The sequence below is a fragment of the Cyprinus carpio genome, chromosome B20 (genome assembly GCF_018340385.1).
Source record: "Cyprinus carpio isolate SPL01 chromosome B20, ASM1834038v1, whole genome shotgun sequence".
Classification (NCBI taxonomy): Eukaryota; Metazoa; Chordata; class Actinopteri; order Cypriniformes; family Cyprinidae; genus Cyprinus; species Cyprinus carpio.
Window position 1 is genome coordinate 23,152,050 of NC_056616.1, and position 144,179 is coordinate 23,296,228.

Genomic DNA, 144,179 nt, shown 5'->3' on the forward strand with positions numbered 1-144,179 from the left:
TCATGGCCATTTAAAAGCATCAGTTACTGATATATTAGATGGTTTATAAATGGCTGATTTTCTTTTTCTGGAGTGCTGTTTAAAAACATGAAATGGATAGTCAGGAGAGTCAAAATAGCATACTATCATACTACTCTTACTATTTCTGCCATATATGCCAAAGAAATGCCATTGAGATGAATGGGAATGCGAACAGAGAGCTTTATATATCTATAGTAGTCCTCTATGAGCTGAGATCATGTGACAACAGAGAGCTTACTGTTTATCGATGTATAATAGATATGGTTTCATATACTATTTTTAAAAACAGTAGGCATATTATTCAGTGTATACTATGCAGTATTTTTTCCAGAGAGCCGTCAAAGGCAGAAAGATGACAAGAGATGCATTGATCTGAGCAGATTTCACGGTGTGTGTATAAATAAGAGTGCGAGAGAGGAGCAGATGGGGAATGACAGACAGAAAGACCGAATTTAATCTTCACTCGTGTGTCAAAATAACACGGCCTCCTTTTTTTCAACACAAGCACAGTACGCTTTTTTTGGCCAAAGCGTGATCCCAAAGTAAATGCATATTTATGAAGTGTGTGTGTGTGTGTGTGGCAATAGAAGAACTGCTGATCATGAGTTTCATATTTTTTCCCTACTTCCTGATCCAGACAGGAAATAGCCCAGGGGGCGGGATTAACAGAGCTCCAGCAGCACCTCATTTACATATTCAGATAGTCGATGTGTCCATCACCATGACAGATTTACTCTCCCGGTCTCTCTCTGTCTGTCTTTCGCTCTCAAACACACACATGCATCACCGTCTATTTAAAATGTTTAAGAACAAATAACTGGTGTAAATGACAGATGAGCTCGCTCTCATTGCAGTGGCCTGTGTGTCATAAATGGAGATAAATGAGGTAAACGAGTGAGTAATGAACAAATGAACTAGAGACTGAGCGGTAGGACAAAAAGATGTGCTAAAAATTATTACAAAGCACAAATAGAAGGAGTTCTGGATCAGAACTATTTACCTTACATGTATATAATTTCTATTTCATTTGAATATTAACTATTGCATTTCTGTTAGTGTTTTTTGTATAGTCAGTTTTTTTCTTAATGTTTATTTGACACATTTGTGTTTATATATTCTTGAGAATCAACACATAATACACTTATGCTTTTTCTTACACAGTTCATATTTCGTGACAAATCTCTATTTTAATTAGTTTCAGAAAATAAACACCATTGCATAAGCAGCTTTTATTCTTTTTGTTTGTGTCTCTTTTGTGTTTGTTGTCTTTCATGTTGTTGGCACGCTCTCTCTCTCACACACACACACACACACACACACACACACACACACACATCTTTCTCTAGGTCTTTCCACGGTTGATTCACGCTGCTGATTTTACACACACACACACACACACACACACACACACACACACACACACACACACACACACACACACACACATCCGCTGGGAAAGCCTGTCAAATGGCTCTTTCTCTGTTTCCACCCACCTCCAATTAACAGCAGGGTTTGGCAACAAACACATTAATTAATTGAAACATTTAATTAGCATTCTAAACTAGCAGTAATTAACACCTTTACCACACACAACTCCAAGCTCAGCTGTATGACGTATGAGAGTGCATGTGTGTGAGTGTGTGTGTGTGTTACTTGTCTATCTTACAAAGAGTTTGTAGGTCTCTTGTGATATATAATGGCACATTAGGCAGTAAAATACATGTACACACACACAAACACACACACCCCAAAGCCACTGTGCATCAGCACCCTGATGCATTAGATGGCCAAGGCTAGACCTGCGGGGTGTGTGTGTGTGTCGCCTGCAGGCGAGCTTTCTGAGTGCTTCTCTTCTCTGGCAGGATTATCCCACAATTTCCACTATTCATGTGGCTTTTAAGTGTCCAGCCCAGGGCTCTGTGTGTGTGTGTGTGTGTGTGTGTGTGTGTGTGTGTGTGTGTGTGTGTGTGTGTGTGTGTTTATGAATCTATAAAAAATGGTGCACACAGGTTAAATCACAGGTGTGTGTGCATGCATTCATTAAAAAAGGCATACTAGCCTATGCTATCTATATGGGGTAAAATACATTAAAACATAATATAACACATAAAATGTGGTGTAATTTAATCAGCTGTTTACACATTATGCTATTTAGAGTAAAGTATCACAATGTATTGTACAGAACTTACAAATTATTAAAGTATTGTAAGGCATTATGAATGTTTTTCTGATGTATGCTTAACATGTATACCATTCAATAAGTATTTTATTTATTTTAGAAATCAATGGCAAATCCAATAGGCAAATCCAATATTTGTAGTGCATTAAGTGACTAATAATTCACATCAACAAATACACTGTAAAAAAAAATTAACTACTTAAACTTAAAAAAATAAGTTATTTTGCTTCCTTGATTTTTTTAAAGCAATCAAATTGGCTTTACAACTCATGTCAACAATTTATTTATTTATTTATTTATTTTCAGTTTATTTCAATTTTATTAAACTTTCTTTAAAAAATGAGTTTAATTTTGTGTAACTTCATAATATATTTGAAACTGGTAAAATTTTGATGAGTTAAAGTAATGGAAAAACATATGTTGTAATGACCTTTTGAACCTAAATGATGTGTGTGTGTGTGTGTGTGTGTTTTTTTTTTTTTGTGTGTCTGAGATTAATTGTTTGTGTGTGTCTGTGTGTGTGTGTGTGTGTGTGTGTCTGTGTGTGTCTGATTGTACAATATATTTTCTTTTTTGATTTTCCATGCAAATTTCTATGTGCAAAACCAAGTGTGATTATATACAACTAATGATTCTCTTATGTGTGCATGTACTGGTCTGTGTGTGTGTGTGTGTGTTGGCCAGCGTTAGAAGAGCTGGCAGCATATGTCTCCAGGACGGGATTAAACCGCTCTCTCCTCTCACTGCCCGCCGTAACATAATTAATGCCTGTATTAATAGGCCAGCTAAAAAATTCATTAAAACATCCATTAAAAATAAATGTGTTTTTACATAAGACTTTGCCTCAGGTACTGAGGAAGAAAAAAAAAACAGAGAAAAGAAGATAAGGAGAAAGAAAAATGGAATCGATTGTTAGCTTTCAGGTCAGCGTGAGACGGCAGCGCCGTTTGAAACGGGGTTAAATGGAGGGAGTTTTAAATATCCACGGAGAAAAGGCTTTTGAGGAGAGGAGAGATGAGAGGAGCTTTGACTCAATCGCTCCATGCTCTGAGTGAAATTAGCCATGCTAATAGGGCTCACGCCACTCTCATCTGTCCAGTTCACCAAACGAGCTTTTGCCTAAACGACACTCCAAGATTCAAAACAGTCCTAAGCTCCAAGCAGCCTAATTTACTCCCAAATTTTAGTCATAAATTAGTCCTGTTGAGGAAAGCATGTTTAAATCTGTCATTCGAACACATGGTGTGATTTTTTATGATTATTGATGATTAGTTTTTTGTGTTTTTTTTATGTGTTTTTATTGTGTTTTATTATGAGTGTTATTTTGTGTATAGATATGAGTTCAGTTTCTGTCCAAATGCACAAAATTGCATGTGTGATAAAACTATTTATACTTTATGTACAAATACTAAAGAGGTGATATTATAATGCAGGCTCATGGTTGACCAGTATAGGTTTTGCTGACACATCTAGAGAGCAATATTATATACATATATAATAAAATTTAATGATAACAGATAAGATAAACACAAATGTGTTGAATTTTGACAGATTGTTTTTTAAAAGAATTTTTATAGAATTTGAGATGATTGTTGATGAATATTTTTATTTGTTTTAGTTGGTTGTAGGGAAATTATCAGCCTAATAACTTGCATGGATATATTAGTCTCTCCCTACTCATAAACCAGCTGTTAATGCATTATACTATTTAAAGGTATACATATGATCATATAATGTATGGTTACAATTATATACAAGAATACAACTGATTAAAGGTGTATTACAAGTTATGAAGATTGATGTATCACATATAAGCTTCATAAAAACTGACTGAATTGATATCAATTTGATATAATTATGTTAGAAATCAATGGCAAGTCTAATAAAGCAACTGTAGTGCAGTAAGTGAAATTATCACACTAATAATTCACATCTATCTGGGACAAGTATATATACAGAGGCCCTGATTTTAATCAGACCGGTAAAGAGTTCCTGATTTCTTCTGAATGTGAAGTGCTCTGTCAGTCACATGGGCTTTAAAACAGGCTTAGACACATGATGCAGGACTAATAATTACAATTTAAAAAGGCTTTAAACTGAAAGAGCTCCCCGGGCGTTTCTTTCTCATTTCCAAAGATATTAATTTGAGCCGAGTGGAGATATATTTTTCTAAAGGAAATATTTAATTAATTTCCACATATGAGCATAAGGGGTTCTACTGGATAATAATTACGATTTAATATTTTCATTGTGGTTTTTTCCTCCCTCTAATGCCGGTCACATGGAGAACAGCACCGTTATGTGTACGTATACAACCTACTAATAAAAGATTTTATCCATCTAACTCTAATTCTGTATATTTTTTGTTGTGAATATATATTTCAGTTGCATCCAACACATTTTGAAAAGCAAACTGCAGATTGTATTTATCTAGAGACATGCAGGTATACACACACACAGAGAGATAGGATAATAATAATGTGTGTTTGTTTCTCTTGAGCAAAAGGAAATATTGCATTATGGAGAAAAATAGCTGGCACTGTTAATTTTTGCTTTGATCAATTATGTGTTTATTTCACAGGGCTAAACAGAACAGGCCACAAACCAAATATTAAATTATATACTGTCACTGCAGCACTGCTGTGTGTAAGAGAGAGAGAGATGAGAAATGAGACGAGGTGATGATATCCGTTTGTTAATTTGCCCTTTCCTTAGGCGATTACTCAACCTTCTCATATTTATCAATACACAGCACACAATCCATCTCACACACACACACACACACACACACACACCATCCCAGCATCTTCTCTTTGTGCTCAAACACACGTTTCATTCCTGTTTTATCTGTGTCATTATCACTTGTGTGTATCTGGGTGTGTTTTTGATTATCACACACACACATTGTCAGTGAGTATCAACATTCCTCCAATTAACTCTCTCAAACTAAAGCCACTGCCCTGCAGCCAACACACACACACACACACACACACACACACACACACACACACACACGCACATTTTTTTTTTACAAACACAAATTAAAAATCCAAAAGACACATGCACACACAGATTTTATCTTTACAAAATTAAGCAGCACTAAATGCAAAACAAGTGTAAAAAAAAAAAAAAAAAAAAAAAAACATGAGCAGCCTTTATTGTCTTGCTTCATACACTTTTACTCTGTGGTCTAAAAATGTTCCTACAATCAGAAAAAAAGGTACAAAAGCTGCACTGGGATGGAACCTTTTCAAAAGGTATACCTTTTTGCCTTCTTTGTCCCTAAAGGGTGCATATTAGTACCTAAATGGTGCAATTTAGTACTTTACAGTACAGTGATGTCACCAAAACCAACTTTACAGAAGTAAAATCAGTGGTGCAGACCACATTATCTCACATTATCTGTCATGAATCAGAAAGAATTCAAAGCAGCTCTTTGAATAGTTAGTGCCTTCCCAAAACACAGTAAAACTCTAAATACATACTTTTATAATTAATGGAATAATATGACTCTTATTCAGACTATGTTTCAATCCAGACATCCAGAAATGTCCCCTTGCACAGTTTGTGTAAAAAATCAGCAAGGCATTTATCTCTTGCAGAACTAGAGAAAAGCACAAGCTATTAGCGACCTTTATTTTCTTGCTTCGTTATGTTCTGATTTCCTGGTCTAAAGATGTGATCAAAATGCAGCCAAAAACATGCTCTGCCCCTGAAAGGACTTTGCTTTTCAGTTGATGTCACAAAGTCCTACATTATGGAAGTAAAATAGTTTTTGAACACCACATGTCTCACAACTCAGCTTTTCCAAAATAAAACCTGTCGGGAATCAGAAAGAATTCAAAGCAGCTCTATTGTCAGAAAAACAGGTACAAAGCTGTCACTGGATCACTCCCCTAAGGTACAAAAGCTATAAGTGTACATCTTAGTAACTTATTTTCCCCTAAATGGTACATATTAGTACCTTAATTAGTACTTTAAAAGTACATATTAGTACCTAAATGGTAAATATTAGCACCTTTTAAAAATATGCCACACCAGTGACAGTTTTTGTACCTTTTTTTCTGAGAACTAAAAAATAAACAATTTAGAATTGTTAGTATCAAGACACAATAGAAGTAAAATTACCTTCAAGAACCTGTCACTGCATGATCAAGCACTATAATATTCCTTAAAGTGATTTCTGCACAGAGACGCAAATGAAACTTCAAAATTTCATGTTTTTATTCAATGCGTTACTTGCCATTTCTTTGTAATTAATTGTGACATTTACCATCAATTTCTGAGTGAAAATTGTTTCTATACCCTTTTTCCCCCAGTGTATACTTAGATACACCTTAAGTACAAAACAGTCTGAAAAAGTTAGACCACTCAGACCAAACCGAATGATAGTAGCTTTAAATAAAACGCGTGTGCATAAATGAATGGGGCTGGTCAGTATTTGATGACACTAAATGCTTCATTCCACTGAAATGGAGAGATTACTGATCAGAAGACTAACATATAGATACACGCTCGACAGCACACACTTTTCTCTTTCTTCTGTGATCTGTTCTCTCTCTCATGGCCGTGGGTGAGCCTCAGGGCTACATAAAGCTCCTAATAGGCATGTCATTCTCTCCTGTTGTCTGAATGATGTGTGTGTGTGTGTGTGTGTGTGTGTGTGTGTGTGTGTGTGTGTGTGTGTGTGTGTTTGTGTGTTTGTTTACAGTCTGCTATCTGCACCTCTGTGCCCAAGGCTACTTAGAGAAATACGATTACTGAGTAACACACACACACACACACACACACACACACACACGTCCATCATCAGTCAGATCTACTCATACTGAGATTCTGGGAAGTTTGTAAAGACTGAACATTCAGTTCAGAGTGTCCGACTTCCTCTAAATCTCCCTTTTTTCAAACCAAAGAACAGCGTGGAGTGAATCTGATAGAAGACAGATGCTGGGTAATTTGATTAACTGCCTCTGACTGAACGGACATTTCCCAAGATGCATTTCCAGATTCCTTGTCAGTAAACACAAAACGCAGCACTTGTTTTCTTCACAAACACACACAGATTTGTACTGACTGCTGGGGTCCTTTCTCATATATTTTTAGATGTAAAGTGTACTCCGCAGAGGTTCAGCACTGGAGTAGTGAAAGTTTCATTGTGTTGTTCGGACTCAAAACGCCCTCAGGCTGATTTCTTCCTGTTTTTGGCGGAAGAATCTGTGCATAGCAAACAAGAAAAGACAAAGAAAGACTTTCACTCTGTAAGATTTTTTTTTATATATATATATATTTTTTTTTTTTTTTTGAAATTAGTCTCTTAAAAAAGGCTGCATTTATTTGATGAAAAATACAGTAAAATCAGTAATACCGTGAAATATTATTTCAATTTCAAATTTTTTTTTTATTAAAAATACCAAGGAAATTAGATTTTCCAAAGTGACAGTAAAACATTTATAATGTTACAAAAGATTATATTTTAAATAAATGCTGTTCTTTTGAACTTTCTATTCATCAAAGAATCCAGAAAAATCAAATGTATCACACAAAAATATGAAGCAGCACAACGGTTTTCATCATTGATAATAATAATAAATGTTTCTTGAACAGCAAATCAGCATATTAGAATGATTTCTGAAGGATCATGTGGCACTGAAGACTGAAGAATAAAATTCAGCTTGATTACAGGAATAAATTACATTTCAATTATATTACACTAAAACTGTTATTTTAAATTGTAATAATATTTAACAGTATTGCAGTTCGGTGCGCATAAGAGACTTCTTTTAAAAACATAAAAAAGTCTTAATTATTCCAAACATTTGACCAGTAATATATAGCAATAATGTGTCAAATTCATGTAAATGGGAAAAAAATCTGCACTTTTTAATCCACTAATTAATAATTATAAATTGCTATCACCTCCTACATGAGAAGCACTTTAACCACTCAATGAAACAGCATTCTAGAAAAGTTTATCAGTGCAATAATGAAATGTTGCTTTGTTAAAGGGAGAGTTCAACCAAATCTGTGAAGTCTGTCATCATTTATTCACTACTTTTAAAACGTATGACCTTCTTTTTTTCTGTACAACACACAGATGTTTTGAAGAACATTGTGAACCAAACAACGAGAAGAAAGAAAGTCATACAGGTTTGAAGCGACATGGGATGACAGCATTTTTATTTTTGGCTGAATTAACTCTTTTCTGTGATTTCCCTAAAGCCTTTGTTGTGTGTGCCAGCTGTGAAAGAATAGAGACTATTCTCAAACAGGTTTCCTAAACACTCCCCACATCTTGCATTAGTTATGCAATTTTAGCCTGTTTTATCGAAGCGTTTACTCATAGTGGCGCCTTTGCAACATAAGACAAACAAACTTTTCTTGTCAAAGTACTTTGTGCCTTCGTAGCTTCAAGAGGGTCATTAAACTAATTATCACTGCAGTTTCAGTAAAAAAAAAAAAAAAATTCAATCATCTATAAAATTATGGATCATTGATTAATTATGAATCATGCTGTGTCCTTAAAGGAGAAAAATCTATTTCAAGCTGCAGTGAGATGTAATTCTTAAAAATTTGATTCAATATGTTGTAATTTAAGATATAATTAATTGTTTTATTAACAGAAGAAATTATACACAAAATTAAGTATTATTAAAATAAACAATAAAATGTTTATATGAATTAAATTATCATAAAATTATCATATATATATATATATATATATCATATATATATATATATATATATATATATATATATATATATATATATATATATATATGGGAAAAAACTGTTTAGTTAAATGACCCAATTAGATGTTTGCTTATTTTGTAATGTGCATGAAATATATATATATATATATATATATATATATATATATATATATATATATAATATATATATATATATATATACACAGTACAGACCAAAGTTTGGAAACATTACTATTTTTAATGTTTTTGAAAGAAGTTCTTCTGCTCATCAAGCCTTCATTTATTTGATCAAAAATACAGAAAAAAAAATGTAATATTGTGATATATTATTACAATTTAAAATAATTGTTTTTAAATTTATTATACTTTAAATTATCATTTATTTCTGTGATGCAAAGCTGAATTTTTAGGATCATTATCACATGATCCTTTAGAAATCATTCTAATATGATGATTCATTATCAAAGTTGGAAACAGTTTTGCTGCTTAATATTTTTTCAGAACATGTGATATGTTTTTAGGATACTTGATGAATAAAAAGTAAACAATAAAAATTAAAAAAAAAAAAAAAAAAAGAAGCTATGTTTTTAAAATATAAATATTTTGTAATAGCAATATACACTACTGGTCAGTAATTTTGGGGTCAGTAATTTTTTTTTCTTTCTTTTTTTTTAAATAAAATCAATACTTTTATTCAGCAAGGATGTGTTAAATTGATAAAAAGTGATAGTAAAGAAAATATATTATTAGAATATATATTATTAGAATTTTTTTTTATTTTGAATAAATGCAGTTATTTTTAACCTTTTATTCATCAAATATATTAGACAGCAGAACTGTTTCCAACTGATTTCTAAATGATCATGTGATAGACTGGATGTTACATGTGACACTGAAGGCTGGAGTAATGATGCTGAAAATTCAGCTTTGCATCACAGCAATAAATTTTTTTTTTTAAGTATATTCAAATAGAAAACTATTATTTTAAGTTGTAATAATATTTGACAATATTACTGTTTTTTTCTGTATTTTTGATCAAATAAATGCAGGCTTGATGAGCAGAAGAAACTTCTTTCAAAAACATTAAAAATAGTAATGTTTCCAAACTTTTGGTCTGTACTGTATATATATAATTTTTTTTTCCAGTTAATGATATTTGCCAGCTCATTTTAAATGTTAATGAAGCATAATTTTGACAAACAGTTAAGAAGATTTGAGCTTTTGACATACCGTTGACTTCCATTGTATTGAAAAAAAAAAAAAAAAAACACACTGATATATTTCGCAAAATATCTTCTTTTATGTTCGACAGAAGAATGAAAGCCATACAGGTTTGGAATGACACGAGGGTGAGTAAATGATCGATTTTCTGTTTTTTATCTTAATGCCACCTTAAAAAGAATGTCTGGTTGTCATTAAATTCTATAATAATGAGTGATCCTGAGGAGAACTGACTTCATACATCCACTAAAACTCACCAGAACACCAGCTGATCAAAAGTCCCTGCAGCATTCAAGACAGATATATACATACGTGTGAATTAAGTATCAAAATATATTTTGAGGCCACTATACATTTAAACATAATACAATTTTTTGAATTAATGTTTAAATATATTAAGTTCTAAAAAACAAATTTCATTACATATCAGTAGATCGGTACAAAAGTCCCCACTGTTATAGACAATTTTCATATGCATGCTGTAGCAAATAAAAAATTAGAATAATGTGATAACGATCACTTCCTTTAAATGAATGTTTATTCTTCACCAGCTGTTACAGAGAGAGAGAGAGAGAGAGAGACAGATGGATGGATGAGTAATAACTTTCTTTAGCCTGAGGAATGTGAGTGACAGTGATATGAATGTAGGAACTGGGAGAAGGTTTAATAAAATCTAATATACACACACACACACAACAAATCAAATCTAACTCATGAAACAGCTTGTCGAGAGAGAGAGAGAGAGAGAGAGAGAGAGAGAGAGAGAGAGAGAGAGAGAGAGAGAGAATTAAACATTACAGGTTCACTCATGTAGATCGTGTCATTTGATTGTATCAGTGAGTGAGTCTTATATGCATCACATTCCCTCACAAAATCAGCTCTTTATTTCTATCAAATCAACGTCACAGCCGTCTTCATACCACTCACACACACACCGCTGCTGTATCAGATTAAATACAGAATGACTGTTTGATACAAAGATACGATTGCATAAAAAACCACCATGTAAATTTCACGATTTAAGATTCAAGATTCAAATAGATTTATTGGAGGAAAAAGCTTTGTTTGGCTGCTTAAAATATTTTATTTATATATGCATGTATGCTTATATATGTGTGCATTTAGTAGATGATTTTATACAAAGCATGATTGTATTATAACATATATACAATCTGAAGTGTAAAATAATATATAAATATTTAATATATGTAATAAAATATAATATACAATGATTTATAAAAATAATAAAATATATACATATAAATAAAATATAATAAAAACTACCATTTTTAAATATTTTTTATAAAAACATTTTATTATTATTATTAATAATCATCATCATCATCACAATTATTTTTCCTTATTCTTATTTTTCTTTAAAAATTACCTTAAATGAAGAAGCACCATCAGTCACACACAATAAAACTAATTAGACAATATGCCCTTAGTACACATAATTTTATGAAATTTTATTATATATTTATTTAAATTTGTTTAATATTGTTTTATTTTAATTTATAATTAGTTAATTAAGTTAATTAACTTAATAAAATAAATAGAAAAATAAAATAACATTTTATTAATAAAAATAAATTGAACAATGTGCCCTCAGAGCACACACACACACACACAAAAAAACATTTTGTAAAATAAAAAAAGACAATTTTCTTTACAAAAAAAGTTACCTCAAGTGAAGAATTATCTACAGTCACACACAATAAAATAAATCATTTTTGATTTAATGCACATGATTTTATGAAATTAATTAAATCTCTTTATTTATCAAGTGTGTAATATCTGTCTTTCTAATGCAATGGCAGCAGCACTGATTTCTCTATTGATTCATAAAAGTAGAGCTGCTGTTCAGATGAAACGCTGGGTCTGTGATTCTTTTGTATTTCATTCAGCCGGGCTGTTTTACCATGAGTCCTGTATGATGGTTTACAGTGACTCTCAGACTCTGGCTCGGCTCCAGACCCTCGTGATACATTTCACTGTTACACCCATACAGTAGCCAGACGTTTGGCTTGCAGCAGTAAGTCTGGTCCAGTTTGCTGCTTGTTCTGGCCAAGAACCGCCCTCTTAGACAGGAAAGGTCTATCAGACCCAAGGAGGTCTGTAATGCTTGGAGAAAGGTTTCTGTTAACATTACCATTCATCTCAATGCTGCAGGACCCGCTGGAAATATGCTGGTTTAAATCTGCCATATTCACTCACAGGTGCTAAGTTCTCAGCACAACTGTTTTTGAGACAATCGCCTGAGCCACAAATGCCGTGCAATGAATCGTTCTGGAGCTTTTACACTTTTAAGAGCCTCCAAAAAGAATGAGTCTCTGTTGTTGTTGTTGTTGTTTTTTTTATCAATTTTTTTTTCTAATGTTTTTGCATTTAGTTTCTCACTAAGGCTGCATTTTTTTGATCAAAAATACAGTAAAATCAGTAAAATTGTGAAATATTATTACAATTTAAAATAACTATTTTAATATTTTTTTAAATGTAATTTATTCATGGGATGCAAAGCTGAAATTTCAGTGTCACTTGATCTTTCAGAAATCATTCTAATAAGCTGATTTGCTGCTCCAGAAAATTAAATAATATAATATAATATAATATAATATAATATAATATAATATAATATAATATAATATAATATAATATAATATAATATGGGTAAAAAAAAAAAGAATCTAGCAAACTTTCAAAGAATTAATGCAACAGATTTGATTTGTCACAAGTTCTTCATGAAAAATCCTCTCCGCACATTATACACACAAATGCTTTATGACACAATACATGAGAATTTGGAAGAAGCATGCTCAATTATAACAACAAAAAAAAAATGTCACAATGGCAAAAAATTAATGTAATGGTCCTACAGAAACATGCTTATTTCCTATCTATTGTAGTTACGGGTGAGCGTCCCGACAGGTAATCTGGTTCTAGGTTCTAGTTAGAGAGTTTGGCTCATAAAGTGTGGCTCCTGTCAAAAACCTGTTTATGTGTTGTTTCATCTCTCTTCATTGGCTCAACCAATCAAATGCTGGCATGGGATAAGAGATCATTGCTGGTGAATTATGGGATGTTGTGCAGGTGCCTCGGCCGGTTGCCGTAGCGATAGATCACGGTGTAGTGGAATTGGCGGGATGATAATTGATTGGCGTTGGGCTTCTGTGTAAAAGACGGAGGGGAAGAGAGAAATAAAGAGAGAGGGATGGAGGGCACGGCTGCCATATTAGATTCCTCCGACGGGCCGTTCGTGCGGAGCGATATGGGCAGCCCCAGTGGTGATGTACAAACCTGGTTATGGAGGATATTAAACATGGCCAATAAGACACACACATACACACACACTTACGAGGCCCCAATGGTGATGTCCAAAATGCCCAAACCTGGTTACAGGAGATATTAAACACAGCCATTAAATCACACACACTCTGCTGTGTGTGTGTATAAACCTGGTTACCGGCTTTGGGATATTAAACAATCCCATCAGCACCTTATTGCTCAACACTGGGATTTCTCATCGTGTCCCATTATTCCATTTACTACAGACTCTAATGCAGCGCTGGCCTTAGGCAAACACACACACTTTCACGCAAAGATAAACACACACATATGACATTTCCTCCTTAATTGTAATTCATTATTGAGAAATATGATATTGGATATGTATATGTGATATAGAAAGGCTTCATAATGCAGATTCCAACCGCAGGAGACCATGAGGAAATGGCTATAAAAAATAAATATGGATTTCCTGTCCAGTTTTATGACTGAAAGTACAGTGTAGCTTAAAATTCAAAGATAAAATTGTGATATATTTTCAGAGTTTAATGTCTTTGTGGACATTAGCATGAACAGGATATAACATAGGGTCTAATTTTTATTCAGATAAAAAGTTGTTATTTTCTAAAAAAAAATTAAATAAGAATCAGAACAATTAAATACGAATAAGAATCAGCATTAAATAGACACAATTTATAAAATTAACACAGTAATCAAAAAGTAATATCAAAATAAAATCAATATATATAAAACAAAATATATTTATATATATTTATATATACACACACACACACACACACTTTTTATAAATATGGAACAATTATCATGGGATATTCATGGAATATGGAACAATTATTTTAAGTATCTAATCATTTTCATAACAAAAAACTTTGAATTTGTGCATTTAGTTGTTGTAGAACATGCAGATGTTACCAACTGATGATTTTTATTTTTCATTTGAGCTGGTCAGTCATTTTTCATCCTATTTACATTTTAATTTCTACAATATTAAATCATTGCACAAAGCAGAGTTGAGTCGATAAGATGAGTTAAACACAAAATGTGACCCGTTAAATGCGGCGCTTTAATGATGGACATTCATCAACATCAGAGGCCGTGCCATCATTTCCATCAGCTCACAGAAATAGCACACAAGTGATGTTTAGCACAGCGACTGCAATTGTTGCGTGTGGATCGCCTGCCGTGTGCGCTGCCCCATTGATCACTATTGAAATGATTATATTCCAGTCGCTTTATGCAGTTGTCTGGCAAACGCCCGCAGTGTTAACCTCCCTCAGGGCTCTGAGTGTCCTATGGTTGATCAGACAGCATCAAACTCTCAAACTGGGATGTTTTTTTAACAGTAGTTTTGAAGAGAACTCTCTAGATCCACAACAAACAAGAGCATAAGCTTTGAGAGAAACACAAAGTGTATTTATATATAATATAAACGCATGTATGTATGTATGTATACATCATTTAATTTTTAAAACATTCCTGTATATATTACATATTTTTATTATGTAATATTAATTTATAATTATAGAAAAATATGTCCAAATTAAAATACAATGTGTGAAAATATGTATGTATATATATATATATATATATATATATATATATATATATATATATATATATATATATATATATATATATTCAAATGTATAAATACATTTTATATATTTTTATGTGTTTTTATGTCATTATCATAACAGTAAATAGTCCTAATACCTAATTTTAATAATAGAATTAAAATGTAAAATGTTTGATCTTTATTATTTATTTATAATATAATATAATATAATATATAAAACATAAAAATTATATTTCAAATAGTTGTAATATCTTATACTTCTAATAACTATTTTTAATAACTACTCTATGAAATTAAAATTAAATATTTTATTACTTTTATTTTATAATTATATAAAAATGTATGCCTATGTGGCAGGTGTAAATTGGACTGCCCGAATTTAGACAAATGAATGGTTGATTTCTGTTCTAGCCAGATATTTTTTTTTCCTTTCAATAATTGTACAACTTAATGATCAAAGATAGAAATAATTTTTTGTTTTGGAAGTTACATTCATAACCCAATCGGTTTAGAAATCTTGGGGGGCGCGTGAATGTGCATGACGCTTTTGACAGTCATAACTGAGGCGATTAAGGAAAGTGATCATTTAACAGTCCGTTTGACTGAAAATAACCATAATGAACACCCAGGCACATTAAATAGCGTTTTGTCCTCCCTCCTAGCGTTAGCATCCAAGGGCTCAGGCGAGAATATTAGCCTGGCAATGAGGCGCTGCACTAATGCTACGCTAACTCTCCCCAACTCCCATGACTCCCCAGTGTTAGATAACAGTAAGAGCGACTGTTCAAACTAGTTGGTGTAACGAGGGATGACCGGGACACACCGCAGCGGAGAGAGGAAGAGACACCCCCCTCCTCCACCGTCCCCCGGGAACATTTGCAACGTCTCTGTCACACCCCACAGGTTAGCGGTTAGCGGTTAGCACTGATGAGTGGATGGAAATGTGCCTTTAATGACTTAATGAAACTTCATTTATGGTGATAGTCATTAACACTAAACACGGCCACAGGCCAGCTACCCAATTACACACACACGCGTACGTGCGTTCACACACAGACGTTTTCAAGTGTGTGTGTGGAAAGTACAGGTGAGGAGAAAGTAGCGTGTTTTGAGAAATAAGCAACACTCATATTCATATCCAGCACTGCTTATGTACCTTCTCTTCATATGTGATCAATGCAAAAACTACAGGTGCAAACGTGTTCTAAAATGTTTTGCATTTCATATCATTTCCGTGACTAGATAGAAACTCAGTGGATCACATTGCAATTGTAATGTAAACACTAATGCACTAATGCGCTAATGCAAAACAGTGAAGGACCGCCTACTCATCTGTCAATCATCCATTTATCAGTCACTGTCAAATCCACAATATATTAGGTATTTGACATTCCCATGAAATTTCCTTTCATTAAACATCATGTTTTTATGTTCAAATGTACCCAAGCCTTATTTAGAAATATCTGTCATTGCTTTAGATTAGAAAATTCAAATCAAGCATCCTTATTATTAGAATTTTTCCCTACCAAGAGTGCATTATTTCAGCTCAAGTATGGTAAACAGTTGTGAAAACTTCTAGAAGAGGGTCTCAATTTATATTAATATAAATTTGGGGCCTCTACCTGAAACCTTCTACCAGCAAGAGCTCAAATTTGCACTTAAAATGTTTTAATCATGTTGTTGAGAACACTCCTCAACTTCTTCTGCCTATTTTATATCTATTTACTAAACAAGCAAAGAAATATTTATATGTATTTAATTTTTTTATTTAAAAAAATTAGCATATCCCACTTATTTTTCTGTATATAGCTACTTACCAAACAAACTAACAAATAAATATTATTATTTTCAACTTCTGCCTATTTTATATGGCTATTTACTAAACAGGCAAGTATATATATATATATATATATATATATATATATATATATATATATATATATATATATATATATATATATATATATTATTTATTATTTATTATTATTATTTTTTTTTTTTTATTAGCACATCCCAATTATTATTCTTTATATAGCTACTTCCAAACAAATGCACAAATAAATATTTTAATATTTTTCTTGAAATTAAATAGAAAATTTGAATTTCTTTTCATTTAAATAATACAGATGGCATCATATTTGCAGTAAAATTCATTTTAAGTTAAAAATGTGAGTATTTCCATTTGTTACATTATTTTATTTACTTACTCTGATACTGTCCACCCATCCATCCTTTCATCCGTCTTTCTGTCTATCTCAGACTTTTCCATTGGTAGGGTCTATTCACTTTAAGTTATAAACAGAAACAGAAATTCAACCAGAACAACACACACAGTCTAAGAGGAATGAAATCTAATTGTGTGTGTGTATGTACATTGGAGAGACAGAACTGGAAAAAAAAACAGAGGAAAGAGAGATTGTGTGTGTGTGTGTGTGTGTGTGTGTGTTTGTGTGCGTGTGTGTGTGTGTGTGTGTTTTAGTAATGAAATTAGAATGGGAAGAGGCCAAAACAATAAATCAAAGCCATATGTGTCCATTTCCTGTTTGAGTTCCTTTCTCACAGACCACTGCTGACCCCGTGCGGCGCACACACACAAACACACACACACACACACACACACACACACACACACACACACACACACACACACACACTTCTATTCCCTGGGCAATATGGTAACAACATCACAAATAAATGATGTGACAGTAAACACCATATCAACACTGATAGTGTGCGTACTTGTTTTGACTACTTGTGGGGACCAAATGTTCTCACTTATATTGTGTAATACTTTGTCAACACTCTAGTGAGACATTTGACTGGTCCTCACTAGTTAAAAAGGTTTATAAATCAGCCACAAGAAGTTTTTGATTTAAATCAGGTGTTCTGCATGTTTGTGTGATGGGTAAGTTACAGGGTAGAGGTTGGGTTAGCTGATGGAAAATATCATTAACCTGATATTTAAAATCAATGGAAGGCTATGCAGTGACCTCCATATGTGCGCTTGTGTGTGTGTGTGTGTGTGTGTTTGTGTGTGTGTGTGTGTGTGTGTGTGTGTGTGTGTTACTGCAAACCAGAGGTGTGTTTGTGTATAAATGCCAAAACTCACATGAATTTGCTATTGAATAATTTAATAGAAACATTTAGTCAGTCAGTTAGATGCCATATACAATAAGTGGAATAAATGTAATTTTCTATTTAATAATTTCAAAATAAATATTTAGTTAGTTGGTTTCTACAGTAACCTTAGATAAGAAGAAAGTTGTGACATTTGCCAAGTATGGTAACCCATACTTGGAATTGGTGCTCTGCATTTAACCCATCCAAGTGCACACACACAGCAGTAAGAAGTGAACACACCCCCAGAGCAGTGGGCAGCTATATATCCAGCGCCCGGGGAGCAACTGGGGGTTCGGTTGTTGCTCTGGGTCACTTCAGCCATGGGTATTGAGGGTGGAAGAGAGTGCTGTTCATTCACTCCCTCCCACCTACAACTCCTGCCAGCACCAAGACTCGAACCTGCAACCTTCGGGTTACAAGTCCAAATCTCTAACCATTAGGCCACAGTTGCCCTTAAGGTGGGATAATAGGTGGGAGTCTTTGAATTTTATATTGAATAATTTCAATAGAACCCGTTAGTTAGTTAGTTAGTTAGTTAGATAGTTAGTTAGTTAGTTAGTTAGTTGGTTAGTTAGTTAGTTAGTGAGTGAGTGAGTGAGTGAGAGTGAGTGGGTTGGTTGGTTGGTGAGTGTGTGAGTGAGTGAGTGGGTGGGTTGGTTGGTGGGTTGGTTGGTCGGTCGGTCGGTCGGTTGGTGAGTGAGTGAGTGAGTGAGTGGGCTGGTTGGTGAGTGAGTGAGAGTCGGTTGGTGGGTGAGTGAGTGAGAGTGAGTGAGTAGGTTGGTCAGTTGGTCGGTCGGTTGGTGAGTGAGTGAGTGAGTGGGTTGGTTGGTTGGTGAGTGAGTGAGAGTGGGTTGGTTGGTTGGTGGGTGAGTGAGTGATTGAGTGAGTGGGTTGGTTGGTTGGTGAGTGAGAGTGAGTGGGTTAGTCGGTCGGTCGGTCAGTTGGTGAGTGAGTGGGTTGGTTGGTGGGTGAGTGAGTGATTGAGTGAGTGGGTTGGTTGGTGAGTGGGTTGGTGGGTGGGTGAGTGAGTGATTGAGTGAGTGGGCTGGTTGGTGAGTGAGAGTGAGTGGGTTAGTCGGTCGGTCGGTCAGTTGGTGAGTGAGTGAGTGAGTGAGTGAGTGAGTGAGTGAGTGAGTGAGTGAGTGAGTGAGTGGGTTGGTTGGTGGGTGAGTGAGTGAGTGAGTGGGTTGGTTGGTGAGTGGGTTGGTGGGTGGGTGAGTGAGTGAGTGGGTTGGTTGGTGGGTGGGTGGTTTGGGTGAGTGAGTGAGTGGGTTGGTTGGTTGGTGAGTGAGTGCGTGAGTGAGTGAGTGGGTTGGTTGGTTGGTTGGTGAGTGAGTGAGTGAGTGGCTTGGTGGGTGAGTGAGTGAGTGGGTTGGTAGGTTGGTTAGTTAGTTGGTTGGTTGGTTAGTTAGTAAGTGAGTTAGTTACTAAACTAGCAGAATAAGTTGAATTTGCTGTTGAATAATGTTAATAGAAATAGTTAGTGAGTTAGTAGCCTTGTATAAGTGTGGTAAAATGAATATTCTATTGAACAGTTTCAATAGAAACAGTTACTTAGTTACTTTAACTTGGTGATCATTTATAATAAAGAGAATAAACTGAATTGTTAATTGAATAATTTCAATAGAAAATTTAGTTAGTAAGTTAATTAGCTAGTTAGTTAGTAGCCTTATAATAAGTGGGATACATTGAATTTTCTTTTTAATAATTTCAATAGAAATATTTTAATTATTTATTTACCGTAGTTAGTAGATGCATATAATAAATGGGATCAGTTGAATTTGCTATTGAATTATTTGAAGAGAAACAGTTAATTAGTTAGTACTGCAATAGTTTTGTTCAAATTCTTGTGTAATCAGACATTTGACTCACAGCACAAGGTTTGGTCCTCACTGCTGCTTATTCTGACCAAAAACCACCCACATACTCACAAAAAGACTGACATGTGCCAACCACAGTTTGTATTCTTTAGACATGACATTCAGAGGCCTGGTTTACCTGTGAAAGGATATCACAATAACAGACCAGCACATTTTAGGTTCTACTATTCCTCATTTTAGACAAAACCAATACACACACACACACACACACACACACACACACACACACACACACACACAAAGGCCTATGCAGTGAAAGCAGGACTGCAAAGTGAAACAAATAAAACAATAAAGCAGACGAAAAGAACAAGATTGTAATAAAGAGAGGATCTAAACATCTCGACTCCTCACTGCCAGTCCTGAACTCAACGCAAAATAAACATACAGAGCGTGGCTTTGATTAAAGCCTAATATCAGCTCTGCATGTGTGTGTTTGTGTGTGTGTGCGCGCGGCTGAGCACAAGTCAAAAGTCTCTTGCTTTATTGCTTTGATGCAGCAAATATTGTAGGAAAAGCCACTAAAGTCTCTATGATCTTTTATTAAAACAGTCAGTCTTGCTGTCTCCATCTGGAAAATACATGTGATTGTGTGAGTGAGAGAGAAGAGAGAAAATAAAGCAGACAGGAAGTGAGAGCAGGACGGCACATGTGAATTTTCTCATTGCTGAGCGGGATGTTTAGTAGAGGAAGACTGTGATTATTACAATATGATCAAATGCATACACACACACTGTCCCACTGTACTAACTGTATATAAATTGTAGCCGCCATGCCCACTTACTTTTTTAAAGGGGTCATATGATGCCGTTTCAATTTTTCCTTTCTCTTTGGAGTGTTACAAGCTCTTGGTGCATAAAGAAGATCTGTAAAGTTGCAAAGATTAAAGTCTCACATCCAAAGAGATATTCTTTATCAAAGTTATGACTCTGCCACGCCCCCTAAAACGGCTCATTCTAACACACCCCTACATCTCTAAGTCACTATGTGGAAATACTTGCGTAATGCCACCCAAATGTTCACGCAAAGAAAAAAGGCGTGGTTTCAGTAACCGCAGTTAAGTGTTGAAACAGACATGTCAGGGAGATGCTGTGTGTATCTAGACGAAAGCAAAAGCACTTTATTTAGCCTTCCGAAAGTAGAACAGCAATGCATTTTATGGACGACTGTTTTGTGAACCTAGGAGATGAGGTAATTCTGAATTTGCTACTACAATCTGGCCCTTCTGAATCAGCTACTGCAAGTATGTTTTGTTATTAAAGTATTTGCTAATGACTGTTCAAATGCGGAGTTTTGCGCGTCCTGTGTGTGTGTTTGTGTTTGTGTTGAGAGAGAGAGAGAGAGAGAGAGAGAGAGAGAGAGACAGGGTCACACAGTGGAGTCAGTTGTCTTTACCATCCGTGGCTTGTGTACTGCAAACACATTGGAGCATCATCACGGCTTGAACTGATGGTAAAACTAAGGACATTATTAACTGTCTTTACATTTATTTTGAAAGATGAAGCTTGCGATTATGGAAAGGGGTGTTACATTTCCAACGAGTGCTTGCGGTGTTCAGTCAATCACAATGCACTGGGTCAGTTGGCCAATCAGAGCAGACTGCGCTTGTCAGAAGGAGGGACTTTGTAGAAAACGACAATTTTTAGAGAGGCGGGGCATAGAGGACCTACAATAATGTACAGTATTTTAATTAATATTAAATAATGTTTTTTTAGCATTAAAGCATGTCAACATATTCTGTTACACCAAATACACAAAATAATGATCTTTAAAAAAGCATCATATGACCCCTTTAAAAATTTAATTAAGACACACTTAAAAACATCTATCATTACATTTGATAAATAGCTGTTTTATATATTTTATATATATATATATATATATATATATATATAAATGAATGAATGAATGAATGAATGGATGGATGGATGGTTGAATGGATGGATGAATAAACAAACAAACAAATATTTCTTTTGAAATTATTTAATTGAAAATCACAAATGTATCCAGTTTATGTATGGCTGCTTATCATCTAAAAGTAAATGTAAATGTTCTAAATGTTGAATATTTTATGACTAAATCTCGCACATTATATATGACTACTTTCGAAATAAGTACATAAATAGACTGAATAATTAATAAACATTTATTATTATTATTATTCAAGATAATTAAATGAAAAATATTTTTTCAACATTAATGTTCATATAACACCGTGTTCTCATTATTTACAAAGCTGGTTACACCTGTAGTGCTTTACAACAAATACATTTTCTTGTAAGGATAAAGGTTATATATAAAGCATGAATAAATTACTTAATTTTCTTGTCTGAATTTTACACACATAACTCTGATCTGATCACTCTCAGGTAAATTCATAACTGAGTTATTAATGCATCTCAAACCTTTGATAATGCTCATGAATCATGTAGAAACGTGGAGACCTGTGGTCTCGTTCTCTGCTTATGTTGTGTTTCAGGCCTTGTGGAAATGGATCAAATTGGATAGAACTATTTATTTCAAGCTCCCGCTGTGACGGGCCTCCTGAACCCACACTCATAAGTGTCCCTCTTTCCTGCAGCTTTCTCATTGTGTGTGCATGTGTGTGAGACGTGTGTGTGTGTAATCGGACTCTAAGTAGCTCATACGGACTGTAATGTTTTCTGACAGAGTGCAGTTAGAGTATCAGAGCCATCGCCCCTGGCAAACCAGCACACACTGCCTCAGGGCGACCGCCGAGGGCCGTTCAGTGTGTGTGTGTGAGAGAGAGAGGTTAAAGTTATTTAAAGAGTCATTATTCTAAACATCACAGAGCTGTGATTCTCTTCTGTGAATTGTTGAAGACTGTACAAGTGCTTAAGTGAGACACAGAACACAACAGCTACCATCCGTCTGCACACACACACACACACACACACACACACACACACACACACACACACACACACACACACTATATATCTGTTAATGTGGACAGCACAGTAGTTCTGTTATTCTTCCTGTTACAATTCTGTTCTTCTTTTGGTGAATAATTTAGAATTGTGTTTGTGTGTGTTTGAATTATTCAGATGTTTAAAGGCTGTGAAGTTGAAACAGTTTGTTCCTTTTTCTCCACCACTAATGAGCTACTGACCCCCAGGCCTGTGTGTGTGTGTGTGTGTGTGTGTGTGTGTGTGTGTGTGTGTGTGTGTGTGTGTGAAACTGTGAGCTAACAAGTATTGGTCAGCAGTCTACAGACTCAGTCTCTCAGTCTGATGATGATTTGTTCTTCTCTCCCACAGAAGGTCAAGACTTTCCGCCTTCACAAACACACATGTATCTAAATGAAGATGCACCATAGACATCTATTGTTTATATAAAGCTAATTATTATGACCGAAGACTTATGTAAAACCAAACATTTTATGAAAGCTTTCTTTATTTTCAACTTATTATACAAGGATTGATAATAATAAAACTGAAAGTTTTATTAAAGTTTCCGTTTACTTGTAGAATATCTTAAAGTATACAGTATATATATATATATATATATATACATACATACATTAATTAATTAAAAGAAAAGAAAAATAGTATATATAGAGTATATATATTCAATTATTAAATATCAAATATATATTACAATTACTTATACTTCATTTAATTAGATAAGAATTAAATTATTATTAATAATAATTAATATTAATATTAAAATAATATTAATAATAATTTAATATATTTCTGATGATAATAATAAGAGTTTTATAAAAAGAATTAATACTACTAGTATTACTTATACTCCATAATTATTATTATTTACTTGAACAATAATTTATTATTAATTAATTATAATAATATTTAATACATTACTATTATTATCATTATTATTATTAATTTAATACATTTTAATACTAATCAGTGAATAAATTAAATTATTTAAAAATATACTATATCTACTTTTATATCTAATTTAATAACAAATAATTATTATTATTTACTTTTACAATAATATATTATTAAGTATAATAATATGTAATATAATGATAATAATATGAAATAATAATAATAATAATAACAACAACAATAATATTTTATTAATTTAATACAAATCAGTGAATAAATTAAATTCATTATGCACATGTATATATATATATATATATATATATATATATATATATATATATATATATATATATATATATATATATATATATATATATACCCATTATGAATTAAACTAATCACACACTTTTTCTGAAATGAATCACAATTAATCCCACCTAACATTAAACTTTATATATATATATATAACAATAATTTCACATTCAATCTTCAAATTAATGTAGAAACAACATAAAGACATATATTTTTAATATTTGTTTAATGGCATTTTTTTTTTATGACTGAAGGCTGATACCATTCGACTGATGTCTCTAGGAAATCGTTCCTAATATTTAACCACTGACAATATGTAATGTTGACTATACTAACTTTACAGTATATTTAAGAGCTATCAATTTTAATATTAACTCGAGTTAAAAAAAAAAAAACTCTTATTCAGAAAAGTATGCTGCTGAATGCCACAACCAACCAATCAGAATCAAGCATTCAGTAAAGAGTAGAGAGACTAGAAAGCTAATTATAATAAAAGAAAACTAAAAGAACTACTTTGTAAAATATGATCTGCTTTAGTTATGAATCATTTTACCTTTGATGAGGTTTTGTCAAATTCTGAAGCCATTTTATCGTCAGAGTGCTGCTAAATCAGCCCAGAGACTCGCAGCGGGACAGAGGATCAGATCTTTAGGTCTGTCTGAGTGAGTTGGCAGTCAATGACAGATGACGCTGATCATTTTCCTAAGCGCTCGTGTCCCAGCAGGATCGAGTCTGAAGACGTTATTCAATTAGGGGTAGTAGCGTTATTATCTATCTGTGTGTGTTAGTGTGAGGCATTACAATAATGTTTGTCCATGCATGGCTCTTTGCCTGCCGGCGCAGACACAACACGCTAATAATGACAGTACACACAAACTCTCATGTACATATGCACACACTCTCACATAGACTTGCGCTCGTCTGTTCCGATGCAGCTGGACTCGGACAGGCCCGAGTGTGAAATCTTCTGCACCCAGAATACAATGGGGCGGCTGTGTGGTGCATGCTGGGAAGTGGTCTCTATCACAAAAGAGCTGAGCGGCAGCAGCTGCCCGTGTCTCTGCTCTTGAGCTAAAACACAGACGCACACTTCGCAAAGACCCTGCAGGGTGTCCAGCCAGCTGCCCGTCAGTCTTTATGTGTGTGTGTGTGTGTGTGTGTGTGTGTGTGTGTGTGTGTGTGTGTGTGTGTGTGTGTGTGTGATTATATGTGCCTGGCTGCAGGGCCTAAAAGTGAAATGAAGTTAAAGCTAATCAATAATCAATAATCATACATAAATGCTGCATAGTTTTTTCATAGTGAGATATGAATGTGTGTGGCATCCTGAAGCAGCGGTTTTTAATGTGGAATGAATTTATAGCTTATTAAATAAGTAAAAAGTAATAAAGTGATGTAATAAAATAAAATAAATTTAATAAATGTATGATTAATGTTTAAATAAATGTAATAAAATTTAATAAAAAGTAAATGTAATACAATGAAATAATGCAAATGTAATTCATTTATATTTAAATTAAATTAAAAATATATTTATATAAATGTAATGATATAAGATAAAATACAATAAAAAAATAAATAATGTAAATGTAATGCAATAAAATAAAATATAATACAGTAAATACAATAAAATAAAATGAAAATATTAGGTATGTCAAAAGAATATTTTTACTGCCCTAATATATAGTTTAATATATTTAATATAAATATCACATTAACATTATATACATTTCATGCACAGGCATAAAACATTTGAATGATTATATGTAATTTTAGAGTGGAACATAATAAATATATAATTAGAAAGCTAAGATATTTTTACTTCAATGCACAAAACTTCAAAAATGATATTTGGAAGACTGTAGTGATATTTGGAAAGTGCCTCACAATGACATATTTTTTACATTAATTCAGAAAACATTATACACAGTTAAACAAATAGTTTAAAAAGAGACTAAAACCGATAAGCTGGTAAATTAAATGAAAATTATATTATAATAATATTAATAATAATAAGATACGTAATGAAAACTAATAAGCTTTATGTTGTTAAGGCTGTAAAAAGATTGTTCTGACAGACCTAATATTTTTATTATTTTGTTTTACTTTAATTTTACTTTAACAAATTATTTTATTTTGTATTTAATTATAATTATTTTAATTGTATTTTTTTTTAAGTACAATTATTTTATTTTATTTTATTTTTGTTTTGTTTTCACTTAAGTTTTATATTAGGTTAAATAACTTTTTTAATATTTTTTAGTTTGTTTTAGTTTTTTTTGAGATTTTTGTTGTGTCTATTGATTGTTTTTGGTTCAAAAGTTTATTTTATAATTCTTATAATGGACATTTTAATAATACAACATGATGATGCTAAATTACATCCATTATGATAGATGGAAAAAACAAAACAATAGTATGGCTGGTGTTGATGAAGAGGTACTCGAGTCTTACTGTGGAAGACAAAACGCTGTCCTGAAACATCACACTTTTATTTTCCAACACTAAATAATGCGACTACAAACATAGTTTCAGTCACACTCACTGCACACACATCACTTCCCCTCTGGTCAGTGTGAGCCCTGAAGGTCAAAGGTCAGGCTGGGGCAAAGGTCATCTGTAGATAGTGGTCAGCAGGTCAAATGCAGGTGTTTGTGGGCAGCTGTGACCTCAGAGAAAGTGTTTTGTAACACGACGGAGAGGCCAAATGTGCCATATCTAGAGACCAGTTTCACAGAGACTTGAGGGCGGAGTCTTTACATTTAGACCACTTAGAAAACAAAAGTTTGTGGTCTGTAAGATTTTTGATTTAAAAAAAAAGAATGATTTTATTCAGCAAGGATGCATTCAAATGTTCAAAACTGACAGTAAAGACATTTATAACGTTTCAAAAGATTTCTATTTCAAAAAATGCTGTTCTTTTTAATTTTTTTTATAAATTTTTTTAAAAGTCTTACAGTTTCCACATAAACATGAAACAGCACAACTGTTTTCAACATAGATAAAAATCAGAAATGTTTCTTGATTATTGATTCTGAAAGAGCAAAAAATTGCATTTAGCTAATTATTGCAAAATATTGCAAATTAAATTTACAATATATTCACATAAAACAGCACATATTATTTCAGAATATTAATTTATATGAAAAATATTCGTTTTTATGAAAACAATATTTTTACTGTACCAACAATGTAAAGTTAAACACATTTAATATAAATATAACCTTAATATCTATACTAATATATTTTATATTTCATAAAATTATATTATTAAAAATGTTTCTTGAGCAGCATATTAGAATGATTTCTGAAGGATCATGTGACACTGAAGACTGGAGTAATGATGCTGAAAATTCAGCTTTGATCACAGGAATAAATTACATTTTACAATATACTATGATAGAAAACAGTTATTTTAAATCACAATATTATTTCATGATATTATATTTTTTTTCCCTTGCATTTTTACTGCCCCTAAACTTTTAAATGGCAATCTGGCCACAACTTTCTAGTGCTCTTAATATCAGAATGCCAAATCAGTTTCTCAATATAAAAGCTAAAGTGTGCAATTTCTGCACCACTAGCATCATCAAACATAATGGCAAAGGTAATAACTGTTTCCACACAGGTTTCCCGAACAAACAGATCCACTCTGGTGTGTCAGGGTAGTTGAAATTCTCAGACAAAGGGAGAACTATACTATAACTTCTACTGTAGTTGTAAGCTAGAATATGAGAAAGTATTTTAACATTGAACTTCACCTTTAAATATAAATAAATCCACGTCAAACTCACTCACTGAAGTAGAAAATATCTTTGGCAACTACAAGTGGGAACGATTCACAGTGTCACTCACACAATCAGCTGGTATTTGTGCAGAGAGATGTCAGATAAGAGCTTCAGCAATCAACCACCCAGATGCAAAGTTTATGATTCAGAATTCTTCATCCGTCGTTATCAGCACTGAGCATCGCTGCACAAACATCACATCTAATGCCTGTGAGAACGAGGAGGTCAGAACTTCAGAAGTGTGTGGGGTTTATAATTACGCCGATTGTTTGCACCGTGTTTATTTTCGCGTCTGACGGTCGCGGGATGGCGTATCCGTTCTGGGCTTGTTGCCCTCGGTTACAGCTGTCCACCTGCCAATCAGACGTCAGTGTACGTGTGTGTGTGTGTGTGTCTCAGTGCTGTGTGACAGTATAATTATGAGGCTTGCTGCAGGCTATCAAAGGCCCATAACAGACGTTTATCGATCGTTCGGCAGAGGGAATTTATCAATGTCCAGACTGCAGGACACACACACACACGTAGAGTTCACACCGTCTGACCCCTCACACTCCAGATGGATGGATGCTGGAATTAGACTTTATTAGAAAGCAAGACTTTACAGAAGTTTTGACAGTATGGACAGTGTGTGTGTGTGTGTGTGTGTTTGTGTGTGTGTGTGTGTGTGTGTGTTGTCAGTTTAAACTGTACTGTAGCTCCACCAACACACACTCAGTCAAAAAGGTCAAAGGTCAGCTTTGATATGTCTGGTGTGACATAAAAGTCATAGAAAGTCATTTGTCAGTCAGTTTATAGCTCTCAAAAACATATAAACACTAATGCAAATGTCAACTTTACCCTTAAAAGAAAACATTTTGCATTGTAAAATAAGTAACTGTACATCACCTTCAAAGATTTGAGGTCAGTACATTTTATTTTAAAGAAGTTGTTTGGAAAGGATTAATTAAATGGATCAAAAGTGACAGTACAGGCTTTTAAAATGTTGCAAGAGATTTCTATTTCAAACAAATGCGGTCCTATTCAACTTTCTATTCATCAAAGAACACTGAAAAATTAAATGTATTACAGTTTTCAAAAAAATATGAACTGTTTTCAACATAATAAACAGAAATGTATCTTGAGCAGCAAATCAGAATATTAGAATGATTTCTGAAGGATCATGTGAAACTGAAGACTGGAGTTATGATGCTGAAAGTACAGCTTTGATCACAGGAATAAATTACATTTTAAAATATACTCAAATGTAAAACAGTTATTTTAAATTGATATTAACAGATATCAATATCAGATATTAACAGATATATTTATAGTAAGGCTGTCAGTCGATTCAATTTTTTAATGACGGGGGCTGCGATTAATTAATCTAATTAATCACAAACTAAATTTGGCTGTGAAAATACCCCCAAAAGATAATGTAAAGCTATTATTGTGTTAAATGTTTAGGCTACGACGGCCTAACATAAAGTATGCAACATAAAAGAAGATAATTTGAGAAACAGAACAAACAATGTCATTCAGATTTGAAACAAGATGAGGGTGAGTAGCCTAAATGATAACAGAATTTATTTATTTATTTATTTATTGGTGAACTATCCCTTTAATGTTTTTTATTTTTTTTTAATTATTTTTTTTTTAATAAATGAAATTATACTCTAAATAAGAAACTAAAACTACCAGCAGGTGGCGGTAAATGTCTTTATGAGTCGATTCGTTCAAACGGCTGAATCATTCAGGAAATCAGTAAACGGCTCTCTTTATGAATGGTCTTTGAATCATTGATTCACACGATTCGTTCAAAATGCGGATTCATTCAGAAACTAAAAACTCCCACAACAATTCTGCTATGGCTTTATAGGTAATATTTTCGATGGCAAAATTGAACTAAAACACACAATATTGTGTTTAAAATATAACACAATATGAACTTCTTATTTACTGAACTGTTGTTTAAAATCACATTTGCACTCGTGTTCTTCGTGACAAAAGCAACACTAGTGTAATGTTGCTCTCGCTGCAGGTGTGATGTTATAATATGAGACAAAAACTCAAACGGGCATTTTTTTGCCCAATATCTTAAACTGCATTTATGGAGCTGTTGCCCTGCATATTTGTCAACAGTCAACTGTATGAAATGTAAGCTAATGTACAGGTCTGGGGGCGGGGCCAGTGCGTTAACTGCGTTAAAATATTTTAATCGCGTTATTTTTTTATAACTAATTAATTAAGTTAATGCTTTAAACTGACAGCCCTAATTTTTTTATTTATTTATTTATTATGTGCTTTAATTATTCTGACCTGTTTTTTTTATTTTGTATACTTTAATTATTGATCATAAGGATTTGTATTGGATTTTAAATGATTAAAAACAATTGGCAAATACTGGTTAAGATTTAAAATGACAATTAATTTGTTTAATATCTCTCTCTCTCTCTGTGTGTGTGTGTGTGTTTGTGTGTGTGTGTGTGTGTGTGTGTGTGTAATGTATATATATATATATATATATATATATATATATATATATATATATATATATATATATATATATATATATATATATATTCCTTTTTTTTTCTTTCAGTTTAATCTTTGAGAATATCCCCAAAGGAAGGTTTTATCACATTTAGCTCATTTTGAGGACAGTTTTGTTTCCAAAGAAATGCTAAGTACACACACACACACACAAAAATACACACACGCACACTTGCTAATACTCAAAGCCACATCTCTGACATAATTTATTCTAACAGTAACTGACAACAAGAATTAATAACTCATCATAACATGACTCTAACATTAATAATCCATCAGTAGTCAGTAAATAATCCAGTCATGCCGGAGTTGAAATGGAAAATCTCTCTGGATCTCCTCTGGCTAATATTTACAAGTGCAGACAGGAAGAGGAAAAACATCCCTGCTTTATGAAATCTCAAGTCAGTGTCAAAGGCAAAGCCTTAAATGTTGTGTCATTCAAAATATTTTTGTACAGCAGTTTAATAACCAAGCTTGTCTGACCATTTTTCATTCGAACAATGAAAATGTTATGCTAGTAAAAAAGCCATAAATCTCTAAAGGCAAAAGCACAGGAAATTGTGTCACTTTTTCTCAGCGAGGCCTCATTGAGCTCTTTAAAGCGGAACGGCTGAACTTTTTTCAGATGATCACAGTGGATCATGGGATCACAGGAAGTCAAATGAACTGTAATATTAAACAGGAAAGACAAACAGGACGGTGCTGATGGCAAGATTTCAATATCATATGAGACTGAGCCATTGAGTTTGTATGCATTTCAATTCACATATATCTAATATACTACTGAAGGGGATGAAAATAAACACTGAAGACCATAAATAAGTATTAAGACAGCATGATGAAATTGGGATGTAATGAAACATAAAAGTTTATCTTAATGTCTTAAACAACTTTTTACTAGCTTGCATTTATACAGTTGATATTTGGCACTTTTATCTAAAGCAACTTACAGTTTGCTCAAACTATGCATTTTATACTTATGCTCAGAAAATAAAATCTTTGACACATGTAAACAAAACAAAACCATAAAATGCATCATAACTTGGTTCACACATTTCAACAGCATTTATCTAAACCTTAAAAAGTCAAAAGTGAGTACTCACAAACCACATCTTCTGTAGCTCAAGGGACTGTGGGCAATATTAGTCTAAACATTTATACATTTATAATCCGGGCATATATGGCATATTGTTTCCAGTGCACTGATTTGTGATGCATTCAATTTTTATTTGGGATTATGCATTTTTATTTATTACCATTATTATTTATTATTTACAAATGATTGTGTGAATTGAGATGAAGCAATATTCTGACTGGACGCACAGTTCAGAGGCTGAGCGTTTCTGTGTTTGCGCCATAGTCAGCACCGCCATCTAGTGGTGGAGGAGAGCAGAGTCCAAAAGTCTGGGAAATCTACTTAAAACCTGGAAATAAACTGAATGTTTTAAGCTTTTGAAAAAATCTAAACATTAAAAAGAAATCGTTCAGACCCTGCATATTTTTAGATGACTGGACAAATATAAATAAATGAGTGTCATTGATCATGTGACTCTGCACAGACGGACATTGAAGCTTGAGTGTCTCATCAGGTTTTGTTCATGTAGCTCCAGGGTTGCTGTCATTAATGCAGAAGGGAAGCACACCAAATACTAAAACAATTTTACATTTAACATTTCACTCAAATTGTTATGCTTATAATTCGGGTTAGCATTGTTGGTATTAACTGAAACCATAAAAAATACAAATAAAGCATAAAAAAATTTAACTTGTTTTATTGAATTTTCATGTAGGCCTAGTTTAAGTTAATATACTAAAATAGATAAACAAATAAACTAAAAAAAAAAAAAAATCTTTAAAAAAACTATATGGACGTATTTTAAAAATCATTTGTAAATGTAATAAAAATGACAAAACACACAAAAAATACTAAAACTTGTGAAAACAGAAAAATCTAAAAATAAATTCTAATTCAAAATATAAAGAAAAACTATAATAGTATATTTATGCTACTTAAATTACTCTGTGTATAAAATAAAGTATGTAATAAAAAATAAATAAATAAATAATGCATGAATGAATTAATGAAAAAGAAAATTTTCAGAGGAATACAAAAAGAAAACTTTAGAAAAATGTCCAAGCTGCTCTCCTCCATATAATTATAGTATAGGCTTCCATATATGGATTTATACTTTCTTAGCGGGGAAAAACAAGCATTTAGAAAAATCTTTTCTGAAAATTTCCAAATTAGGATGACTTTATTGGTTTGAATGATTTTCCTTCATACAGAGGGCATCTTTCACGTGCTTTCATTTCAGGAGCACATAGATTAATGGTCTGTGTGAATAAACAACAGTCCGTGTGTGTGTGTGTGTTTCCAGGTGAAGAGTGTTTCTCAGGTGAGCTGTGCTCTGCTTAACTTTTCCTGCAGTTGTGTTCCTCTGCCGCCCGCGGCTCGTCCTGCTAAAGAGAGTAATTTGGCTTATCTTATCACGTAGACCTCACAGCTGCCTTTTGATTCCTCTCCCTCCTTCTCCTCTTTTCTCTTTTTTTGGGCTCTGCTCTTTTTTTCTCATTTAGTCCAACAAAGATTGTCCTCGGAGATTGACCTTGCGTTTGCCCGCAGGCCGAAGCCCTCATGCTAGTAACTAGATAACACACTCTATCAGCGAGAGTGAAATCGTTGGGAGAACACACTGCTGATAGTAGCATCAATCCAGGCCTGACACCGCCCGGGTCAACCATTTATCTCCCATAATGCCCCGGGCCATGCACTCGCCATCTTGCTTTGCTACATCCTTTTTTTAATAACCTTGGCCATGTTGCGTTTCCACACCGCTCTTCCTTTCTAATCTGCTATAAAGTCTGTGTGTGTGTGTGTGTGTGTGTGTGTGTGTTTGATTTGCACAGGAGTAGTGAAGGTGAATGAATATACTCAGATATCTCTGACTTCTGTCTGTCTGGGTCTTTGTAAAACACATACACACACACTTCTGTTTTTTGGGGTTTTTTTTTACATAAAACTAATTATAATTATCAGACTGTTGTTGGTTTGGTTTTTTTTTTTGAAATGTCTCTTCTGATCACCAAAGCTGCATTTATTTGATCAAAAATAGAAACGAGAAAAAAATATATATATTGTGAAATATTATTACAATTTAATTTTTCTATTTGAATATGTTTTCAAATGTAATTTAATATTGTGATTGAATTTTCAGCATCATTACTCCAGCCCTCAGTGTCACATGATTTGAATATTGTTCAAAAGATTGCATTAATAATTGCATTTAATTGAAACAAATCTTTATATGTCTTTACTGTCACTTTTGATCAATTTAATGAATCCTTGTATAAACTATTAATTTCTTAAATAACTAAATCTTATTCACCCAAGTAAGGGATTATTAAAACATAATGTATTTAACATATGAAATGTAGCCTGTATATTTTTTATTTAAACTAGAAGTTTTAAAGTCACATGTAAACAGTGCTAGGCTAGATTACTACTGTTACTGATTACAGATTACATGATTAAAATTGTAGTTAGTAACCTAATCTATGTTACTCATTTTAGGCAATGTATTCTGACTTCTTTTTAGATTGGATTACTTTTAACCAAACTTGTTTTAAATGTACCATTGAATGTACAATATTGATATAAAAAGCAGAAAGAAAATAGATTTTATTCTTTGATATCAACATCATGAAATGCATTTAATATTCCATAACACCTGGTTTTCCCAAACTGGGCTTAATGAAAGAACTGCAGTGGGTTTGATCGAGTCGATAAAAAGAATGTGGTAAAAATTGAAATATTTGTTTACCTGCACGTCTATGTGACCATTAACCAACAGCAGAGAACTGTGAACATGTGAATGTCTTGTTACATCATTGAAATATTAACTTGCTCTGGAATATTTCAATGTAATATTCTATATGTCAAAGGGGTTTGGCTGAGAACAATTTTGGAATCCCTGCATTACACTAAGAAACATTAATAAACATGAAAACAGCAATAATATTACGCATAGTGTTTTTCAAAGCTAATTGGCGTAACACACAGTAGGATTTTTTTAAAGATCATTAAAAGGGAAAAAAGAAGTGTTAGGGAAAAATAAATTCTGAATAATTTGCTGCCATTATGCGAATAATATGTAATGTAATCCATAAAAAGTAACTGCGATTTTATGAGAATTTTCATTCCATCCACTATCTATCGTTCTATTGTTCTAGTTTTATCATTCTATCTATCTATCTATCTATCTATCTATCTATTTATATGTATTTTTATCCATACACCCACCTCTATCTATCCGTCCATCTAATTCTATCCACTGTCTTTCTGTCTGTCTATCTATCTATAGTTTTATCATTCTATCTATCTATCTATCTATCTATCTATCTATCTATCTATCTATCTATCTATCTATCTATCGTTTTATCATTCTATCTATCTATTTATCTATCTATCTATCTATCATTCTATCTATCTATCTATCTATCTATCTATCTATCGTTTTATCATTCTATCTATCTATCTATCTATCTATCATCTATCGTTTGTTCATTCGTTCTATCTATCTATCTATCTATCATCTATCTATCTATCTATCTAGCTATCATCTATCTATCATCTATCTATCTATCGTTCATTCTATCTATCTATCATCTATCGTTCTATCTATCTATCTATCTATCTATCTATCTATCTATCTATCTATCTATCATTTTTATATCTATCTATCATCTATCTATCTATCTATCTATCTATCTATATATATATTTATGTTTTTATATTTTTATCATCACATCATTCTATCTATCTATCTATCTATCTATCTATCTATCTATAGTTTTATCATTCTATCTATCTATCATCTATCTATCATATCTATCATATCTATCTATCTATCTATCTATCTATCTATCTATCTATCTATCTATCTATAGTTTTATCTATTCTATCTATCTATCTATCTATCTATCTATCTATCTATCATCTATCTATCTATCTATCTATCTATCTATCATCTATCTATCTATCTATCTATCTATAGTTTTATCATTCTATCTATCTATCATCTATCTATCTATCTATCTATCTATCATCTATCTATCTATCTATCATCTATCTATCTATCTATCTATCTATCTATCTATCTATAGTTTTATCATTCTATCTATCTATCTATCTATCTATCATTTATCTATCTATCTATCTATCATCTATCTATCTATCTATCTATCTATCTATCTATCTATCATCTATCTATCTATAGTTTTATCATTCTATCTATCTATCTATCTATCTATCTATCTATCTATCATCTATCTATCTATCTATCTATCTATCTGTCATTTTATCATTCAGTCGTTCTCTCTGTCTTCCGATGCTCGTTCAGTAACTATTCAAATCTCTTGAAGCACATCCCTGATTCACCTCCATGTAATCATAACATTATAAACAGTGATAACATGATTGTTAATACACATGGATTATTGTAATTGTCTCACTATCTGTCATTCGGCGGTGATTGAATTCTGACAGCTCATTGGCCAAGAGAAATAACCCCAGTAGTGTGTTAGTGTGTGTGTCTGTAACAGAGCTTTTGATTGGCTGTTAGGATAACAGACCCTCCATCACTGTCTGTCGTTGTTTTTGTGGTGTGCTATGGTTGGTGGATGATGGTGGTTGGGGGTGGAGGGTGGAGGGAGAGAGAGAGAAGAGGTTAAATGGTGTCTCATCAATCTTAATGAAATGCAATTATTTCTGCCCGTATTAATCATTTTTGCGCGTTTGCTGCTGGCCACTTCAGTTAGCCATCCATCTCTCTCTCGCTCGCTCTGTCTTTCTCCAGATAATTCTGTTTCTTCTGCTGCAGTTGTTTGTTTACTTGGGGTCATTTTTAACTTGTGCAGTCCTATCAGTTCCCATTAATTTGGTCTGTGTGTGCGTGCGTGTGTGTGTGTGCAGTTAAAGTGAGATGATTGTTGTCAAATGGGACGTTGTGTTTCTGTGTGTTTGAGCTGCATACATGAATGATATTCATTGTAAATATGGTGTGTGTTGCTTGTGTATGTAATGATCTTGTATGCTGTGTATGTTTGTTATGGTTTTTCACAAGGTCACAGAAGTAATATACTAAGTTTATCCCTTCTTTCTTTCTCTTTAGTCCAGTAAAACCCACTGCAGAAGTTGACTAGATTCACTGTGAGTTTGCAGAATGGCTGACCTCTGCTGACGGAGTAAAGTAAGTACAGTCGATTATACTTAAAATCTGTTAATAATTTAATATCCAAAACATATACAAAACAATCAATCGTTTAATTTAAAATGAATTAAAAATATAAACATACACAAGCCTACTGTTCAAAAGTTTGGGGTCAGTGAGATTTTTCTTTTTTTAATTACTTATATTCAGCATGAATGCATTAAAGCTATTATATAGTAATTATATTACATATAGTAAAGATAGTATTTAGTAAAGATTTATAATGTTACATTTACATGTTACAAAAACATTTATAATGTTACAAAATTTCTATTTCAAAGAAATGCTGTTCTTTTGAACTTTCTATTTATCAAAGAATCTTGAGAAGATAAATGTATCGGCTTTCTGAAGGATCATGTGACACTGAAGACTGGACAAATGGATGCTTTGGATCACAGGAATAAATTACATTTTAAAATATATTCAAATAGAAATGGTTATTGTAAATTGTCAGAATGGTATTGACTTTTTACTTTGAACAATTTAACACTGTAAGCAGTGCTGCTGTAAATGCTTTAGCAATATAAATGTGTAATTAGTGATATGGCAATAAAGAACAAAAGTGAAATTATTTCACTAATCTGTATTAATAATTATATTAATCTTATAGGCTTTACCCATTGCAAACTTACAGTCTGCACTGAGAGACAGCTTAATTTAGTCTTAATATGCAATGCTGTTAGCCTTTCTGACATCTTTGTTTTTTTTTATTTATTTTATTTTAACTTTCCAACATGATTATTGCCAGAAAATAGCATTAAAAAATATCACACAAATCTTGGATTTTGTCAGCTCATATTCAATTTAACTTGACCTTGTGAGGCTGGTAAACCCTTTTTTAATGTTAAAATTTGTGAAAAACACTTTTTCATTTTGTTGTGGCCAAATTTTTTAAACCACTCATGAAAAATACCAACCAGCCCCATGATTTCCCCACATTTCTCCTATGAAATGAAGACGTCAGTTGAAAACTTTTATGCAACATATTTAATGTTGATATAATAGGTTTAAAGTGCCCCTATTATGCCATTTTTAAGGTTCCTAATATTGTTTTGGGAGTCTCCTACAATAGGTCTACATGCATGATTGCATGGTAGGTAAAATGATTTTTTTTTTTTATAATATTATTTTTTTTTTTCTTTGTTTTTTTTGCGGTTATTATAAGATTATTCGTACAAAGCAGTTCTAAGATGCAGTCTCTCTAAACCCCTCCTTTCCTATAGCCTGCTCTGCTCTGATTGGTCAGATGGCCCAGTCTGTTGTGATTGGTCTACCACGTACAGCGGAAACGATACGCCCATTGCCAGAGTTCCGTATTTTGAACACTGGATAGAACATATAGTATGGATCAGTATGGAAGCCCGTTTCCACCACTGAATAAAAAAGTCGAAATTTCGAGTTATAAAGTCAGAATTGCGAGATATAAAGTTGCAATTCTGTTTTTACCTTGCATTTGCGAGTTTATATCTCGCAATTTTGACTTTCCTTTTTTCTCCCTATTGCGAGTTCATATCTTGCAATTTTGACTTTATAACTCGCAATTTTGAATTTATAACTCGCAAATGTGAGTTTATAACTTGCAATTCTGACTTTATAACTCACAATTCTGAAGTTTATCTCACAAAGTCAGAATTGTGAGATAAAAAGTCACAATTACTTTGTTTTATTTTTTATTTAGTAGCAGAAACAGGCTTCCATATTCAAGAGCAAGCGTTTAGTGAATAACGCATTGAACTCCCCGAGATTTTTTTATTTTTTTAATTCCCCGAGATTAGAGAAGCAGTCGTCAGTAAAATGATGTGTTTGTGGGCGGGGTCAAGTTGCTCGCTGCCGTCCAACATAGAACATAGGCGGGAATTATGCAAATGTGTTACCGATTCGAATTACTAACGACTTGTTTACGCTGTAGAGATTCGATTCTTTATTTTTGGGAGATGATCACTTTATTTATCGTGCACTTTCGGCTTTACAACTTTGCTGATCGTTTACATTCACATACAGCTACACTACACACTGCATGAAAGGCAATATTGGAAATGGCATAATAGGGGCACTTTAATATCAATCAAGTAAAACAGTTAAACACTCAAAAGTCCTAAATTCACAGACAAAAGAGGCAAAATGCATATAAATGTGGTTACAATGAATGAAATGCTCTTCAAAAAATATCATAAGAGGCAATCAGTGCTTTAATGAAGTTAAAATCAGACATGACCGCCGCTCTGAATACATCTCGACAGCAGAACTGAGAACTAAAGTACGACACTGTTAAAATGAGGGTTAATGAATCAAAGACCCACCGCGACGCCGTCTCCCCTCATATACATGACATCACTGACTTCATGAGTCGTACCCTGATTAACAGCACGTCAAAGTTTAAACACACAGGGCATAAACACACCAGCTCTTCAACTCACAGATATTATATATCTCTGAGAGACGAACTTCTTCAGAGTTCAGCAGCCGCATGGCAACAGAGATATGTGTCAAAATCAAACAAGAGTCATAAGAACGTGATTTGAATGATTATTAAGACCGTAGTGATTCATTAGGCATTAGAATAACAATCAAGACTTTGCAGCAGTTATGTTCATTAGTCCTGGGCTTTGGTCAGTTTCATACATTCAGTGCTAAAAGTGAGGCAAAACAAAACGCACATTGATCTGATTTCAAACATCTGCTCAGAAATCACTTCAATCTGATATTAAACATTCTGGCAGAAACATATCGATCTTGATTCATTTGTGACTGCAAATCTCTCAATCAAACAGCATTAAATCAGTAGTTATAATATATATATTTAATACTGCTGCCAATGTATTAAAGTCCTTCTCTAGTACTGATGTTACAAATAAACAAACTGGAATGATATTATAGCAAACTAATGCCCCAAAATAATAACATACTTCCTCCCAATTAAAAGTCTAGCCATAACAATACAAAATAAAGGCACAAAATGCTAAACAATCTTTGCACTGAGCTGTCATGGAGAACATTTTGAGCGTTTTATGCTGGGTGAGTCTGTGTTAGATTTACGCTGAACCGTTACAACACATTCAAATCTAGTTGAGTTACTCTAAAAATAAAAGAGAGAGAGAATGAGCAGGTGAATTCTATTGAACAACATAAAAAAAAAATAACATGAGGTGTCCTATTTTCAGCAGAAGTGTTATGATAAAACTCAAACTGACCCCAGACCAGCAGCTGGACCAGAGTGAGTTAAACTGGAGATGAAGAGAGAGAAAATGAGGTAGACTTCTGTGTAAACACAAAGTAAAATTATTACTTTCTCAGACTAACAAAACAAACGAATGCTCTGTTAAAAACATCAGACTCGAATGGAAAAGTGTGACTATGTGTAACTGAAGGAGGTAGTTCTAACGTACGAGAACGTGAGTGATAAGCAACAGTCGATAGATTCAGTTAATGGTCAACGCTTCCCTACAGAATAACATCAAATACACTTATTTGGTTTGTTCCCTGAGAGAAGTTCATCCTGAGAAGAATTGTGGGTAGAAATGTACAAAAATACACTGTATAAATCTGTACGAGGTTTGGGATCTGAGTCTGTGCTATCGATGTCTGTCATTTGGTCGGGTTGTTTCTCTCAGATTGTTTTTCTCCGTCTGTGCACTTGATTAAGTATGGTGCGCGCACACACACATTCACATCTAATGCCTTCAAACACAGCCAGTCTTTGATATAAAGGTCTATACCAAAACACACAGTTAGTTTACGCCCTCCAGTGGAACCACGGCACGTGCGTGACACGCCGTCTGATTTGTCAGCACACAGAGGATAGGAAAGTCCATGGAGCCGACGGCCGGGAACAGTCATGTAAGCTCGCTTTGAATCTTTTACACATTCAGTACGGTCAGAGAGGCGTCGTCTTGTCTTTAAGGACCTCAAATGGAGGATGAGCGCCAGTTCAAGTCATAATGTGAGGCAGCACTCGTGTGTTTTTTCGGAAATCTCTGCCAGAGCACACACATGCACGTATACACACACACACACACACACACACACACACACACACACACACCTGCTTATGTGATGAGATACAGAAACTTAAAGGGAGAGTTCACCCAAAAATGAAAATTCTGTCAGCATTTACTCACCCTCATGTCGTTCCAAAACTGTATGAGTTGCTTTATGTTGAACATCAAAGAAGATTTTTTGAACATTGCTGGTTATCAAACAGTTGGTGGTTGCCACTGAATTCCATAGTATTTTTTTTTTCCTACTATGGAAGTCAATGGGAACCACCAACTGTTTAATTACCAGCAATCTTCAAAATATCTTCTTTTATGTTCAACATAAGAAAGCAACTCATACAGGTTTGGAACAACATGAGGGTGAATAAAAGATGACAGAACTTTCATTTTTGGGTGAACTATCTCTTTAAGACTGTTCAAAGCCTCATTTCTACAGAAAACAGTCATTTTTGTTTGGCTCCCCAATGAATCTCAAAAAAAAACATGCAAATGTCATATTTCACACTGCAGAGACAAAAGAAAAATTAAAGATTTTATGTGAAGAAAAATAAGCATATTTTTACTCCCAAATAGTTTTTACTCTAATAAAAAAAAGTGTATATATATATATATATATATATATATATATATATATATATATATATATATATATATATATATATATATTCTCATGTATTCACATTATTGTAATTCATAGTTTTACTGCAAAATACTGCAATAAAATGATTTTATTAAAATCAGCAACACTACCATGAAGTATAAACACTTTAGAAGGTAAATATTTAATTTTTTATATTATTTATTGTTAAGCATTATTTAAAATGTAAATTTTTCTCATATTAAAGTAATGAGAATGAGATTTGTTGACATTAAAGTGAGGAAAAATGCTAAATTACAAAAAAAAGTGTCTTAAAATTGTAAAATATATTTTATAAAGTTTTTTTAATGTCATTAAAATAAATAAAATGTATCAATTCATCTTTTCTTTCTTTTGAGGTCAAATATGACTGCTGTGTTTCATGAGATTCACCCTCCCATTCCCTCCAGATCAGGACAAAACACGCTATAAACCCTTTTGTGTTACTGAAAATCTTTTCTTGGATTTCTAAAGTTCATCAGTATTTAAGGTCGACAGAATGAAAAGGGTCTGAAATTACTGCTGGCAGTCACTTCACTGGAGCTTTCAATGACTTTGAGACATTAAACAGCATATCTCCACAGTGTGGCATTCTGGGTAAACCATGCTTACTTTGTTCAAGTGCACTTTTTTTCACTGTTCAATGGATGATTGTAGCAGATTTGCTTTTAACTTTCACATCTCTGCCAGCAGCTTTAAATGATCAGATCTAAGGCTTCAGTTCATCTAAATTCATTAGCTGAATGGGAGAAAAAGCGAACAATATGATTTTTTTTTTTTTTTTTTTTACTTGACCCTTTAACAAAAAAATTTAGTATGCAACATATGCACTGCATAAGGGCGTAACAACTTGTTTAGGAGTACATTCGCATGGACACAAGATTGATTTTGAGTTGATGAAGCTTAAATGGTCAGCTTCATGAAGACAAGAATAGACTATTATTTTAAAATGGCCAAACTGAACGGTATTTTAGTCAATATTCTACAAGTCTTTAAAACAAGATATTAATCACTGAAAACAAGGCAAAATCAAAAAGATCAAAAACACACATCAGTCAACTGCTGACTGTTATGTTGCTGTAGAGTTGTTGGTATAATGCTGTGTTTACATTATGTCAGAATTACCATAATGACAGGCAGGAGGTTCAACTGTTCAAGATTAGTGCATGCATTCAGACAAAACGCATAGCCCTTAAGAGCGATAAAAATGTTTTTTGTATTCGTTTAGACTTACACAGTCGCCGTCTATTGTTGTAACTGTCTCCAGCAGTTTTCTATTCAGCCTCATCCATTTCTTTTTTTGTCTGTGAAACCCTGTACCACGAAGCGAGATGAACAAACTCAGAGTTTCAGAGAAGGTTTGGAGTTGCAAAACCAAATAAATCCTACCCAGCGTGCTCACAAAGCTTGATATAAACGTTCTCGATCAACTAGAGTTTAAACAAGAGTTTGTGATTAACTCTGGAGCGCGTGCACTTGAAAGTGTGATGTGTGCAGCAAACAGCCAATCACTGAGAACATCAGCAAAGCGTCAGTTGCATTGCTTTTCTGCTGAAAATTAAGAGATGTTATTATGCATTTACAAGGCAGGAATAAACACTTCTGCTGCAAATACAAATGCAAATACCTTTTGGATTTTTTATACTGTGGTGAAAAAAAGCTTTATCATTCCGGTAATTCCGACATAGCATTGTTTCCTCCACAAGCTGATCGCTTTCAGTGAAGCTGCATGAGATGCATGAAAAGAATCAACTTCATCTACCTATGTGCTCTATATAAGTTACACTTTAACATTTATAACATTTCACCATATATTAATGCCTTAAATTATCACTGTGAGCTGTGAAATAGTCTGCAGTTAAACAATTGCAATACGTTTAAATCAGTTTGTTAGTCCTCTCTGGCTGACGTTAATGTAGCTCTTATTAGTCTTCAGCTGTTACAGTCTAATCTCAAACTCTGGCTGACAGCACCTGATCTGAGAGCCATATGTAAAAACAACCCCCACACACACAAAAACGGATTCAAAATTCCTCAGTATCCCATAATAATGTTATTGACTATTACCACCCCCAGCCATAATAAATCTGTGCTGGCCCCTGTGGGCACTGATTGCGAGCAATTCAAAATGCTAGAGAACCCAAAGATTTCTTTGTCATTATGTCTGAATCTGGTTTAAACTTAACATAAAACCAAACTTGATCACATTTACTTTCCTAATCCATGTTCCTGATCTTAAAAGAATAGAAATAAAGGGAAAAAACTGCTAAAAATTTACTCACCCTCCGGCCACCCAAAATGTAGATGAGTTTGTTTCTTTATTGGAATAGATTTGGAGTGTCATAAACATGTGATTTTTAGGAATGTAACAATGCTCTGCAGTGAATGGGTGCCGTCAGACTAAGAGTCCAAACAGCTGATAAAAACATCACAATAATCCACAAGTAATCCACACCACTCCAGTCCATCAGTTAACATCTTGTGAAGTGAAAATCCATCGCTTTCTCCAAAATAAGAGTCCATAATCAACAATAACGCTGCTTCTGGTTAAAAAAAAAAAAAAGGTCCTTCCGCTGTTGTCCTCTCACATAAAAATCCACCCACATATTTCTTTAGAAACATTTTGGATGGTTTTTGCTTGTAATCAGTGCTTGATATGTGCATATTTCTCTCTTAATTCAAGAGAGATTACTTTTTCACTGGAGGAAATAATACAATTGAGGAATAATAGAGAACTTCTTTTAGCCGGGAGCAATGGTTTGACATTAAAAAAGCCTTAATGATGGATATGTTTCTTACAAACACAGATTTTCACTTCAAAAGATATGAATTGATGGACTGGAATGGTGAGGATTACTTGTGGATTATTGTGTTTTTTTATCAGATGTTTGGACTCTCATTCTGACGGCACCCATTCACTGCAGAGGATCCACTGGTGAGCAAATGAAGTAATGCTACATTTCTCCAAATCTGTTCTGATGAAGAAACAAACTCATCTACATCTTGAATGGCCTGATGGTACATATTCAGCAAATTTTCATTTTTAGGTGAACTATTCCTTTAATGTGAACATTTTATCTGTGCATGTTATCCCAAAGATAACATGATAGTTTGCTTTTCCTTTGAAACGAGTTCACTGACGTCACTTATGCAGCACACGGCAAACATGTTTACTCAATCAAAAGCCCATTTCACTATTATGGAGGTAAAATGGCTTGCAAACGGCAACATCTGTTGACTTCATGCTTGAGTTTTTAAAACACTGGTTCATGTTTTTCTTCTAAGTGTAATATGTTTTGCCTTGTGATTTTTACACTCTCGCTCATTTGCACACACACACACATACACACACCAGTCGCAGAGTTTGTTGTGATTGCTCAGTAAGAACACGCATGTACACGCATGACCCCCATCGGCTGATACCATAGCTGCACGGGAAGGAAGGGAGGGAGGGTCTCCTCTGTGACCCGGCCATGTGAGGTAGATGATTTCGGGTCCGGGCTTCGTCTGGATGAGGAACCCTTCGGTTGCTTTTAGTCCCGGCTTTTCTTCCAGCGCTGGGAGTGACTCCCTTGTTGAGACACTTCCTCCGGAGAGGACGACGAGCCCGACCGGCTCCCCTCTTCCTGGGACTGAGCAGAAGTGGAGGGGCGTTGGGGGTCCTGAGACGTGGAGGGGGACAGCGCCCTCTTATGGGGACACTGGGCCACCATATGTGTGACACTCTGACAGTAGTGACACTTCTTTGGCTGGGGTGGAAGGCCACACTCTTTAGCGTGGTGGTCCAGACCTCCACAGTTGTAACACCTACAGAGGGATAAAAAATGCTTAATTATATTAAAACATTACAGAAATGATGCTTCTAAATTTTACAAATCAAATTTGAGATTTATTGGAAATCAGGACTTATCTTGCTTGTTTATAGGTCAGCACTTGCACTACCTTTTTAATGCTTTGAAAAAAGTCTCCACTGCTCACCAAGGCTGCATTTGTTTGATCAAGAATACATTAAAAACAGACAAATTGTGAAATATTACATACTAAAATAGCTGATTTCTATTTGAATATATTTTAGAATGGAATTTATTTCTGTAATGCTTCCTTTTCAGTATCATTACTCTAGTCTTCAGCGTCACGTGATACTTCAGAAATAATTCTATTATGCTGATTTACTGCCCAAGAAATTATTATTGTCAATGTTGAAAACAGTTGATATTTTTAGTGGAAAGCATGATACTTTTTTTTAATATAATTCTTGGTGAATAACATTTATTTAAAACAACAGCATTTATCTGAAAAAGAAATCTTTTGCAACATTATAAATGTATCTTTAATTAACTGAGCATAAGAGACTTCTCTCAAAAACTTTTACAAATATCTGATTTATTCATACCTTTCAACCAAAGTTATTTTTTAAAAAATTCAAAAACATAAATAAACAATCTTAATTATTCCCAACATCGGACCAAAGTAAATTTTTATTTGTTACATAACCATGGATTGAGTTTATGCTATTGGTGATTGTGACCAGAAATTATATTTTGCGTTAAGAAAATGAAAACTACAGTATTTTTAAAACCATCAAGATAAGACAACTAACCAGATTCAGAATGCAAAAAATTAATAATATAATGTATTTAAATAATAAAGTATGTATGTATGCATCACGTTTGTATTGTAATAATGCTTGTTGTTATGCCAATATATATAATGGAGGAAAATAATATCCCCCAAAAAACTTAATATACCTAAAAACAAGCTTTTTAATGCAAAACATTTTTTTTTCTACTTTTATTTTTTTTTATGAAATGTAACCTGGACTTTTCTGAGATTTACTCAAACCCAGTGTTGGTCACTAGAGGGCAGTACAGGATAGGACTTCCTCCAATAACAAACATCCCTCATAGAAATACTCAACAAATGCCCTGGGTTTTTTTTTTTTTTTTTTTTTTTTTTTTTTCATAGAAAATAGGCACTACAGTATTTAATAAGTATTTTTTTTAATCATATAGGAGTCAAAAATAAACCCAGCCCAGTAATTCCTACATTTAAATGTAACAATAAAAACTCATATGATTCATAGCCACAAACAATACAAATAAGATTTAAGAATACAGTTTTCAGCTCTTTTGTTAGATATGAGGGAACTGAGTGACTGTGATCATGAGGAATTGTCTAGTAGTTAACAGGAACCTTGTATGTTACCATGGAGCCTTCAGTTGCCAGGGAAATTCCGGTGCATGGAAACGAGAGAGTAGGAAATTACATTATAGCTCTAAATATAGAGAATCAGATCTCTCAGTTCCACTAATGTGTGTGTGTGTGTGAGAGAGAGAGAGAGGGATATATTATTACACTGCTCTCTGGAATACTTCATTCTGATTGGTCGATCACAGCATTCTGCAGTCATATATAGTATTTTTGGATAACAATGGCAAATTACATCTGACTACTGTCAAAGGTCAATTATTTCTTACAAAACTGTTACATGTCTCTCATATGAGTGCTCTTTTAATATTTAATGAATATTCATTTTGGAGAAAAATAGTTACTAGAAGGATTATATGAAGTAAACCATCTTACACACCATATCTGAATTACAGAAACATACCACTGAATGGAAATGGAAACCAAATGTTTTGTATTTTTAAAAAAAGACATGGGACAACTTGCCCCAACCTGCATTAACAAGGAATCTAATTATTTTACTAGGTTACGATGTATTTTAAGGTGGCGTTTTTACAGTGAAATTAGACAAATAAGGACTGAGTAGTATTAATTAACTTCTTGATCTATAGGGTTAGGGTTAACTGGATGTAATTATGCATAATTTACTGTTATTGCTATAGTAAGTACATGTTATGTGTGTAACTACGTCATCTGAAAATAAAATATTACCATCTAATTTAATAGAGTTTAAAACGAGGTGCTTGAAACCAACATACAATAACAACTGCTTGAAAAACACAAAATGTTGATTAAATTGGACTTTTGACATGCCATTTGTCTTTATGTGCACTGACTGTTTTGAGCCTGTAGGTGGCAGAGAGGATTAACTACAGCATGACAGCTGGATTATTAATCTAACAAATTTAACAAATCTGAACTGACATCAGTGCTGAACAAAAAACTCAGTGTTTATGAATGACATTTTGATCATTTTGACTCCTCACACATTCACATCTAAAAACACTAGGTTGATGGAAGATGGAAAATGACCATATGCATATCATAACATGAAAACTGTGGAAAGAAAATCTTGACAGTATAATTTTCCTCATCACATCCAGACTTTACATGCACTGATAAAGATTTCTATTAACCTCATAATTATATTTAAAACAATTATTACATGCTTTCGAACTTTCAGTTACATATCATTTCAGTATTCACTGAAAACACAAGCAATATTTCTGTATTTTAACTGATAAACCGACATAAAATCAGATGTCTAAATGTTTTGTCATTTTTACGATGACATTCAGACTCTACATACTGTACAAAGAAAGAGCTGTTAAACTAAACAATTAATTACTCTTATGTAACTATTAATCTAAAGATTTCTATTCAGTTACTGATTGTATTCAAGATGATTATTACATGATCTTGAACTAACATTGTTGTGGCAATTTTCCATTTCAATTAAAGGTATGAGATAAAAGTCTTTTGAATAATTATTTTCCTGCAGGAATCTTCCTGAAAGTCTCAGAGCAAACAAAGAAATTACAAACATGATAATCCCGTGTATCGTCTAATGCAAAGTGTATGTGGCTATAGCTGTAAATGTACGACAGGAATGCCACAGGGGTTTGTTTAATCATCATGGGTTCCCTGTTGGTGGAATAATAATTCACTCTGAAGCTGTTTAACCTTGAAATTTGAATCAAATGAACTTTTTAATCAAGGTGATAAATTAGAAACATGATTGAAACTAAAGACTGAGAAATGTTAGAAGAATTGAGTAAGATCAGTAGATCAATATTGTTATCCTGAAATGTATGACTTCTTATTTTTGAAACAAATAGATGCCAGAATTGTCATATTATAAATAAAAAGATATTAACTGCGTGTGTATGTGACCAAGCAGCCACCTTGACAAATGGGAGCAAACAGACTGTAGTCTGCTCAAGGGTGAGAGACATGACTGCAATGAGAACAGCAAGTGGCTCGTGGGTCTTCTCCGCTCATGAAAGAGGAAGTTGACACTTCTGAGTCGTCATGGAGACAGACTGATGCAGGAAGATTTCATGTCATGTAAAACCATTCTCAAGGTGACAGCTGTGTTATATAGGGTTGATTTTTAAACAGCCATGCTGCTTAAAATAGTACAGTAGAATTATACAAGATGTTTTAATTGCACAAGTTCTATAACTTTTTCTGGTTAAGGAAAGCTTATTAAGTTAAATGGTCACCAGTTTACATTAAAAGCCAGCAAACATGTCTGTGTGTTGTTTGGGAAGGAAACATTCTGCATGTTGAAGGACAATGTACACGGTGGTCTTGAATGACATAAAAAATATTTGGCGTATACCGATCTGTTACGAATTTTAAGAAGAATTTCATGCAATTTGTTGTTGGTACATGAATATGTAGGAATTCAGAGTAGGTCTGAGAGATAGATGTGACACTCTGTATAGAAATTAACAGCTTTCTTTGCAGCTGTATCAGTCTGCTATAGCAGTTTACTATGGGGTATTCTGTTTCTTATTTTCTATTGCTTGAAAATAAGATGTGGTAAAACTGGGAGAATTACATTAGTAAATAATATTCCAGCTTAGGATGCTCATGGAAGGAATATCAGGTATCAAGTAGAATTAAAGTGCAGTTTATCTACATTAGATTTGGTTATTAGATAGCTAACTTGGTAATGATTTTGAACACTGCTACCAGTAATTATCACTTTACACGATGCAGGATTAATTGAATCCTCATTGGATATTTCTTAAAATGTATTAGAGTTTAGAAAAATTTTATATACACCTCGTCAGAGGAGGAACTTTTATGCACGAACAAATAAAATTAAAGGTTCATACAGGTCTTACCCATGGTTTGAGACTGAGCGAAGAAGTGTAAATAGAGTGATAACCAGTTTGCAAGATTGAGAGCTATTGAGATATCTATGTCTCATGAAAAACAACCTAAGTCTGATTTATGACCTCTGGTGGAAAGCATGGAAAGAAAAATTTTTAAGAGAGTGTGTAAGATGTTATTTTATCTTCTATGGTTACCGAAGAGTGTTCTTTAGACTGTCTCTGAGTGCATCAATATGCTTGAGTTTTTGATGAGCTGAGAGATAACGGGAAATTGATTTGTGTATGTGTGCAAGACAAGTGTGCGAGACAGAAATGTTATTTTAGTTTCTTAGACTTTTCTTGGCTACTTAGAAAATGATTTGCATTAAATTCATAGAAACTCATCTGGATGACATCATTAGGTGCCTTAAATGGACATATATGTTGTATACGCATTATGATTGGATGAGATCAAAGCATCCGCATAATGAAGGCATAAATGTTGAGTTTTGGTGTTTCCTCCTTGTTTGCAATCTACAGCCAACCCTGAATGACTGTATGAATGTAGAGCTTTTCCTGCAGGAAAATAAATATTCAAAAGACTTTTGTCTCATACCTTTAACTGAAATGGAAAATTGCCACAACAAACATAAAATCAGCTGTCTAAAGATTGTGTAGTTAAATTTACACCATAAAATGACAGCATAATTTTTTTTATAACATAAGTTACAAAGAACAGTTAAACGAAATTCTTTAATCTAATCTAAACCAAAGATTTATTAAACTCATGTATTTTAGATGATAATTACACAATCTTGAACTTTTAGCTGCAAATCTTCAGTATTTGCCAAAAACACTGAAAATTATTGACATAAAATCATCTGTCTGATGCTTTTTAGTTAAATTTACACTGTCATTGATTAGGTACCATGTTTAATTGAGCTGTGTCCTGATATACCTGTTCAGTTTCCAACAGAAATATTCATTTTTAATCATCAGTTCAGGTCTGAGAGTGTCAACAAAACTTCCATCATCTCATGTCTAGTTTTTTGTTAGCACATCTATTGTGATGGACTATATGATAAACAGCTCACCCACACACACACACACACACACACACACACACACACACACACACACACACACACACATGCATATACATACTTATAAATAGCTTTAACACAACAGACTGAAAAGACTTATTCAGTTTGTATTTTTTTGGCTCTGATCACCATGGCAACAGGAAGTAGAAGACAGACTCACAATCAATGAGTCGTGAACAGAAAAGCGTTTGGCGAAACCAAACTATGAGCCGTCTACATTGAAAAGTAGGAGCTTAAATCATGTGGCTTCACAGACCATTATCAATACTGGAATTGATCTTTCATACAGAGAAAAGAAGAGAATTTTAACCCTGAAACACGTCTACATCAAATCAAAAGCAACGAGTCTGATGAAAACGCTTGTGTAGGATATAAATAAAAGATTTTAGATTAAAAAATCCTGTCTGCATATCAGTCTTAAGATATGAAATTATTAATAAATAAAGAAATGATTTTATATTAAGGAATATTTTAAATGCAGTATGTATTTATATAATTCCCCAGCTCTATTTTATCTATCAATTTATTATTATTTATTCATATTATTATGCAATGTAGGCTCATTTTGAATTAGAAACATTTAAAACAAAATAAAATAAGTTACCCGTCTTATTTGGGTAACATTTAGTGTTAACACTAATTAATGCATTCTCTCACATCAGTTAACAATTAGAAATATATTTCATTAACATTAGTTAATTTTAGTTCATAAAAAATGTTTGTGTTAGTTTACAGTGCAAGTTTAACAGCTAGATCTTAAAAATTATTAACATTAATAAATATTAATAAATTCTATTGAAGAATTGTTACATAATGTAATAAAGTTGTTAACAAATGAAACCTTAACAGAAAGTCATTTAAGTGTTTAGATGGATTCCATCTATTTTTGTGGGTAAGCAATTTATTTTACTTAAAACACACACACACACACACACACACACACACACACACACACACACACACACACATTTATGAATATAATTAAACACCTTTAAAAATTCAACAAAATATAATCAGTAATTCCCATAAAATGGTCTTTATACGTTTGCAGAAAGAAAACAACAAGAAAAGTTTGGCATGTATTTTAGGTTTTGATTTCATTAATTAAGATTTTAAATTAGTGTTTACTAATTAAGATCTTCCAATAGTTCCAATTATTTCAATTAATCACTGCTACTAAACAACACTGGTTAGTACTACTGCTATTATTATTATTATTATTATTAAAAGCAGATTTTTGTTGAGACTTTCTCAATCACCTAATGGTTTATAAAGACCAGCAGCAGCTGCTAAAGGCAAGCTATAAATTTAAGAATATAAGAATTCAAGAATATACTGTAAAGTTGACCTTGAGTTTAGCACACATTTATTATTAAATGTATGCAGAATGAATAGAACACAATATGAATTGTGAATAACTGAACATAATCCAGTTTGATCCAGAGAAATCGAGACAAAATGTATTAAACTACATATCCCATTATGCTCAGCACACTTACCGGTCTCCCTTTGGTTTGCGTTTGAGGGGCGGGGCCTTGCCTTTGGGGCGTCGGTCACTGCCCGAGCATGGGCCCCCGCCGGGCCCCGTGACCCTGAGTGACTCCAGACCTTTACTCGACCTCTTGAAGGTGAATTCAACCTGCTCGCCCTCCCGTAAGCTCCTGAAGCCCTCCATCACCAGCTTACTCTGAACACACACACACTTCATTTAATACAGATACAAACACACTTATGTCATCTATAAATATCTATTTATCTATTTAAATAAATAAAAAAATAGACCAGTCATAGCAACAGAGAATATTAAACATTTCATGGCAGGGAGGGAAAGATATACATAGATGTTAAAAAGAGAGATTTTTTACGTACTAGAAAAAAACAACAGCTACCAATCTGTCAAAATCACATTAATGTGCATTATAAGAGCAGTGTTTAAAAATACATTTGACCACTTTTCTTGCATTAAATGCACAATTTTATGAACTTCATTGCTAAAAAAAACAAAGCTAATTTTAAAAACAGATTTAATTATTTGCAATAAACCCAGTGTTTAAGGCACTGAACCAATGCCAATGACAAAAAATTAAAGAATATGCAAAAAAAAAAAAAAAAAAAACAGCTAAAGTACATTTATTTACTTTAATCGCACCAAATATTAGTGTAATTATCTCAATACTAACTGCTGCCTGACAGAATCTAATACATTTGGCTCCTAGTTTAACTTTTAGGAGCCAGAATGTAAATGTAAATGTAATATATATATATATATATGTGTGTGTGTGTGTGTGTGTGTGTGTGTGTGTGATTCTAAAATATTTATAGATATGAAACAGTTTGAAAGATATGAAAGATCGATCAAATCTTGAACATTTCATGTCTATCAGGGAGAGAAGGATATATCTGTCAATATCACATTAAGCTGCATTACAAGAGCAATGTTTAAAAACACATTTGATCTTGAATTAAAATGCACAAATTTACCACACTGAAATCAAAACCTCATTTTGAAAAACAGATGTTTTCTTATTTAAATATTTTAGGTAAAACTGCCACCTGAGAGAAACGAAAACATTTATAGGAACCAAAAGTTTAAATCTAAAACATGTACAAATAGCTACATCAAACAGATCAGTCACATATACAGCAAGATCCATAAATTGTAATTTAATTAACGTTACATATAATAATCCACATGGGAGAGAAAGATAGATATATAAATGGTTCAAGAGAGATTTTCTAAGCACTAGAAAAAAAGAAGAAAAAAAGCAACCAGTCTGTCAGTATCACCTTAACCTGCATTATGAAAGCAATCTTTAAAAACACATTCGATCATGTTTCTTACATAAAATGCACATTAAAATGTAAACTAACTTTTCCTATTTAAATATTTGTTGTAAAACTAAGTGACTAAACTTCTTGCCAGAATATGTCAGAAAAATATTCAAAAAATATTAGAGAACGATTTACACCAAATATTAGTGAAACTGTCTTTAAGTACCAAATGACAGAATCTAATACATTTATCACCGCCTTTCATTTTGATTTTCTTACATTTAAAAGTTAATACTATAAAAGTAGATACAGTAGAAGTAAACAATTCAACAAAATTGAAATATGTTATTTGACCATATTTGGTAACTCTGATATTCTTTACAGCTTTTATATTCAGGAGAATTCAGGAGAACTATATCCACTGTCATTTAAGATGCTTGGTAGCAAATATAATTGCAAATACTTGTAACACAAATAACGTATATGACTTAAGTAAACTTTTACATTAAAATAAAATTTTAACAAATGTGAATCATAGTTTTTAATAAGTAAAAAAAAAACCCACAGATGTACATTTGTATTTAATCATTCAGCAGATGCTTTTATCCAAATGAGGAACATTTAAAGCAACTTATCACATGTATCATTCACAGTCAACACAAAGTGACCAGGGTGTTTATTAGTTCATTCAAATCCATCCTTCAATTTATAAGATTTTCTGTCATTATAAATGAAAAGCAAAAGCCCCGAGAAAAGATCATAAATTATAAAAGCAATGAATTCTGTTCATTTCAGTGAAATGTAATTAAATCACCACAGAATCTGCAATTTAGCATTGATTTTTTGAAAATTGTTTCATCACACGTTAGAGCTGATCTGATGAATTTATTGTTCAAATACAATTAATACTAGAAAACCTACAGATCACAATTAGTTTATGCCAAAAACAGAACAAATACTGAATATGTATCTATGTTTAGGCATTTGTTTGTGATTTAATAAATAATCAATTTTCCACAAGCACACTGTGATCTTTCCAATACAAAACCAACACATTCAAACAAGTCAACTTCGTCAAGTAACGGTGATTTAAGTCATGATTGTGATTCAAATACATGAATACTAATGAACCTGATCCTGCAGCTACAGAAAGCGCTCTATGGTCTTGTCACAGAGGCAGTGCTACATGATCATACCATTTACATTTTAGTTATTCATGAAATTAAAACAGCAGTAACGTAATGCATGAATCAAATGCAAGAGGCAAAGTGCAGCTGATATGTAATTCTCTTCATTTACATTCCTCTAGAAACATCACGCTCAGAGAAAAGTCATCAATAGATCAGTAGCGCCGCATCAGACACGCTCAGCTTCACAGCTCGGTTTAATAGGACTTCTTATATATCAGAACTGAATTCATATCTGGACTGAAGAATGACATCAAATGCACAGTAAACACACTGTCACAGCTCTCACGGATTGCTTTATGTCACGGCATCACGTTTAATTCAGCTGTGTGGGAAATTAATTGACATAATGTGCACAAAAGGCATTCTGACGGGGAGAAATTAAAAATCCATAGCATGAGAGAGAACTGCATTTATGAGAAAAGCCAGAATCAAATCCCTTCACACGCAGATATATTAGATATTTTCTATTGAAATATCAATCTAAACAGCACAACACAATTAACAGGATTAGATTTTGGTAAACACACACACACACACAAATAAATTAAACAAATACATATAATTTATAATAAATACACATATATTTATATCTGTAAGTAATAATGAAGAAATATTTGTGAATCAGTCATTAATATTATTATACATTAATATATTGTTTTGTATATTAATGTATTAATATTATTTATTAATGTAAATATGTTAATTTAGCCTATTATTTCAATTAATATATATATATAAACATTATCTATCAAATCATAGAATAAAAATAATTGTTTTTTTCTTTCTTTTTCCTTTCTGTCTGTCTGTCTTTTTCCTTTCTTTAATCTCTTTCTCTTTATTTTTTCTTTCGACCTGTCTATCCTTTTCCTTTCTTTTTTCTTTCTTTATTTATTTCTCTTTCTTTCCATTTATCTATTTTTACTCTTTCTTTCTCTCTTTCTTTCTTTCTTTCTTTCTTTCTTTCTTTCTATCTTTTTCCTTTCTATCTTTTATTTCTTTTTTCTTTCTTTCTGTCTATTTTTCTTTCTTACTGTCTATCTTTTCTTTCTTACTTACTATCTATCTTTTCTTTCTTTCTTTCATCTATTTTTACTCTATTTCTTTTTTCTTTCTATCTGTCTATTTCTTTCTGTCTGTCTGTCTTTTTCCATTCTTTTTTCTTTCTTTCTGTCTATCTTTTTCTGGATCTGTAGTGAGAAAATAAACTGTAAACACTTTCCATTTATAAATACTTTAAAAATACAATATATTTTTTCCTTTCTTTTTCTTTTGTTCTTTCTGTCTCTTTTTCTATTACTTTCTTTCTTCTATCTTTTTCCTTTATTTCTCTTTCTTATCACTTTTTATTTTTTCCTTCATTCTTTTTTCTTTTTTCCTTTCTTTTTCTTTCTTTCTATTTTTCCTTTCTTTTTTACTATCTTTTTCTTTCTATCTCTTTCTTTCTTTCTATCTTTTTCCTTTCTTTTTTCTTTCTGTCTATTTCTCTTTTCTTTCTGTCTGTCTGTCTTTTTCCTTTCTATTTTCATTCTATCTTTTTCTCTTTCTTTTTTCTTACTGTCTATCTTTTTCTGTTTCTTTTTTTCTTTCTTTCTATCTGGATCTGTAGTGTGAAAATAAACTGTAAACACTTTCCATTTCTAAATATTTAAAAACATATTGTAAGTAAATGTTTTATTAAAATTAATTGTTTAGCGAGAAAATAATATTTTTCTATTTCTACTTTAAAATATGTGTGATTCAATGCTTTACTTCATTCTTTGTAATCAATTCTTTACTAGCACTTTCTGAGTGAAAATTGTTTCTACACCAAATCTGTGCTTCTATTTCCAGGTCAAAGTTCAGAGAGAAGCAGTGCAGCAGAAGACACATTTCTGATGTCTGAACTCATCCAATAAAGCACAGTTAAGAAATGTAATCCATGAGCACAGGAGAAGATGTGTGTCACATTGTTCTGCTCACTGCAGGGAAAAAAAAGCAAAAAAACTCAAGAGACGGAAGACAGAAAGCAGGAGGGAGAAATACAGAGAGCGCCACCAAAGGCCCGGACGTATCGCACATCACCCCTCCTCCACATGTTTCAATCCTTCACTGTGACCTCTGACCTCTGCCCACCCCCCTTCAAACACACACACAGGCATCCCGTTTCCCTGCGTTAAATTAACAACACACTTCTGCTCTGACTACAAGACGTACACGCAGTATTTGATCTGCTGACACACACTACATCACTCCACACACACTCCTGATAGCAGCCGGATATGAGCTCTGTGTGTGTGTGTGTGTGTGTGCACGGTCAACTCACGTCTGATTGAACTACCTTTAATTTTACATTTTAAAAATGCCTTTGAAGATGATCACATTGTTTCTAAATGAGTGTGAATATACAGAATTACAAAACATTTAACAAGAACTGAAACAGTTCGATCAAAGAGACGATTTAGATGTTCACACTGATTTTATGTTTGTGTCTGTTTGAATTATGATAAAATAAAAAATATGCACAGAAAACAAATAGAAACAGAATCAAAACTACATTTAATGTTTGTTTGTTATGATTTTTTTTGTTACTTTTTGTGTTTTTTCATTATAATAAAACACACCAGTGTAGCTTATTGTCTTTTACTGAAAGCTCGTTATATTTGAAAAGCAAACATAAACAGTTGTCTAAAAACATAAAAGAAGTCATAGCTTTTGGTATCTGGTTTATGTTGCCTTTTCAAACCATTTGACTTGAGATTTAAAACAATTCTAAACAGAACTCACTTTTACATTTAACATTTGTGCTCTTGGCAGATGTTTTCTTAAAAAAGACACTTCGTTTAATGAGTTTGTGATTTTAATCAAATATAGATATGTCTTATGAGACTACAAATCAAGTCTTAAAATTAAACTAGCAAAATAATAAACAGAGCTTTTTTTTATTTCATTCAAGAAACAATTCAACCAGTGAACATTAATCAAAAAGTCAAGCATTAATAAGATTATTAAATTAGATTATTTAAAAAATTGTTAATTAAAAATACATTTTAAAAAAATACATTGCAATTTTTTTTTGACAAATATACAAAAAAAATTATAATCATTAGATTTCAGTGCTACAAAGCTGTGACTGAACTCTTGGAAAGTGAGCATTTGTTTTTGTCAGATCAGCAGCTGGCTCCACCCACACACTCACTCCATATATGGGCATAGCTGAAGGAGGAAGTCATGTGACCTGCAGCTTGTGTTGAGATGGAGAAATGAAGAACTGAACAAATGGTGAAATGGAGAATAAAAGAGCAAGATGCAGAAGAGATCGAGCTCTGGAAGAAAAGAAAAGAAATGACAGTGAACAAAACAAGATAGAGAGAGTGAGAAAGAATACTAAAGACAATAATGGAGAAAACAGAAAATTAAAGCTCAAGTAAAAGCAGAACAAACGTTTCGATGAAAACAGAATCTATAAAAGAGTATAAAAGAATTTAAGGCAGATAATGAACTACATTCATAACATGTTCTGGGTCATTCCTGTTATACGGCATTTTCATCTCCTCATGGGTCTTAACATACTAAATGAAATATTAAACTCAGTATAAACCTAATCATTTTAAAGATAAAATCATGTTCATTCCTGTTTTGTTTGTTTCACAACAGGGAATAGAAAATAAACGAAAATATATTTACATTTACTGCTATAAATACAAATACAGTATTATTACTAGTATTAAATTGGGAGTACATTGAATTTTAAATAAACCTTAGTTTGAGCAGATATTATTTTTGCAGTGCATTATACACCTCAAAAACAATAATTAAAAACATTAAAACAAATAAAAACATTACCAATTGTTCCTGCATCTTTAGTTTCTCTAATCAAAATATTTCATACAAAATTACTTGAGAAACTTGTTTTAATTAGGAATTAATTTATTGTTTTTCTTGAGTTCTCAATATCACAATCTATCCCGTTAGCCTTTTGTAAAATTCCTTTAACTTACAAAATTGCCAAGATGAAAAAAGTATTAAGAAGGGATTATAAGCTATTAGTTGGTTTGTATCACACTAAAACATGTTAAAAGAATAACAAAATATATATATTAAATTAACCTTAATTGACACACTCAAAGTTTCTGGCTGTTAAACCCCTAAACACTTCCTTAAATCACAACACAAACATTAACGTATTCAGTTTTCACGTTACAAACATTCTGCATAACAGGAATGAGCATAAATGTATGCATCCATTATAGGTCTCATAATCCTGTGATTGTAAACCTGAATTATCACACTCCCACATATAATATAAAATACTTGTCAGCTTGCTTGATTTAAATTAGTTTAATTCTTAGTTTCTTTTTAAATCTGTTTATAAATGTCGATTTCACATAATAAACATTTTCAACCTTCATTATTTACTGTGTAAAATAAGTGCCAATTTTAGGAATTGTGCATCTCATCTGCTGTCATATATTTCATCTAGATATCAGTATTGGCATCAGCAGTTAAACAACAAACGGAAGGAGCACAGGATGAGGAGAGCAGCATGTATGTTAGAGGAGGAGTGAGATCGGTGCAGCAGTGAGAGGAGGAGTCTGGATGAGAGCTTCATCTCACTGGGGGCCCAGAGAAACCTCACAACACACACACACACATTTAACTAGCTATGTAAATAAGGACATACCGCAGAACCCATCCCTAAAAGAACAGCATTTCTAGAATTAAAAAACAATGTACACTCCAAAACATTTTTCCAGTTAAACTTGTCCTCAGTTGTCCTCAAAGGGAGATTTTACACACTTCTAGAGATTAATTTTCCTTTAAGCTATAGTAAAGTTAGAAATAAATGCTGATTAAATATTTAAGAACTTCAACCTGTCATACAATTTTTATTTTATATTCTCTTAAAAAAAAGGTTCTTTATTGGCATTAATGGTTCCGTGAGGAACCTTTAACATCCATGAAACCTTCTGATTACTCCAAAGGTTATATAAAGTGAAAATAAAATGTTCTTTGGAATTTTAAAATGTTCTTCACACTAAGAAAAAAAACTTTTCTTTTTAGAACTGTTCACTGAAAGGTTCTTTTGGGAACCCAAAATGGTTTTTCTATGGCATTGCTGTGCAAAACTCTAGTTAGAGGCTTTATTTTTTCAGTGTATTTATTTTTACAATTGATGAGCTATAATACAATCTGGCATCGTACATGGCTCATTGTAATTGAGTACTTTTAACCAACAACCTATAGAGGTCTGTATACAAGATAAAATGTACAAGTTCAAATTTAAAGTAATGAAGATAAAACAATTTATATCAATAACAGTTTTTGTTTAACATTTCTCATAATGGGAAATGACAGCATAGAGGTTTTGTCAGATTAAGTTCACATCTGGAGATCAATTTGCGCACAAACTATAGCAAAGTGAGAAACAGATATAAAAGGGAAAACATCACTGCACAAACTAAATAAATAAAGGATCCAAAAACAACACTACCAAAGCATTGTAAAAAAAAAAAATAATAATAATAATAAAAAAAATTAATTCAAATTTAAACCTTCATTCTCTGCCTTAAAATTGTAAGTGTCATCAAACAGGCTCTACAAGTTACTTCAATCTCGCCTAGTTGAATCTCATATAACTTGCCATGCCTTATTGATCATACCATTTCAGAAGAACAACCCCAAAGAACCTTTCAGTAAACGGTTCTTAAATTAACCATTTTTACCTAACATTTTAAAAACCTTTTTCCACTTTAAAGAACCTTTTTGTGCAATGGAAAGGTTTCATTGATGTTAAAGGTTCTTCATAGAACCATCAAAGCCAATAAAGAACCTTTATTTTTAATAGTGTAAAAACACATGAAATGATCGAGTCATATACAGGGACACATTTATAAACATGCATTCGTGCGGTTAGACTCACACACGCACAAACACTGCAGGAGGTGCAGCATTCGGAAGAATCAAACACAAAGCTCCTAATGAAACACACACACACACTGCAGTGCGTTGATTTGGAGTGTGAGGGCCGGCCAAAGCCACGCCTCCTTTCCCTTTTTTGTCTTTAACGAAATTCCTCTTTTAAAGAATGTTAGAGGACCCCAACCCCCACACACACACACACACACACACACACACACACACACACACTGAAATCCTCTTTACGCATACAAACAAACACACACACACACGCGCGTTCTCTTTTCTTCTGATTCATACTTTTTCCTGTCCTGGATTGACACAAACAGCTCATGGATTTGTAGGAGATCTGAAACACTGGTGTGTTTCAATGAGGATACTGTATTGATGTACTGGTTGCATTAAAGGAGGCTAATGTCACAACGGTAACACTTTACCTAAAGCCTTTATATATAATGCATTAAAAATTTATTTTAATGCATTAATTATGCCTTGTAAAGCACTTTATGATGCACTGTATGATAACTGTAAACACAATTCTAATACTTATTTATTCATTGTAACACCTTTAGAAAGTATAATGGATTAGAACATGGCAAACGACCAATTTCAGATGTAACAAGGAATATGCAAATATTATATGCATTTTAACATTTACCTTTAAAAAATAACGCATTATAATTTACATTATTAATAACTTTATAAAGAATTATACATAAATGCTTCAAAGTAAAGTGTAGCCAACTTTTGGTTGAAAAAACATATATGCACCATAAGTAAAAGTACAATTAATAAACATGCACTGAGAAAGATGCTTCATCAAATTTAATATATAACAAATTTTAAAAATTACATTTTAAATTATAGTCATTATATATGTTACAATTATTTTCAAAAAAAAAAAAAAAATCAGCTGTCAAGTCAATAGTTTTCAACTGAATACTAATGAAATAATGCTGATTACATATTCATATGCAATGCCAATTCATTCATACAATTTTTATTTCAGCTACTTTTATAATTACAACTTCATAGCTATAATAGTTTATGATAGCTCTTCTTTTAACACCTACAGATCAATATACATCATAAAATATGCAAAGAATAAAAAAATATATATCTCAAAACCAGTTTTGGCTGAAAATGTCTCATAAAGGGAAAAGACATCAATACATTTTCTTAGGCAGACATTACACAAACAGCAATGCATAGCTACGTTAAGGTCATAGGTTCAATTCCCATAGTTGTATGAACTGATAAAAAAAAAAACACAATAACAATCTGGATAAAAGCGTCTGCCAAATGCATACATGTATTGTGCTAAAGCACACAGTTCGTTCTTGTTTGTAAGAAATGTGGGGTGTTTTTTTTTTTTGATGAACTGCCAAACGAAACATTCTGTTTCTATACATAATATCAGGTTTAGACACACACTAAAGGAATAATCGGCTATACACACTGTGCTTATCACACATCCTAGACAACACACAAACACACACCCTGCGCAGGATAAAAGCTTTTTCATTTTCAATGTAGCATGAAGGCACATGTACGTGCAGAATTCAGACACAAAGAATCCAAATAAACCTCCGCATAGCAGCGAAATGCAAATCTTTATTAGAGATGTTATGGATTACAGCTGCTTCTGCCATTAGTCTGTCTAACACACACACAAGCAGCCTCAACATCATGACCTGCATCTGCATGATGCTAAAATTAGCTCGAGGGTTCAAAACAAGCAAATTAATGCTGCAAACAGTGAATAGTGCAGCTAACCTGTCATAGACTAAAATATTTACGCATTTTGGGAATATCAGATAATAATTTGCTTACTTGGATGAGTTAAAATGCAGTATTTTGCTCATGCAACACCACCGTGAAAAGATAATGCACCAAAGTAAATGTAAAAGCATCAGTGAAAACTAATTTGCTATCATTAAATTGTTTTATGCAAAAATCGCCATTATATTTTACACCCACATCTCTGGAAGCCACTGTGTGTTTGCTGGTTTCAGGATTTTCATGTACAGTAAAGGAAACACAGGATTGACTACACACAAAAATAAACCAACCAGCTCTTCCAGATGACAAACACGACTCTAATCGGTACACTTTCCCATGCAATGAAGAAAAAGCAGTCTTCGTTTTCCAAACGCATTCGGTATAATTGTTTATTTCATGCTTATCAGAAACGTTTTATCAGTAGTACAAGACATTCTTATAATAACTACTCTAATGCATGCAAGGTAGGAAAAGTTCCATGCTTAACCTATGTACACAGATTTCACATTTAACATCAAGACAGCATGGTTTAACCTGTGCTTTACAACACAGAGTAACTAGTGCATTTATTGTGCATTTCAACAGATAATTCAGGAGACAATCTGCTGAATTTGCAACTACAGATGTGGAGATTTCATTTGATTTCAACAAGCTAATTTCTAATAATTTGCCTTAATTATTTATATAATATTATATATTACATATGCTATCAGTACGTTTTTAGACTCAACGACATGCTTAACAGTCTGACTGTGTATTTGGCTGTTGTCTGTCTTTTTTGAGAACTGCATTTCCCAGAATGCACTCAGGTTTAGGGGCTACTAGCACAAGAGGTTCATGTTTAAGCTCATGCACAAAAATTCAGGTCCACATAAAATTTTAATTTAAATGAAAATTTTATTAAATTTGCCTCAAAACAATCTTGGAGATAACAATGTACAAACTGCCTGTTTTAGATCACTTCAAATAATTCAGTACATATTTAGAATGCTATCAATTTCCTTAACTGTGCTGATTCAACTTTTATACTCCAATTCAACAAATTTGCATTTTTAAACAAAACAACACGTCTAATATTTCCATAAAAACACTAATCACAAGATAAATACATAAAAAAATGGTTTTCAGCAATTGTAATTTGGTTACACACATCATAATAAAAGATTATTAAAACACTGTTGAATTTGAGAAAAGAATGCACAACTGTGATTTCAATAACTCAAGATATTTACACGGTTTTAAATTCTTTAAAAAATACTAGATAGATAGATAGATAGATAGATAGATAGATAGATAGATAGATAGATAGATAGATGATAGATAGATAGATGATAGATAGATAGATAGATAGATAGAAAGAAAGATAGATAGCCACTTGTGCAAACTAGCTGTTATGTTATTGAATTTCAGATTTAAAGGATTATGCAGATTTGTCTTGTGACAATGGAAATGTTAAGTCCCAGGAATCATTTTAACATCTCATTAACATCCAGCAGTATAAACATAACGCTGCTTGATAATATTATCACCAACAGATAACAAGAACACAATGTAACAAAGCAGCAAAACTGACTCAAAACGACAGTGCAGTGAGCTTGAGTGCTAATAAAACTCAGAAGAAACCTCTGCTTTTGTTCTATAAGTCTGCGTATGCTATTTTAAGGTGCCTTGGAAAGACTGGAAAATGATGAAAGGAGATAATTTCCGGTTTAGTACATGTGTCCGTATTGATTTAGCTCTGAATGTCCACGAGAAGAAGACGAAATATTGTGAAAGGGGGCTGAACTACACCCATGTAAACATGAGAGCACATGATGTTCAGTACAACAGTTCACACCGAAATCGCTTGCCATTTTTCAAAATTCTGGTTGTGAACGCCGTCTGATCATCGTGTGCTCCGTGTGGCACATTTTCCGACATGTTGGCAGGTTTATCAGACATGTTCCTGTGAGCATGAGGCGAATAAACGCCACTGTCGCGAGCTACTCTCTCTTTTCTCGTCCTAATAAAGGTTCCTTTAAAAGCTGCATCGTAAATACCTCAGTGTTTACTACTAATGCGCCGTTCGTCTGGTGATATCAATGGAGAGTGAAGATGCGTTTTTAGCGTTCTTAAAGTGACAGAGGATGAAAACACACGCGCATGTTTACTTCTGCTTTCCTCGAGCACATCTGCTGCTGATGTCAATGAGATGCGACAGATAACGTGAAAAAGACTCAGAGGAGCTGAACGGCTGAGACCCAGCACATGCATTATTGGACTTACTTGGTGAACGAACACGTCTAGTGGAGGGTCCACTGGCTTCCCCTCGCTGCTGGTCATCGATATAAATCCAAACCCCATGCGGACATTAAACCACTTGCAGTAACCCGAGCCAGCCAGAATCTGCGGCGACCCGACACCTTTGCGCGGCCCTCCTGTGCGGTCAAGGGAGAAAAGCCCATGATGTTGAGAGTAGCCTATACTTTGTTCTCGGTGTGTACACAATGACCGTGGATCTGCGTGGGCAGCATTTCTGAGGGAAATCCCCCAACTACTACTCAACAACATGCATTCAATGCAACGATGTGTCTCCAAACCAGGGCCGTAACCCCCACTACAGACGCCCCCTTTTCTTTATTTTACATCAATAGGCCTATATGGGGGTTTTCAGTGACAAACTGTTAAACTTTTGCATTTAGGTACTTTAACCTTGTATATATTCTCACACCCTTGTCTACAACCCACCCTCTGGAAAACTGGAGAAACTCAATGAAAAGTAGAGCTATAATTCAGATGGGATGGCGCAGTGCATTGCTATTGCTCAATGTACCTAGTTATTAGCTACACTATGTAACTTCTTGCACATCTACCGAATGTGAACCGCCTGGCGTGGGGCAGGTGTGCACACGTTACCCACCCCCCCGTATTCGCTCCCACCCCCCCACTACCGCCGGCTCAAAAGGCTCTTCTTTAGGGTACAAACAACGTAAACAAAGCGCGGTGGACAATATGAGTTCGCGTGAAAAGAAATGTTTAAAAAAAAAAAAGGCATCGTAACCTTCGGCCATGTTTCCCCGCGGACCCTCCTCCAAAGTTCCAACGAAATCGTTTCCTCCGTGAAATGGGGTGATGCGCGTCACCGTCGATCCGACATCCCGATTTCCAGCGGGCACAAATTTAGCGCGCATGGTACGGCGTGCGTCTCCTTTTTGGATATTTTGTCATGTCTCTTTTAACATCTCCTATGCCCTCTCTCTTTCTTTCCCTCCCTCTCTCTCTCTCTCTCTCTCTCTCCCGCTCTCCGTTTCTCATTCGCTCACTCGCAGCGCTGCACACGTGACTCCTCCGTGAGCCCGGGAGAGGGAGCGGACTCGGAACCGGGCTGGACTACAGCTCTACAGCTGCGTCACGTAGAAGCATCAGGTTCAGCTTTTTAACGCGCGTTATGACGTCTAATCTCGGTTTTGTGCGTGTTCCGTAAGTCATTCGAGAGACCATAAAAAGTCCAGCATTTTATTTATTTTTTTATTTTTTATTTATATGTAACAATTTAAATGATGCGTTATGTAACCAAATTCCAACCGCTTGTAACAACAGTCACAATACTTTATAGTCTTATGAAAGTAAATACTTGTATAACGCTTCATTTTTAACGCTTGTTGTAGCGAAATGCAACAACAAAAGTTTTCCAGAATGCATCTCTTTACACAGAGGGTAGTAGTTTTTCTAGAAGTGTAGTCTACTATTCCATTAAACTGTAGGCTTATTTAACTGTAGCCTATTATGTACAGTTGTTTTAAGTTATATCTTTAACCAAAAAGACGGAAACGTTTCTTATGTACGCATTTGGTTTCCTTTAAAATTTACTAAAAATATTTCTGTTCTTCTGCTGTTGCTACTGCCTTTTTGCTTTTGTTTAAACGTTTCCAAAATATTCCATATTATAGTTCGGCAGAAATGAGATCATCACTAGCTAATTATCGGTTGTTGAAGCGAACTGCAGTTTGCATTTGTTGTTTGCTGCAGTACAAACGTCAATGAGACTGATTTAGAATAAGAAGATCTTTAATGACCGAGCCCTCACACACATGGATTTTTTTCTGGGTTACATCAGCTTTGCACACTTGAAAATATATACATGATGATACCTACATCAATGAACATCTAGAAAGTTCAGTATCTAGTATAGTGTATTGCAAAAGAAGGCTATATATAGGCTATATTTAACCTTCAAATTACATGATCTGTTGATTCATGAAAATAAAGCACTGTTCCAAAAAAAACAACAACAACAACAACTAGCAATCTACCCACTTTTTTCCTGGTATATAAAGTAATAAAACATGGTAAACATACACATTGAACCCAAAATGTAACCCATACAATCTAATGGAATGTTCTAAAAATGAAAATATGGAACGGATGAAATGCATTTATACTTTCACAGACTTTTTCTGTTTCTGTGCTTTTTGTGTTCTTTTGAATTGGAGCTATGTGCACAGAACTCAAAAAAACTAGTCACATGTGCATTAAACCAACAAGTTGAAATGCAAAGATTAGGCTAATGGAAAATTAATAATAATTGTCTCCTGTTAAAAAAAAATGCAATGTTTTCGTTTCTACAAGACATTCGTTCAGTAAACGTTTCTGACAAGCTCGTGATCAAACCTGGTGCCTTGGCAGAGGATGTTTTTCTCTGTCTTTGAGTCAGAGGAAAAACACGTTGGAGGACTAAGAGTGAATCAACATCTACCCCCACCGCTTCTACGCTCCACCCATGTCACCCACCCCCACCCATCCATGCAGACCACCCTCCGGAATTCACCCCTGCCCCCAATCCCCCCACCCCCTGCACCAGTTCTGATGTCGGAGATGCTGTGTGTGTTTGCTGGTGTGTGGAAGAGATGGATGGTGGTCGTGCCATTACGGCGCAGGTCACGGATCTGGTCACCGGTGTCAGATGTTATGGAGTTTCTCATTTCCTGCACGAGGGTTTCCCATCCACCATTCATAAAACTGCCCCGCGAGCTCCGGGAAACACGTCCAAGGAGGTCATGGACACACCCTAAATGTCCCCGTTTGATCCCGTTAAAGTCCGCAAACATCGAATAAGTTCCAGGACAGACCGATAAATAAAGATGTTACTCGGTGGTTTATGTCTAGCTACTGGAAACGCAAAACGGGTCCGCGTGACTTCAGAAAGTCATTTAAATCAACAGCACGGAGGAACAGGCTATTGATCTGAGGTTAAAAAATATGCTTAGAGTTTAGAAAAATAAAACAAGAAAAAGCGAGGTGTAATTCATCAGCAGGTTATTCAAACTTGTTATTTTTATTTCCGATGAATATTAGGCTACATATAAATGTTAATTGATTTTGACTTGTTGAGTTTAATGCTGGATTGAATAACAACACCCTAAAAACTTTCCTAAACCCACATAGAAGTATCGATTATATATATAGGCTATAGTCATGAATGCCTTAAGTTTAAATTAAAGCTATCATTAAATCCATAACAAAATAGCCTACTTTTGCAATTCAATTTATATGTAAAATTGTGCATAAAAGAGATTAATCAGTAATACACACTAAAGCTAAATATTCCTTAACATTTAAATTGTTTCAATCCTGAATCATTCATTAGCAAATGTTAAACTTGTTTTGATTAGCAAGAGTTAAACTTTTAAAATTTAACGTCTGAAAGACCTCTTTTCTTTTTAAATAAACAAACCAAACTTTTTCTCTCTGTCAGAGCAGTTTAGACACTGATTCTTCAAATCTAAACTCATAATCAAACACCAGAAGAATGTTAAACTATCTTTTAAATCAGCACTATGCAAATTAGTGCTATTGAAATGCAAAATGGTTCACCAATTGACATGTTCATTCATAAGCTCAATATTTAAAAAAAATAAAACTCAATTTCACTTACAAGAACTTTCAAACACATACTGAATAAGATGGACCCCAAAACACTCCAAAGGGGCTTCAGATTAGCCATTTATTTCGACTTTGCCTCCAAAGTGAATATAGAAATATTCCAACATTGCTAGGAGACAAGATCCCAGTTTAACCCATTAATTAAGTGAGTTTGCAGCAGAAGGTTTACAGAGGTGATCTGTGCTTACAAAACCAACAGATTGGAGGGTCTGTTTGAGGAGTTGGGATCCGCCATACCTTCACCTCACCCACCCCCACCCAGCAGAACCCCTGAGGAAACGCATAGTTGTCAATAGAGTTCACATAGTTTATTCAGCTCTTCTCCTTTCTTTTGATGTAATGCTGCATTCGTTCAATCCTCCATCTCTCCAAAATTATCCACCGAAGCCAATACAAACCCGACCGTTCTTTAAACCGACTTGATAATAATCAAAGGTAAATATCAAGTATGAGGGGAGGATGTTTTTAAAGGTTTCATTCTCAGTTTTACATGTGAAGGCTGCTGTTTTAAAGGTTTCATTCTCAGTTTTACATGTGAAGGCTGCTACGACCTCACTCGTGTACGAATTGCCGTGAGATCGGGCTGATTGTCCTCACAAAGACCAATACAATTGAGGTTTCAATATAATGTTAGGGTTATAGTTTTATTAGTTATTAAAACGGTTTTGGAATTGTATCATATTTGGATTATAGCCTAATTAGTTCTTAAAACAGTTCTGACATAGTCTCATTCATTTTAAAAAACAGTTTTATGTGCACTATATGATAAACTGAAGAGTTAAAATAGATATCTCTAAAAAAAGGGATTTTTTTTTGTTAAATTCCTATGCAGTGCCTTCATTTTCACAGCTTGATCATTGCTTAAAATATTAGTCTTTATCGTAATTGTGGCACATTTTTGTCACACACAAAAAGATTTGAGACAGAGAGATGATCAGTTGATCAACATTTCAGATGTTGTTTAGGCTATATTTTTCGTTTCTATTAAATTGCAAAAACGTTTTAAAACGTTATTAGATTCCCGGTTTATTATCAGGTTTATTTCTGTTTAAAAACGCAAAAGACAACGTTTTAGAAGGCTATGCTTATAACATTTTTTTTAACAACAAAAACAACAAAAAAGGTAAATTTTTTGTCTTCTTGATTTCGGTAGCCTACATAAAAATTAACCGTTAAACAAAACCGAAAGCTTGTATTCATTCATTTATGTGTATTTTTTAATGATTTTATCTGGGTTAGTCGTTACAAAAAAATAAAATAAATAAAAATAAAAATGAACTGGCTTAATGTAGCCTATTAGCTATCTTTACTTTAGTTTTTGTGTATTTTGTAATGATTTTATATTGGAAATGAACTGGCTTAATGTAGCCTATTAGCTATATTTAATGTATTTTATATGATTTTCAAAAGTTTAGTCTGTAACAGCATGCAACAACATTCCCTGTAAAATAGTGAGAGATCAAACATGGGTTATTTCTGTTGGTGGCTGATTCCGCCTGAACGCTCCCTTATTACGTCACAATTTTGTTTTAATTTATATGCATTCATTATGACGTCGATTTGAATTTTTGTTGGAGGATTATGGATTCTTTTCCTCTCCTTCTGTCTTTCAGTCGCTCCTTGTAAAAGAACCTGACCACGTCTGTTCCCCCGTTTAAATAGTTTAATCATATGATGATGATATGTGATTGTGACATGGTTTCATAAAGCATCAGCTCTCAGACCATTCAGACAGGTAGCATTGCGCGCTCCCAGAAAGGATAGCCTATTATTTTTAGCTGTTATGTTCGTATTTATTTCTAGAAGACACACTTTATAAATATCTCACTCACCTGAAACGGAGTGCACGGCCATGCTGTATGTGCTCCGTGTCTGACCCTGTCAAGAAGTCAAAAATAGTGCAATGGTTATTTTTATTTTTTTTACATGTGACATAGCCTAACTAAACATCTTATGTTGTAGGTTTTATGCTAATGCACCGACCGAGGCTCGTTTAAGTTTTGTTTGTGCTGCTGGTGGCGCGTGCATTTGTGCAGAATGGAGGAATTTTCCAGCATGAATATTTCATAGCGCCTGTGAAATGTTAGAGGAGTTTAAATCGCTCCTTTAATCCAAACCGCGAATAATAAATGTGGGAAGGGGTGCACAATCACGTGCTTTGATTTAAGACACACAGAGGAAAATAATCATTACTATCATATTTCAATAGAATTAATATTTTACGCGGGTGTTTTATAGTGATGCGTTTAAGTAAAAGTCAGCAGTTTACTAGAATAAGATGAAATTCTATACCTGTAGCCTGATGTGAAGAGATCTTGAAGTTTCAAATCCAAATTGATGTGGATAATAAAACGAAACTTTTCAGAAAACTTCCAACAATCTTTGTAAAGCCCATTCGCGTAAAAATATCCCGTCAAATACCTGCTGAAAATAAAAATAAAAAACAGTCATTCACGCTCTTTTGATGAAGGCTAAGATTTCAAAACATACCAACTTTTCTGTAAACGTTTGATGTTTTTTAATGTCAGCAGAACATTCGATGTTGCTTGTAAACAAATTAAATTATGACATTAATACTGCTATTCTTGTGTTTCATAATAATAGGCTGGTTAAACTGTTAGATTTGTTTACACTGTCAGGTCAAACAACCGACTTGTATTCTTATAAAAATAAAACGTAAACCACCATTAACGTGTTCTCTTATATGCTTTTTCAGTGAGGATATAAAAATGTCTGTAAGATGATACACACATGATTGAATGACGGGCTCTGATTGGCAGCCATTTTGTGTGAACAATCCTTACATTCAAGACAAAATCAACACAAGGAAAATAACAAACTAAGTAAAGGTCACTGGTCACTAAAGGTCCATTTTAAGCATAATAAAATCAAAATCACTAGCTGGCGTATCTTCATCTTGTGAGACCAAAAACAAACAAACAAAAAAAAACATTAAATTGGCAGGGTTGATGTGGTTCAGTCTGCTGCAAGGTTACTGTAGGAAGAATTTACTGCCAGCAGCGCCCTCTGGCTGTCAATCAGCGCAATGACGTCAGTGTGGGAAATGGTTCTGCTATGGCAAGCCGTTTTATCTTAAAATATTCCCAGCGTTACTCGTCGTAATTACATTTTTACTAGTAACAATTGAATTAGAGCTCTACAATTCAATTCTTACTATTAAGAATTACAGTTAGAGAGCTATTTAATGCAATTCGTACTAACTACTGAATTAGAGAGCTCTGTGATTGCATTTTTACTAGTAAGAATTAAATTAGAGAGCTCTCTAATTGGGATTGTTACTAGTAAAAATTTCATTGGAGAGCTCTCTAAACTGGAATTATTACTAGTAAAAACTGATTTAGAGAGCTCTCTAATTGGAATTCTTACTAGTAAGAACTCAAATAAGAGAGCTCTCTAAACAAATTTAAATGAATTAATTTAATTTAAATGAATGAAAGTCAATAGAGACATGTGACTAGTAAAAATTCATTTGTAGAGCTCTATAACTTGGAATTGTTGCTAGTAAGAATTGAATTAGAGCTCTGTAATTGGAATCTTTACTGGTAATAATTGAATTAGAGAGCTCTCTGGTTATAATTATTACTAGTCATAATTGCATTAGAGAGCTCAATAATTGGCATTTTTGCTGGTAATAATTTAATTGGAGAATTAAATTAAGCTCTCTTGTTGGATTCTTACTAGGGCTGGGCGATATATCGAACGATATGATCATGCGTATCTAGTCAGTAAAGCCAGTTCCCTGATTAGCGCTAAATCGCCATCACCTGCTTTCAAATGGACGCGGCATTTAATAAACAGAGCCGTAGTTCACTGACAAGGTACGCAATATCGCGTTCATTATCGAAGATGAATCGCCTGATGACGGCTCTGTCTATTAAATGCCGCTCCATTTGAAAGCAGGTGATGGCGATTTAGCGCTAATCAGGGAACTGGCTTTACTGACTAGATACGCATGATCATATCGTTCGATATATCGCCCAGCCCTAATTCTTACTACTAAGAATTAAATTGTAGAGCTCTCTCATTTGAATTCTTGCTAGTAAGAATTGAATTAGAGAGCTCTGCAATTGGAATTCTTACTAGTAAGAATTGCATTAGAACTCTCTAATTGGCATTGTTTTTAGTAAGAATTTAATTGGAGAGCTCTCTATTCTGAATTCTTACTAGTAAGAATTAAATTGTAGAGCTCTCTCATTTGAATTGTTGCAAGTAATAATTGAACTAGAGAGCTCTCCAATTATAATTATAACTAAGAATTGCATTAGAGAGCTGTCTAAATTGAAATGATTACTAGTAAGAATTAAATTGTAGAGCTCTGTAATTAAAATTAATGAAAGTCAATGGAGACATGTGACTAATAAAAATTCATTTGTAGAGCTCTCTAACTGGAATCGTTGCTAGTAAGAATTGAATTACAGAGCTCTAACTAATAACTAAATTAGAGAGCTCTCTAATTATAACTGTTAATAGTAAGAATTGCATTTTTAATTGCAATTTAATTATAGAGTATTCTAACTGATTTAAAATGCAATTACGACGAGTTAACTAAATATTTTAAGATAATGCGGCTTGCCATATTCTGCAGCAGTTTTTGGAGCGGATAAGCCTCAGCTACAGGTGATGCTGACGTATAATTGAGATGTTTTCAAAGGCAGAATTAGGGCCTACCTAATTCTGCATAGTAAAATGTAGGTAACGGCATGGTCAAGTGGGCAGTTCAAAATTAAAGTTTGTAGAAATGTGAAGTTAACATGGGAAGAAATTACTAAAATCTTGCTAATGTAGTGACACTGCCTTGGTTTTTATTTATTTATTTTTATTATAATTTTATTTTTATTTTCCTGAAATTGTCGATTAGGCCTTCCATGGGGGTCTATTAGCCTGATGCGATCACTTAAGAGTGTTTCAGGGACACCCTATTATAAATCCATGATTCATATAATAAGAATGAAATTGATTGTTTGTGAATTTGAATGTAAAGACATCATAATCAGTCACCTATTGATTTTACAGTCTTGCAGTTTCATCATATGCCGACATGCGCAATCTTACCTTTCATCCGCCATTACCGGGGCGTCAGTAACACGGGTGTGTGTGTGTGTATTCCGCAGCTGTGTTGGTATCTGCAGGCGGAATAGTGCAGCGGCGGCTGGTGACGGCGGAGTCCTCACGGTTCCGTTAAGCATCTCAGCTCGCAGCATCCTCCATAGAGAGCGCGCGAGTGTCGCTAGTTGCCATGCGCGGATTCCACATGAAACTTTACAGTTGTTTCAAAAAACAAAACAAATAGTGTTTTTTGCTTGACTTACTAGAGTAGCGTTCTAGGTCGGTAGCTGTACTTTATTTTATGTATCTATTAGGCTTGTGTTCATTCACATATATTTGTTACAGACGTTTGTGATTTGTAACTTTTTTTTATGTAATGTGTTTCAAGGCAAATAAAAACTCAGACCTGTTTCCTTAGAGTTCACAGTAGCTAATCAATATGAATTTTAGTAGCAGTCATCATTGCAGGAAAATGTGGGCGGAAAATGTATTGCTCCATCTCCTGGTTATAATCAGGCAGTGCAGAAATTTCAAGTGTCTGTCAGAGTCGTTTAAAATTGATAAATGCAAAAATCCTGCATGGTTTGTGTCAAACCAGATTTATTTAAGATTTATTCGTTTTTATGAAACAATTTTACCAAAAAATAAAATAATAATAATAATAATAATAATAAGCCAACAAATATGAAGGCTGTATAGAGAAGAAAAGAGATTAAATAAAATATATAAAAAAAATAAATATAAAAAAATAAATTAAATAAATATTGAATGTGAGAGATTTAATATCGAGGCTACAGAAAACTTTTTTTTTTGCTCGCTTTCTTAGCAATTAGTGTTCTGTTGTATTATGACTATTTTTGGTTTGTTTTTAATTGAGGCAATATTTTGGGTTTTACATTCATAGTAGTTTTAAAAAGGTGATTATTTATAGTCCTTGTGTTTATGAACGATAGCTTCATAGCGCTAAATTCTTGAAGCTCAATAGAATTATTTTAATCGTTAAGGCAATAAAGCTACTGATTATTTAAACATAAGGATAATATTATTATTGTTGTTGTGGTTATTCCATACAATAATAGTAGCCTATATATTTCCTCATGGTTTCATTATAAACAGTGATAATTAAAATATGTAGTTTAGTAGCTTTTTGTGGTTTTTAACAACATCATACCTAAACTACTTTGACAGATTTAATGGGCTATTATTGTCACAGCGAAACAATAAGGTTTTAAGTCGAGTTTAACAAATGTTTGTTTTCTCTAGCAGTGGTTATGCATGTTTGACTGCGTACATAAACTTACAGTAGAATGATGTTTTTGAATTCTGTCCTCCAGACTAAAATTCCAGTAAACTCATATTATTATTAATATCTCTGTTGGGTGAACAAGGGAACACGGTAAAACTACATGCTTTAAGAGTCAACTATTCTATGAAGTTTAACTGAAAGACTGAAGGTTTATTCTCAGGACAAGAGTATTTTTCATAAATGTAATGTTGGGGAAAATTGTCACGTTTATATCGGGCAGGTTGTCACGTGTTTCTCTTGTAGTATTTTTATACAATTTAATGATTACAATATCCGTTTTAGAATGTCTGTTAGCTGTTTGAGGTTTGAATGGTTCTGTTCGTCATAACTGTTTCACTGTTTGAATTCTGCTGCAAAGGTTCCAAATATGACGTAGCCTACTGAAGCATTTGTTACAATAGATCAACTTTTTAAACGAAATAAAATAATTGTCAGTAATTTAATTAAAAGTGCTGAAGTAAAATGTTGATTTGTACCCCATCGAATGTTTTTATGGCTTCTATAAGTATCTTCATATGTCATATTATGTAATTATCTATTAACGTCACAAACAGTTTTGGAAGGTAACACAAGGCATGTATTCCAGACAATAAAAGGAATTGGTTTCATCAAATGTTTTATTCTTGCCGTCTTTCTTTTCAAATCTTTAATAAAATTGTTTTATGATTGTATCATCATAATATTTCACTTGTCATAATTCCAGTGCTGTTAATCAATAATCAATGGAAATTCATTTGTAATCGGTGCTGAAGGCTGCTGTCAGCTGTATTCTCTTCATCTCAATATAAACTCACATCTTCACTTCTGAAAATATGGACTAACATGACGATTTCATTTCTGTGCTGCCATCGTGTGGTTATGATCAACATCTACAAACGACAAACCTCGAAATCTAATTATGCTAATTATGCCGTTCAAAATTTTTATATGCATTATAATACTTTCACAACCTATATCATATACGTGACTTTATCTGTCACTGTGAGATTCGTTCATGTTTTAGATTACTTTGTGCATCATTCAGGCTAATTGAACTCTCTTTACACACTCCGCAACACAACATGACCGGAACCGGAAAATATGCTACAAAAATGAACAAGAGTGTAAACACATACACACACTGTAAAACAGATAGCCTTTTGTAAACAGTTTATCTGTTAAAATTTATGTTTGATTTTTTTAACCTTTTATAACTTGTCCAAACTGCAGTTGTTTTAATTTTATAAAGAAAGCAGTGACAAAGGGGATGTCCTAGAGAATAAAATATTGCAGAGCTGGGGATAACTTAAGAAAAATATGTCCGTACCAGCTGTCTTAATACTATTTGCTAATTGTATATGCTGCTTTTAGGGCCTATGTATTTTACACAGTTATTAACTCCTATTTAACTTAACTTAGTCCTCTTCGTTCCAAGTGAGACATAAGGCCACTTCTACTTACAAAACTTAAAAAAAAAAAAAAAAAAAAAAAAAAAAATAAATATAAATATTATATATATATATATATATATATATATATATATATATATATATATATATATATATATATATATTTACAATAGTCCTGCTTAAAATAGCCTATATGTCATATTTTATGTTTGTTTTTTCAGTGATGCGCGAGCACATATTAGCAAATAGTTGACAGTTGCACACATTTGACACATTTTTAATTCGCAATGCCAGACAAATTCAGGTCTGTGTATAAACGAAATATCAGGATTGTTTTTTACCCTAAAACACTGCTAAAATATTAGAAGCATTTGGTGAAGAGCGATATGAATTACAAGCGACAATACAGACAGCGAATTTAAGAAATGTTTTAGACTACAAGTTTCTCACAATTTTCCTGATTTTTGCCATTTTTCCATCAACCAACAGGAGGAGACAGAAACACACGGCACAGATGCACGCTACAGTCATATTCTCAACACAGGATTTTGATCAATTAATAATTTGATTAATCTGGTCTAATTTAAAATGCTAAAATCAGTCCCAATTTTCATAAATCTCATGATCAGAACTTAAACAGCAATACATGTTAGATCAGTTTTTCTCTTTCGCTATAATATCACTGCAATTCTGAAATATTTATATTCCAAAAACTACTTGTGCATCCTCAGAACTGAACGTTTTCAGACTACAAGGAATAAATACTTAACGAACCAATTCAATTAAAATGTTTTTAAATACATTTTTACTTTTCAAAACGTACAGATGAGTGGTCTTTCAGGTACTTATGCCCCACAGAAACTATAAACCAGGGTTTCTGCAGGTTATATGAAGGTACATTTTATATTTTGAGCAAAATAAGTAAAGAAACTATAAGGAATGGAACACAATATATCAGTATGGTCTCTAAATATAAATGTCTTGTATTAGCAACACTTCAAAATTTGAAAATACAAAATCTTTCCGAAGATTACTTTTTAATTCCTTTTACACACACACACACACACACACACACATTTAAGGCTTGAATAGCCCTGGTCCCGAACACTGGAATATGGAGAAGAAAAAAAACAACTGTTCTGCATCAGTACTTTTGTCTTGTTTTGGTGCAAATGTCTAAAGATTCTTAAATCAAAATACATTTATCGGATAAGTAGTTACATAAAACAAGTCTCGTTTTCTAAAGAACTAAAGAAGTGAGTTTGTGATTAAAACAACAAATATCTTCCAGTGCGCTCAAGAAAAAAAATAAATAAATAAAATAAAACACTTAATTCAAAGGGAAAACCAGTTTTAATTCTTCATGGACATATTTGTTCGTATTTTAAGCATAAACTCATTTAATTTTGTTCAGTTTCTCAGAAAACAATACTTTATTTTGCATCTCAAGTAAATGTATCTTGATTTAAGGATGATTAGATATTTGAATCAGAAAAAAAACTTTTTTTTTTTTTTGCAATGCATGCAACCTTTAATTTCATGACTTTATGAATTTAAGACTTCCTGCTCTTACCTAAGACATTTAAAGGCCTTATTTTGTGGAAGAGTGAATTAAGACTTTTTAACACACACACACACACACAGAGTCTGGTCAGCTATCCTTGTAGGGACTCTCCATAGGCGTAATGGTTTTTATACGGTGCAAACTGTATTTTTTAATCGGCCTACAAAACCCTACACCTAAACATACCCCTTACAGGAAACATTCTGCATTTTTACCTTCTCAAAAAAAAAAAAAAAAAAAAAAAAAAAAAAAAAAAAAAAAAAAAAAAAAAAAAAGGAAAACTCATTCTGTATGATTTATAAGCTTTTGTACCCATGGGGACCTTAATTTAGGTCCCCACCGTGACACGAATCCCCACGAGTCTGTGTATATTAGGGATATGCCGGTATCAAATTTTTCTGTTGCGATTAATTGATAATGTTTTGTCACGGTATGCGGTATTATCACGGTATTGAAATTAAGTTTCAAAAAAGTGGTCATAATACAGTAAAACAGGTTATAACAAAAATAACTGAACATTTAAATACAATAAAGCAATACAAAAAATATATTTAAAGTTAAGTTTTACACCGATTAAAGTACAAAATAACTTTAAAGACCCATAGGTATCACTTTACAATAAGACCTCATTAGTTCACCTTAGTTAATGCATTAACATTCACAATGAGCAAGAGCTACATTTGCTACAGAAGTTACTAATCTTTGTTAAAAAATTCAAGACTTAGCTCATGTTAGGCTCATTAAATAAAGTTGCAACTTTCAATTTTAACAATGTGTTATTAAATATTGGAATACCTAAGATTAATGAATGTTCAGAAGAATTTTTCATTGGCAGTTTGTTAACTAATGAAGCCCTAATGTAAAGTGTTAATGAACAATAAAGAATCAAAACACTTTCAAACAATATCTAGGGCATGTTGCAGTCCAGATTAAAGTGGAAAAACTTTATGGAAATATATAAATATTAAATTATTTTTAATTAAATGTTTAGAAAGTAGCAGCTGCTTTTATTTATGGGGTTTCCAGGGTAAGGGCTGCATTTTCTGCAGTTTAGCGCCATCTGCTGTCAGAGAGTGAATGTGCTTTCATTCAGCGCGTCTCTCACGTGTTCCTCCATGTGCTTCTCATGTGTGCTTGTTTACATCAGAGCTCACATGCGTCCTTAAAGCAGCATACAGCGGTGTTGTGCATTTTGACCAGTTGATGGGAAAAGTATTCTTAAAATGCATTCCAAATTCTGAATAATTTGTAATATATAATTAATTATTCTCGGTATTTAGAAGTACCCACGATAACAATATCGTGCATATTCATTACCGCGATATATCGCATTACCGAATATCGGCACATGTCTAGTGTATATTCAGGTTTAAGTCCCCACCTGGATATATAAACCTGTGTACACACACACACACACCAAACTGTCCATGCTTCAATAACCAAGACCAACATGTAACTTAAACAAGCTTATTTTTAATGGATCTGCAAAACTGTTTGAATTTTCAAAGAGAACGCTCCCCTCCCTGACACGTGTCTGAACCAGAAGAGATACTTCCTGTGAATTACAAACATGGCAAAACTTACAAAGGACCCCAAAAACCCCAAAGAAACCAGCATGCAGGAGAGAATGAGTAACTGTGAAGGAAAAAAAAAAAAAAAAGAGAAACAAAAAAACATACAGAGGAGATTCATAAAACAAGTCATTCTGAAAAATAAAACTAAATTTAAACAACAAAACAAAAAATATATATAATGCCATTCTCTTCTGAGCAAACAGGTTGAATCCGGATGGTTCCACTCGTGCGTGTTGGGTTGAGTTAGCGGGTCAAGCAGAGAGGAGAGGACCAGTGTGTGTGTGTGCGTAACTGTTACAGAAAAGTGATGTTTAAATGTGTGTTTGGGGGAGATGAGCTCTAAGGCTCTACATTAAGGCACCGGACGAAAGAAAATCAAATCAAAGAACAAAAAACCCAGCTAGAGAAGATCTCTCACACTAACACACAACACTAACCCCAAAACACTGGACAAAGTCTTGTCTGAAACGCTACGCCGCTCCTCTGTGCCGACGGACAGCGTCTCCAGGTCCACTGACGGTCTCTATGTAGTGGTGAATGCGCTTTGTTTAAATTCATTTCTTTCTTTCTTTAAACTTTAAAATAAGTAAGAAGAAACATGAAATGACTTTCTCTTTACATTTGTTTTTTTTTTGTTGTTGTTTTTTTTTTTTCAGAAATAAAAATGATGTCAGCATCAAGCAGTCGTGAGTGTGAGAAACGTTAGAGATGTGTTTTACAGAGAATCCTGTGAGAAGGACAGAACGGAAGAGTGTTAGACAGAAATGAGGGATGAGTGAATGAGAGAGAGAGAGAGAGAGAGAGAGAGAGAGATAGAAGAACAGATTGTGTGTGTGTGTGTGTCTGTGTAAAGTGTGTGAGTAACTGTGTGTGTCTGTTCAACTGCAGCACTTGGTCTTCCATCCTGTGACTCCGCCTCCAGTGCTGATGTCCACGTTTTCACTGTTGGGCTCTTTTACGGGCGTCTGCGGAAAAAACAAACAACACAAAATAGATATTAACAAACATTCTGGATTTGCAAATATCACATTTTGAGTTTTGGAATGAACCCGGGTTTGTTTTGATCGCTTTCTAGTGCCAAACTCGCACCACTGGTTGAGTCACGGCTGCTGTCCGGCTGATCAGGATACTCAAATAAACAGAGCCACAGTGTTCATTAGGGGTGTGTAATAATTTCATAATTGTTGTTTTAACAATATGTGATCTGACATTATCGAGTACGTCACTCAATTTGCATAAAACACAAACAAAAACACATCTTGAAAGTCCAAAAGCATTCACTGCATGATGATGCCTATTAGAATGCCTGGTAACATTTTATTTCTAAGATGTCCTTGTTACATGTAACATGTACTTACTGTTATAAAATTAATAAATTAGGCATAATTACATGCAATTAGCCCTAGACCAAACCCTCATCCTATCCCTAACCCTATAGTAAATACATGTAGCTAATTAATATTACACTGTGACAAGGACACCTTAAAATAAAGTGTAACCGAATACCTCTATAACTCCAGATATAGGAAGCAAAAAAAAAAAAAAACTCTTTAAGGGTTTTTGTTTTTATATTTATATAGTTAATACCACACAAACAACAATGTTTTCAAAAACATACATTGTGTGCGCAACTGCAATTGAGATATTCATTTCATACAACAGAACAACAAATAAGTTATATTGAGTGAGTTACATTTTAGACACAATATTTTCTATATTGTCAATGAAAAATAGCTCCAAACATAACCAAAGTAGAACATTTGTGTATCTCAGAGCAACACTGCAGTGTTTCGTTTCTGAATGAATCTGTTTTTAAATTAATCATTTTAAGTTAATGATTCAATGATCCATTGATAAATGATCAGCCATTTTCATTTTCCATCAGCCATCAAAACGGTTTATGGGATTACAAACTATTCAAACCCCTATTTGTTGATGTGAACTAAAAGCAAAAAACTATTCAAACCCCTATTTGGAGAAAATTCAAAACAAAGCGATATTGTGAGTAGAAACACAGTGCCCGATTACAATTTGTATTTGACAGTGTATTATGTTGTCAAAAATTCATTCAATTCATTTTGAATGATTTATTGTGTGTGGCACAATTAGAAATAGAGTATTACATAGACAATTAAACACCAAAAGCAACAAAACCAAGCATTTAATATACCAGACAGATCAGCTGCTGTGCATTTATGAATCAAATGACATGAAATCACTACAGTTCCACACTGCAATGTATTTGCTTAAAAGTGTTAAGCACAATAACAATGGTGTCATCAGTCAGTCATTCCCGAACTCACCTTTCTGAGAATGTCTTCTGCTAATGTGAGGAACGCCTTCTCGATGTTGATGTTGGCTTTTGCACTTGTCTCGAAGAAGCGAATCCCGTGTTCTCTTGCGATCTGAGGATCGGCACAAATACAGTCAACATTCGTTGTGTTTGCAGGCCTGAACTAATATGTATGGAGCCATTCGAGGACGATTACACAAGTTTCTTATAATAATAATAATATAATATAATATCAAAACTTAGCAAAGTGCTTCTATAGGGTGACAAATATTAATCACTTACCCCCATGTCATTTCAAACTCGTAAAAGCTTTGTTCATCTTCGGAACACAATTTAAGATATTTTGGATGAAAACCAGGAGGCTTGTGACTGTCCCGAGACTGCCAAATATCTTACACTGTCAAGGTCCAGAAAAGTATGAAAGACATCGTCAGAATAGTCCATCTGCCATCAGTGATTCAATCTGAATTTTATGTAGTGATGAGAATACTTTTTGTATGCGAAGAAAACAAAAATAACGACTGTATTCAACAGTTTGTCTCCTCTGTGTCTCTCCGCATCACCGTAGCACCATTTTGGAGAATATCCGCTGAATGCAAACTATGTATGCTATTCAGTGTCAGCCACAACATAAGGATACGTTTTCTACATGTATTTACGCTTTGATTTGAATGAAAACAGCGCATCTGTGCAGCGCGGCTGACACAGAAGTGCGTAAGCTGCTTGCGTTCAGCAGATATTCTCCAAAATGCCGCTACGGTGATGCAACGAGACACAGAAGAGACGAATTGGTCAATGTTTTCTTCGCGTACAAGAAGTATTCTCGTCACTTCATAACGTTACTTTTGAACCACTGATGGCAGATGGACTATTCTGACGATGTCTTTCATACTTTTCTGGACCTTGACACGACAGTGTTATTTACTTAGCAGTCTATGGGACAGTCACAAGCCTCCTGGTTTTCATCCAAAATATCTTAAATTGTGTTCCGAAGACGAACAAAGCTTTTTCGGGTTTGGAACGACATGGGGGTAAGTGATTAATGACAAAATTTTATTTTGGGGTGGAGTATCCCTTTAACAAATGTCTCAACTAGTGGACAAATTGCCCATCCTGACTAGGGCTGGGTATTGAGACAAATTTCACAATTTGATTCAATTTTGATTCACAAGCTTTCGATTTTCAATTTCAATCTCAGTATCGATTAATTTAAATGTATAGGCAATCAGGGACAGTACATGTCAAATTTTTTTTAAATTAATATAATAAACTATACAATAAACGCTGCCAATTGGTACATTACTACTCTTAAAGTGACCTGTAAACAAACATTTAAACTGCACGAGGCAGTTTTATAATAAATTGTCAATAATATAACTGTTACACATTTAAACAGTGGATGTCAACTTGTTTGACAGATTTATTCAAACATACGTTAAATATTACTGAATAGGTTAAGTAAAAGTAAAACGTAATACTGAGTTTATGGTTAGTGAATGGCTTTTTTGAGATAAACGCATCGTTATAACATTGTTTCACTGACATCTTTCTGTGGTTGAAACACTGATAGTTGTTTCAACACCTTCTGATTTTTATTCATGTATATTTGGTGCAGTAACTGGTAGTAATTTTGATCATTGTGCAGTAACTGGTAATCATTTTGATCACGCATCAACTGAACACCACAGAACGATTCTAGGGACTTAAAAATACATATAGGTTCATCAAAATGAGAATCAAATGAAATCGATATTTTCAACCCAGCCCTAATCCTAATTCATAATCCATCCACAGTCTCTTACCTGTTCCCCCTTGGCTTTTGGTACGACACGTTTGTCCTCCATGTCACACTTGTTGCCTAGCAGCATCCTCTCCACATCCTCGTTAGCGTGCTGTAACAACATGCACACATTTGAGATGATGCATTCTTACAAAATACAGATGTCCAGACTGACAGCCTCAATTAAAAGTAGCTTCAGAAGTCACAGAAGAAACAATACTGAAGAACTGAGTTTGCATCAGTGGTGCAAGTAACTTGGATTTGAACGCCAGGCCACCAAACACACAACCACATCCCTCATGGAGTCCCATGTTACATGAATTCTCTTGAAAGTGCTGATTGTTGGGAAATTCTGCATGAATCATCAGACTGAAAATCAAACAGTCAGCAGTTTCACTACACGACTATGTATCTCTAAGTTGGTGTTTTTACAACACTGGAACTTCAAATGTCCTACACCAGCGGTTGTCGACTCAAAAAAGGGTTCCAGGTCTGTTCTATTTATAACAAAACAACAATAAAAAGCAACTACCCATATGATCATGCATAGTCAGGCTAGTAAAATAAATGGGCTTAACAACTTTTAAAAGGGAAGAGAATATACTTCCCATATTCTTTTCACTGACGTCAGAAGATGCTTGTTCAAACAAACTCTGTATTTGAATACAAATTCATGTCTCAAAAACTATGAACAAAACTATGCAAGATAAAGGAAAACTGCATTCAATATGGTTTCACTTGCCCAGAATTTGTTCTGGGGCTGGGCAGTTAATTATTGGCCAACATTGTCCTATTCAGCTCATGTCATACTCATTTTATACATCACTGAGCCAGAGTTAACTAAAACCATATTTTATGGTTTTAGTTGACTTAATTCTAGTTATTTTAATTCTTCAATTTTAAATGAAAATTAGAAATTTGAACTGTTGAAAACAAAACACGTTATTTTGAACACTGTTGGCAACCAAAAAGTTTCTGTTCCCCATTTACTTCCATAGTTTTATCTTGTTTTATGATCAACGGACGATGAAAATTCACACAGGTTTGGGTAAACTTGGTCAGCAAATGATGACTGAATAAAAATTTTTGAGTGAACTTCCCTTTAAAACACCATTCCCCGAACTGTGTCTATTCTGATGTTGTCTGAGGGGTGCAGTAAGGTTGTGTGAAGACTGACCTCATCAATATTTCTGAGCCATTTGCTGATGTTTTCGAAGCTCTTGGCGTTGGTGATGTCATATACGAGCATGATTCCCATGGCCCCTCTGTAGTAAGAGGTAGTGATGGTGTGAAACCGTTCCTGCCCCGCCGTATCCCTGCACAAACACATTGACAACCACAATCAAACACTGTAGCAGCCCAGACGCTCGTGGACCCAATGGATTATAAACTACAGAAGATCCAAAATTAACTTCGGTTGGCAATAGCTGGTGAACACAGCTGACCAATTGTTACCAACCAATATCTCAACAGCTGTTGCCATCAACTATACTGATGGACAAATGATCATCTAATGTTCTTGTGTTTCATTACTCTACAAGGCAATTTCACAGAAAATATCCAAAATGGGAACACAAGTTGCAGGGGCGATAAGCATAAGAAACAGACTGAAATTTGATTCACAATTCAATGAAAATTCACCAAATCTGTACAACGTCATTCATTCAGATGGATTTAGATTCGTCATGGATTTCAGAAACGTCATTGTTGCTCCCTTCATTGTCATTTCATAAAAAACATTTTTGCTCCAGTAACAATAGAATTATTTGGTTGCTTTTGTAATTTTTGATTCAGTAACAATAGAATTATTTGGTTGCTTTTCTCTTTTTTATTATTATTATATTATTATTATTATTATTCTTCTTCCGCCTTTAAAACTGAACGGGCAACCCCAAACCGTAAGGCCTAGAGAGCTGAAACTTGGTCAAAAGGTAGTAGTAGTCTTGCTCGCTACTCAGGCGCAAAGAAACCGGCCCAATCGGCCTAACGGGGGCGCTACAGCGCAAAATACAAAAATTTCAGACATTTTTGGCTGGAGCTCGTAAAACCGTTTGTTGTAGACTCAAAAACATGGCATCATTGCAAATCCTTGGGTTAGCCCAAAAAAAAATTGCTCTGCTGCTTTTTTCGCTCTACGGCGCATCGTTTTCCTGCAAAATCGAGTTATATCTGAAACCTACTTTTGCGAACTAGTCCTAGGTTTTTTTCCCCCGATCAGAACCAAACCACTCGCAGAAATATTCTCTGGACACTCATTATCAATAATTATCAAAAAAAAAAGTTGAAATTTTGATTCTTACGCGAAACAGTACGCCAAAAAAGCATCTATGCTAACGTTAGCCAAATGTTATTTTAGCTATAACTCTTGAACGGAATGAGATATCTTCATCAAACTCGGTACACATTTGTATAAGCTCAATCTTTGGTCAAAAATAAAAAAAATTGCGCACCTCTGCCACTTGGGGGCGTTATAAGACAGAAAAAAGAGACACATAAATAGCTATAACTAGGCAACGGTTGGTCCGATCGACTTGAAAATTGGTATGCAGTTTCTTTGTCTGAAGGGGCAATATTGTCTATGAGGACATTCGCGTATCTCAAAAAACATGGCCGCCATTGGCCATTGAAATTTTAAGCAACTATTAGACAAGGTTAACGGAGGTTGATCGGAACGAAACTTGGTGGGGCATGTTCGTCTCATGGCCCGAAACGTCTGTAAGAATTTTGAAAGAAATCGGCCACTAGTTGGCGCTAACGAGTTTTTAGGCTCTGTAATCACTAGGTGTTTCACATATCCATGCAATATGGATATCATTTGAAAGATCTTCTCATAATGCACAACTTTGCCTCAAGAACCATTACTGTCAGTCAAATCGTTCATTAATTATTCATAATTATGTTAAAAACATACTTTTGCGAACTAGTCCTAGGTTTTTCGCCCGATCGGAACCAAACTACTGCAGTAATATTCTGTGGACTGTCTAGATCAATAATTATCAAAAAAAAATTGATTTTTTTTTTTTGTTTAGCTATAACTGGGTAATTTTTAAAAGGGGGCGTGGCCAAATATACCCACCCAATAGCCTATAAAACCTAAATGAAAACTCAAAACTTTAATGAAACTTGGTGGAAACATGTAGCAGATGACTCTTAACAAGCATACAAAGATTCATGGAGATCGGACCATAGGTGGCGCTATAACAGTTAAGAGGGCATCAAAAAACACAAGATTTCTACAGAAAATGACCTCAAATTGTAGAACATGTTCATATATTCACACAAACACTAGATCTTCATATCTTAAAATAGATCTCCTCATTATGAAACAACTTTGCCTCTGGGCCTAATGCTGTCAATCAAATCGTTCATTAAATATTCACAAATAATTTAAAAACTTACTTTTGCAAACTAGTCCTAGGTTTTTCTCTTAATCTCGATCAAACCACTACAGAACGATTCTCGGGACTCTCTAGACCAATAATTATCAAAAAAAATTTGAATTTTGTAGTTTGGTTAGCTATAACAGCTTAATTTAGAAAAGGGGCGTGGCCAAATTACCCAAAAGCCTATAAAACCTAAATGAAAACTCAAAACTTTACAAAACTTGGTGAAAACATGTGTCAGATGACTCTGAACAAGCATGCAAAGTTTCATGGAAATCGAACCATAGGTGGCGCTATCACAGTAGAAAAGGCTTCAAAAACAAAAGATTTATATGGTAAATGGCCTCAAATTGGTTGAAAATGCTCATATATTCACACAAACATTAGATCTTCATATCATATGATAGATGTCCTCATTCTGAACAACTTTGCCTCTGGGACCAATGTTGTCAATAAAGCTGTTAATTAAATATTCAAGATTATTTTAAAAAGTTACTTTGGCAAACTAATCCAAGTCTTTAAGCTGAAAATCAATAAAACTACTGAAGTACAATTCTCTAGACTCTGAAGGTCAATAATTATCAAAAACATGTTGAACCATTGCATTTGGACAACTATAAACCAGTAATTTTTTAATATGTTCTTTTCATAGTGTACACAAAGGCCTATTAATACAAACAGAAAGCCCACAAATTATCAAAACTGTGTAAAAAAATAATGCATAATTTCATTCTAAACAAGCATGCAAAATTTAAGAAAGATTGGGCAAAAAAATAAACACTATAACAGTTATGTTTTAAAAACACAGTGTTGTTTGAGTAAATGCATTTTATAACCACTAGATGGCAGCGGAAGACCACTAATGGTCTCATTCAGCTAAGTTAAACAGTACTGTTCAAAGGTTTCATGAATTCATGCCAAAACATTAATAAATGAACTGTTATAACATTTTAAATCTAATTGAGTCAACGTTTTCCATTTTGTTCATACAGAAATATCAGTTTTTACAATTTGGCCACATTATGATTACAGTTTAACCTGAAAATGACATCTAAACTCTTAAAAAGAGAAGACTTGCAATAAGTTTATTGTCACCTATCACTTATTTCAAATACCTATATCTGCAACAAAATGTGTGTGCATGTATGTGTGTCTTTGTATATGTGTGTGTGTGTGTGTGCATATGCTTATAGAGTATTAATATATTAGTCTAATAATTTACTTTCAGTGTGTGTGTCTGTCTGTTAGCTGTTCTCCATTTTGGATGTGTTTAACTGTCATCCATACATCCAGGTTGGCCGAGAGACCACCTCAGAGGCCTTAATGTGCTTTGAACCCCGGTAATCGCTGCTTGCAGCTTTAATCTCCCTTCATTGTCATTTCATAAAAAACATTTTTGCTCCAGTAACAATAGAATTATTTGGTTGCTTTTCTCTTTTGTATTTGCAATAAAATTCCTGGCCACAAACCACCAAATGAAACTATGAGGAAACACATTACCCTGGTAGATCAGTCTCTGAATTGCACGCTAGCTTTTTGCAATTTAGCATGAGCCATTTGGATGGTTACGCTTAGGCCAAGTCGATAACTTTTAATAAATTAATAATTTTCCGTTTAAAGCCTAAATGTGATGCTTGACAGGTGTTACTTTTGTTTCCTGCATATAAACAAGGGTTACATAATATAAAGAAACTAGCGAAATATCGCAAAAAGTACAAATCGCAATATGCATATCACAACAGCTTGCAAAAACTAATTGATTTCCATAGTTCAAAAAATGTAAGATTAATGTAACTTTATTACCAAGTTGAGCAAAGAATTGGTGGTATTTAAATTGTTTTTTGGTTGGTTTGTTTACTTTGTTAAAATTACATTGTCAGATTTGTAACCTTTTATGTAATGCTACAGTAAAACTCTGCAGTTTACTTTTTTAACAGTTATAGTAATGCTTTCTTCTCCCAGAGAGAACATGAAACCTGTGTTGGTTGTGTCATTTTTTAAAACACATTTAAATATGATTTAATTTTTATATAAATTATATTTAATTTTTAATTGGTTTTACACACTGGTTTTAAAGCATGGTCGTAACATAATGGTACTTACCATATCTGTAGTTTTATCTTCTTTCCTTGCAATTCAACTGTTTTGATCTTAAAATCGATTCCTAAAAAGACACACAAAAAAAGACAGAAGTTGAACAAAGACACTTAAAAGAAACCGCATTCACAACCTATTTGACTTGTATTGAGTGAAACACAATATTCAATGAGAAAAATGTTGCATGACAGGAATTTTGTTAATTGGAAATTGATTGGATCCACTTAGGATTGTAATACTAGAATGGAGTCAGATCTGAATTTGATAGTACTCTCTTCCTGAGGCACTTTTTAGGATGCTTTTTCATAAGGACATTGATGCTGAAAGTCAAGTCAGGTACAAAGCTTCTCCAAAAATCCCAAAAGCTACACTACTTTTCAAGCGGATTGTTATTTGCCATTGGACGATGTCTGCAGTGAAACTTCGCAATGTATGATGACATGGGTGGAGGGCCTTTCTGTATTGAGAAAGGCACAGAAAACAAATAATGATTGCCTGTTACATTACAGTACATCAAATTTCACTTACCACATAAAGAGAAAGGAAAGATGACTGAGGACGATGGCGAATGATTTGCAGATCCTCAGCACCACTGACAAACATCTAATCTTAAAAAATGTGTGGTAAATAGCACTGCCGCTCTTTAGTACAAACAGAGTACGTGCAATCGTGAATCTCGAAAGTGACAGTGAAACTAGGGATAACGATACCATTTTTTCACAACCGATCCCGAAAATTCGGAGTATCTGCCGGTACCGATCCAATCCGATACCAGTGCGTTTTTTTTTTAATTAATGTAGAATTTCTATACTTCTCTGTGTTGACCTGATCGTCACTCTTTTGTGTGTTAATCACAATCTACTACATATAGACAACTTCATTTAAATGAAAAATTAATTTAAAATATATATAATCATAATCCATGACAAAAATACTATTATAAACTAGGTTAGTGGATAATTCAGCAGCAAAAGATGCTCTAGAAAAAAAATCTACTACATAACACGGGTGCTTATAAAATCTAGTGAAATATTTCATTTACAAATAAAAGTGAATAAGTCTAAAATCTGGTAAAATGTTACACATTGCTCTTTGTATTGTTGTAAAATACTCTCATGAAAAAACATTTATATAGAAATATAAAAGACATTTCTTTTAAATGTGTAGCACAGTGATAAAGGCAGCAACATATGATAGATAGGAAAGAACAAGAAAGACTATTATAATATTTGATTGCACCGAAAAGTATTATAATACTAAAGGTGCCAATATAGAGCGGCACAGAGTGCTTATGCGCATCCCGCGCGCAGAATGATACGCTTGAAACAACAAAAGCTGCTCTGCTCGTGTTCATCTTCAGTTCTCTCTTCACAGCAGTTCAGTCAGTGTACTGTTTGAGTAATGGTTTATTTCGACTTAGAGGGAGTGTCAGCCATGTTAAAAAGTGAATAACTTAAGTAATTTGTGGATTAATGCTTACTGGAGACGCGAACAGTATCAAACTATTCAGTTTGATTTGGTGAACTGGTTCATTAAGAAGAACCGGTTAAATCGAACGATTCATTGGTGATCCAGACATCACTAGTACAAAGAGAAGAGATATTGATATGTAGTGTATTATATCTGTGTGTTAGTTTATTGAGCCTTTTCTTTTAACAGTTTTAAACCTCAGTTACGGTGCGTTCTTGAAGAGGGTTTCATTGTTTTGACTGTAGTAAACGAACTTAACGTAACACCCAGTTTGACTGCTGAATGGAGGATGACCATATGTGAACTTGAATTTAATGACTTAAATATTCATCTGTACATGACATTGAACTAAGGAACAGCTTCAGAACACTTGAAATATAGTGCACGAAAAAACTTTGGTGCTTTATAATGTTGTTGTGCCTTTTGTGGGGCTCAACAATAACACAATAGTAAAGGCACAATATCAGATTCGGATCGTCTTACCGATACCTGATCCAGCAAAAAGGCCAGTATCGGAGCCGATACCAATCCTAAGTATCGGATCGTTGCATCCCTAAGTGAAACTAAAAAGCGATCGTGCACTCAAAAGCAGATTCAATGCCAGGCATAATAGCAGCTCCCTGATAAGACCAGGAACATCTATAAAGTGGGAACGAGGGTCATTTTCATTACTGTTGACTTCAAGGCCTAACAATCCAAGTCTTGAGTGACAAGACGACATAAATGAGTAATTATTTTTTGCACACAATAGGTCCACTGCTGAATCTTCATAAAAGTGTGGGATGTGTAGGCATATATTAATTTGTTGTAAAACCTTCTCAACAGAAATCTGGACTTGAGCAAATTGTCCTCTAAGGCTACTAGCGTGGGAGAAGCTTTTCCAAATGAGAAACAAACCTGAGTTTTCACTGTGACACAGAGAAGCTTCAAGAAAACATTCAACAGCTACATTGCATATAGGAAGAACAGACTGGGCATTTTTATTCAGTATTCTCCATTTTAAAAGCAAAAAATTAGCCCCAAAAAAGGGGTTGTGTAGACACTCTTGCAGTTATAGTAGTAGTAATAGTATATTTTTATTTAATGCCATGTCAGCAGGCTATTTTCTCTTGTAGTTGAAAGTAGCGTCATAGCATTACAGTTCAAGTAGATGATGAAGGGCAGAGAGATCTCTCAGTAGCAGTGTGTTGTTGAGACTAGCACAGACCAACACGGACAGGACGGGCAGAATGGAAAGGTTCATCTGTGAGACTGCTGAGAGTTTAATGGCCCAACGGCACAGTAAAAGCATTCAGACAGAAACTGGAAAATGTCCTGAACTGATCACTGGTTAGTTACCATGTTTAACTGTATTAGTGATGTTTGCAGAGAGACTTGGACTGGTAAGAGACTCCCACAACACCCTGGCAACTGTGAACAATGTGCCAAAAAAAAAAAAAAAAAAAAACACCTTAGCAACCTCAGTAACAACCAAAATCACTCAAAACACCTTGGCAACAGTAGTATTGTCCTAAATCACTCAAAACACCTCAGAAATTCCACAGTAACAAGATAAATAACTGAAAACACCTTTGCAAGAGCATAGTAAAACCTAAATAGGCCTAACTCTAAATATCTTGGCAACAGCATATTAAAAACCACTCAAAACACCTTAGCAAACACATAGTAACAACCTAAATCACTCTAAACACCTTAGAAACTGCACTGTATCAAGCTAAGTGTCCCTTTAAGAGCTGCACGCATCTAATATACAGGTACGCATCTGTTTACTTTCATTTCAAACATAACCAACCGAGTCTATATGTAAACCTTGTGTTTTTTGACAGTATTAGCTCAAAGATAACTTAGTCCATTAATCAGGTGCTGTTTAACAGGCTTTTTAGTGCACACGCTTCAGGTGCATGCTCAGAGAAAGCACACGTCAGAACCACACGCCAATGAAACGTTTAACCAGCAAGGCTTTAAAGCACATGCAAATAATGTACTTTTATGATTGCGAATAAGTGCAGTGTCCTGTGAGAGAAACTCTACTGCTGAATTAACACTGATGTGAATGTATGTGGCGTTGTAGAGTATATTGAGACGACGGTGCCAGAACTGCAGCTGCTAGAATGTTATTTCTTCAAGAGCAGATCGTGGAGACATTTTTATCATCCACGGTCAAAATTCATCATATCGCACACCCCTAAGCTAAACCACTCAAAACCTCTTAGAAACAGCACAGTAACCAGCTAAAGAAATCAAACACCTTAGAAACTGCATAGAAACAAATTAAAATTCTCAAAACACCTTATCAACTGCATCGTAACAAGCTAAACCACTTAAACCACTTTAGAAACAGAGTATGTTCTATCCAGGGGTGTAATGGTACACAAAAATGATGGTTTATTATGTTCCTCGATTTACAGAAAAATTAAAAATGTTAAATTCCTTCTTTTTTTTTTTTTTTTATTAAGAGTGATTTACCGAACAAATTATATCTCTGTCTTTAAAGGTAAAAAACGTCAATACTGTTGCAGCACACTCTTCAAACTGGACTTTATGGTGCTGTTATAAATTAGTAAAGAGATTTCAAGTGCTTCTACATTTGGATGCAAAACATTTAGGCAAAATGTATATTTTAGTCAGAATTACTGCTCTCCATCTGTTATTCATGTATCCGTGTGATTCTTCGCTTACTGTCTGGATGATCCTTTATGCAAATGGAAATACTGGTGTGACTTTCTAATATTTACAGATAAGGATACAAGCATAAGATGCAATTTATACACAGAAAAAACATGTCTCAAATGCATTTAGCAGCAAACGCATGTGACAGAAGAGCAAGCTGCTTTAAACCCTATGCTTATGAGTTACTTTGAAGCCCTTAATATAAAGCACATCTCATGTTAAGGACTACTTAAATCATGTAATTTTCCCACAGCAGCTTATCTCTGTCCTCCATTATTTTTCAGACGTGTTCGTAGACATGCGTGCTGAACCGAAAGACCCGTACCAGTTGCGAATACACGTTACACCCCTAGACACACAAAGACTGACCAACATATTTAGCTAAGCAGTAATGCTAAGCAGAACTCTAACCGCACACACACACACAGCTGCACTATGGGTGGGAGCTGCTTTATGAAATGGTACACAAATGAGCAGCCAAAGACTGAGTCACTCTCACACAATACACACAAACCACCGCAGAGACAGAACAGAGCCACAAGAAAACTCTGCTGATGTGAACGACACATGAGAATATAAAAACAGAGAGGGTGAAAGTTGAGACACACACTCATAGTTTAACCTCTGGAAACATGTCAAAGGACTTTTGATTGAGCCTTCACACTCTGCAGTCGGGTATGTTGGGCTTTAAAAGCAGAAAGTTTAAACCAAGCTTATACCACATATGGCTTTCAAGGAACAATTCCCCAGATGACAATTGTGTTATCTTTTACTTAACCGTCATGTCGTTACAAACCTGTATGACTGGAATGCAAAATAAGATATTTTGCTACTCCACTTCATACAATGAGGACTAAAGCTGTCATTTTTTGGCAAGTAGTTGACAATAAAAGAGCAGCCTGGATATAGTCTGGTTTAATGTGACATAAGGGTGAGTAAAAGATTCCTGCAACAGTTTAAGAAGCCTGGATTTGGCCACTAAATGTGAGACTAGTTTAAAGCTTGGGTTAACGAGTTCTGAACACAAAGGACATGGAAGGGTTCCTGACAGGCAGCCAATCAGACCCCTTCCCATGAGCCTCTGCAGCTGTGGGGCCCCTCAAGGATCCAGAATGAAGCTCCGCCCAGCCGAGCCAAGATCCTGTCAGTCAAAGAAAGAGAATCCACTAGTGCCAGACAGAAAAAGAAAAAGAAGAAAATGCTCTATAAGTCTCTTTTCTATGCATTTATAAAAGCTTGAATCAAGAGTTTAATAGTGCAAATATGGTTAAGGTGTGTGAGTGTGTAAGGTGATCTTTCCCTTGGGACTGCAGGGAGTTTCCGGTGAGTATTTTAAGGCTCTGAACTATAGAAAGAAGGAGGGAGGGAGAGAGATGAACATGAAATGGCATTCATAACCCATGACCATAAAGTGACAGGATGTTGAACAAGGAAAAAATGTCAACTGGGACTTCATTTCATCCTGTAGAAAATGAGAAAGAACTTTCTTTCCGAAACTTATCTTTCATTGGTCGAAACTTAAGCGTCCTTGATGACATCATCAATAAAAGAATGTTGTTTTAGAGACGAAGCATAGATTGATAATAGATAGACAAGGGAAAAAAATTGGAGTAGCATGTAGAATACCAACACAGTACTGCATAAAGTGCAAACACAGTCAATTCTGATTACATGTTGATTAAAAAAAAAGAAACACTAAAATTGAAAGAAAAGAAGAAATGGATTAGAAGAGGAGTGAGTGTAAATCCAAATTTTCACTGATCTGATAAAACCACCATTTCCTGACAGTTCAGAACATCAACCCTCATACTGACATAGTTCACAACTGCCACCTGATCACAACAGGAAGCCACAGGTGTGACACACCATGAGCAGTCATGTGACTCACAGTGCACAGATAAAAACACAGTCGTAAAGGTCAAGCAAACCCTTGCCTGTCCAGAAACCAGGTCAATATTTGTTTTCATTCCTAATCACGATCATTTCCAGGTTTTATCAGTCTGAAACATAATCAATGACGGCAACTTTATTCAACTTACAAATGGCATTAAAAACAAGCCTATTATTTCACAGATTAAACTGTTTTATGTTAACTAACACTCCATGAACCATGTGATGTCAGCAGTCAATTCTAGACGCAGCACAAGTCATGAACTACATATAAAACGAAAGGCTTTTTCTTTGGAATAACATGGGATGATGAATCATTCACAATAACCAGGAACGTGCGTTATGAAAAGTTAATTTTTATTTCTTTTTCCTGCTTTTCTTTTTAGGAACGATCCTGAACTTGCATCTCATAAATTTGTTCTAACATTAGTTACAGGCTAACATACTATTAAAGGGGTCATATGATGCGATTTAAATTTTTCATATCTCTTTGGAGTGTTACAAGCTCTTGGAGCATAAAGAAGATCTGTAAAGTTTCAAAGACTAAAGTCTCAAATCCAAAGAGATATTCTTTATAAAAGTTAAGACTCGTCCACACCCCCCTAAAACGGCTCGTTCTAACACGCCCCCACATGTCTACGATGTCACGATGTGGGAAGATTTGCTTTGGGAAGATTTGATTTTCACGGAATGAATGTTGGTGTAAAGTTTTATTGTATATTTTTGTTGCTGCCGCCGCCATGTTGTGGAGACACTGTGTGTTTCATTGTGAAAGTAAAACTACTTTGTTCAGTCTTCCAAAAGACGACAACTAAAAATCAGTGGTTAAGTTGTATTTACGAAACTGTTCCAAAACAGTTCAACCCAAATATTCAGATGTGTGCAGTGCATTTTTCCTGGATGAGTAGCCTACAATGCCAGTGTCTGTTTCTATAAAGTGGGCCAATTCTGTCTGGCGCTTCTGACTCCCAGTCTGTAAGTACGTTTCATATTTAAAGAATTTGCCACTGACAATTCAAACGCGAGTTTTGAGCAGTGTAGAGTAGTGCTTGTTTTTTGTCGTCACAAATGCAGACATAGGTTTTATGTTTAAGCTGCACGATACACAACGCGAAACAAATTATGTCTCCACTGGATGCAACAAATGCTTAGTTTGTAATAGGTTTTATTGGTTTTGTCTCATCGTGCTGGGACGCACAGCATCTCAGTATGTTAAGGGGCATAACATTCCGTCATTTTCTGACACGTTTCAGAAGGTGGGGCATAGAGGAGCAACAATAATGTACAGTACGTGGAAAATAATGTGTTTTTTAACCTTAAACCGCATAAACACATTGCATTACACCAAATAGACAACATAATGTTCTTTTTAGCAACGACATATGACCCCTTTAACAAATAAAAAAAATACATAAAATAGAAAAAATAGAAAATATATTTAATAGCAATACAGGATACTTGATGTACAATAAAAATACCTACTAATTTCATTTTGATTTAATGTAATAATAAATACACGTTCAACAACTAAAGGTCTACAAATGCAGGACATGTCTTCTTAATAATCAGACAAAATGTCAACGAAAGAGCATTCAGCATCCGTTCTTTAAAATAAACGGACAGGGCCGGCTGTGTCTAAATTTGCCCCATGAACCGGCGTGGCACTGACATCTCCTGTTACCCCCAGAGAAATGACCCTGCCGTACGTAAACCGAGTTCAAGAGCATCTGCTAAATGACATCTACCCACGCCGTTCTCAGTGAATATGTTCATAGGTTCCTGTGATCTAACAGGTACGGCATGCTTCTCATTTTAAACCACTGAATTTACCTCCCAGGCATCTGAACACAGAGTAAGTGCGAGGATAGGAAGTGCGTATTATATTGCAACAGTGGTGTTCCAACGTCTGCATCAATCTGAACAAGCCGTATATCTAGTATTTACATGCTTAGTGATGTTTGTCAGGAGACAGATGATGGATTTGGGTTAAATAAACGGGTAACTAAATCAAACTTAACATTCAGATTCATTACTTCCCAATTTAATGGGGTTTATTTAGGAAGCTCATCTCCTTACAAAAAGTACCATGGTATTACTATGGATTCTGGACACCATCTACTCAAAAACTACCTTGGAAAAACCCTGGCATAATAAAATAGCACTTACTCAGGTACCGGTACAATGGCAGCTCCGAAGTGTGTTTTTATGGAAGGGTGGAGAGACTGTTTGCAACTCTCACACCTGGCCATAACCCAACATCTACAGTCAACGCATACACTAACAACCATGAAAATCCCATTTCAGATGTGCCTTTCCCATGATATCATGCAGAAAGCACCAGGAGGTAGTGAAATGACAGGTCTGTGGTTCCCAACACTGGTCCTGGAGGCACCCCAAGTCCCCAACACTGCACGTTTTGCATGTCTCCTTAATCAAACACACCTGACTCGGGCCACAAGCTCATTAGCAGAGACTCCAAGACCTGAAAGTGCTGTGTCAGAGAAAGGAGACATGCAAAATGTGCAGCATTGGGGTGCCTCCAGGACCAGTGTTGGGAAGGAAACCGCTGGCATAGAGAACACAGTTAAGCAACGGAGCCGAGTCACGCATGCGCAGTAGCGCAGCTGATGACGCCACACGAATTAATTGTTTATGCTTTTTTTAATCTAAACCATACACAATCTATCGATTATCTCATCTGGACAAATTAGAAATTACATATAAAACACTCACAACCCATTACTTTGACTCCTCCGGCATCAAATCATTATTTGTCAGTCAACCCGCATGTTAACGCAAACTTCAGCCAAATAACCTCAACAACTACAATAATCCAAATATATAGATGAACAGAACGACGTTTATTAGACAACCAAAACAACATTCGGATCTCTGGAATGTTATTCTGAATCAACTGAGGTGATTCACTCAGCTGATATGAATCAGTTAGCCGGTTAGCATGCTAAAGCCCAGAATCAAGGCCTAGCGAGCACATCCTCACACATTTAACAGCATTTCTGACATAAAACAATGAATAAAACCCTCGGAGCGGGTGTGATACTCGCCTATAGTGGAGATGAAGGTGGTGTTGAAGGCGTCGTCTGAAAATCGGAACAGCACGCAGGTCTTTCCCACCCCAGAATCACCAATCAAGAGCAGCTTAAAGAGCAGATCATAGGTCTTCTTCGCCATCGGAGCTCTTATAAACACACACTGACGAGAAACCGATAGAGACTGAGAGTGTGTTAAAGGGAAACCGCGCGCGTGTATGTGTGTGTTAACCGAAAACACACACCGGACAGTCTCTTCGCCGCTGAATTACTTTGATTTCCTCTGTTGAGTCTTTTTTAAACTCCGAAGGAGGTGTTTAAGATGTGTGTCTCCTCTGAAAGTGCGGTGTCTGGTGTTTTTAATGTCTCTGTCTTTCTTTCTCTCACACTGTCGGGACAAAATGGCTCCTCCGCCCGACTCTCTTTCTTCAAACTACACCGGCGATCTGATTCAAATGAAAGATATTCCGCTTCATCCCAGCGATGGCGAACCGGAGCGATCTCGTTTGACAGCTGGATCCGAACCGACAGTCTGTACCGGGTCCGTTTGTGGAGTTTGGAAGAGGACAAACACAGAGACGACCAACCGCCGTCGCCTTCGAATGGAGCCACCGCGGCGACACCCTAGATTCAGAGCCACGCCTCTCTTCCCGCCCCTACGCCAGCGCCTGGCGTTGTGATTGGCCGAACGCGCCGTTTTTCGAATCCATCTCGAACGCTGATTGGACGGAGAGACAACCGTCTGGAGACATGAGGGCATTATTGACGTAGCGTTTTTGGGGAGGGTGAATGCAGCTGGCGCAGCCCAGAGCCTGGCCCCTAACGACACTTCGTGGCCCTACAGTCGGTTTCCGTCAGCCCCAAGCAGCGCTGCTGGGTGTGATTGGGTCACCGTGACGAATCCAGATGTTAAGTAAAACCCGGTGATGTCAGTCCGGGCGTGGCGCTTTTAGAACATTTCCATATGTGACCCTGGACCACAAAACCAGTCATAAGGGTACTTTTTTTTTTAATTGAGACTTATGCACCAACTGGCAGCTGAATAATTGATGTATGGCAGCTTTTCATTGATGTGTGGTTTGTTGGGATAGGACAATATTTGACTGAGATACAACTTTTTGAAAATCTGGAATCTGAGGGTGCAAAAAAAAAAAAAAAAAAAAAAATCCAAATATTGAGAAATTCGCCTTTAAAGTTGTCCAAGTGAATTTCTTAGCAATGCATATTACTAATCAAAAATTAAGTTTTGACACATTTACAGTAGGAAATTTACTAAATATGCAACATGATCTTTAATTAATATCCTTATGATTTTGGGCATAATAGAAAAATTTATCATTTTGACCCATACAGTATATTGGTGGCCATTGCTACAAATATACCCGCGCTGCTTATTACTGGTTTTGTGGTCCAGGGTCACATATGACAGCATGAAAGTTATCCGCTGACAATGCCAAAACGTAGTATTGTGGTACTTAAAACATTGCAGTACTGTCATGGTACATGTCCAAACTATGGAATTATCATACACTTACAGAAATATCCTTATATTACCATGATCTTTGCACATTTAGCGTGGTTTTCTTATGTAGCCTACTTTTCTTAAAACAAACATAATGCATACATTTTAGTAGGCTACTATGGTGAAAATAAAGTTTAAGACGGGGCTTTTTCATAAAAATGCAATTGAAGAACATTTTGGGTTCCCTTAAGAACCTTTCTACAATTCAGTTTTTCCTCAATTGCTTTGGCTAAGTATACGTATAACAGGTTCAGAGCAATTAGTTTTTTACACAGAAGTAAACTTTAACATACCGTTAAAATCTGTATCTAAAAGGCTCAGTGTGAAACAAAAGCCTATACACAAAACTGTCGGGGAAACAAACAAAAAAAGAGATAGAATAAATATGAAATTTGTAGCCTATAAAATAAACATTTGAGTTGACCACCACAGTAAAAAACATTAAACAAGTATGGCTCACACGAGTCACAATGTTGTGCAGACATGCAGTAGATTTGCAATGAGAAAAACTTTCTTAGTGTGAAGAATATTTTAATAATTAAAAAAACAAAATACTTTATAAAGGAACTTTTTGTGCATTGGAAAGTTTCAATAGATGGTATAAAGATACTGTGGAACTATTAATGTCAATAAAGAGAGAAAAGTACCATGATATTACCAGTATCGCAGATGAAGAGAACAAATCAAAATGCCCCATTTCCAAACTATCTGCAGACCACAAACTGTAAGAATCTCATTTTCTCGCTGGAATGGGTTCTGCTCTCATGTCCTGTGAGGTTTGAAGAATTTGGCTATTGTTTGTAAGTCATTGGGCAACATTTTCCCTAATGCAGCTGTAAACATGCAGAAACCTGCTGTGACTCAGACAAGCATGGCTCAGAGCTGCTGGAGGTTTTATTCCTTTATATCTGTCAGTGAGTCACTCCTGGAGCTCCATTTTCCTGTTTTCAAATCTTGCCGCTCAACGCCGCATGAATCTGGAATATTAGAGGAATTTCTTTGTGGTCAGATGTTTCTGTTTCTGTTTCATTGTGTGATCATTCTTCTCACTAAAATCCAGGTGTGAGGGGAAAAAATAAAATGTAGTTCTTCCAGTTTCTCATTCTGGATCTTTTGACTGGGTTTTAAGCTATCCGACAAACTTACACACACACACACACACACACAGTCAGCAGAGGCTAGCTGAGTGTTGTAAGTGAATCTGATGCTATGTGAGTCACGGTGGAGTTAAACATCTGTTCCTGTTAAATCCACCGGATGTCATTTAGAGTTTGAGTCACAGAATTCAAAATCTGTTTCTATACGTGCATAGAAAAAGTTAATAAAAACTGAATAGAATCAATTATTTAACATGTCTTTGACATGTCAATTAATTGATTTATTTAAAGTACATTTATCATGCAGATAATTTTATAATTTATAATAATATTATATTAAAATTATCCAACTAATTTTTTAATTAACAGCCATGTTTAACTTAAATGAGCGAGACTTCCGGTGTCATTTGCTTCTAGTTACTTTAGCTTACCTGTCCAAAAATAGTCCGTTATACTGCTTGATATTGCAAACTGGTAGCCTATTTGTTATCACATCATTTTAAAGTATTATTGTTATAATAAACACGCTGGTTTGTAGCACAAATAGTTTTACTGTTAACTGCTCTTTGTCATTCTCCTGTTTAATGAAACGGAAGTCTCGCACATTTACAAATAGCTTTCTTCCGCCTTGCAGAATATTATGTATGTATAATGTATTTATATTAATCATTTTTTCTAATAAATTTGTTTGTATAAGCTCTTTTCACAATGTTGTCATGATTGTTCCTTGTTGTAAGGAGTGCCTTACAAACACTGCAGTTACACATCATGCCATATATTGATTGAATACATACAATGTTACTGTCTAAACGGTTTAAGGCTAAATGTTGAATATCAAATTTCAAGATTTTTTACTGCTAAGTGTCTCATCATGAGAAGAAGCATCTGAAGCTGACAGCTATCATTACAGGCCTCACGATCATTTGTTCATTTCAGGGTGGATTGATTTCGTCCAAGATGTTTCACTAAGTGCTTTTGCTTCTCTCTGATAGATTACATGCACAAACCCTTTTTCCCTCGCTTGAAACCCAAGAGCTAGTCTGGTCATATTCTAGTGCCAAGCTCACTAAGGCTAATATTAGTGGTCTAAGCATTCTCTGTATGGGTCCTGAAAGGGAATAGAGAGAGAGAGAGAGAGAGAGAGAGAGAGAGAAAGAGCCAGGGATGAGACTTCTGGTTAATAATTCAGAATAGCACAAATTAATATGAAAAAGATAGGAGCATTATGTAGAGCCTCTAGTGGCCAAAAATGAAACTATATATTACAAATCCACTAGATGTCGCAATTGATGTACGCTTAACCAACCCAAAGCATAAAAATGGGAATCTGCAACATACACTATATATAATATATATTTATATAATTTGTATATTAATGAAAACGTATATTCCTAGTAGGCTTATATCCACTACTGTAGGCTATTCAAAGTCAGTTTAAATATCAATTTATCTTCACAGCAAAAAAACGTACAGAAGGGCTATTACACTACATTATAGGCTAATTTTGTTTGGCTGGATCTTTGGGCTTTCTCCTTTTTCATCAGTGTTTGCACATTTTTGGCCTAAGTAAGCAGATATGATGGGTAAAAATGCAGACACAAAAAATTAAATAGCCTTAGTGTGAGTTATTCAATGAACTGAATGAAAGAATGATGAACAATCAAATTTAAAAAGTAAATTACATTGTTTAAAAAAATATCGTTATTATGGTTATTATATGCTATTTGAATTTTTTACTTTACATTTTTTAGCCTACATCTTTGTATTGCATTAATTTGCATTTAATCAAGCACTGATCTGATCCATATTTAATCTGATTGAACCAGCATTAAACCATTTAACTCCAAATCCCAAACATGGGGTCTTCCGCAATGATCGCACTGATGCTGGAGACTGTGTGAGTGTGTATATGTCTGTGTCTGTGTGTGTGTGTGTGTGTGTGTGTGTGTGTGTGTGTGTGTGTGTGTGTGTGTGTGTGTGTCTATATGTGTGTGTTATAGCTAGTGTTACAATTTACGCCCTTTTTTAAATGAGTTTGCCCTTGATTTTCATAAAGCGGTTTATAAATATGAGCTACTTTCTGGACATATCACCTTTTTTCCAATGGATTAAATTATTTAAGGATGATTAAGTATGCATAAGATACAGAAACGGTTATAATGCATGGCATAATTTTTTTCTAAAGTTGAATTAATTAAATTTTAACACATTTATCTTTGTTCAGTAGGCCTATCATTTTATTAAATAGCCTAGGTAGGCCTATTTAGTGGTTAGAGTCAATTAGCCTACTGGCTCGCATTTAAGTCTGTGTAAACACACATTTATTTCTCTAATTTAAAATAATTTTATAATTTGTAATCAGAATCCTGAGAAAATTCTCAAATAACTGCATTTATTAAAGTAGTCTATTAATAGAAATTGAACAGAATCTTTAATTCAGAAACATCCTAATTCGGAATTCTGTTTAAAAATCATGGTAATTTTTCTTAGCAAATAGACTCTTTTTTTTTTCAAATCTTAAGTCAGAAATTGAAATGTGAAATTTCTCTAATATAGCAGAGCCATAATTGCTTAAAAATTCAGTGTGCTTGTTTCTCTTGCGAGACCTGGCAACCCTGATGTGAGTGTGTGTGTGCGTGTGTGTGTTTGGGCAGGGCTGCAGTGAAGCGCAGCTGATGTGTGTGTTCTCTTGTCAGACGCGTTTGTATTTCGGAGCTTCTTGTGTTTCGGTGGAAATCGGTGAGATATTTTGAGCTTATGATTACATCCATACGTGTTCATGACGGAACCGCCTTTATCTTTTATTCATTCGTGCAGACCGCAGAGATTTGCACCGGGACTGACACTATGCGATCGGTAACCGGGTGATGCTGATGCTGACATCTTCCATCATCCATCTGCTTTAACGGCAATACTGCGCTCATTCGTGATCCATTCATCTCGCAGACGGGTTCAACATGTCCATGAAAGCAAAAAACGGCGAGGCGGTGAAGGTGGTGGTTCGGTGTCGCCCGCTCAACCGTAAAGAGGAATCGATGGGGTATGAGAATATCGTGCAGATGGATGTGAAACTGGGCCAGGTGGCCCTGCGGAACCCCAAGGCGGGTCTGGGAGAGCTGCTCAAGAGCTTCACGTTCGACGCGGTTTACGACGCTTGTTCCAAACAGAGCGACCTGTACGACGAGACGGTGCGTCCGCTTATCGACTCGGTTCTCCGCGGCTTTAACGGCACCATCTTCGCGTACGGACAGACGGGAACCGGGAAGACGTACACCATGCAAGGCCAGTGGCTTGACGCCGAGCGCCGCGGCATCATCCCAAACTCGTTTGAGCACATCTTTACGCACATCTCGCGCTCTCAGAACCAGCAGTACCTGGTCCGGGCCTCTTATTTGGAGATCTACCAGGAGGAGATCCGCGACCTGCTCACCAAAGACCACAGCAAGAAGCTGGAGCTGAAGGAGAGTGCCGACTCAGGGGTCTACATCAAAGATCTGTCCTCTTTCGTCACCAAGAACGTGAAGGAGATCGAGCATGTGATGAACGTTGGGAACCAGAGCAGATCGGTGGGTTTTACCAACATGAACGAGCACAGCTCGAGGTCTCATGCTATCTTTATCATCACGGTGGAGTGCAGCCAGCTTGGGCCGGATGGACAGAACCATATTCGCGTTGGCAAACTCAACTTGGTTGACCTGGCTGGCAGCGAGAGACAGACCAAGACTGGCGTCCAAGGAGAACGTCTGAAGGAGGCCACCAAGATCAACCTGTCCCTCTCCGCTCTGGGAAACGTAATTTCTGCGTTGGTGGACGGGCGAAGTTCTCATGTTCCCTACCGTGACTCTAAACTCACACGGTTGCTGCAGGACTCATTGGGCGGGAACGCCAAGACCATCATGGTGGCCACGTTGGGACCGGCCTCCTACAATTATGAGGAGACCCTGACCACCTTGCGTTACGCCAACCGCGCCAAGAACATCAAGAACAAGCCTCGCGTCAATGAAGACCCCAAAGATGCCCTCCTGAGGGAGTTCCAGGAGGAGATCGCCCGGCTGAAAGCGCAGCTGGATAAACGCGGCATGATCACCAAGAGGAAGAGGAGGAGCAGGAGACTGAGGAAGATCGGAGATGGTGGCGAGGTAGAAGAGGGAGAGGAGGATGATGTTGAAGATGAGGATGAGGAGGAAAGCGTGGAGAAGGAGGCGCAGGAGTACATGAAGGAGCAGCAGGAGAAGCTGGAGAGAGAGAAGGAGGCCATCAGAGATGATCATTCTCTGGTGGCCGAGGAGAAACAGAGACTCCTGGAGGAGAAAGAGAGGATGATGAGGCATCTGCAGAAGGAGCAGGAGGCCACAGATCTTCTCACAGCCAAGTTTAAGGTGAGTAAGATTGTGTGTGGGGTGTTTATGGTTTTTTCAGGTTCCATTGATGTGTAGAATGATTTTATTTGAATGAAATTCGAAACTTTACATACAGTTATTCTTAAAAATAAATGATGACAGGATCCATGTGTTTCCTCCACTGCACAGTTCAACACAAGCAACTGTTGGTCTTCTGAGGTTGACAATACTATGCGTAATCCATTCATATCTAAACAAGACAGTAGCTTTGCTTTTTTATTCCCGTAGATGCTGTCAGGTTATAGAGAAGTGTATTCAATAATGGGGTACAGACCTTCAGCTGTGTGTGCGAGAGCTAATAGACTCAAGCACAGACAGCTGATGGTGGACGACATCCTGCTGTGGTCAGCCAATCACATGCTCTTGTTGTTTCTCGGTCATCATTAAGCCAATTAAAAGACAGTAGGCAGGCAGAGATTCTTTACACTGTCTGGAGTAAAAGCACTGATTACAGTTAACATGCTAAGACTAGTAATGCTCTGATTCCCATCATCAGTGTCTGCGTGTCAGGATTATTATCATTAACTAAAGCTAAAACCATATATATATATATATATATATATATATATATATATATATATATATATATATATATATATATATATATATATATATATATATATATTTTTTTATAATATATATACACCATTTTTAAACTATAAGACATAAACTATTTTTATAAACTATTTTAATAAAACTATTTTATATTGTATGTTTTAAATAAACATTAATTGAAATAAAAAACTTAAACTTATTAATTTCATCTGGTTTCCAAGGAAACATTTTAAATTTTCATTCAGTTTAATTTAAGTACTAAATTAACTAAAACTAAATAAACTAAAACTAAAATTAAATTAAAGCTGTATAGACATTAGAAAACTAACTAAAACAGACAAACCCACAACAAAATGACTAAAAATGTAATTAACATTAAAAACAGAAAATATAACATATGATAATAAAATATAAATAAAAATGATATAATAATAATAATAATATAAAAATGAATAAAAATAATAAAACTTAAAAATAAAAAGCTGTATAGACATTTTAAAAAACAAAAACTATAAAAATGACATCAACAACTAAATTACTAAAACTTGAACTAAAATTAAAATTTAAATAGCAAATATAAAACTACGATTGACTAAAGAAATTTTTAAAAAAAAATGAAAACTTAAAAGCTGTATAAACATTAAAAAAACATAAAAATGACAAAAACAACAAAATTACTAACCCTTTAAAATTAAAACAAAAACAGAAAAAAAATATTCAAAATATAAATAAAAACTAATAGTACATTAATCATAAAATAACCTTGTGTGTTCTCTGTAATAGTCATGTGACGTGATACATCTTGTGATGATGTAACGCATGACATCATGTCTTCACGTGTACCGGTGCTTTATTCTGAGTGTTTGTGACGGCAAAGTAGGCTGCTGGAGGTGTTTGCTGAGGTTCTGGCCAGATGCAGGATGAGAGAGGGGCTTCAAATTTATAAATAACTCTGATTATTGGTGGGTCATTTCCTGACAGGTGATGATTCATCGCGACCTCATCCTGTTCCCTGTGCTGAGCCAATCCCATCACTCTACCTCAAACAATAACGGCAACACAGGAAATATATCACTGCATGTCTGTGTTCACAATCACATACCACTCACTGTATACTGCTGCACACATAGTATGAGTAGTATGGTGTCATTCCAAACTTAGCTCATGACTCAGTTTTTGCCCCAGATTTGTTGTGCTGCTGCAGTGAATTGAGTGTTTAATTGTCAATCCCCAGTGCTCATGTGCCTGTTTTACCTGTGGAACAGACTAAACCACTTCACACACACATTTAGCCTTTAATGTCTGTTTACACAACTGTCTTCTAGTTTAATTATAGTGTCATTTAAAGAAAGGACGTGGGGGGCGAGACAGACAGACAGACAGGAAGAGATATAATAATATAGTGTCTTTTGGATTTGTTTGTGTCTGTGACTTGGTGATTTGGAGTGTAATGCTGTGTAATACTAAAATAATTATACTGTTTTTACAGTGTGTAGAATGTATACCAGTGTTGCTATTGTTAACAAAACTATTAAAAATAATTTGTATTAGTAAAATAAACCTGAAAATGAAGTAGAATATAAATATTGAATGTAAAACATAAGCTAAACTGTTGCTTTGGCAACTAACTGAAATAAATTATCCAAAGTACTAAAATTGCCAAAAAAATTAAAAAATAAAAATAAAATATGAATAATAAATAAATATAAAATAATCAAACTAAAAAAATGACAAAAACACATATCAAAATTACTGGAACATATTATGTTGCGAATGTTAAAAAGAAAACTGAAAACATAAAAATAAAAATTCTTATAACATTATATAAATAATACTGATTAATTAATATTGCATATTTGTATAATGCAATTCCTAGATAATTTGAAGTATACTAAAATTACTCAAATGAATAAAAAAAACTAACAGTAAAGATTAAATAAAATAAATGAAAGCTAAACAGAAATATTTAAATTTATATATATATATATATATATATATATATATATATATATATATATATATATATATATATATATATATATATAGCGCATAAGATTGCTCAAATGTATATTGAAATTAATATTAAAATGAAAACTGAAAATATAAAAATAATTTTGGATACATGGAATCCCCAGATGATGGATTAAAAATGCAAAACAGCTGAATGTCACTTGCTGAATTACAAATTCAACATAATTGTTTCACAGTATATTGTTATATAATGAATGCTAGTATTCAGTTCCAAACATAGCCTGTGTGTGCTGACAGTATACTCAGTCATTGGCCTTCTCCCAGCATGCTTTGCTGAAATATTGATGTGTCAGCGTCTATGTGCTGGTGGGCGGAGCTTCCGTTCAGAGCTTCTGGCCAATGAATTCCTCAGCAGTGTGAATGGATAATGAGCCAGGCTGGTCCTGAGCTCCGTTGCCAATGGTGACGGGAGTGTGGGGGTTTTGGTGGATGGGTTTCTGTTAAATGTGAGTGTATTTTGTGCTGAGTGTGTGTGTGTGTGTGTGTGTGTGTGTGTGTGTGTGTGTGTGTGTGTGTGTGTGTGTGTGTGTGTGTGTGTGTGTGTGTGTGTGTGTGTGATGACGGAGAATCCTGCTGATGCTTCCCCGGAGGCCAGTGTCTATTTTTATTTTTATATCTTTTTTTTTTTTTTTTCTGTATTCTTTTTTTTTTTTCTATTGTTACTGTATAATTTTTATGTTTTACATGTAAAAGTCAAAATCAAGCCTCTAGACATGATTGTGTAAAGGGTTTAGCACTCTTTTATTTACATTTAACCTTTTTATATATATTTTATACTCATGTAATAATTTTATATAAATTGTTTAGGTACTAACATTACTACTTTGATACTAACAAAAATAAATTAAAGTTAAATAGATATAAATAGTAATAATAATAATAAAAACAAAAATTACTGTAACTAAAATCTAAAATAAACTAAAGAATTAAAAAAAGCCTATTCTAAATATGAATTTAATTATATATATATATATATATATATATATATATATAGATATATATATATATATATATATATATATATATATATAAATTAAATATTCAAAATAAAATTAAATATTCAAAGAAATGTGGTGCTATATATATATATATATATATATATATATATATATATATATATATATATATTGCACCACATTTCTTTGAATATTTAATTTTTAATTTTTTGTGAATTAAATGTATTATCATTTAATCATATCGACATTACTAAAACTAAAAGTTAAATAGAAATGTTTAGAAAAAGAAAAAAACAAACAAAAGACAAAACACAAATAACAAAGTCTAAAATTAAAATAAAAAATAATATATTAAAAAAGCTCATTCAGAATATGAATTACTAAAATTTTATTTTATTTTATTGTATCATATAATATAATTTAATATAATATATTTTGCTTTTTTTCTCTCCTTTTGTTGGAAAGAAAATTTTTTGCAGGCCATGTAAAACTGCTTCAGGACAAGTAAGGCGCATTGGGCCAAATGTTACACCTAATTAATATTCATAACCATGATAAGATTATAATACATGTGTCTGTATTATATGTATTATAGTTTAATTGCTTGTTTTTTTTATTTCAATTGTCTGTTAATCTGTTGGTCACACTGCAAGGTAAAATTTTTCCAATCTAAGTAAAACTGGTTTAAGCTTAGTTATGCACCTAATGAATATTAACAACTATGCTGATAAGGTTTGTAATTATCTCCGCCCCTCTGCTTGACTGTACATTAACCCGAGAAGGTTTTGGTTTCATCCCATGGGACAAAAAGCCCATTCTGTCCATCTTTCCATGTCTCTGCATTATCTCTCCTCCCTTTCCCTCCGTTCCAGTCCCGTGCTCACAGAGAGAGACAGAGAGAGATGGATTGTGTGTGTAAATCAGAGGGACATGTGCTGTGGAGTCTGATGGGTTCTGACAGGGTGTTTTGGATGTTACGGGCCGTGCATCTCAGCTGTAGTTCTGGGCTCAGGCTTTGTTCTTGTTTCTGTTGTGGCTCTTTGACAATAATCTTTGTGTGTCACTAAAGCCGCGAGCTGCTGCCATCCACAAAGAGAGCTCTGTGTGTTGAGTGGGGGAGGAGATTCACAGAGCTGATTTTCATCATGCCTTCCAAAAGCTCGTTCACACTCACAGACATTTGTAATGAGAAACAAACCAGAAGTCATCCGTTATCAAAGAGAGTTGGTGATTTCAGGCCACTAGAGTGACAGCAATCGCTTGTGATGCAACAAAATTGAGCAGTTTTCTATTTGTGCAGCATAACACCCAGAAGCCCCGCCCACAACAAGTCTCATTGGTTCAAAGTTCCACTGCATTTGATTGAACATATTAATTATATTATACTACGGTCTAAAAAATTTGGGGTCAGTAAGAGTTTGTTCTTCAAATAAATGAGTATTTTAATCATATTTATTAATTGTTGAATATAGAAAAGTTAAATATAAATATTTTAAAAAAAGCAAAAACTAAAAAAAGGCAAAAGCACATGAAATAAAAAAAAATTAAATTTGTGAATTATTTATTTTAATTTGTAAAATATATAAATGTATTACTGAAAAAGATAAGTTAAATAGAAATATTGTAAAAAATACATTTCATTACATTATTTTCTTGAATTTATATATATATATATATATATTTGTAAATTACATGTATTAAATTGTAGCTGTTTTGGCACCAAAAAGAAAAAGAAAAAAAAGCACATAATAGAATAACTAAAACTAAAATAATTTTAAAAATGTAAAAAGGTGATTCAAAATAATAATAACTTCCGTTTGAGACCTGGGTGTCTAAAGGTTTAAGCACCATTTTATTTCATTTTCATTAATTTTTTTCTGAATTAAATTCTTTCATATTTTAATTGGTTTGGTACCAAAATTACAAATATAAAAAATAAAATAGTTGAATAGAAAAAAAATTAAAAAAATAAAACACATAACAATGAATAAAACTAAAATGAAAAAAAAAAATACTACAAATATTAATTACTTCTGTTTGGGTACTGAGTGTCTGCTGAAGGGTTTAGTTCTGTTTTATTTCATTTAAACAAAAATTGTGAATTGCATTTATTATATTTGAATTGTTTTGGGATAAGTAAAAAAACGTTAAAAAAATTCAAAAGAAATATAAAAAAAGCACATTAAATGACTAAAACTTTTAATAAAATGTCTGTAATCATTATAATTAGCTTTATATAAAAGCAGCTGAAGTGATCTGATATATCCTAATGAGTGTGACCTCTACATGTGATCCGCTGCTGATGTTGATGCTTTCTTGTGGTTGCCAGGCGATGGAGAGCAAGCTGCTGGTTGGTGGGAAGAACATTATTGATCACACTAATGAGCAACAGAAGATGCTTGAACAGAAAAGACACGAGATTGCAGAACAGGTAACACACACTGTTTTAGTGTTTGCAATTACTGGTCACACAAAAAACAACACACTCCACCTTCAGCATCCATATGTGCTCGTGTACAACACATACCTGAGTGTGTGCATCTGTGTGTGTCTGCAGACACGCAGAGAGAGAGAAATACAGCAGCAAGTGTTGGCTCAGGATGAGGAGACACTAGAACTCAGAGAAACGTTCTCCTCACTGCAACAGGAAGTGGAAGCAAAGACCAAGAAACTTAAAAAGGTGAGATACACACACACACACACACACACCTGGAGAGAGGTGAAGCATGGTGATAGCGTCACATTCAGAGATTGTAATGAAGAGAAGGTCCTTGTTTTGGGAGCAGTGGTCATTCTGAGATGCTTCATCTCATTTGATAATTCTTTCTTTTTATTTGGAACTTTATGCATCCTAAGCAAAAGATTAATAACAAATATCCCATAATGTATTTTCACAATCCACCATGTTGATTTATCGCTCACAGGTGTAAAAAATCTAATCTAAACTGGTTTTCCTCACAGATAAATAGCTAATGGAGTATAAATGGTATATTATGGGGTCAGTGATATGATTATTTTATTACCATTCACTGTAAAAAAATAAAAACCTCTCCAACTCAATATTTTCTAGTGACTGATCACATCTAAATATTTCCGTTGGCCTAATTAAATTTATGAAATTCAATTCATACTAATTCAGTTTGGCCAATTAAAACATTTAGATGTGATCAGTCAATAAAAAAGTTTGAGTTGGAGAGGTCTGAATTTGTTTTTTACAGTGTTGAGATACTATTATAGTTTTTATTATATTATTTATTTTTGTTATTTTTAATTTTTAGTCAAAGTTTTAGTAAATTTGTTGTATTTTGAAATATGTCTATATAGTTTTTCATTAATTTTAAGTCATTTTTACTTTCAATTATTTTAGTACATCAAGATAAACTAGATAAAAATAGGAAATGTTGCCCTGGCAACTAGCTAAAATAAAATAAATTTAAGTGGTAAGTACACTCTCTGTGTGTGTGTGTGTGTGTGTGTGTGTGTGTATATATATTGTTTCTGTTAATATTTATTTTATTTCAAGACAACAAAAATATTTTTATGGTTTTAGTTTTAGTTAACTCTAATAAACCCGTTTTAAAATAATAATAATTTTTATTTTGTAATTGCATGCATTAAATAGACCAAAAATGAAAGTAAAGACATTTGTAATGGTATAAAAGATCTCTGTTTCAAATTAATGCTTAATAAACTTTCTATTCATCAAAAAATCTTGAAAATAAAGTATTACGATTTCTACAAAATTAGGAAGCTGCACAACATTTTCAACATTATTATTATAATCAAAAATGTTTCTTGAGCAGCAAATAATCATATCAGAATGATTTCTTAAGGGTCATGTGACACTGAAGACTGGAGTTATGATGCTGAAAATTCAGTTTTGCATCACAGGAATAAATTACATTTTACAATATATTCACATAGAAAACACTTCTTTTAAATAATAATTATATAATAATATTTTATATATTTTATAATATAATATTTTGAGTAATAATATTTCTATAATAATACTATTTTTACTGTATTTTTAATCAAATAAGTGCAGCCTTGGTGATGGTGAGTATAAGAGGCATATTATAAAAATATTAAATCTGATCTTTTTCAAACCTCTGACTCATTTGAATGAGACTTTAGCAACCGCTGAACAGACTGACAACGAAAAAGACGTGTAACAGCTCTGAGTTCCCTAACTCCTGTTCCTCTTGCTCCCCCCTTAATTCTGGACCTTTGACATTTGACCCCTGGATCACCCCTGACCCCACTCCCTGTGAAAATAAAACACCTTTTATCAGTACAAGAAGGTTAGTTTGTTTTACACTTGCTCAGTTGCTGACTGTCAGAAGCTATGAGGCTAATGCTTAATGCTAGTCTTGGCATTAAAGCATTATGAAAAGCACAAATGCTTTCACAGCAACTAATTCTAGCCAGCCTGCTTTAATCTTCATGGCTACTGCTGGCATGCTAACCACCAAAACCCTCCTCCTGAAGCCCTGATGTCTTCAGAGATTCATTCTCAACAGCAGACAGGCCAAACAGTACTGAGCTCCACTGTTCCCACATTAATCTGCACGCCACTTCCTGTCAGAACACATCACTTCCGGTTGGGTTCTGAGTGTGGAATAACTGCTTTGATGTTCAGATGAAACACAACCAGCTTCCTGAAAGTCCTCTAGAGCCTTTACATGCTCCTTACTGACCTTCACCTTTAACCCCTGCTGACCTCTCACACTAACACTGAGCACTGAGTGTCTGCATGATAGTGATGATGATGATGATGACGAAGGATGGATGGATGGATGGATAGATAGATGATTATGATGAAGGGTGGATGGATGGATGATTATGATGAAGGATGGATGGATGATTATGATGAAGAATGGATGGATGGATGGATGATTATGATGAAGAATGGATGGATGGATGGATGATTATGATGAAGGATGGATGGATGATTATGATGAAGAATGGATGGATGGATGGATGGATGATTATGATGAAGAATGGATGGATGGATGGATGATTATGATGAAGGATGGATGGATGATTATGATGAAGAATGGATGGATGGATGGATGATTATGATGAAGGATGGATGGATGGATGGATGGATGATTATGATGAAGGATGGATGGATGGATGATTATGATGAAGAATGGATGGATGGATGGATGATTATGATGAAGGATGGATGGATGTATGATTATGATGAAGGATGGATGGATGATGAAGGGAGGATGGATGGATGGATGATGAAGGAAGGAAGGAAGGATAGATGAATGGATGGATGATAAAGGAAGGATGAATGGATGGATGATGGATGGATGGATGGATGATGATGATAAAGGATGGAAGGATGAAGAAGATGAACAGATGTATGAAGAAGATGGATGATGGATGGATGATGATTTTGAAGTATGGATGAATGAGTGAGTGATTATGGATGATGGATGGATGATGATGATGATGATGATGATGAAGGGTGGATGGATGAATGAATGGATGATGCTTTTGAAGTATGGATGAATGAGTGATGATTATGGATGATGGATGATGATGATGATGATGATGAAGGGTGGATGGATGAAGAAATTATGGATGGATGGATGAATGGATGATGATTATGGAGTATGGATGAATGAGTGATGATTATGGATGATGGATGGTGATGATGATGAAGGGTGGATGGATGAAGAAATGATGGATGGATGGATGAATGGATGATGATTATGGAGTATGGATGAATGAGTGATGATTATGGATGATGATGATGATGATGATGAAGGGTGGATGGATGAAGAAATTATGGATGGATGGATGATGATTATGAAGTATGGATGAATAAGTGATGATTATGGATGATGGATGATGATGATGATGAAGATGAAGGATGGATGGATGGATGGATGATGATTATGAAAGATCATTGAATGAGTGATGATTATGATGGATGGATAGATGGATGGATAGATGAAGATCATTGGATGGATGGATGATGATGATGAAGGATGGATAGATGAAGATCATTGGATGGATGGATGATGATGATGAAGGATGGATGGATAGATGAAGATCATTGGATGGATGGATGATGATGATGAAGGATGGATGGATAGATGAAGATCATTGGATGGATGGATGATGGATGGATAGATGATAGATGAAGAAGATGGATGGATGATGATGATGATGAAGGATGGATGGATAGATGAAGATCATTGGATGGATGTATAGATGAAGAAGATGGATGGATGGATGAATGATAATGACGATGGATGGATGATGATGAAGAAGGATGAAGATAAAGGATGGATGATTATGATGAAGGATGGATGATGGATGGATGGATGAATGATGATAACTAAGAATGGATGGATGAATGATGATGAAGGCTGGACAGATGATAATAGTGATGATGGGTGGATGATGATGATGATCACACATTCTTTCTCTCTCTCTGTGTGTGTGTGTGTGTGTGTGTGTGTGTGTGTGTGTGTATGTGTGTGTGCAGCTGTATGCGAAGCTTCAGTCTCTGAAGGCTGACATTCAGGATGTGAATGATGAGCATGTGAGGAGCCGGCAGGAGCTGGAGCAAACACAGAATGAACTGACCAGAGAACTCAAATTCAAGTGAGACTGAGCTCTAAAACACACATCATTTCTTTGATCTGTGCATGGTTTTACCACGGCTCACGTTTAAGAACAATCACACAGCTGCATGAATGTCTGCAGTGTCCACAGCTAATGTGTCTGTGTCTCTGCAGATATCTGATCATAGAGAACTTTATACCTCCTGAAGAGAAGAATAAAATCATGAACAGACTTCAGTTTGATGCTGAGGAAGACCAGTGGAAGTTTCAGCCTCTCGTTCCTGCAGAGAAGTGAGTGAACCTCCATCTATACATGTGATGCATCAGATACTAATACTTTATATTTACTTTTTCCATATTTTAGAATAATAGTGAAGTCATCAAAATGATTGAATAGCACAAATATATATATATTTTTTGTTTTGTAACAAAATTTATACATAGGCACAATTTTTAGAACCTTAAGAACAAAAATTCTTCTGTTCCTGGAAAACATAATTACCATGGTACGTACCTGGTATTTCACAGAATACCATAGTATTATACCATAGTACTTAATGTAAGTGGCACCATGATTTTTTATTATAGGGTTTATTGATTATAGGCTTGATTGTCTTTAACTAAAACCATAAAAAAAAAAAAAAAAAAAAACATTTTCATTAATGCAAATAATATAAATGTTAATGGAAATAAAATATTTTAAAAAACGTATAAAACTTTTTTTTATTTCAGCTCGTTTTCATGGCAACATTTCTAATTTATATGTAAAATAATTACGACTAAAAAAAGCTATACACAAACACAATTAAAATTTTTTTTTAAAATTAAAATCAGAAAATATAAAAATAGTATCTATCTAATTAAAAATAGTAACAAAAACTATGATACTATTTCAGTGATACTAAACTGACCTGACAGTTCAGAACAGCTCAGATACTGATAGTGAAGTTGATGTTCTGCTCTGTTTTCTGTTCATGCAGTAAATTCACACAGATGAAGAGAAGACCCGCCTCCGCTGTGGGATACAAGCGACCAATCAGCCAGTACGCCAGGGTTGCCATAGCGATGGGAGCTCATTCCAGATACAGGGTACGTTTATAGAGAGAGAGAGACGGAAGTGTAGGAAGAAAAAGTGGAATGTGGCCAGAGGATGTCAAATCAAATGGTTAAAATAGTTCATGTTCTGGTCTGTGTGATTATGTCCAATCCAAATATATGTTGAGGATGTTATTTATAAACTTAAAGGCAGAAATAGTAATTAAGAAAGTGATTTTTTTGCAGTGTGCAGTTTTATGTAGTTGTGCTTGTTTCTTTTGTCCCTCATGTCCCTCCGTAGGCAGAGAATATAATGGTTCTGGAACTGGACATGACTCCCCCTGTTGTGTTTCAACTGGACCTCCCGAGGTCTGGATCAGAGGTGGAACCGTCCCGAGACGTTCTGTTGGACAACACCAGTTACAGAGAGAAATCAGCGGCCGGACGGGTCAGAAAATCTCAGTCATGGTTAGTAAAAGATAATTACAGAAAAACAATCATTACACACACACACACACATACACGCGCACACACACACACATGATATGCAATAAATATATATTTATCTTAAATGATTTGTGTTTATGATTAGATTAAACTGTGATTATAGTGTGATATGCTCCATACGGTAATCCAAGATTAACTCATAATCTCTATAACATAGCCCTCGTGTACATAGTTTAATCTCAGTGCAGATTTCTCAAATATAGGCTATTTTTGGAATGAAATATGTATGTGTGTATTTCTCATAACATTTAATATACAATGCAGTGTGAAAGTCTGGATTTTTCCTCAAGTGACAGTATCCATGTTTACAACATTCAACACCAACAAATACATTTAATCTACATCACTGATTATACATTACACTTACATAAGTATTACATTACATATACTATACGTTTAAAACTACACCCTACACTTTACAGCACCTTCACCTCTTATACTCTTGGTTTTTGGTTCAACTTGAGGATAGCCTGATGCACAAATGAATGCTTCAGCCTCACTCTGTTGAAACTTGGCACTCTGTACCTCCAATTTGACGGAACTAAGACAAACTTATTATGCAGGATGTGATTAGAATCAGCTACTATTACTATACTACCTGAATTAATCTCCCTTTTCCTGTGGAATTGCCATTTAAATCTGTTTCTTGGCTTCTAATTTGATTGGACTGCCAAAATAAAGACATTTTGACTAGAAATTGTATTAAAAAATAAAACAAAAATGCTTTGATGCTGCTTCTAGCTGCATTAACCATGCACTTAATAAGACCACAGTGTTGCATAATTCTCTTTAAATTAATCCAAACTATTTTAAAACAATAGTAGCACATTTTAGCCAATTATAGTAGGTCATAGGTATTCTTTGCATACTACATCTACTCAAACTGCTGTCAGTCCCAAGAGAATGACATTATGTATTTGCAGGTGTCAGCCTCAGCAAGTCATTTCCTCCTCAAGCTCCGCCCTCTCTTTGGCATCCTCAGGGTCCCACAGCTTGCCACACCCACAGAACATCACCATGGCAACAGCCCAGGAATGAGACTTGGAATTACCATATTCCCGCCCCCGTAAGGGATAAACAATAGTCAATCAATCCTACATAGACCAAGGAAGACGGGGGAGACGAACCGTCTGTCATTATTAACCAAGGCTGAAGCAATCAAACCTTCAACCAGATGATTACCACAGGCAAACCGTGAACGTGGGACTAGACCCACCAACTCATCAGGACCAATGAAACGATTAATATTAGTAAAATGATTCGCCCTTTCTCTCTCTCTAGCTCTCTGCTCCTCAGGACAGTGAAGACACTTCGATAACTGCCATCAACAGCACTGAATAACATCGCCTCTCCCGACACCTGAGGCTCGTTAAGATAGTTATTTTCATTCATTTTGCTGCTTCCAAAACCGTTGGTCAACCTCAGTGTGTTTCTACTGACCTGCACGGGTCTGAACCAGGAGTAGAGCCACACACACCTCGAATGATGGAAGCCAAAACGGACGGGGCTTTGTGATCGCTCAGCCTGAGCTTTCAAGACGAGAGCTGAGAGAGACGTCTCTCTTTCTATCTGCATGTCTTACTGTACGTGTGTGTCTTTGTGAATCTGATCAGGGGTCTGGATGGGAGGCAGGTGGCTGATTGGCTGAAGGAAGGATTGACAGGGTTCCCACAGGCTCATGGAAAACCTGGAAATGTCAGGGAATGTGATTGGTTTTCCAGGCCTGGAAAAGTTATGGAAATTAATAGAATGTTAGTTGTGAAGATGTAATTTATGCAGTTTTAAAATATAAATATACATATAAATAAATATAAAAACATGAAAACAGAATCGTAAAAAAAAAAAAAGTATTAACAATGACAACAGCTGTCATAACAATGTATTATATATATATATATATATATAGATATACAGTATATGTATATCTATATATATATATATACACACACACACACACACACACACACACACACACATATATATATATATATATATATATATATAAACAAAGTTTAGGCTCAATAAAAACAAAAAAACAAAAACAAAAAAAGTTTGTTTTAAATGCAAGGCTGCATTTATTTGATGAAAAGTGGAATATTATGAAATATTACTACACTTTAAATTGAACTGTTTTAAACAACCATTTATTATTGTTATTATTATTATTATTATTATTGATTTCATTATTATTATTAATATTAAAAACAGTTGTGATGCTTCATATTTTTGTGGAAACCATGATGCTTTTTTCAGGGTTCTTTAATGAATAGAACGTTCAAAAGAAGAACATTTTTTGTTATAGAATTTTTTTTTAACATTATAAATGTTTTTACTGTCACATTTGATCAATGTAATGCGTCCTTGCTGTTTTTACTGTCACATTTGTATATATATATATATATATATATATATATATATATATATATATATATATAATATATATATAGGTAAAAAGGTGTGGGAACCCTGGCTCTAGAAGAACTTGTGCTCTAGAATAGTCTGTATAGAGAGATAAAAGCATGTACTATATGAGCTGGGCTTTGCTTAGACCTTTAAACCACTGCACTAACTTAAAGCAATGAGACGGAATAGACAAAACATTAAAACACACACACATATGCCTTGCTTGATTTCCTCAAAGCAGCAGCCATGTTCTCCAGCCGGAAGCCCCTCTCCTGTAATTATAAACATATGTGGAGTTTCGTTATGTACAGGAGATCAGCGTGTTCACGTGTGTCAGACCTGTGTGTTATTGGGTCATGAGATGCTCTCACTGGATGGAATTAAAGGAGCAGTTCTCTGGCAAAAGATGATTGTGTTTGTGAAAGTTTCTCTTTCTTTTTTTCACATTTAAAACTGCAGATAGATAGATAGATAAGAAAGATAACAAGAACGACAGCTATATTGGCGTCCACCCCAACACAGGATAACGTCCCACTTAGTCCCGATCTGAATCAAAGTATTCATGATATGTGCTTCGATTTGCAATAAGTTCCAAAGATCTGATCTGAATCAAAAGATTTACAAACCTGCTTAGTTCTGATCTGAATCAAATACACGCTCAAAGTCCCGATCTGAATCAAATGATTCATTATACATGCTCCGAAGTTTCGATATAAATCAAATTATTCGCGCTCCCACTCCGAAGTCCTGATCTAAATCAAATGATCTGTGATATGCGCTCCAAAGTTCCGATATATCATTTGTGATCCCAATCCAAAGTCCCGATCTAAACAATGATTCACAAGCCCACTCCGAAGTTCCGATCTAAATCAAATGATTTGTGAAATGCTCTCCGAAGTTCCAATAAATTATTTGCGAACCAACCCCGAAGTTCCGATCTAAATCAAATGATTCGTGATATGCGCTCCAAAGTCCCAATCTAAATAATGATTCACGAGCCCGCTCCGAAGGTCCGATCTAAATCAAATGATTTGCGATATACGATCCAAAGTTCCAATAAATGATTTTCGATCCCACACTGAAGTCCCGATCTAAATCAAATGATTCATGATAGAAATGCTTTGAAGTCTCAATCTGAATTAAATGATTCCAATTGGATATGGATATTGCCTGTTCCTCTGCTTTTCAGGCCTTCAGCCATGTTTACACAACACTGTTGCTTGCTAGATTTATGAGATTATCTAAAAAAAAAAGAGACAGAAGTATGATGACACCGACACAAACAAAATATCCATATTTCCATTCCGAAGACTGCTTTCCACATTGAAGACATTCAACACTGGTGAGCTAACGAGTGAAAACACTCCATTATGATGAGCTGCACCTCAAAATTCATGTTATGGAAACATTATGCATTATGATGCATAGTTTGTAGCTAGCTATATTTTAAATAGTTTGACCACTGCAATTCAGTTGGTGACAGTTCAATAAAATCAGTTAAAACCACCCAGTCACATGACACCACTGAAGTGTGTTAAATGTATCAGTATACAGGTAATACATATTTAAGAAATTGTTGTATTTAATTGTTTTGGTTTAAATAGACTGATATAGACTAAATGTAAATGCAAAATGAAGATGTAAAAAAAGCAAATGGGAGAATCAGATGAACACAATACAGGTGAAATGTATTGAAAAGATTCATTCAGAATGATTCAGTTCTGTAGTTTGTTGTGTTCCGGTGCTCATGAATCAGTGATCTGGTGTTTGTCAGATGTACAATGTATGATTGATCATCTCTCCGTTTCTGCTCTTCAGTATCTGCTCATGGACTACTATATCAGTGGAGATCTGCTGATGTCACTGAGTAAGTTTGGTGATTGTATCCTGGAGGACATGGCTCAGTTCTACCTGAGATGGTGATGGCCATTGATTCAGTCCACAGACTCAGTTATGTGCACAGATATCTGTACTAACACAGATCAGTTCACCTAAACATGGAAATCAAGGCAGAATGAAAGATTCCTTTAATGTCATCAGACGATAATTTTATTCAGAAAGTTCTCTAAAGGACATGTTAAGGACATGTCAAGTGTCAATGGCAAAACTTATTTTTGCTCTACTTTTTAAAGGGGTCATATGATGCAATTTCAAGTTTTCCTTTCTCTTGTTACAAGCTGTTTGTGAATAGATAAGATCCCTAAAGTTGCGAAGACTAAAGTCTCAAACCCAAAGAGATATTCTTTTATATAAAAGTTCAAACTCATCCACGCCCTCCTAAAATGCCTCATTTAAACACGCCCCACATCTCTATGTGGGAAGATTTGCAGAAAGCTGCCCAATACGATAAATGATAAAAGATTTGTCACTGATGATTCAAAAGGAAGTTTTAAGCCGTGTAGAGTAGCGCTTGTTGTTTGTCATTTCTCCGATCACAAATGCAGACATGGTGTTATGTTTACGCGGCGCGATGCAATGCAATGCCTAAAAAGACAGTATAAGTCTTTAGAATCCATAATTATGTACCCTCTGGTTGCAATAAATGGCTTGTTTGTAGTGGGTTTTATTGTTTTTGTCTTTTCTCGCCAGTGTTCTGACCGGGACACGCAACACAGTAATGTTAAGAGGCGTAACATATCCGTCACACACTTGAGGCATTCAGCCAATCACAAAGCACTGGATAATTGGCCAATCAGAGCACACCTCACTTTTCAGACTGAAGAGTTTTGTTAAATCAACATGTTTCAGAAAGGCGGGGCATAGAGGAGAAACAATAATGTACAGTAGGCTATGTGCAAAATAATGTGTTTTTTGAACCTTAAACTGCATAAATACATAATGTTCTTTTTAGCAGCATCATAAGAACCCTTTAAAGGTGCAATCTTTTGGTATGTTGAATTTAATTTACCTGTTTTAATCTCACCTTTAATACGTTTATTGATTTGTTTATATACCTATTTTTAAAATTTGATTTTACCTGTTCTTTCCATGAAAATAGACCATCTTTAATTTCATTTGTCAGTTTTATATTTATTTATTTATATTTATTTTTTTCTGATATGTTAATGAATCTGATTCTGGAATCTGATTAAATTTCTGTTGTGTCTGTTCTTATTCCCATTTTAAATATTTATTAATTTTGTATTGATTGACTATTTTGTATTGATTTCACCATCTTTTATTTAAAAAAACCAAAATTTTTGATCAAAAATACAGTAGGCTAAAAACAGTAACCTAAACATTTTTGTAATATGAAAATTGAATATATTTTAAAATTCAATTCAATTCAATTCAAGTTTATTTGTATAGCGCTTTTTACGATACAAATCATTACAAAGCAACTTTACAGAAAATTAAGTTTCTACAATATTTAGTAGTAGCTTATCAGTGGTGACTGTCAGTTCATGTGTATATAGCAGAAATGTTCAGAAAAATCAATAAAAAGACGTAAACAAACAGACGATTAACACTATTAACAGCAATTATGCAATCAAACTTATAGCAAAATGTGGTAGTTCTGTATGTTGTCTCTGGGTTAGCATCATCTGAGGTGCTCTGAGGGGTTGGCATCATCTCTTCTCAGGTGTTCTGGATCCAGACTGGAGCTTGTGTAAATCCTAGTTACCACGGGATGTAAATCCCGTGGCAAAGCAGAGAAACAAATGTAACACATGATCCTTCAGAAATCATTCTAATATGCTGATTTTCTGCTCAAGACACATTTCTGATTATTATCAGTGTTGAAAACGGTTGTGCTGCTTCATATTTTTGAGCAAACCATGATATAGGCTACATTTTTCAGGATAATGAACAGAAAGTTCAAAATAGAAAAAGAAATATTTTGTACAATTATAAATGTCTTTATTGTCGTTTTTTCTGAATAACGTCTTTCCCAAAAGGGGCACAGGTAAGACAATCCCCCTCTCTATCAGTCTGATGGAGGTTTACAGTTGAGCTGCTGATGCTGTTTATCTCGATCTTCTCTGAATAATTAACGCACGGGCCCACGTGGCTCCTTCCGTTACGGTTAACCGGGGGAGGCTGGAGGTCGTGTGCGGTCGGTGTGCCGGTGTCGTGTTCTGTTTAACCTACATGAGGGTCATTTCCCTTTCATCAGTGTCACTTCAGCGACTAAAGGACCGCTCACTAAACACTTGTGCAGGTTGATTTCATGATTGACAGGCCTCTTTAGAAACATAAACGCTCGATTTCACATTTTAAGCCCTCAGGTGAGTGATATTGTATACCATAATAAAATAAAGTAATGCCTAATAGCACACATACATCAAGGAGACGTCTATTTGACGCCTGCATTTACATCTGGAAGATGTTTTTTAGAGCGTTTACTCATCCGTCTATAGGACGTCTTCTATCGGATGTCAAATAGACGTCTATTAGATGTCTTTAAGATGTTTATGATTTAGAATGTAGCCTATGTAAAACTGACATCTTAGAGACATCTGTCAGATGTTTGTACACATGATCCCTTCTGCAAAAAAACAACAACAAAATAACAATAGAACCATCACAGAAAATTTGAATGGTTTCCACTACAAATACCATAACAAACATTACAAACCATCTACTTTTAACCATTAAAAATGGTTTTCTGTAGTGTGTTTTGAGACATATTCCATTAGGATTTATTGGTTTTAAAAAGCCACCAATAGGAGGTGGCCAATTACCAGTAGAGACCCACAGGGTCCATCACAGTTTCCATTATAACCAGTAAAACCATTACAAATTTTGTGATGGTGTCAATTGTTTTTTTCAGCAGGGCTATCTGATCTGATACAATCTGACAGACAAGGCTTAAGCCTAATGCCAGACTAAAATCTAAGTCTGTTGTTTCAACTAAAAGAAACTTGCTCTGACTGACCTTAAAATATTTAATGCCTTTATTTAGTCTCAAAATGCACTTCATAAAAATTACTTAAATGTCCTAAATAAACTATGGCCTAACCCTGACTTAGTCTAAGCCCTGTCTGTGAAATCAGGCTTTTATTCAGTTTTATTAAACTCTGTTATCCAGCATTAAACTCGGTTATTAAACAGGTGGATGGAGACTGGGAGACATACTGGAAATCCTTGAGGATCAGGGAATGAAGTCCTCACTGTAGGAATGGGCCAGAAATCCATCTCTGTTTCCATGACAACTTCTCTTTTTTGGTCAGTGGACATTCATGCACCAGTGCTCCTCTCTTCTCTCTCACACACAAATATTATTTTGTAGTCTATTCTAAAATAAAGATATTTAGAGTTAAAATATAATCTTGTTAAGACGTTTTGTTGGCTTTTTAATCTAAGATGTCGCTTAATATTATCAATATATCAACGGGCTGACTGGTGTGTTTTTGAGGGCAGATTAATTTGATTAATTTGGCACTAATTTATGTTTTTTGAAAATCACCGCGGCGTCAGCGCCCTCTGCTGGATAACACACTGACTGATGTTCATGAAGAGATTCTCGCCTGTTTTGGGTTTTATACACAGATTTATATCTATATAAGAGAAATATCTATATATTGTGGATGAAAGTATGTCGTATAATATTCCCGTGATGCATCAGCGCAAGAACTAGCCTGGCTGACCCATTTATGAAGCGCTGACTCCGCTTCTGGCCGCTAGATGGCAGCGCAACAACATTCAAAATGACATGACCTTCACTGAACACTTCACAACATAGAAATGAAGCTGTTATTTATTTCGCTGTTTGTTTATCTCCCTTGTGGAACATTAAATCTTAAACAAGCCTATACTGGTTTGTTTGTCTACCAGCGTGATGCTCAGCAGGTTTAGCTGGTCATCAAGTGTTCTTCCAACCTGACTAGGCATGGTGATTAGTATTATTATTATTATTATTATTATTATTATTATTATTATTATTATTATTTAAAAATAATTATTAGATTTTTAATTCAAAATGTTGCATTTAAAATTTAAGTGCATTATACCAGCTCACACTCCTTTCTCTAAAGACAAGGAAACCATTAATCTATAATTATTAAAAATAATGAATAATAATAATATTTTTTTTTTTATTTATATTTAGAATTTTAAATATAAAAATAATTTTTTATATAGTATTTAATAATAACAACAGGAACAATTATTATTATTATTATTAACAAATAAATAATACTTTTTAATTTAAAATTTGGTATGTAAGTGCATGTTAGATATTTTCTATTGCTGTCAAACGATTAATTGCAGTTAATCACATCTAAAACAAAAGTTTTTGTTTGCATAATATGGATGAGATAAATCATTTGACAGCACTAGCTATTTTTTTATGCACTAAAAATCTTTTTATCTGCACTGTTTGTTCACTGGTTTGCACTCTATCTGCCATGTGCCGTGCGCTGCTTTTATTTAACCATATTTTTATTTTATTTTTTTCTATTATGTCTTTTTTTTACATTCCCTTATTGTATAGTTTTATCTTATATTTTCTATTTGATTTAGATTTTAGGCTCTACTGTTAGTGTTATCTGTATGCACTGGGGGTCTGAGAGTAACTCTATTTCGATTCTCTGTATGTATGTACTGTACATGTGGAAGAATTGACAATAAAGCAGACTTGACTTGACTTGACTTGACTTGACTAGTTTGCATCCAGAGCTTCACTTGTGAAGCTAAAGCCATTTTTTGCACAAGAGCGTCTGCAGAATTCCTTAAAAGACTAAAAAGTTTTTATTGCACCGAACCCTTGGAGATCACCAGTTTGTGGGCAGCGGGACAGTTAGTGCTCAACTCATCCACATGATCACATTCTGAACAGGTTTAACAGTCCCAGAGTTCCTGGCCTTCTAAGATGTCAGGGACGCACAGAAATAAACTCGCTGCTCATCAGCTGAAACTCATCTGGGGACGATACACAACCTACAGTCTACAGACATGAAAATGTCTTTTGAATAACACACAAGCCTCTGGAGATAGGTTCTCGTTTCTGTAAATAAATAATATTTTATTTATGCAGAACTCTTATTTTGTCCTGTGTTGATGTATATTCTGTGTAAAATACAGATGCTGCTGCTAATTTACTGAGACAATGATTTACCAGAGAGAGAGACAGGAAGAGAGAGCGAGACACAACAGAAGGAAAACACAAAGAAGAGAGATTGTGTGTTGGGCCGCGGAGAGAATAAAGGCAGGAGGACTGTGATTAATGACCTGTGTTCAAACGTGATATCATGTATCACAGAAGAATGTTCCTCAGGGATGAATGGTGAAACCTCAGAGGAGGAGGAGCAAAAGAGCCACAGTTTTTTTTTTTTACCTTTAAGGTTTCAGTCATTGATGTACATTAGGGGTGTGGCCAATACTGGTGGGTGTGGCTAATTTGAAAGGGTGTGGCTAGCTTCTGAGTTTTTCCTATTTCATTTTTCCCATTCAAAATGTAGCTATATTATTCTAGATATTTTACTGACTGAATATAGGCTAAAATGTCTATATATTTTTTTGATATATTATTATACATTATTTTTAAATAAATTATAAATGTGAAAATAGTATTTACTTTTTTTTATTACCCAAATAAATAAATAAACAAACTCTCAGCCAGGTGAATCAAGACAATTAAAAAAAATTATAATATTTTAAAAAATTTATACATAAATAATAATAATACATCAAATTATTTACAAGATAGATAGATTGATAGATAGTATTATAAATATTATTATTATTTTATTATAAATATTGTATTTTATAGTAATTTATAGTATTTATAATATATATTTACATCTAAAATATGTGTTTTATTTAAAAGGAAAAAAATAAATAAATTAAATAATAATTAATTAAGTAACTCAACATTATTTGTGACCCTGGACCACAAAACCAGTCATAAGGGTCCATTTCTCGAAATTGAGATTTATACATAACATGAAATCTGGATAAATAAGCTTTTCATTGATGTATGGTTTGTTAGGATCGGACGATATTTGGCTGAGATACAATTATTTGAAAATCTGGAATCTGAGGGAGCAAAAAAATCAAAATACTTAGAAAATCGCCTTTAAAGTTGTCCAAATGAAGTTCTTAGCAATCCATATTACTAATCAAAAATTAGGTTTTGATATATTTATGGTAGGAAATTTACTAAATATCTTCATGGAACATGATCTTTACTTAATATCCTAATGATTTTTGGCATTAAAAAAAAAATGGCTATTGCAAAAAATATACCCCAGTGACTTGACTTAAGACTGCTTTTGTGCTCCAGGGTCACATTTTAAATTTGTGGTTGGTGTCGTCTAGATCATCAGATGTTTGATTTGTGTACTGCAGCTGTTTCATTGTGTCTTGTGTCTCAGCTGGTCTGAACAACACACGCTGAAACAGATTTTCTTCTGAATCTCTCTCAGTACTGGTGTTTACCCACTAATAATTATGAGTGTTTCGGCTCATTGAGTTCAGATATAAGTTTGGTAAACATGCAGATCTCTGTCATCCCAGTCATTAGTCTGGTCCTTGAATCTAAACATATCTCACGGGTGGGTGCGCTCTGACATCATGCTTTACACACGGAGAGGAAGAGTTCACCCAAAATACCCTCATGCTGCTCCAACCCTGCATTATGTTCTTTCTCCTGTGAAACACAAATGGAGATGCTAGGCAACACATCCTTAGGAAGCAAAAAATGCATGGTGATTTATACTGCCAATGCCAAAAAACTGTATTTCGAGCTATACTTGAGGCATATGATAGCATTATATTAATTCACCAATAATTCTCCCATCGGCTGTGGTTCTTATATGTCATTCACACTTACAGTGGTGTGAAAAAGTGTTGGCCCCCTTCCTGATTTCTTCTTTTTTTGCATGTTTGTCACACTTTAATGTTTCAGATCATCAAACAAATTTAAATATTAGTTAGCGATAACAAGTGAACACAACATGCCGTTTTTAAATGAAGGTTTTTATTATTAAGGGAAAACAAAATCCAAAACTACATGGTCCTGTGTGAAGAAGTGTTTGCCCCCTGAATCTAATAACTGGTTGGGCCACCCTTCGCAGCATTAACTGCAATCAAGCGTTTGCGATAACAACGCTGTGGAGGAATTTCGGTCCACTCATCTATATTTAAGGTCATACCACAGCATCTCAATAGGATTCAGGTCAGGACTTTGACTAGGCCACTCCAAAGTCTTCATTTTGTTTCTCTTCAGCCATTTAGAGGTGGACTTGCTGGTGTGTTTTGAATCATTGTCCTGCTGCAGAACCCAAGTTTGCTTCAGCTTGAGGTCACGAACGGATATTCTCCTTCAGGATTTTTTGGTAAACAGCAGAATTCATGGTTCAATTTATTTTAGATAGTCTTCAGGTCCTGAAGCAGCTAAACAGCCCCAGACCATCACACTACCACCACCATGTTTAACTGTTGGTATGGTGTTCTTTTTCTGAAATGTGGTGTTACTTTTACGGCAGACGTAATGGGACACACACCTTCCAAAAAGTTCAACTTTTGTCTCGTCATTCCACAGAGTATTGTCCCAAAAGTCTTGGTGATCATCAAAATGTTTTCTGGCAAAACTGAGACGAGCCTTTATGTTCTCTTTGCTCAGCAGCTGTTTTCATCATGGAACTCTGCCATGCAGACCATTTTTGCCCAGTATCTTTCTTATGGTGGAGTCATGAACACTGACCTTAACTGAGGCAAGTGAGGCCTGCAGTTCTTTGGATGTTGTTGTGGGGTCTTTTGTGACCTCTTGGATGAGTCGTCGCTGTATTCTTGGGGTAATTTTGGTCGGCCGGTCACTCCTGGGAAGGTTCTTCACTGTTCCAAGTTTTTGCCATTTGTGAATAATGGCTCTCACTGTGGTTCGCTGGAGTCCCAAAGCTTTAGAAATGGCTTTATAACCTTTTCCAGACTGATAGAACTCAATTACTTTCTTTCTCATTTGTTTCTGAATTTCTTTGGATCTGAGCATGATCTCTAGCTTTTGAGGATCTTTTGGTCTATTTCACTTTGTCAGGCAGGTCCTGTTTAAGAGATTTCGTGATTGTGAACAGGTGTGGCAGTAATCAGGTCTGGGTGTGGCTAGAGAAATTGAACTCGGGTGTGATGAACCACAGTTTTAACAGGGAGGCAAACACTTCTTCACACAGGGCCATGTAGTTTTGGATTTAGTTTTCTCATAATAATAAAAACCTTCATTTAAAAACTGCATGTTGTGTTAAATTGTGTTTTTGACTAATATTTAAATTTGTTTCATGATCTGAAACATTAAAGTGTGACAAACATGCAAAAAAATTATAAATCAGGAAGGGGGCCAACAATTTTTCACACCACTGTATCAGCAGTTTAAAAATATAACTACTGGAAGGCTTCAGAATAGTTGACAAATTGTGTAAATATGATCTATAAATCATGGATATTCCAAATAACGTGCATTTGCGTCTGACAGAAGAATGCAAATGAGGGAGCAGGTTTGTAATGGAAGTATTTGGCATGATGTATTGCAACTTCTGGTATATGAACTACATCTTCTTACATTATTACCTTATCAAAGACTAAACCAAATCAATGCTACTGCTACAGAGACTGATATTTTCAGATATTAGTAAAAATAATACTGTCAGATATTAATAATAATAATATATTATTGCTTTACCATTGTGAGCAGTTATGAAAGAGGGGCTACATAAAAGGACTCAACAAAATTAAAACGATTTTTACTTGACCTTCCAACGTTTTCAATAGCTGCGAATATATTTGTATAAACATAAATATATTTGAAAAATAAATATTATATATTATAACATGTATAAATAAGTATTATAATATTTAAAATCTAAATTTAATAGTAAAAAATAAAATTAAAATGAAATAAAATGTATTATAAGAATTGTAATTATTGTATTACAAATATTTTAAATAAAATTATAAATAGTTTAACTAAATAATTTAATAAAATAGATGATAGATAGATAGATAGATAGATAGATAGATAGATAGATAGATAGATAGATAGATATAGATAATTATATTATTGTATTATAAATGTCACATATAATATAATTTATATGTAAAATATTTAAAATGTAAAAGTATTATTTAATAAAATAAAAAAAATAAAAATAATAATTATTAAGTATTTAATAAAATTAAGTAACAGCATTTTTTACAATGTATAGATAGTTACAGATAATATTATACTTTTAATAGTTATTGTATTATAATGTGTAAGTATGTGTAAATACTGAGTGCAACATTGTGTGTCGTGCACCGAAAAAGTATACAGAAGAGAGAGAGAGAGAGAGAGAGAGAGAGAGAGAGAGAGAGAGAGAGAGAGAGTTAGAGAGAGAGAGTTCATTGATTCTCATTGAGTTTCTTCAGTATGGCGATCACACAGAGTCGGTCTGTTGTTACACCGGAGATCTCGTGAATGAATCGTGACTCAACTGAACTGAATCCTCGGACAATGAGAATATATAATGAGAAATCACAGGCTGAGATGAGAGTCTGATGCTGGAGGGTTTTTAACGGGATCCGAGCGACGGAAACTCGTTCCGGTGAGTCAAAACCGAACTTCTGCTCTTCACTAACCCTCCATTAAACACACAACTACAACCCAAAACACCGAACTATACACGACAACACAACTTTTTATGTTATTATATAACTATATAATATATAAAAGTTTTCTCGTATGTTTTTGTGGGGGAGAGAATATTATGTGGTGATGGTGTTGTTGGTTTGACAACATGGCTGCTCGCTTTCATCTCTTCATTCCTCTAATTTACAGAAATTAAGTCTTAATCCTTGTTAATGTCTATATAACAAAGCCTACACATACAGATGTTGGGGATACTTGTGTGTATTGAGCAAACGCGTCTGTTCCTGCAGCTGAAACCGTTTCCGTTCCGCGAAAACAACAAACGCGAAACATCCCGAATCTCGGAAACTTGTTACTGAACAGAGGTTCATGTGAGACTTCAGCTCTTCGTGTGTGTTTGTGTTTTTATGTGACATTTTTCAGCTGGTACATGTGTGTTTTGTTGTGTTTCCGCAGGAAGTCAGAAAGAGAAACTTTAGAATGCATTGACAAAAATACCATAGTAGGTGTATTACCATGTTTTTGAACATGTATATTCTCTTTAAAGTACTTTGGAATAGTTACATCGTTTACAAGAAAGTGCTATTGTAGTACCACGATACAGTGATCAAATCACCACAGAAGTTCATACCATGGTACTGAAGTTCATGTACCATGTTATTTATTTACACAGTGCTGTGTCAATGCATTTCCAAAAATACATGTCCATAAACATGGTTCTATGGTACTGATGTACTGTATATGCCCATGGACCTTGAATCAGTTGTATTGTTTTCTGTTTGGTTGATCTGACATTAAACTTTAAGTTCTGGATTAGTAATTAAGCCACTTCATTAATAAACAGTGCAATTTTATAGCCTATACTTATATAATATAGCCTCCTATTGTGTGTACCATAGTACTAAATTACTACGATGTGGTACTTGGAAGAATGCAATGCTGCTACCATAATGCTGGTGTCCTAAATACCATGGTACTCTTTTAAGGGGCTGTAACTTGTGCTCTAGTGAGACATGATCCAAGACAGAGCAACTTATCAAATTATAAAGGAAGATTATGAGAACAGACAGTGTTTTTTCTCTGGAGTAAGACAAGAAAAACTGATGTGATTGTCTGTGAGTTTGCGAGATCATATTTGTGCATGTTCGTACCAGACCTGAAAGAGCTGAAGTCATCAGCAAGGCAAAAATAACCACGAGAGTGTCTTCATGCCAGTCGGTACTTTTGCATGTGTGTATGAGTGTGTGTGCCCGAGTGAATGGGGCCCCTGCTGCTCGCTGCGCTTTGGCTTCTTAAAACAAAGTGTTTGAAATCCATTTATTCAAGTGACCTGCGTAAAAGCTCCCTCACACACACACACGCACACACACACACACACACACACACACAGGTTGACAGAGGTTTGAGATCCGGAATCTTTGGAATGTTTGTCCCCCTTGTCGGATTTTCTGCCTACCTGCTACACACACACACACACACACACACACACACACACACACACACACACACACACATATGTTCACATTTACAGTGGCATTCAGACAGACTGATGGCCTTTTCCAGAATTGGGACGTCGTAAAATAATCATTCGAACTGGCAGACCCTAAAAGGTGTGTGTGTTCATTTACTGATTGTGACATCATTGTACAGTCTGCAGAACATCTCAAACCTTTAAAGGGGCAGTCCTGCCAAAAATTAAAATCCTGTCCTCATTTAGGGTATGTTTACCGGACAGTGATATAGGCTACTAGAGAACTGAAAGGTTTTTATTTTATATCTTTTTGAGATGACAATGTTGTGAAAACACTCCCTAGCTCACACTGATCCATGCAAAAGACGAAAACACTGTATTATTCTGCCAGGCCAGTAGTTGGCAATGTCACTTTATAAGAAGCTCGTGCATGAACCCGTAATGCGCATGATGTTCACAAATTTGCATTTTTATAGTTTACGTGGAGATGATAATCTTATTGTTTTCCGAAACGTACAATTTGAAACCCCTTTTCAAAAGTTTGCATTTTCAGGCCCCCAAAACCCCATTATCATTTAAATTGTTGCATAAAAAATTTCAGTTTTTACTTGAAAACAGTGTCTTTTAAACGGCCCCTAACTGACCCTCAGTTGTTCCAAATGTTTTTTCTTTCTGGTTGCCATTGAGTTCCATATTTATTTATTTTTTCCAAGCTATGTAAGTCAGTGGCTACCGACAAGTGTTTGCTTATCTACATTCTTTAATTAGATATGATGTTTTACGCTTAACAGAAGAGAGAAATTCATACAGGTTTGGAACAACATAAGGGTGAGTAAATGATGAAAATTTTTTTATTTTTTGGGGTGAACTATACCTTTAACACATTTCTGAAATGTTACTAGGTTGAATCAGTGGAGGTTTAATCCAGATGCACTTGTTTATGACCTCAAAATTGTTGGCCTTTATATATGCAAGTTTATTTTTTTATGATGATGATGTTGGCTGCCATTGTGTGCTTTTTTTAGTGTGCTTGGTTCTGGAAGCATATTTTCTATTTATTTTCTTTATAGGAATTTCAAATCATTCTTAAAAACACTTAAACTAAACCAAACAGCTCAGAGGGAAGGATGTAACTCAGCCAGAGTGGAAAATAAATAAAAGTTTTTGTTTACATAATATGTGTGTGTACTGTGTATATTTATTATTTATATATAAATACACACACATGCTTGTATATATTTCAGAAAAAGATGTTATGTTTGTATATTAAATATTTATGTATAATATAAATTATATGATTAAATATATATATACATGTTAATATTTTCAAAATATATACTGTATGTATGTGTATATATATATATATAATAGATATACACAGTACACACATATAATGTAAACAAAAACTGATTTGTGTCTGTGTGCATATGTGATGTTTTATTTTTGTTGTTTTGATATTTTTTGGAGTGAAATTGCTGCAAAAAATTGTTTATTTAATATAAATAATCATGCATGGCACCAGTAGTAACCAAAAAAATCAACTTCTTATTCTTATCTTTTGAGTTTGTGGTGAAATAGAGCCGGATGTGTTTTTGACAGCTTTCATTAGTTACCCTGCATTTCAGTGTGTTTAACTTCCTGGGTTTTCGGCTTTATTTGTTTCTGTACGAAATGCAAATAGAGCTGATGTCAGTCCTGTGAAACACAAACACACACAATCTCTTCTGTGCTCCGTCACGTCTCTCTCAATGGATGTGATGTCTGAGTTTGATCTAATTTTTGTGCACAAAGACATTGTGGCGCATGAGAGAAAGACGCTGACGGAGAACAGAGGAGTGTCTAAAAGGCAGATGAGGGCCGCTGTCCCCGGGAACCGTCCGAAGGCTTTTGTTGATCTCCCTAGAGGAGATATTCAGTCATTCGCTCCATGTAACAGAGAAACTGATATGAGCTGGCAGAGGAAGAAAAGAACACAAACTCCTCCAACTCAAACGAAACCTCTTCAGATGATTAATTAAGACAGTTATTAGATGCTATATATATACTTACAGTATTTAAGCACACATGCTGAGTAAACAGCCAGATGGAGCTGTCAGTTGTGGTCGTCATAGCAAATGTTACTGTTGTAAATGTTTCCATAACACGCAGTCATACAGCGCTGCTACTGTAGAGACTTTCAGACTAGCTGATGAGTTAATCATTTTTTATCATGATGCCACACACAGTTATTCTGACAGGTGGAAACCTGTTTCAGGCTGGTTTACGAGGTCGGGCGGATGCTTGAGTTCTTGCAATCCAATGTTTTATTGATTATGTAAATGTGTTTTTATTGCTTAAACCATTTAGTGTGCTGTGATACTTCAACATTACGATAGTCATCTGAAGTCAGTTTGTCACCCATGTAATGTTATCTAGCTGCTAGAAGAGGTTTTGTTGAAATTGCAAAACTTCTTGTGAAAGTCTGGCAAGCATCAGTTAAGACGGTTTGATCATTATAAACAAACCAATAATGTTTTGCAACATTTGCACTCTTGCAGAGTTGCAATGGCCTGTACATTATCCTGTTATTATTGCAATTGTAAACGATATGATCTATTCTAGTTTTATATAATTTTTTTATCATTTACATCACAAATACATCACAACCAAATGTATTTGTATATGTGTGTATATATACAAAATATATATTATACTATTATTACTTAAACTATTACTAATCTTTGTTTTATACATATTTTAACACACACACACACACACACACATATATATATATACATATATGTACACACATACTGTATATAATTTCTAATTGTTTACATAATTTTTAATTGTTTATATTTATATAATTCAAACATTTATATATCAATTACAAAATATATGTATATATTATACTTTTAATATATTTTTTATTATGTGTGTATATAAGCAGTAATGTATTAATTTTATTATATAATAAATTTCAATTTATTATATTAAATGACATTTTAAAAATTGCAAACAATTGTGTGATATATTTAGAATATATTAAAAGTATATGTAAAATATTATGTAGAATATAATAATTTGTTATTTTTATTTTTTTTGTTTGAAATATTTTCAGCATTTTTTTTTTATACAAATAAGGGAATGTGTCGCTATAATATAATTTTGTGTGTGTGTGTTGGCTCTATTAAAAATGTTGGCATATCAAGTTAAAAACATTTTTGTTGAGCTTTGGACTGTAGCTGTTGTTTCACAACCGCTCACAGCAGGGAACCAATAATATCTGGCAGTGTTATTAATAACTGGCTGTAATATTAATATCTGACAGCATTAGTCAGTGTGAGTATAGCAGCAGCATTCTGTTCTGGGTTGGTCTCAGAGGGGCCGTGGTGTCTGAAGTAAATGAGCGGCTCTGCTCTGCGTTTGGTTCTGAACTGAATGCAGGTATGAATGGAGGTTTGAGAATGAACTGCATCAGCACAGGCTAAAATCTGCCTGACCACACAGACGGATTCACACGCGCCTCATATGGTTCCTTTACATAATTGTTTTCCACTTATGGTGTGTGAGTGAAAGGTCATGTGTTTGGGCGGCTGACAGGAATAGTAAACTCACTGCCGCCCGCCTGTGTGACTCCTCCTCTACTTCCACTTTGAGGGTGTTTGTGGTAGTGCAGAGACTGTGTGTTTGAATTAATTGTGAACTCCAGCAGCAGTTTAATATGAAATGAAGCTGCTGTTGTGTGTTGATGATATGAATGATTAGGCTCCTCCCGAACCTGCCTTGGGAACTTATATACACTTTTACGTGTGTGTGTGTGTGTATTTTCAGTATAATTTTCTGATATGAAAAGGTATTAAAATTATATATTTTTGTGTTGTGCTAATTAAAGGGATTGTTAACTTAGAAATGAAAATTCAAATGGATTTAAATTGCATATGCAATTTAATGCAATGCAATCCGATTGAAAATTCATGGTGGAAATTAAAAAAACTGCTCCATGACAAGGCTCCATCTTGCAAAGCTGATCTGTCAACCACTGTTCGATAAAGTTGGAAACAGCTTGATGAAGAATATTGTTTTTCATTAGTGAGGTCCATGTCCCCAAAGAATTCAGGCTGTCATAAAAGCAAGAGGAGGAGCTACGAACTACTAACTGTGTGTTTTAGTAGATGATTCCATCCTTTTTTCCTCTACTTGATATGGAAAACAAATTTTCATTAATTAAGAGTTTAATATCTTTTCTTTTGAGGTATGTTTAAAATAACCAGAATGTTGAACTATTAAACAAAAATTGTTTTGTGTGATATCTTGTCATTCGTTTCTTTGTTATGAAGTAAAAAATCTGGGTAAACAACATCAAAGTGTGGTGATTCCATCATTTTTGCCAGGGGTTGTAGATGATAATCATATAATCTGCTATTGAAATGGACCATTACTGTCAACTAAAGGCACTGGAATATGGAATCCTTTGATGAGACACTTTAATATTTACTGAAAGAGAAACTAAATGAGTTTTGTATGTGATGCTGCATTTATCGGTCAATGTACCTGAAGAAATCTTGTGCTCTGACAGGAGCAGATGTGATTGACAGACTGTCGTGTGAATGATCACAGATGCAGCAGGAGGAATGAGCAGTGTGGGAATCAGAGATGTGCTGGACTGTGGCTGTGATGAATGTGTGATTAATCTGGGATTAATGTGACAGCTCAAGTAAACAAACGTCTGATCATCTCACTTCCTTCCTGTTTTCAGGCCTCTTGATGCTCTCACCTGACTGACTTACAGCCGAGATCAGGTAACCAATGACAGGCATTTCCTCTTAATTAACTTGTACTTCTGCATTTCAGATTTCAGTTGCATTTCAACATTTAATGTGTGCACTGTTCTTTCTGTTTATGAAAGAAGTCTCATGCTCACCAAGGCTGCATTTATTTTATCAAAATACAGTAAAAACAGTAATATTGTGAAATAATTTTTACAATATAAAATAACCAAGTTCTATTGTAATATATTTTAAAATGTAATTTATTCCTGTTATGCAAAGCAGAATTTTCAGCATCATTACTCCAGTCTTCAGTGTCACATGATTCTTCAGAAATCATTCTGATATGCTGATTTGCTGCTCATTAAATGTTTCTGATTATCAATGTTGAAAAGAGTTGTGCTGCTTAAAAACTGTGTGGAAGTCATGATTTTCATTGAAATCATTTAATGTCTTTATTGTCACTTTTGATCAATTTAATGCATCCTTACTGAGTAAAAGTAAGTAAAACTAAAATCTTACTGACCCCAAACTTTTAACCCTTTCATACCTCATTTCTTCATTAGAGATCATTGTGATTAAGGGAGTTTCAGTCCTCAGCTGCAGCCGGTGTGTGAGTGTGTTGGTGATTTTTAACGTGTCAGTGTGATGAGTGTTAATGTGAGTTCAGGACAGTGAGGTGCTGCGTGTTTGAGAAATTCTTCTCACTTAGTTATGAGTTTGTTCAGAATCTCATTCAGTTCAAATAAGGCAATGAGGACAAAATGACGATGTCATCGAGTTGAAGAAGACAGTGAACGAATAAAAGGAAAGAGTTCTTCCCGAGTGTTTGGATGTCAGTTTTAGTGGAGTTGTGTTAAAGTAGCAGTTGTGAGTGTTTGTACCTCTGTGTCCCAGGGGATTATGGGTAAGTCTCACCGGAGACCCTCAAATCCCTGCAGGAATGTGTGTACACATGATTCAGTGCTTTGCAGTAAATAGAGAGAGATTCAGTTCTGTTCTTTATTAAGATGTTAGGGAAATTCAGTTGTGTGTCGGCTGTCGATGAGTGTCCAAAAAAGTCACTGTTAAAAGGTTTTTGGCACATCTGGTTGCTAGGTTGTTCTTTCTTTCTTTCTTTCTTTCTTTCTTTCTTTCTTGTTAAAATACAATCCATCACATTTCTTTACCATCATGCAAGGTTGAAAAAAAAAACCACACACATTGTTACACATTATGCAAAAATACAGGTCTTTATTTATTTTTAGCAACAACATAAAGGGAAAAAATAACCATCAAATTGTATTACCATAATGCATGTTTTTTTAATTTCAATATAAGAAATTGCCTTTAAGTTACAGTTTTATGTTTGTGAAACAGTCTGAAGATGCTTCATTCTTTTAAAGATATTTATTTTGAGATTTCAAAAGTGCCTCTAATTAAATAATCACTCTCTGTGTGTCTCTAGGATGATAGAGGAGAGACGGAAGGGGAATGTCATGGCCGACAGGAAGCAGATCTTCACAGACATGAGTGAGTGACGCCCACCACATGACCTTTGACCCACAATGCACATGTTCATAAACTGATGCATCGGAGTATAAATGTGCAACTTTGATTCTTCAGAGACGCAGAATTATGACACCATCCGGCTGTCCACGTACCGCACCGCCTGCAAGCTCAGATTCATTCAGAAGAAATGCAACCGTGAGTAGCACTGGACTGATCTTGAAAAAGATGCATTTTGCAGATTGTTTGCAAATTCAAAACAAAGCTCAGCATGAATGAACTCTATTTAGTATGATAAGTGTGAAACATAGGCCAGAAATAAGCTCTTGTTTAAAAGTTTGGGGTCAGTAAGATTTTTTTTTCTTAGAAATTAATACTTTTATTTATCAATGACGCATTTAGTTGATCGAAAGTGACAGTAAAGACATTTATAATTTTACAAAAGATTTCTATTTCAAACAAAAAAAAACTGTTCTTTTTATTTTCATATTCATCAAATAAGCAAAGGAAACCATGGTTTCCAAAACAATTTAGTCAGCAAAACTGTTTTCAACATTGATAATAGTCAGAATTGTTTCTTGAGGGGCAAGTCAGCATATTAGAATGATTTCTGAAGAATCATGTGACACTGAAGACTGGAGTAATGATGCTGAAAATACAGCTTTGATCACAGGAATAAAATACATTTCAAAATATATTACAATAGAAATCAGCTATTTTACATTGTAATAATATTTCACTGTTTTTACTGTATTTTTGATCAAATAAATGCAGCCTTGTTGAGCATGAGAGACTTCTTTATAAATGACATTGTGTCACAATTTCAAGTTTAAAAGTGAGTTTTTATCATTTTTATCATATTTAGAGAAATCTGGACTGACATAGTAAGTATTTCTCTGACATAATTCCCTATATTTCATGTGTTTTCTCAGTGCATCTGGTGGACGTGTGGAACATGATTGAGGCGTTTCGTGACAATGGTCTGAACACGCTGGATGTCTGTACTGAGATCAGCGTGGCTCGGCTGGAGACCATCATCACCTGCATCTACCAGCAGCTAAACAAACGGCTGCCCACCACACACCAGATCAACGTCCAGCACAACACCAGCCTGCTGCTCAACTTCATGCTGGCGGCACACGACAGGTGAGAGTGTGTTTGTTTGTGAAAGTTTGGGATAATTTCAGATTTGTTTAAAGAAATTAACATTAATTAGCAAGCATGCATTAAATTGATCCAAAGTGACAGTAACAACATTTATGATGTTAAAAAAGATTTCTATTTCAAATAAATGGCATTCTTTCTATTCACAACTTTCTATTCAGTTCTGGTCTGAATCCGCATCAGTTGATTTGACGGTGTAACTGTGTGTGTTTTGCAGTGATTCTCAGGGAAGGCTGACGGTGTTTTCAGTGAAAGTGATGCTCTCGGTGCTGTGTGGAGGGAAACTGGTTGATAAACTTCGCTGTAAGTTCATGCATCGATTTCAGCAGTGATGCCCACTAGTGGACAAATCAAATCGAGTCACCTTTATTTATCTGGCGCTTGTTTTCTAGGTGTATTAGGAATGGGATGATCTCCAAATGTGTTGATGTTTGTTTAAATCATTTGTCTGATGTGAGGATTGGCTATGCTGTTTAATTGTGCTGATTTTGCATTTGTTTGAGTGTGTTGGAGGTCATGGGAACAAGTTGGAGTAGTGAAAATAATAGAATCAATCATGCAAACTTCTTCAAACATAAGACAATTTCAAATTCTGCTGTAAAGACAATTGGTGTATCCAAAATCACTGTTTAAATACAGTAGCTTCTACATTTGAATTTGAACTTGCTTTGCCACCATTAAAAAAAGTATGTTGTATATAGTATGAGTGGCCTCATGGGATAGTAAAGTGTCCATCGAATTTAGACAATGGCATACTTTTTTTTACCTACTATATAGTAAGGAAGTATTTGTTTTCAGATGCAGGGAATATCTTTATTCAGTTCAGTGTGAAGTTTATCAGTTATGATATTGATATGCATGTCATTGCTCATGAACATGTTCTGTGGCTGATGTAAAGTGTGTGTTTGTGTGTGTGTGTTAGATATTTTCTCTCAGATATCTGATACTCATGGTGCGATGGTGATGTCCAAGTTTGACCACTTCCTGCGAGAGGCGCTGAAGCTGCCCACTGGCGTATTTGAGGGGCCGTCGTTTGGCTACGTGGATCACTTCGCCAGATCCTGCTTTCCTCAACAAGTAACAATTCCACACTTGTTTCTTCTCTTTGTGTTGTAAGAGGTGTTTGTATAAACCTGACTATTATTGCTCATAGATTGGGTCAGTGATCTGAACATTGAGTGTTAGACTGTGTGACTGATCATTTGTGCTACAGAAGTAATAATGAAGTAAAAATACTCCAAATCATGCATCTGAATGAAGCAATCAAACTTAGTTTTAACCTGGTGTGGGGTTCTCAGTTATGGAAAAAGCATAATCACTCTTATTTTGAGAGATCACACAATTGTTCATTAACTTTGGAAAGCCAGATCTTGCTATTGTTAATTTTTTTTATTGCCTTCTTAACAGTGGGTTTAATTGAACTTGAACTTCAAGTAACAAGTATAGTTAAATTTTTTTAAAATGTATAAAAATTAGATAAAAAATTATATTAAACACAAGCCCTAAATGCTCAGAATACCTTAGCAACCACAAAGCAACATCCTGTGTGTTAATGTGCAAAAGTTCTGTCATGGATGCATTTATTGAGTCTGTGTGTGTGTGTGTGTGTGTGTGTGTGTGTGTGTGTGTGTGTGTGTGTGTGTGTGTGTGTGTGTTTAACAGATGTGTGTGTTTGTGTGTGTGTTTCTGGATACTCTGATGTCAGATTCTCCTCCTCAGTGTCTCATTTGGCTTCCTCTGCTGCATCGGCTGGCAAACGTGGAGAATGGTAACTCACGGAATAATATACTCTTAATTATTTATATTACTCACACTTATTTATGCTGCCGTGACAAAGCTAGAATTTTGACAAGTCTCCAATCATGAACATTCATTTTCTAATTCAATATTTGTATATTCCAGCACAATGAATCTGTCTCTGTTTGTCAGTCTATCATCCGGTGGCGTGTTCGTTCTGTCGGTCAGAGGGCATGATGGGATTTCGTTACCGCTGTCAGCAGTGTTTTAACTATCAGCTGTGTCAGAACTGTTTTTGGCGAGGTCATGCGAGTGGAAACCACAACAACCAGCATGAGATGAAGGAGCATTCGTCCTGGGTGAGGATCAGCTACAGTGCTCATCTCATATTTGTTTTATTAATAAATAAATAAATAAATAAATAAATAAATAAATAAATAAATAAATATATATTAATGCTGGGCAACGATAAATTATTTTTTTTATTGTGATTAATCGCATTATGCACAAAATTCAATAATCCATTCAAAAGTAGTGTATTGTGTACTTTTTTCATTAAAAAGTACTGCTATATGAATGAAAGTGCAATAACATTTGGTTTGCAAACACTTTTAACAAAGAAGGTGTTTTTTTTTTTTTTTACAGCAGTATTTCTTTTACATTATAGCAGTTAAAATTATTTATTGTAAATCTCAGCTTTAATGTAACTAATGTAATTTAACTTTAAATCTAACATTAATGTAATCAAATTAAATATAAAACATGCTACTTGCCACTGCTAGGGCATTAACATTTTTATAGAAAATATTTTATAGTTTGTTATATAATATATATATATATATATATATATATATATATATATATATAGTTTTTTTTTTCTGTAGTCTATGTATAATGTTTGCACTAAAAACAGTCATAAAATAGTTTTTCATGTTTCATGCCACCATCCAGGAAAATGGAAAACCAGGAAATATAAAGATTTTTTTTTTTTTAGTCCTAGGAATTAATAACATTATAAAAGTTTTTTTTTTTTTTTTTAAGCAAATTTACATTTCTACACTACCATTTAAGTTTTTGGGATTGCTAGGATTTTTAAAAAGTCTCTAATGCTCACCAAGGTTGCATTTATTTGATAAAAAAAAAAAAAAACAACAACAAAAAAAAATAGTAAATAATATAGTAAAATATTATTATGATTTACAATTTCAGAATTTTCAGCACCATTACTCCAGTCTTCAGTGTCACATGATCCTTCAGAAATCATTCTAATATGCTGATTTGCTGCTCTAAAACACATTTTTATTATTATCAATGTTGCAAATATTTGTGCTGCTTAATATTTTTATGAAAACTGCAATGCATTTCTTTTTTCAGGTTTGTTTGATGAATATAAAATAGAAATAGTTTGTAACACAAATGTATTTACTGTCACTTTTGATCAATTTAATGCATCCTTGCTGAATAAAACAAATAATTTTTTTTTTAAATATTTTTATATCTAAAATTTTTTGTTTTTTTTTTTGTTTTTTTGTTGTTTTTTTTTTGTGTGGGGTTTTCACAGGGTGTGAAAATATTTTGATTTCTATACTAAATGTGCATTTCTTTATACAACTGGAATCTGTTACTTAATCTGAAACAGTGCAAAAAGATTCAAGTGGAAACTTTTCATGTCTTTTGGAGGTTTTTAGTTTTGGTTCCTCATATTTGTGTGTGTTTGTTCCAGAAATCTCCAGCTAAGAAGTTGGGTCATGCCATCAGTAAATCTTTGGGCTGTGTGCCGAGCAGAGAGCCGTCCCATCCCGTCTACCCAGAATACCCTGAGAAACCCCTCAACCTGTCCAATATAGTGTAAGACAGTCTCTCTCACACACACACACACACACACACACACACACACACACACACACACACACACACACACACACACACACAGCCCTCTGTCTGTGGCCATTTTGGAAGTGTTGGGAATGTTTCTATTGGTTCCCGACATCACATGATCACATTGTCTCTGTGGACACATTGATGAGGGTCAGACACGATCACTCGTCAGAGACAGAGAGAGACAGAAGGAGTTTGCTTTTATTATCTGCTTACAGACGTGAGGTCAGTTATGATTTTGTCTTCATTCTGATGTCTGTTTGTCTCAGTCTGTATGTTTTTTCCCCAGGAATCATGCTCTGTGTCTCTCTCTGTTCTGTCTGTGTTGCTTCAGTCTCTTAGTTTTGCATGACTGACCTGTGTGTGTGTGTGTGTGTGTGTGTATTTGGGTCAGCTGAACAGTATAATGTTTAATTTATTCTGAATTCATGTGTGTATGTGTAAGAGAGAAATTCTGTAAGTGTCCATGAACTTTTATTAACATCCATTCAGTTTTTAGTTTAAAGTGTACGTGAGTGTATAATCACCTTTTAGTTTTTTTTTTTTGTTTTTGTAGTTCACTACACTGTGACAAATTAAACTGTGACTTTTTTTTTTAATTATAGATATTCCCTGTTTATCAAGGTGGAACTATGCATGAATAATAATGAAAAAATTCAAAATGTTGTTTAAAATGGTTAAAGATAAATATTATCTAATATTATTATGAAATATTCAATCTTATGTTATGTAATCTTATCTTATGTTATGTATTATATATTACATAGCCCTGCATCTTGAAAAAATATGCTGATTTGCAAAAATATAAACTTTCCATCACAGAGAATTCTTTCTTTCTTTCTTTTTTTTTTTTTTTTTTTTTTTTTTTTTTTTTTACAAAATAATAATGTAAAATCTTTTTATTTAATTTATATTTAGTAAATATGTGTGTATGTATAAACTTTAAAGCACTTAAAATAACACAAATCAGACAAATTAACATAAGCAGTGAAATATCTGAGTACTGAACAAATATTTGTAACCTGACTTGGAAATTATGTCGTTATGGTGTTTTTTTTCTGGTGATTAAGGGATAATACAAAACTTCACCTTACAAATGTTTGTCAAAAGCAAAAAAGCTACAGAATGCTTAATATTTTGTGAGTAAGTGCATCGTGTCTAAGCAAAACAGGCATTATTTTTGGAATCAGCACCTTAAAATTAGTAAGAAGCTAGTATTTGATTTCACTCAGTAAATATGATGCTGGGTGGTGTTGTTTTATTATATAGATACCCATGTCATTGTGTTTTTCTCTAGTCCTCCCCGTCCAATAGGAAACATGAATGAACCAGTTCTGCCCCCGTCTGCAGGCCCCAGCCCCACTAAGAGGTGAGCACCTGCTCTTCACCTTTGACCTTTAAGATCAATCAGCTCAAACTGTTTTATGTGTGAGAAATTTGATATCTTATTATACACATTATTGCAATC

General features: G+C 34.3%; 4 protein-coding genes and 1 long non-coding RNA gene across 7 annotated transcripts in view; 3 read left to right on the top strand and 2 right to left on the bottom strand.

Annotated features, from left to right (window-relative positions):
- The first annotated feature begins 15,546 nt into the window (after nt 1-15,546).
- LOC122140943 lies at nt 15,547-56,967 on the top strand. Its single transcript, XR_006157462.1, has 3 exons — nt 15,547-15,916; nt 36,628-36,705; nt 56,266-56,967. It is a non-coding gene; the product is annotated as an uncharacterized LOC122140943 (long non-coding RNA).
- LOC109061022 (protein lin-28 homolog A-like) lies at nt 44,304-65,394 on the bottom strand. The gene is made up of 4 exons (XM_042746485.1): nt 65,153-65,394; nt 64,378-64,529; nt 51,973-52,160; nt 44,304-45,165 (listed from the first exon to the last, which is right to left on the bottom strand). Exons 1-4 carry the CDS (start codon nt 65,280-65,282, stop codon nt 44,892-44,894), a joined length of 744 nt encoding a protein of 247 aa, XP_042602419.1. The 5' UTR covers nt 65,283-65,394; the 3' UTR covers nt 44,304-44,891.
- Nucleotides 65,395-78,812: 13,418 nt separating this feature from the next.
- LOC122141130 (ras-related protein Rab-10) lies at nt 78,813-98,200 on the bottom strand. The gene is made up of 6 exons (XM_042747423.1): nt 97,582-98,200; nt 88,493-88,553; nt 84,184-84,322; nt 83,029-83,118; nt 81,237-81,338; nt 78,813-79,898 (listed from the first exon to the last, which is right to left on the bottom strand). The coding sequence occupies exons 1-6, from the start codon at nt 97,706-97,708 to the stop codon at nt 79,812-79,814; spliced, it is 606 nt and encodes a 201-aa protein (XP_042603357.1). The 5' UTR covers nt 97,709-98,200; the 3' UTR covers nt 78,813-79,811.
- A 4,583-nt stretch (nt 98,201-102,783) lies between these two features.
- LOC109056042 (kinesin-like protein KIF3C) lies at nt 102,784-118,154 on the top strand. Of its 3 annotated transcripts, XM_042746752.1 has the most exons (10): nt 102,784-102,924; nt 103,003-104,564; nt 110,457-110,558; nt 110,685-110,807; nt 112,423-112,431; nt 114,639-114,757; nt 114,892-115,008; nt 115,698-115,806; nt 116,054-116,220; nt 117,183-118,154. In XM_042746752.1, the coding sequence occupies exons 2-10, from the start codon at nt 103,143-103,145 to the stop codon at nt 117,295-117,297; spliced, it is 2,283 nt and encodes a 760-aa protein (XP_042602686.1). In that variant the 5' UTR covers nt 102,784-102,924; nt 103,003-103,142; the 3' UTR covers nt 117,298-118,154. The 3 variants fall into 3 exon arrangements, with proteins under 3 accessions (XP_042602686.1, XP_042602685.1, XP_042602687.1); XM_042746751.1 differs by having other exon boundaries at nt 102,812-104,564; XM_042746753.1 differs by lacking the exon at nt 112,423-112,431 and having other exon boundaries at nt 102,812-104,564.
- Nucleotides 118,155-129,971: 11,817 nt separating this feature from the next.
- The window catches only part of LOC109112793 (dystrobrevin beta-like), a 24,779-nt gene continuing 10,571 nt past the window's right edge, over nt 129,972-144,179 (top strand). The window contains exons 1-11 of the mRNA XM_042747023.1: nt 129,972-130,181; nt 136,435-136,477; nt 137,892-137,956; nt 138,050-138,130; nt 138,865-139,078; nt 139,314-139,399; nt 140,019-140,173; nt 140,759-140,864; nt 141,026-141,192; nt 142,557-142,681; nt 144,009-144,080. Coding sequence (XP_042602957.1) covers nt 137,893-137,956; nt 138,050-138,130; nt 138,865-139,078; nt 139,314-139,399; nt 140,019-140,173; nt 140,759-140,864; nt 141,026-141,192; nt 142,557-142,681; nt 144,009-144,080 — 1,070 coding nt within the window. The 5' untranslated portion in view covers nt 129,972-130,181; nt 136,435-136,477; nt 137,892. The remainder of the gene's footprint in view (nt 130,182-136,434; nt 136,478-137,891; nt 137,957-138,049; nt 138,131-138,864; nt 139,079-139,313; nt 139,400-140,018; nt 140,174-140,758; nt 140,865-141,025; nt 141,193-142,556; nt 142,682-144,008; nt 144,081-144,179) is intronic.

Bases quoted from the DNA above. Each gene is read 5' to 3' on its own strand.
- LOC109061022 (XM_042746485.1), bottom strand. From the start codon at position 65,282: ATGCGCGCTAAATTTGTGCCCGCTGGAAATCGGGATGTCGGATCGACG. The intron at 52,161-64,377 runs GTAAGTCCAATA...GTGTGTGTTCAG, and splicing joins TAGACGTGTTCGTTCACCAA to AGTAAGCTGGTGATGGAGGG. The intron at 45,166-51,972 runs GTAAGTGTGCTG...ATCCCTCTGTAG, and splicing joins CGCAAACCAAAGGGAGACCG to GTGTTACAACTGTGGAGGTC.
- LOC122141130 (XM_042747423.1), bottom strand. From the start codon at position 97,708: ATGGCGAAGAAGACCTATGATCTGCTCTTTAAGCTGCTCTTGATTGGT. The intron at 88,554-97,581 runs GCGAGTATCACA...GTGTCTTTTTAG, and splicing joins CACCTTCATCTCCACTATAG to GAATCGATTTTAAGATCAAA. The intron at 84,323-88,492 runs GTAAGTACCATT...GTGTTTGTGCAG, and splicing joins AAGATAAAACTACAGATATG to GGATACGGCGGGGCAGGAAC.
- LOC109056042 (XM_042746752.1), top strand. From the start codon at position 103,143: ATGTCCATGAAAGCAAAAAACGGCGAGGCGGTGAAGGTGGTGGTTCGG. The intron at 104,565-110,456 runs GTGAGTAAGATT...TGTGGTTGCCAG, and splicing joins TTCTCACAGCCAAGTTTAAG to GCGATGGAGAGCAAGCTGCT. The intron at 114,758-114,891 runs GTGAGACTGAGC...GTGTCTCTGCAG, and splicing joins ACCAGAGAACTCAAATTCAA to ATATCTGATCATAGAGAACT.